The sequence below is a fragment of the Sebastes fasciatus genome, chromosome 13, assembly GCF_043250625.1.
Source record: "Sebastes fasciatus isolate fSebFas1 chromosome 13, fSebFas1.pri, whole genome shotgun sequence".
In the NCBI taxonomy this organism is placed as follows: domain Eukaryota; kingdom Metazoa; phylum Chordata; class Actinopteri; order Perciformes; family Sebastidae; genus Sebastes; species Sebastes fasciatus.
The window spans coordinates 11,418,483-11,525,587 of record NC_133807.1 but is presented as its reverse complement, the minus strand read 5'-3'; the positions used below and the strand labels follow the sequence as shown (position 1 = coordinate 11,525,587).

At 38.1% G+C, this 107,105-nt stretch overlaps 2 protein-coding genes and 2 pseudogenes across 7 annotated transcripts; all 4 read left to right on the top strand.

Moving 5' to 3' along the window:
• LOC141781532 (uncharacterized) overlaps positions 1-367 on the top strand; it is a 7,485-nt pseudogene extending 7,118 nt beyond the window's left edge.
• Positions 368-2,387: 2,020 nt separating this feature from the next.
• Positions 2,388-88,550, top strand: LOC141780289 (interferon-induced very large GTPase 1-like). 5 transcript variants are annotated; one of them, XM_074655446.1, is made up of 18 exons: positions 2,466-2,593; positions 4,755-4,878; positions 8,781-8,815; positions 15,635-15,740; positions 16,012-16,046; positions 16,459-16,567; positions 16,695-16,826; positions 17,074-17,108; positions 17,476-17,539; positions 44,008-44,039; positions 78,996-79,101; positions 79,373-79,407; positions 79,818-79,926; positions 80,054-80,185; positions 80,433-80,473; positions 80,827-80,938; positions 81,113-81,150; positions 82,174-88,550. In XM_074655446.1, the coding sequence occupies exons 2-18, from the start codon at positions 4,794-4,796 to the stop codon at positions 87,043-87,045; spliced, it is 6,078 nt and encodes a 2,025-aa protein (XP_074511547.1). In that variant the 5' UTR covers positions 2,466-2,593; positions 4,755-4,793; the 3' UTR covers positions 87,046-88,550. The 5 variants fall into 5 exon arrangements, with proteins under 5 accessions (XP_074511548.1, XP_074511547.1, XP_074511550.1 ...); XM_074655447.1 differs by lacking the exons at positions 16,459-16,567; positions 16,695-16,826; positions 17,074-17,108; ... (7 more) ...; positions 81,113-81,150; positions 82,174-88,550 and adding exons at positions 19,253-19,358; positions 19,628-19,662; positions 20,073-20,181; ... (3 more) ...; positions 21,369-21,406; positions 22,856-29,172 and having other exon boundaries at positions 2,388-2,593; positions 8,781-8,919; positions 16,012-16,052; positions 17,476-17,589; XM_074655450.1 differs by lacking the exons at positions 2,466-2,593; positions 4,755-4,878; positions 8,781-8,815; ... (8 more) ...; positions 80,054-80,185; positions 80,433-80,473 and adding exons at positions 43,736-43,842; positions 75,556-75,661; positions 75,756-75,790; positions 76,202-76,310; positions 76,438-76,569 and having other exon boundaries at positions 79,373-79,413.
• On the top strand, positions 44,166-51,107 carry LOC141781446 (interferon-induced very large GTPase 1-like; annotated as a pseudogene).
• A 5,004-nt stretch (positions 88,551-93,554) lies between the features above and the next one.
• LOC141780294 (interferon-induced very large GTPase 1-like) lies at positions 93,555-105,954 on the top strand. 2 transcript variants are annotated; one of them, XM_074655455.1, is made up of 6 exons: positions 93,555-93,687; positions 95,422-95,545; positions 98,785-98,819; positions 99,090-99,168; positions 99,320-99,357; positions 99,465-105,954. In XM_074655455.1, exons 2-6 carry the CDS (start codon positions 95,461-95,463, stop codon positions 104,256-104,258), a joined length of 5,031 nt encoding a protein of 1,676 aa, XP_074511556.1. In that variant the 5' UTR covers positions 93,555-93,687; positions 95,422-95,460; the 3' UTR covers positions 104,259-105,954. The 2 variants fall into 2 exon arrangements, with proteins under 2 accessions (XP_074511556.1, XP_074511557.1); XM_074655456.1 differs by lacking the exon at positions 93,555-93,687 and having other exon boundaries at positions 95,416-95,545.
• The last annotated feature ends 1,151 nt before the right edge of the window (positions 105,955-107,105 follow it).

Genomic DNA, 107,105 nt, shown 5'->3' with positions numbered 1-107,105 from the left:
AACAGAGACGACTTCACCCAACCCTTCCATGGGTAGTGGGTCATTCAGCAGGAACATGAACAACAGGGGGCGCTCTGGTAGCTCCAACTGGGCAGAGCAAGAGGAGGAGAGGAGGTCACTGAGGACGCCGGATGAGTGCACTGGGTCTCCTCTGAGAGCCGAGCCTGCGATTGAGGCAGAAAGGTTCCAGAGGGCAGCTGACGTGCTGTCTCGCCATTACGGTGGCGGGTCCTTTACACAGGGAAGGAGGATGAGCAGCGACACCACCTCGCCTGCTTTTTCCCAAAGCCGTAAAACACCGTGTGCCTTTTCTGAAGAGGAGGAAGAGATCAAAGTCTAGATGCTGAAAGTCTTTCTGGAAAAAAAAGCAGTGACTTCATTAATCCAATAAAACCGCAGAAACCGTCCAGTGACCTGAGTTCTGGGTTCAAGCCAGAGAGGCTGAACAGTGTGATATTCTGTTGTTCCTCCACAGAAACATCCCTCCTCTTCTAACATGCAGCCACATGAGGGCGTCATTGACTAACTACCAGATCCCGTTCTGTATTCAGTTTCTGCAGGATGGATGCTTGATGCTGATCTTGACCCTGGATAATTTGATAGATTATTTAAACTTTTCTAAAGATAGAAGTCATTGAGTGAGTTTAACACCACAAAATGGATTATTTTCAACACAAACTATTAATAATGACTTTTTAGTTTTAACAAAGATTTAAAAGTCAGTGAAATATATCCCACCTGCATTAATCATACTCACAACAGTTGACTGAATATACTGTATATACACTGTACATAATCACTCACTACATAATCATGATGTTCAACAGCAAAATACATTTTACATAAATACAGATGTTCAGGTTCAAATGTCCGAGGCGTCAAGCTGAACCTGAAATTTGATGAACAAAGATTTATAACCACCGTGATAATTGTGAATAAATGAACTGTAATCAGGAATAATGGTGTGATAAAAACTAAGATAGTTGTACAATTACAGCTGATATTCCTCTGAAGTCTATGTGATCACTGCACCTGTAACATGTATATAGTACTGTTTATCAAGCTTTTATCAGTTTTTTTTTATCAAAAATGATATGGCTGATGTAATAAAGGCCTGCTCCGAAATTTTTTAAAGTTAAATCTATATTAAAGTTCCTCAAACAACTGTTAAAGGGTAACTTTTGTGTTTTTCAACCTGGAACCTATTTTTCCATGTTTTTGTGTCAAAGTGACAAATGGGGACGAAAACTTTTTTTTTTTCAAACGCTGTAAAACTGTAGATGCTTTTGAAATCTAGACACGCTTGTTATGAGTATGGTGACAAACCCAGTATGCTCTGGTTCACCAAGTCCTCTGTATCTCCATTAATCTCAGACATTAATGTCAGTAATGGACTCACTCGTGACCCTCAAGAAATAAATCAGGCATTTTACGTTTCACTTTATTCCTCTGAAGAAAGTTTTAACCCTGAAGATCTCCATGGGTTTTTAAAAAATTGTTCCTGCACCTAAGGTCAGTGCTATTGATAAAGTGGAAATTTTGGACAGCCCAATACATAAGAATAGATCAACAAAGCAATCATAGGTATGCAGAGTGGATAAAGCCCCGGTAAGGACGGTTTTCCCATCGAATTCTATAAAAAGCTTTCTGTAAATGTAGAACGGCGTCTTTTAAGTTTGTACCATGAATCGCTTGAGACTGGAATCCTTCCACAAACATTGCGTGAAGCCCAGATCTCTTTATTACTTAAGAAAGAAAAAGATCTATATTGCTGTATTCTTATCGACCAATTTCACTCTTAAACGTGGATGTGAAGATTCTCGCCCTTCATTTAGAAACTATACTGCCTGATATTATATATATATAATATATTATATTATATTATATTATTGTCGAAGTGTCCTTGAGTGAGACACTAAACCCCAAGTTGCTCCCTGGGTGCTTTACAGCAGCTCACTGCCCCTAAATGCTTAGGATGGGTTAAATCCAGAGGTCAAATTTCATGTATGTAGCTGTATGTATATGACAAAATGTCATAAAGTTTAAGTTTCAAGTTTAAAGTATATATAAATATAAATATATCTTCTGACCAAACTGGTATTATCAAAAATATATTTTACAGTACAGTACTTGAGAAAATGACATGTACTTAGTTACATTCCACCACTGCTGATTTACATGTAATGTGCATGCAGAGTTTCTCAGCTCCATAGAGCTGTGAATAAACATACATTGTTAGAGAGGCTACTACATTTTGTTGTGTTCAGTGTTGACAGTTATTTGTGCTTTGACTGTTTCCACCATGAACCTATACACCACTTTCCCTGAAGTCACGTGGTTTCGGGTAAATCATGTGTTGAGGCAGTCTTACTTTCACTTTCACGTTTGTCATCACTGATTTACAAGTCATGTGCATGCGGAGCTCTCAGCTCCGTAACCCTATCACACCACACCAGATGTTTTTAAGAGCAGGAAGGAGGGGTTTGTGAGGGGCAGACCCAGAATCAGTTCTCTATTGGAGACAGGATAACTTTCTGTCAAAGCAGCCTCATCCACACAGACCAGGCAGAGCTAAAGAGACACGGAACAAAAGGTGAGTTTAAACTATGTACTGTTTTGTGTCCATACTTAAAATCTGAGCATGTAGAGTTTTTATAACAACTTCAGTTTGATGTAGTGATATTTCTTGATAAGTCTTTGCTGCGTGTGGAAGACGTTTTTTTAAGAGTGCTTGCACACAAACACACACACACACACACACACACATACACCCCTAAAACCTTAAAACCTTAAAGGCAGGGTTGACGATATTATCCAGTATACACTATTTGTTATATTAGTTGAAATGGTCTTTACACCCTGACAACGATCCATTACTTATGAGCTCTGAAAAATGGACCGGAAAAGAGCTGTTTACCAATCACTGTCCTCTTGGAAAGAACCAATCAGATGCCTCCCTGCCTCCCTGCTCGTGCTCTACCCTTGGCGTGCACCAGCCTGAACTCAAAGCGCGTCGCCGCCACAAGTTTACTGGAGAATGGAAGAGAAAACTCATCCAAAAGCAGCACTGCCGCGGTTACTTGTCATGAGGTAGCGTTGTTGAGTTGAGGTCCTCTCTCCACTCTATGTGTGTGTGAAGTAGTTCCGATGCGGCGCTGCTCGTGCATGTGTGTGTGTTGGGGCGTTGCCTTGGAAGGAGTCCCGAGGGGAAGGGGAGGGGGGGGGTTTAGACGGAGCTCCTGAGGCGATGCTACTTTCAAATGATGCAAGCTTTCCAACATCGTTGACCCTATCTTCAACTTTAAAACAAGTTTTAACCATCAAACTATTTCTTTGAAGTAGCTAGTGGGGACCGGGCAACATGTCCTCATAATATGAAAACCACTACACTTAGACTTGTGTGTGTGTGTGTATATATATATTATTCATACATTTTACTGTATATATATATATATATATATATATAATATATATAATATTATGACATAATTGTGTGTGTATATATATATACATACATACACACATATACATACATATATAATATATATAAATATATGTATATACTGTATATATATATTATATATAAAAATATATATATAATATACTGTATATATTATATACATACATATATATAATATAAGTATGTATGTACATGTGTATGTATGTATATATATATATACACACACAATTAAGTCATAATATTACGAGAAAAAAAAGTTGTGATATTTCAAGAATAATAGAAAAGGTTGCTATAAATCATACGTGCATGTTTTATCATTTCCATAGAGTATTACAGTTATATTGATTTGTACAAAGTTCACTGCAGTGTGACGTCTTTCCTCTGACCTGCAGCTCTGTGTCGCTGTCTCTGCTTCCCCCTCCCTTATACACACACCTTTGCTCTGTTAGATTCTGGCGGCCTTTCACGTCATCATGACTGAGCTTTAGTTAAATTAACTTTATTTCTAAAATGATGACTTTTTTTCTTTAAATTCATGACTTTATCCTCATTTTTACAACATTTTTCTCAAAATATTCTGACTTTATTCTCGAAATCTCAAAGAACACAGATATGTGGGATATAATTTGAATGTGCAGAACGTTTTTGAACATGAGCAGAAATATTGCTTAAACACATATATGAACTGTTAAAGTCCAGGGGTTTATAAATTAATTAAAATTAATTTATCATTGATGTGAATAGGTGCCACATGTAGGCTACATTTAAAGAGGTTACTTCCCCCCAAAGAAGACATAAAAGAGGATGGAAGTGTAAATCATACCTATGTGTGTGTTGACTCAAGTTGATCTTCTGTACAGGAGAATAAATATTTGAAAGTAATACAGAACGCCTGAGAGCCTGACTGCATTATATTACATTATATTTTGAATTGTCACCTGCCGCCTGAATTTTGTGTTTTTTGCCGGAGTAAAGATGGGGTGTTTCAATGTTACTTGGTAAAGATAATACTATGATTTCCCTCCATTAGTCATTTTCAAAAAAATACTTGTCATGTTCGCTCATCATGTAATTATATTTATGACAAAATATAAAGAAATTAATGCAGGAAAAAATGCAATATCTGCAACATTCCACCAGCAGCAAAATCATCAGGATGTTCCACAAAATGTTTTATGTGCAAGATTTAGTGCTTTTATTTATCCTCTCAAATAATTAGCTCAATCAGCGTGAATGGTAATGTGCCTTTGCAGTAATAGTGTATGTTGTATTTGTCTCAATGGTTTCGTCATAGGCCTACAGCACGACTCTGTAAAGATGAAGAGCAGATAAAATGGATGAAGACAACAATGACAACACAGCAGCAGGAGGAGGACTGTCTGTAACCAAGTCTGTACCATCAGCAGCCAACGAGACAGGTAATATTTGAAACAAGAATTGATGTACAGTAACATTCATTTTATAGATTATGTTTCAGTTGAGTTTCAAACACTGAGGAAGTATTAAAACATATCAAACTCATCATGTGAATGTGAGAATTAATTATATACTTTTATTTTGTCATTGAGTTTGTGTGAACTCCGTATAACTTTGACAATGCTGCTTCATTGATTACTGCAGTGTAACATACTAATGTCGTTCTCTGTTTATTTTGTTTCAGTGATACCTGAACTCACACTTGTGTTAATTGGTGACGCAAATTCTATTGAGATTGGATCAAAAAACATCTTAATAGACCATGACGAGCAAACAAATGTGGAACAGTTTTCAACCAAACTGTATGATTTGTGTGGTCGGCACATCTCTGTCATTAACATGCTTGGTCTACAAAATATCGACAAATTCCCATTGAATCAGGAAATCCATGCCTTTCTCTTACTGGTACCGCATGGTCTACATAGCAGCCATTACAGTTCAGGAGTGCAGTGGTTAGAAAAAGCTTTTGGGAAAGGATCACTTGCTTATGTAATGACAGTTGTGACTCATGAGTCAGATGAAACATGTGAAGGTGCATTGACAGACCTGAACGCCAACAGCAGTTTTGTTGAAAAAAGATATCACACATGTACAAAAAGTATGATGGATGAAAGAGAGATAATAGCTCTGCTGGAAAAAATAGACGTCATGGTTTCTGAAAATGGTCACCACGGCTACAGTGGAGTGATGTGTGGTAAAAATAGAGGGAAGAAAGAACACCTGGACCACAAATCCCACAAAGAAGAGAGGATCAATACCTCAGTGTTTCAGCAAAATCAAACAAGTGAGGTTTTAATCTTTAATGTGTATTCACAGATTACACCAATAGAGGGTGGAAATTGACAAAATCAAAATTAAGTAAATGACTGGATATGTAAATTGATAAATAAATATGTAATGAAATGTACCAAAAGTAACATCATTTAACTTAGTTTTAATCCCCCGATCTACTATTCTATTTAATTTTTCCCATTTATTTATTTATTTTTGATATATTTTTTTGTTTAACATCATTTCTTTATGTATTTACTAATTATTAAATTGTATTATTTATTTATTTATTTGTGCATGATTTTCCCTTTGCATTTCCCCCCATTTATACCCCCTGACTTATTTTTTGATGTATTCATTTCTTTATATATTTCTTTAAGCATTTCTGCTTCATTATGCAAATTAGGTGGTTTTCATTCAACGTGGGTCATGGGGTCAACTTTTCACCTATTGGTTGATCGAGAGCATAAATTGAGTATAGAGTGCTCCAGGGATGACGTATTTTTGTTGGCCAACCAGGAAGTTAGCATCGCCTCGGGTTCCCTTGACAAAAAGCCAATGGGATTTTCCCATTGGCTTTTGGATTATTGCAGAAAATAAACTCTGTGGCAAACACACATTTATAATACTTACACATTTTGTAACGTAAGATAATCTCCACAAATGAACACCACTTTTATGATTTTTGAAGAATGAATGCAATCGCCAGACGTAAAACGCTAACGTTAGGCTATAAATGAACTACAGCATGGTTGCATGAGCGCAAGTATACACAACAAGGCTATAAAGGTGGACGAGTTGGCGTGATGACATTTTGTAGTCTCATTTAGCCACTTTTTAGCAACCGCCTCAAATCCATGAGTGAGGTATTTATTGATGTATTTTATGTCGTAGAACAAAACGTTAAAATCTCTTTGAGTTTGTGTAAACCACAGACCTTATATCAGGCATCTTACTAAAAACCCATTAAAAGAAACCTTTTGACTTCCAGACGAGGGAACCAGAAGTGCTAAAATGCGAACTCATTTCCGGGTTTTAGGACTCATTCCTGTAGCACTCTATGTGCTAGCTAGCTAACTAACTAACTCTGTCTGCACCAACTCCAGTCTTCATTCCTGCTGCTGCTCCGACCGCTACAGGTGTGCAAATCAAACGATAGCTAGCATATAATTGATCCATGCACTCTGACCCCATGGCACACGTTGAATGACAGCCCCCTCATTTGCATAATGAAGTAGAAATGAAGAATATGCAAAATAAATAAATGTATAAAGAAAAGAATACAGAAATATATAAGTTTGGAGGAATAAATATGGGGCAAAATGCAAAGGGAAAATCATGCAGAACTAAATAATAAAATAAATACATAAATCAATACATACAATTTAATAATGAATAATTCAATTTAAAGTAAAAGGATAAATGGAAAAATAAATGAATAATAGGGAAAATTAAATACAATATTAGAAAGGAGAATTAATACACAGTTAAATCGATAAAGAAGCAAATTTAAACAAAAAAAAATTATTCTGTCACATTTGATCAATTCATGAATTTCTACATTTATCTATTTATTTATGTTTTAGTACATTTAAAGGGACTGTTTGTAACTTTTTACAGGTATAAATCTACCGGGTCGGGATCCCATGCGCGCTCGCGTGTGGCTACGCTGTTCAGACCGCTCCTCTGCCTGCCTGCACTGACACAACGCGTTCTCGCTCCACCTCACGTTCATGCGCGCACACTACACACTGCAGAAGAGTTAGTAGCTCTGAGAATATCTAGTGAATGTACAGTGGACGTTTGTGGAGAAATAAATGCTGCAGCTCCTCCGGACCAACAGAGGTTTTCCGTGTCTTGTGAAGTGACGGGGCTCCGCAGCGAGAAACGTTATCGTCTCCGACCGGGTACCGGTGTCTCCCTCCGGCCGCGGTTGGGAGGCTGAGCCAGGAAAAGCCAACACTAGGATCAGCACTGATTCATGGAGACACCTTCGTCTGGTCAGCTAACATTACTGCCAAGCAGGTGAAATATAGAGTGATATTGTGGTTTTAGCTGACGTGTGTCGCCTCACTGTTTTGATCGATGCTCGTTCATGTCTATTTAGAGCGAGCAAGCGCGAGCCCGACGCTGCCTTTGTTGACTTAACGGCCACATGTGTCGCTATTAACAAGCATTTCTGAAAGTTACAAATAGTCCCTTTAATGGCATATTTATTTATTTATCGAGTCATTTATTTACTTTTGATTTTGGCAGGTTCTGTCCTCCATATGCACCTATACTGCTTCATAAAAATAAAATGGTCAGAACTTAAATTAGAAATACATCAAAGCTTTGACTTTTAATCTTTTAAAGCAGGCAGATATTTGAGCATGAGAGTATAGTAGTAATAATTGTTCTGAAACATAAAATACAATAGCTTTAGGTTAATAGGTTTTAATGCACAAATCTTGATTCTCCAGTTGAATAAATTAAAATTAATCATTCATTTCTGGGGAAACAACGCTTTTTTTAATACCTATTTAGTGATCAATGTTGCTGAACAGGGTGGTTCCAAGGTTTGCTTACAGGTTGTGAAAGATTGAATGAGACATAATCTATTATGAAAACCAAGTGATCTTTTTTAACTTTACCTAAATGGTTTGGGGTGTCTTTATATTACCAACCGTGTCAGATAAATCCATTAGGTTATGAGGACCCTGTACAATTTATAGGCATCATCCTGCAACTGTCAAGTCTCTAATATCACAGTACAACCAAAATCACATCACATAAGTTACATAACTAACCGGAAATGTATAGCCCAACGTGCAAAAAGAAAAAAAAACTAAACAATAAAATTTCTAGATTATTTCAATATTTTCTTTTTACAGTAAAACTTCAATGTTTTTTTTGCTGGCCTGAAGAGGGTGCTATTATGTCATTGCAACCCTGATAAAATAATCTGCAGAAATAAATGAAACTCAACACAGACAAATTGCTAATATAATGAAAGTAAGATGTAAAAAAGTAATAGTGTTATTTCTAAACCTTGATCTTGTGCAATCTGCTTTTTTCTTTCATTATGCTGCAGTAGAAGATATGGAGGTGGATGCAGCTGAAATCAAGGTATGCTCAATAGGGGAAGTCTTGGCTTCGAAGAAGAAGCATGACAAATCTGATCTGTTAAATACAAAGCAAACTGAGCTCGATGAAATATAAACAAAACTACAGTCAGCAACTTTTGGCTTGCAGCACATCTTTAGAGAAATGGGACGCATCTATGAAGCCCATGCATCTCTGACAAGAGAGTTTTTGTTTTGTCAGTTTTGGGCGTACAGAGCAGTGGAAAATCAACAATGCTGAATGCCATGTTTGGGTTACAGTTTGCAGTGAGTGCTGGCAGGTGCACCAAGGGGGCCTTCATGCAGCTGGTCAAAGTGTCAGAAGAGATCAAGAAAGACTCAGTTTGACTACGTCCTAGCGGTGGACACGGAAGGACTGTCAGTAACAACAAAAGGAATGACAACTTACTTTGATGATGACAGAGATGAAGAAATGTTGGTTCAGTGGCGAGGACGATTTGAAAGCAAAATCAAGGAGTTTCATGATGAGCAAGTGAGAGCAGTTAAAAGAAGACTGGATGAAGTTATCCAGCAGAAGAATGCTTGTAAAAAGCTAGATTATAAGAAGACAGAGTTTGAGAACAAGCTGCTACAAAAGAGCAAAGAGCTCGCTCATCGATTAAAGGACAAGGCAAAAGATGAAGAGGAACTTAAAAAGCACTTTGACTCTGTTTGGAGTGGCGGGGTTAGTGAACTAACTGCAGATACAAAACCTATTGAGGACATCAACTATGAAGAAGATCAGTCAACTATCTTTCAGGAGATTGGGTTTGAATGGTCTCTCATAGCTGAATGCGAAAGCAGTGGCTAATTCGAAAAAAAAATGTCAGAGGTTGGAGATTACATTCATTATGTATCTCTCAGCAAGCACAGAGATCTGTGTAAGATAGGCCAACATAAGGTTATAAGGTTAGTGAAGAACAGGATTGTTAGAGGTGTTAAGTTGTTAAGGTGAGATGCAGAGAGTGTCACCTAAAACAATGCGGACAGGTGTATGACTGGTTCTGTACAGTCATAATGTGGTGTCCTAAGCTAGTGTTGTGCGCTAGTGATCTCTAAACAAGATACTACCAAGGAGTTGGTCCAAATGTACTTGTAAAGTTGGACAGTGGTGTCTGAGTTGAGTTTTTGCTGTTGCTAACAAACTCAAGTTTTTCTTAGTAACTTCAAAAGAGGAAATGAAAATTAAGGCACCGTTATCTAGCGTCAGTCTCACTGTTAGCTAGGTGTAGCTAGTACCGTGGGAAGGTAACTCTGGATCTCTCGTGCTTAACTCGTGGCTCGGCTGTAACGCTCCAGGTAGCCAGAGGCAGAGAGGCACTCAGAGTAGCTATCACTGTCTGCTAGATTATGTCCATGTTCTGAATCTTGTTCAGAGTCTGAAATGTGGTCAGAGATGCTGTGGTCGTCGTCAGACCGGTCACGCCAATTCTGGGACAGAATTTCAGCGTATGGCTTTCTAACACTTCTGTTGTGTGAATGCCTATCTCTATGCAAATGGGGAGCATGGCAGTTACGCTCAGTGTCCTTATGCAACCTCTTGTGATCCCCGTTCGACCTGTTGTGAAGGTGGTCTTTTGAGGTGGCAGATCTGCTTGACACGTTAGTGTTTGAGCTGGTGGGCTCAGTTAATTTGCCCCCCCTTTTGGAAATGACCAGAGTTTCCCAAGCTATCTGTGTCATCTTCCTTATCTCACACAGTGAGGGGTTACCCTCATGCGTCCTGAGTACGACGTATGTGCGTACGCAGGGATGCAGATTCTGCAGAAACAAGGACTTGAAGGAGTTTTCTTCTAAGCCTGGCGCATTCTTACCTTGGAAGTATGCATGCCTTAAACGTTTGTAGTAATCTCTAGGATTCTCACTACGTGAATGTTTAATTTGAAGGGCTGCAAACATCGCTGAGGTCTCGTCAGCTGTGGAAGAGAATTCTTCTATCAGTGCATGACGAAGCTCACTATAGTCATTTCTGACACTGGGAGGTTGTGACTGTATAAACTTGTGCACAGCTTTAGAGCTGTTTTTCCACACAAGTTTAACTTTCTCCCTTTGGGTGGCGTGTGTTAAGTCAATTAGATTGTGATCTAATTTCTTAAAATAGTCATCAATGTGTTGATCACAGTTGTCTGGATCAAAACATTCAATGTCTTTGGCTAAAAACTCCAGCACTTCATGGCGGAGACCATGGGGGGTCCTTTCTGCTGAAGGCAAGACTAAATTAGCATTACAATGCACTGGTGCATCACATGCTAAAGTTCTCTCTGGCTGAGAAGCAGAGGCTGAACAGCTGTCATCACCCTTGTGACAGAGTGGAAAGGAGGCTGAGCAGGCTGAACTTTTGGAGGGAGGAGCACAGAGGAAAGTGTCATGTCTCTTTGGCTGAGAAGAACATGTGGCAGGATATCTTCTTGAAGATAAACTACATGTGTCTTCACTGTCAGTTTCAGAACAATAGGAAGTCAGGTAGCTGTTTACTCTTTCTCTCAGTGGAGGTTGAGGAGCTGACTTCATTCCCAAGGACTTTGAGTCGGTTGGAAATCTTTCACTTCTGAGTGGAGAGGGAGTTAACCTCTCATCAAGTGAGGAGATTGAATCTGAGTAGCCAGAATCACAGTGACTGACAGACTGTGGTGGGGCGAGATGTTCTAATCTAAGCCCTAACAATTTTTCTTTGTGTTGACAAAGATCTAACTCTGCTGAATGCAGGTCTTCTAAGTAACGCATGGCTTTCTTATTAGCTGTCTGAACTTCATGGAGGAGATCAGCACTTTGTGTTCTTAGGCTATCTACCTCTTTTTCCAGGGCTGCTTTACTCTGAATGGCAAGACTGGTCTGCCTGTGAAAAATCAGAAGTAAGCATTTTAACAATGAATCTTTGGATGCGGTCTGCGCATCAAACCTGTCTGTGAGGAGCAATTCCATTTCTTTCCTGCACTCACTGAAACTCAACCTGCTGATGAGTTCAGGGCAGCCAGGGTTTAGGCTCTGTGCTAGGGAAGAAATAAAAAGCTCTACACAGGGGTTCTCCATTGTTAAACCTGGAATGGAGGGTGAAACTAAACAGGATGTCTAGCAGAAAACCAAACAATGTTGTTGGCTATGGTGTTGCGTTGGAAGACACCTTGTGGTGTAGCTTGGGAGGTACACGAGCCTAACAACAATGCACTGGCCTACACTATGGGGGGTAGCTCCCTGTGGAGGAGGGGACCAACTAGTGGCTCTAGTGGGCATCAACAAAAGGCGCCAGTAAAGTAAACAAAGGTTTACAAAATAAGTTTGCTTACACACAACATGCACTAACTGAGATGCAGGGCAGTTACAGTTGTGATCTTGTCTCTTAAAGGTGACTCAACCTGGAACATGTGGAAGTAACAGCTAGGTTGCAAACTTATATCACAGGGCTGGTAGCACACTGTGGCTCTTATCTTAACTCAGGCTGTGGAATGCTTGGCAGTTACACAGCCAGGTACAAGCCCTCTATGTTACACAGGGCCGGTGGCACGCTGTGTCATTAAAGGAACACTTAGATTAACAGCAAAATATGACGACTAGACCAGATTGCATTGAATACTTGGTATTCAAATGCTGAACCAAAATTCTTTCAAGGTCTACAGCGTAGGTCAACTTGAATTAGCGGCACAAGCAAATTATTAAAATTAACACTATAAAGGCTTAAACTTTAAAGTGTTAATACTCAAAATCTCTCAAATAAACAATTCCAACCACAATGTACTTGTTTAAAAGTACAGCTGGACTTCTACTCCTGTGGAAGACTAGTGGTGTAGAATGTAAACACTTTTGGTTTGTTTAGAAGTGGAATATGAAATTTTTGTTTTTGACCAAAAATGATGCTGAAAATTAATATTGCACAATTATGAACACTTGCCAACAAGAATAATATGCCTCACACGGGGCACCATTATGTAGGGATTCTACTGTAACAGGTTTTGGTTATTAGCAAGTTAATTAATAAATAATAATAGAATTATTAATATTAATAAAGATTATCAATAAACATCAATAATAAACGGGGCACCACCCTGGAATCAGGGACCAATGACCAAAACGTTAATATAGTCTCATTATATATGCTAAACTATCAATTTGGAACGTTGATTAATAATTAAATTAATAACTATAACCAAAATAGATAGTAAAGGTTGAAGGATATCGGAGTTCTTGACATAGCAGAGGTTGGCATTATTCACTCTTGTGCAACATTAAAGAGACCAGCATGTATATTCCACAAACATTTATTTACAAGATAATAAAGGTTTAAAACACAATATTAATCTAACTAAATAACTAAACTAAACAAACCAAACACAGTGTGTAAGCATGTGTATGTGTGTGTGTGTGTGTGTGTGTGTGTGTGTGTGTGTGTGTGAGAGAGAGAGAGAGAGAGAGAGAGAGAGGGGGGGGGGAGGCTTCTTGTCTCAGGTTGTCTGTATGGCCTACGGACAAAATGGCGAGCACTGTGAAACTACAAAGATGGCGGAATCAAAGATGGCCGCCAGCATATCACCACATGACCTCTTTGTTCTTCTGAGCACATGTGCTCAAGAAGGACAGAGAGGGGGGTGGGTGGGGTGATGTGGGGTTAAGATTATCTGAAGCTGTATGTTTGTGATTAACTAATTCACAGTTTCTGTATGTGATCTTAATGTGTGTTAGATATGCAGTGGGTTAGAAAAGATGGTTAGTTTGCATGCAAGACCTTGTCTATGTGAAGCATAAACTAAACACATCAGATGTGGCGACGCCACCTACCCAAATATCAAATACAGATGAATCACCACAGTCAAACTAAATGAATAACATTAAACCAAATCAATACAAGTACATTCTAGAAATCAACGTTGAACAGTCTTGCTCAGCCCTGTGCGATTGCTAACTAAGGTAAGCCCAGTACGTTACTGATCCATGGAAGAAAAGGGTTTGTGATTCCATGGGTTAAAGTTGTGGTTCCAAGTCAAAGAGGTCGTCTTTGGTTAGCTTGGTGCTAACTTCTTTGCGGTTGCTGCTTGAAGTTAGCTGGTGAAAAGGGCAGGCTCTCGCGTCTTCTGCCTTTTGGTTCCTTGTGTCTTATGACTGTTTCCTAACAGAACATAGAATCAGAGAGCAGAGCTGCTTCCGGTCTGGAGCGCAGCAGCTCACCTCTCGCAGGTCAAGAGAGATGAGGAGATGAGCAGAAAGAGGAGGAACGAAGACATTCCTCTGGTTTTGTTCTCGGTGATTTTCACACCTAGGTGTGAATGCTAGAGTAGCCAATGAGGACTGAGCTGAGTCCACAGTCAAGGATCATGTTACTGAGTTCATGAGGTCACTGTTTCTGCCACCCGAAATGGCAGGTCCCTACAAGATCCTTCATTGATGATGTTGAAAAACAGTCCCTTGATGCAATCAAGAGCAAACCTGTAGCTACAAGAGGCTACAAATCCACTTTCTTGCAGGAAGTGGCCAACCGTGAAAGAAAAGGTGACTCTGAATTTGAATCAAAGAGGGAATATGCTCTGAAGAAGGAGTTTACAGTTGATCTCATACTGTATGTGTTTCACAGAGCAGGGAGTTGGCTTTCAGAGTCCCACAAGAAATTCAAAGGGAACAACGATGCACTCACTTATGTAGAAAGCAAGAAAATGCAATATTATAACATTTTCAGAAGCTTCTGCAAAGGAAACTCGTCTGCTGTTGTGCTTGGAGAACTGATCTGTGAGAAACTGAAAAGTTCCACTGTTGAGGCCGTTTGTAACAAGACTGCCATTGATCTTGCTGGAGAGATGAAGTGCAGTTTCCCAGCATTCAGTGGGAACAGGCTGAACTTGGAGAAACACATGTTGGAGTCGCTCGCAGAGAAAGAGGACTTTGATGGTTTTATCACCTACATCCGACACCCAAGGAGACAAGTTGAGACGTTTATAAGAGAGGAAGTACAGAAATACATCTTCACAGACAACAAAGATGAAGCACGGAACATACTCAAGAAAAATAATGAAGACATCAAAAATCTTGTGAGTCAAGCTTTGTTTACTGCAACAGAGAAAGTCGAAACCCAGAGAGTAGACCTCGACATGTGGATGGAGGAATTTTCCAGTTTGCTAAAAGGTAAACTAAGACTCAACACCATCTGTTGTTAAAACTTCAGTGACGTAAACAGTTTCGACTTTCTTAAAGAAGAGATAGAGAAAGGTCTTGAATGCGTCATAATGGAAGTAAGCAGACTCTCATTGGATAAAATGGAGGAATTCATGATGATGCCTGATCAAATCCTCATTGATCAGCTCTGTAACTGCTGCTGGGTAACATGCCCATTCTGTGCAGCTGTTTGTACCAACACACTGGAAGATCACAGTCCTGACAAACACAACGTCCCATTTCATCGACCTGCTGGGATCGATGGATGGCACACTAGAGGCACAGTGGAACTGGTCACCAATTTCTGTACAACATCAGTTGCATGTGATAGATGTTTCTATCCGCATCATTATTCAGTATGCTTCATTGTTTCACCTTCATTAATGATCATCATTAGAACAACTTTTGTTTTCGACCTATATGTAAGTCATCACATTTGAAGTCTCACCTAAATAAAGACTTCCAATCTTCAAAGCTGAAGTTAGGAACTCTGTATACTGTTTTACCTTGCTTTTATTTTTGCAGTACTCTGCTGTACTTGTACTCAATTGGAGCATCACTGTGTGACATTGATCTTGAGTGTTGTACGTTTATCTTGTTGCTGTTTTCTTGGCTTATACTACTGAAAACATTCTTAATCTCAAATGCTCTAACAAGGTGAACTAAATGAAATCCCCTGTGTTCTTAGTGTGATCCAGTGAGAGGACCTGGTGATGATGAACACTCAAAGAATGATGACAACACAGGAGGAGAGTCTGAAATCACGTCTGTATCATCTGCGAACAATGAGAAAGGTAACATTTTAATGAAAAAGAACACAAGTCCAACATCTCAGACTAGATCACTTTTTTGTTTTACGGTCAGTTTCTGCAAAGTCTGGATAACTTTGAATAAAAAGTTAAAATATTTTTTGCAGACAAGATTCGTCTTTTGGAAAAGTGAACTTTGTGAATCTATACATCGTTTTTGCAGATAAATCCAGTTAATCTGAAATGCTAAACTGACCAAAACCAACTTATTTTATGTTTGATACTATTATCTGCTTGTTGTTACATTACCCTGCAGGAGACGAGCTGGAGGAGAGTGCAGCTGAAACAGAGGTAAAGGTGAGATATTTTGGTCCTCAGTAGTCATTGTCATACAGAAGCATTTCTTTTTTTTAATGCTACCTATTTTTTCTGAAGTTAAGTCAAGTTTTAGCACTAACACCTGAACCTTCAGCAGAAGATTGGAGCTGTTTGAATTGTTAGTTTAGACTTGAACAGAGTTTGACCCCATGAGCCATCTGGTTGGACACATGGATGAGTTGACAACAGTTGCAGCAGAGTTTAATTTCTTCTTACTAAACCACGAACCTGCTTGCATTTAGTTTGTACATATTGTTTTCTCTTCTATTTTTGGTTTTATTGTACTCTGAATTGGTGTACCACTGTGTATTTTTGATCATGTTCTTAATCACAATGGTTAGAACCTGGTTAACTAAATGTCATATAAAATCGCCCATTTTATTAGTGTGGTCCAGTGAATAGTGCCGAACACTCAGACAAGGATGACGAGAGAACAAGAGTGGGAGGAGAGTCTGAAATCAAATCTGTATTATCATCTGCAACCAATGAGAAAGGTAACATTTTAAAGATATTTTTCATTGTAACAGATATTTACAGTAAAATTATATTTCATATTCAATGGTGTCAATAAAATAGGGAACTAACTAACTGTGATATTTGTTGGCTTTGACCCTTCAACAGGAGAGGCTGATGGAGTTAAAGAGCTCAGCAATGAAAGCAGCAGTAACATGAGTGAGCGGTCCATGGAGGAGAGTGATGCAGAGAAGGACACAAGTTCATCATCTCAGACCGTTTCAACAGTTACCAAAGAACGTGAGAATTACATTTTCTTTTATTGTTGTATTACATTTCTGCAAAATCTGGATAATTATAATCAAAATAAAACACATATTATGTCTATTTGGTGTAGAGGACATACATCATGTTGAACAATGCACTTTTTAATATATACAAAGAAACTATGCAGATAAATCTTCTATACTTGGAATGGTTAACTGACCCGAAACCTTTTATTTAATTCTTGACTCTCCAATCTGCTTGTTGTTACATTACCCTGCAGGAGACGAGCTGGAGGACAGTGCAGCTGAAACGGAGGTAAAGTTGAGATATTGTAGACCTCAGTAGTCATTGTCATACAGCAGTGTCTTTTTTAATGATGCCTATTTTTCAGGTCAAGTTTTAGCTGAAGATTGGAGCTGTTTGCATTGTCAGTTTAGACTTGAATAGAGTTTGACTCCATGAACCATCTGGTTGGACACATGGATGAGTTGAAAATACTTGCATAAGAGTTTACTTTGTTCTCACTAAAATATTATACTGCTTGCATTTAGTGCATACTGTTTACCATTACTTTTATTCTGCTGTTGTTCTCTGAATTGGTCTACTTTCGTGTGTTGTTGAATCTTCTCTCATGATTCAAACCTGATTAACTGATGTCAAATGAAATGATTTGTTTTCTTAGTGTGATCAAGTGAATGAACCTGGAGATGAAATCAAGCCTGTACAATCTGCAACCACTGAAAAAGGTAATGTTTTAATGAATACTACAATAACAGGAAAACCTATCAAGAATAGAGCTAATTCAATTGATGACATTCAAAATTGCTTAAAGTTAACATTATTAATAGAAAGAAAAATGTATGGGTTTACAAGTACATTGATCTGACCCTCTTATAATACAGTTCATTATTCTACTGCCGGTACCTTAGATACGAGTGGAAACAAGGATAAGGTAAGAAACTCTAAATTTAATTCGGGCATGAGATTTTTATGACTAGTTACTTTATATCCCATTGTGTGACATTATCATGTTCTACATATAATACGTTTATTTTAGGGCTGTCAAAGTTAACGCGATAATAACGCATTAATGCAAAAAAAATTTAACACCAATAATTTCATTAACGCAACTTGTGATTTTTAGGTTGCAGCTAGAGTGAAAATACTGGCATCATATGAAACTAAAACATAAGGAATCCATTGGTACCAACCATGTCGTAGTGGCTTGTCGTGAAGGAGGCTGAATAATGCTCCAACTTAGGCTAAATTTTGATGAGGAAAAACTGGCATAGCCAGTATGTGAGAGATATGTGAATGAAAATGGGTTCTATGGGTACCCACAAGTCTCCCCTTTACAGACATGCCGACTTTATGATAATCACATGCAGTTTGGGGCAAATCATAGTCAAGTCAGCACACTGACACACTGACAGCTGTTGTTGCCTGTTGGGCTTGAATTTGCCAAGTTATGATTGGAGCACATTTTTTTATGCTAAATTCTGTACCTGTGAGGGTTTCTGGACAATATTTGTCATTGGTTTGTGCTGTTAATTAATTTCTAATAATATATATATTTATATTCATTTGCATAAAGCAAAAATCTTGTGAGTCAAGCTTTATTTACTGCAACAGAGAAGTCGAAACCCAGAGAGGAGACCCAGACATGTGGGTAGAGGAATTTTCCAGTTTGCTAAAAGATAAGCTAACATTCGACACCATCTGTTGTCAAAACTTCAGTGACGTAAACAGTTTTGACCCTCTTAAAGAAGAGATAGAGAAAGGTCTTGAATGCGTCATAATGGAAGTAAGCAGATTCTCATTGGATAAAATGGAGGAATTCAGGATGAAGCCTGATCAAATCCTCATTGATCAGCTGTGTAACTGCTGCTGGGTAAAGTGCCCATTCTGTGCAGCTGTTTGTACCAACACACTGGAAGATCACAGTCCTGACAAACACAATGTCCCATTTCATCGACCTGCTGGGATCAATGGATGGCACACTAGAGGCACAGTGGAACTGGTCACCTTTTTCTGTACAACATTAATTGCAAGTGATAGAAGTTTCTATCCGCATCATTATTCAGATAAGACCCTTCCTTATAAACTGTATCAAAGTGCTGGGGAAAAGTATGCTTCATTGTTTCACCTTCATTAGTGATCATCATTAGAACAGCTTTTGTTTTCGACCTATATGTAAGTCATCACATTTGAAGTCTCACCTAAATAAAGAGTTCCAATCTTCAAAGCTGAAGTTAGGAACTCTGTATACTGTTTTACCTTGCTTTTATTTTTGCAGTACTTTGCTGTACTTGTACTCAATTGGTGCATCACTGTGTGACATTGATCTTGAGTGTTGTACGTTTATCTTGTTGCTGTTTTCCTGGCTTATACTACTGAAAATGTTCTTAATCTCAAATGCTCTAACAAGGTGAACTAAATGAAATCCCCTGTTTCCTTAGTGTGATGCAGTGAATGGACCTGGTGATGATGAACACTCAAAGAATGATGACAACACAGGAGGAGAGTCTGAAATCACGTCTGTATCATCTGCAAACAATGAGAAAGGTAACATTTTAATGAAAAAGAACACAAGTCCAACAAATCAGACTAGATTACTTTTTTGTTTTACGGTCAGTTTCTGCAAAGTCTGGATAACTGAATAAAAAGTTAAAATATTTTTTGTGGACAAGATTCGTCTTGTGGAAAAGTGAACTTTGTGAATCTATACATCGTTTTTGCAGATAAATCGAGTTAATCTGAAATGCTAAACTGACCAAAACCAACTTATTTTATGTTTGATACTATTATCTGCTTGTTGTTACATTACCCTGCAGGAGACGAGCTGGAGGAGAGTGCAGCTGAAACAGAGGTAAAGGTGAGATATTTTGATCCTCAGTAGTCATTGTCATACAGAAGCATTTCTTTTTTTAATGCTACCTATTTTTTTCTGAAGTTATGTCAAAATTTAGCACTAACACCTGAACCTTCAGCTGAAGATTGGAGCTGTTTGAATTGTTAGTTCAAACTTGACAGAGTTTTACCCCATGAACCATCTGGTTGGACACATGGATGAGTTGAAAACAGTTTTAGCAGAGTTTAATTTCTTCTTACTAAATTACAAACTTGCTTGCTTTTAGTTTGTACATATTGTTTTCTCTTCTATTTTTGGTTTTGTTGTCTCTGTATTGGTGTACCACTGTGTATTTTTGATCATGTTCTTAATCACAATGGTTAGAACCTGGTTAACTAAATGTCATATAAAATTGCCTGTTTTATTAGTGTGGTCCAGTGAATAGTGCCGAACACTCAGACAAGGATGAAGACAACACAAGAGTGGGAGGAGAGTCTGAAATCAAATCTGTATTATTATCTGCAACCAATGAGAAAGGTACAATTTTAAAGATATTTTTCATTGTAACAGATATTTAAAGTAAAATTATATTTCATATTCAATGGTATCATTAAAATAGGGAACTAACTAACTGTGATATTTGTTGGCTTTGACCCTTTAACAGGAGAGGCTGATGGAGTTAAAGAGCTCAGCAATGAAAGCAGCAGTAGCATGAGTGAGCGGTCCATGGAGGAGAGTGATGCAGAGAAGGACACAAGTTCATCATCTCAGACCGTTTCAACAGTTACCAAAGAACGTGAGAATTACATTTTCTTTTATTGTTGTATTGCATTTCTGCAAAATCTTGATAATTATAATAAAAATAAAACACATATTATGTCTATTTGGTGTAGAGGACATACATCATGTTGAACAATGCACTTTTTAATATATACAAAGAAACTATGCAGATAAATCTTATAAACTGGGAATGGTTAACTGACCCGAAACCTTTTTATTTAATGCTTGATTCTACAATCTGCTTGTTGTTATTATACCCTGCAGGAGACGAGCTGGAAGAGAGTGCAGCTGAAACGGAGGTAAAGGTGAGATATTTTGGACCTCAGTAGTCATTGTAATACAGCAGTGTCTTTTTAAATGATGCCTATTTTTCAGGTCAAGTTTTAGCTGAAGATTGGAGCTGTTTGCATTGTCAGTTTAGACTTGAATAGAGTTTGACTCCATGAACCATCTGGTTGGACACATGGATGAGTTGAAAATACTTGCATAAGAGTTTACTTTGTTCTCACTAAAATATTACCCTGCTTGCATTTAGTGCATACTGTTTACCATTGCTTTTATTTTGCCTCTGAATTGGTCTACTATTGGGTGTTGTTGAACTTCTCTCATGGTTCGAACCTGATTAACTGATGTTAAATGAAATTATTTGTTTTCTTAGTGTGATCCAGTGAATGAACCTGGTGATGTTGAACACTCAAAGAATGATGACGACACAACAATAGGAGGAGAATCTGAAATCAAGCCTGTACAATCTGCAACCACTGAGAAAGGTAATGTTTTAATGAATACTACAATAACAGGAAAAAAAATCAAGAATAGAGCTAATTCAGGTTATGACATTCAAAATCACTTTCAGTGAACATTATTAATAGAAAGAAAAATATATTGGTTTACAAGTACATTGGTCTGACCCTCTTATAATACAGTTCATTATTCTACTGCAGGTACCTTAGATATGGATACGAGTGGAAACATGGATAAGGTGAGAAACTCTAAATTTTATTTTTGCATGAGATTTTTATGACTAGTTACTTTATATCCCATTGTGTGACATTATCATTTTCTATATACAATGCGTTTATTTTAGGCTGTCGAAGTTAAGTTTCAAGTTTCAAGTTTCAAGTCTATTTGACATATGCATTTAAAAGTACAGTGTACAGTGAAATGCAATGAAATGCATTTTACCCTGGCTCTCTCTCAGCCCTTAAAATCTATAAATAGTACAGTTGATAAATACTACAATAAATAAGACAATACCTAAGAATAAAACGCGATAATAACGAGTTAACGCTAATTAATTTTAACGCAACAAATTTCGTTAACACATTAACACAACTGAGGGGAACAACTGAGGGGAAAAACTGGCATGGCCAGTATGTGAGGGATATGTGAATGAAAATGTGTTCTATGGGTACCCACGAGTCTCCCCTTTACAGACATGCCCACTTTATGCTAGTCACATGCCGTTTTGGGCAAGTCATAGTCAAGTCAGCACACTGACAGCTGTTGTTGAATGTTGAGTTTGCCATATTATAATTTGAGCATTTTTTTATGCTAAATGCAGTACCTGTGAGGGTTTCTGGACAATATTTGTCATAGTTTTATGTTGTTAATTGATTTCTAATAATGAATATATACATATATTAGCATATTTGCCCACTCCCATGTTAATAAGAGTATTAAATAATTGACAAATCTTCCTTAAAGGGACACTATGTAAGAATCAGAAATTGCTTGTTAACAGTGACACATGTGTCCTTTAAGTCAACGAAGGTCAGCGGCCTGTCCGCGCTTGTGCTCGCTCTTCATAGACATGAACGAACATCGGTCAAAACATTGAGGCGACACATGTCAGCTAAAACCACAATATCACTCTATATTTCAGCTGCTTGGCAGTAATGTTAGCTGACCAGACGAAGGTCTCTCCATGAATCGATGCTGATACTGTGTTGTCCTGCTTCAGACTCCCGTCTTCTGCAGTGTTTAGTGTGCGCGCATGCACGTGAGAGGTGGAGCGAGTGAGAACGAGAGCGGTGTGAGTGAAGGCAAGCAGGCAGGCAGAGGAGCAGAGCAGCATCAACTGGAGCAGGGTTACGGTCTCCCCTGTTTCTCTGGCCATGGTCGGAGGGCTGGAACAGGAAGAGATGACACTGTTTTGCAAGACGGGCTTCCCTAGATATAACTTTGCAGTTTTGGTGCTTCCGTGTAGTTTGTGTTGGAACAGCGTAGCCACACGCGAGCGCGCATGAGGCACCGACCCAGTTTGTATGTAAAAGAAGTTACAAACAGTATCTTTAAGGTACATTTTGAACAGATAAATGTGCGATTAATTTGCAATTAATTGCGATTAACTATGGAAAATCATGTGATTAATCAGGATTACATATTTTAATCGATTGACGGTCCTAAATGTTTATTTACTTATTTACAGCAGTCAGTGGAGATTTCTGAAGAGATCAACAGGAAGAAACAATATCAAAGAGAAGCTGAAACACTGCTTGGCAGACTTCACCTTCAAGACAAAGAACAACAGAAGTTGTCACCAGCAGATTTTCTTAAAGTAGGTCCACCTGTGAAACAGGACCATGACACATCTGAGAAAGAGCTCGCTCTTACTTTTCTTCAGAGGTTGATGATGTTAGACTACAGAGCCAGATATATTCCTGTAAAACAAGACAGACCTGAGGTGATCCATTCAAATCCTGTTCCAGTGTTTGACACTGTTGACACAGATGACGATGACTTGGAAGCTCTTTTTAACGCCAGTGTAGACTTTGATCAATCAAAACTCAATACTCATGTGCATCCAATGGATGTTCAAATGGCAGTATTTCACTGCTCAGACAGCTTCTTTAAGCAGAACATGATTACAAAGCTATCACAATGTCAGTACGCCTTACCTTTGCTTGTTCCTGACCCAGTCACAATGGATATTGGCTGTCCTCTGTGGACATTCAGACAAATAAGAAAAACATGGAAGATAACTGAAATCAAAGACAATTCAAACATTGTCAAAATGAAGAGTATGCCAATCTGCAAAGCTGAGACACCCATGGTGTCATTTCTCCGCCTGGGTTCACTATCTCTGTCTAAATCTCAGCTGATGAACTCTTTGATCAACGACCGTCACAACACCTTCTTCCACAGAAACTGCGCAGGTAGCACCAAGTCTCGACATCTGATGGATGGTGTGGCAGAGATTGCCTGGTACTGCCCTGATGGACAACCCAATGATGCCTTCACTGACTGCATTGCCTTCTGTAATCTTCATGGTGATGCTCTGTCGATTGAAAAACAGCGTGACATACTGACTGACAGATCTTCAGTCAATGTTGTTCTTGTACCAACTCTGGAAAGAGGTAAACAAAGTACTACAGTTATCTCAGCCCTTCTCAAGGCTCCAAAGCCTCTCATTATTCTCATTGCTGATAATGATTGTGGTGCTGTTGAGACAAAAAGGGGAAAATACATAGTGGGTCTGAAGGACAGAAGCCATTCGGATGTTTCTGAAGAACTGAAAAAAATCATTGGAAACATTTTATCTGGACCACATGCATCCTTCCAGCTTGAAACCATGACTGAGGTCTCTGGAATCAGAGTAGATGAAGATGATGAAGCCTGTCAAAAAGGAAAATCTGCTGCTATGAAAGTAGTGAACTTGCTTCAGGGGATGGATGTTTCAAAGATCAAAGATACATTTCTCCCTTGTCAAGGCCAACTGTGGCATGAGTGGTGCAAAATAAACAAAGAACTGTATCACCTGAAAGGACACATTGAGAAGGAGAAATGTGAAAAGCAACAGAAATTAAACCAAATACGACAAAAACAACACACTGCTTCCTGTAGTGAACCGATGAAGTTGTTCATTGAAAGCCTCTCATCTTTGCCATCAACAGACAAAGTCTATTTCCTGAAATGGACTCAGATCTTAATAGATGCCCTCTCCACAGACGATCTCTCTTCAATTCTCCAAAACTATGATGAAAAGTGGACTGAAGTCTTGGCTTTGAAGAAGAAGCATGACAAATCTGATCTCTTAAAGACAAAGCAAACTGAGCTCGATGAAATATCAACCAAACTACAGTCAGCAACTTTTGGCTTGGAGCACATCTTTAGAGAAATGGGACAGATCTATGAAGCCCATGCATCTCTGCAGAAACAAACAAAGATGGTACAGACTGACTGGTCTAAATACCCAGAGCTTGCTGCAGAGCTGATGATATCAGGACACCCAATGGAGCTGATGGATGGTGATGCAGGTCACGTACCTTTAACATGGATCTCTAGTCTTTTAGATGAAGTCATCAAGAAACTGGGCGACAAGAGAGTTTTTGTTTTGTCAGTTTTGGGCGTACAGAGCAGTGGAAAATCAACAATGCTGAATGCCATGTTTGGGTTACAGTTTGCAGTGAGTGCTGGCAGGTGCACCAAGGGGGCCTTCATGCAGCTGGTCAAAGTGTCAGAGGAGATCAAGAAAGACTTTCAGTTTGACTATGTCCTAGTGGTGGACACGGAAGGACTGCGTGCTCTTGAGTTGGAAGGTAACGCCACTCTTCAACACGACAATGAACTGGCAACATTTGTTGTTGGTCTGGGAAACATGACACTGATCAACATCTTTGGAGAGAATCCAGCTGAGATGCAAGATGTTCTGCAGATTGTTGTTCAGGCTTTCATGAGGATGAAGAAAATCAAACTTTCTCCAAGTTGTGTGTTTGTTCACCAGAATGTTACAGATATTGCAGCTGCAGAGAAAAACATGGATGGAAAGAGACGGCTGCAAGAAAAATTGGACCAGATGGCCTCACTAGCAGCCAAAGAGGAGGTTTGTGATGCTGAGTGCTTCAGTGACGTCATTGCATTTGATGTGCAGAAAGATGTGAAATACTTTGCCCAGCTATGGGAGGGAAGTCCACCTATGGCTCCTCCAAATCCAGGTTATAGTGCGAGCGTCCAAGAGCTGAAGACCATCATCCTCTCTAAAGCTTCCCGATCTGCTGGGATTACTTTCTCACAGTTCAAAAGCAAAATCCAGGACCTGTGGAAAGCCCTGATGAACGAACAGTTTGTTTTCAGTTTCAAAAACACACTTGAAATTGCAGTGTACAGAAAACTTGAGATCCAGTATGGGAACTGGACCTGGGCCCTGAGGAGCAACATGTTGACCATTGAGATTGGGCTTCATACCCAAATTGAAAATGGAAAACTTGACAAAGTCGCGCTGAATTATCTCCATAAAGAAATGAACAAAACCTATGGAGAAATCACAAAAGCAATGACAACATACTTTGATGATGACAGAGACAAAGAAATGTTGGTTCAGTGGCGAGGACGATTCGAAAGCAAAATCAAGGAGTTTCATGATGAGCAAGTGAGAGCAGTTAAAAGAAGACTGGATGAAGTCATCCAGCAGAAGAATGCTTGTAAGAAGCTAGATGATAAGAAGACAGAGTTTGAGAACAAGCTGCTACAAAAGAGCAAAGAGCTCGCTCATCAGTTAAAGGACAAGGCAAAAGATGAAGAGGAACTTAAAAAGCACTTTGACTCTATTTGGAGTGGCTTGGTTCATGAACTAACTGCAGATACAAAACCTATTGAGGACATCAACTATGAAGAAGATCAGTCAATTATCCTTCAGGAGATTGGGTTTGAATGGCCTCTCATAGCTGAATGTGAAAGCAGTGGCAGCTACAAAAAAATATCAGAGGTTGGAGATTACAGTTATTATGTATCTCTCACCAAGCACCAAGATGTCTTGGATACAAGCCAACAATCCAAAAATGATGAGAGGGAAAACACAAACACAAAAGGGAAAGGAAGTTATTCATGGTCAAACGCATGGGTGTCTTTCACAACAAAACTTAGATTTGGGTCAACACAACAAATTGAAAAACATACATCAAGGAGTTTGTTATCACATGAAGAACATCAACTGATCAGATCCTTCATTGATGATGTTGAAAAACAGTCCCTTGATGCAATTGAGAGCAAACCTGTAGCTACAAGAGGCTACAAATCAACTTTCTTGCAGGAAGTGGCCAACTATGTGAAAGAAAAGGTGACTGAATTTGAACCAGAGAGGAAATATGCTCTGAAGAAGGAGTTTACAGTTGATCTCATACTGTATGTGTTTCACAGAGCAGGGAGATGGCTTTCAGAGTCCCACAAGAAATTCAAAGGGAACAACGATGCACACACTTATGTAGAAAGCGAGAAAATGCAATATTACAACATTTTCAGAAGCTTCTGCAAAGGAAACTCGTCTGCTGTTGTGCTTGGAGAACTGATCTGTGAGAAACTGAAGGGTTCCTCTGTTGAGGCCGTCTGTAACAAGACTGCCATTGATCTCGCTGGAGAGATGAGGTGCAGTTTCCCAGCATTCAGTGGGAACAGGCTGAACTTGGAGAAACACGTGTTGAAGTCACTCACAGAGAAAGAGGAGTTTGATGGTTTTATCACCTACATCCAACACCCAAGGAGACAAGTTGAGACTTTCATAAAGGAGGAAGTACAGAAATACATCTTCACAGACAACAAAAATAAAGCCCAGAACATACTCAAGAAAAATGTTGAAGACATCAAAAATCTTGTGAGTCAAGCTTTATTTGATGCAACAGAGAAAGTCAAAACCCAGAGAGGAGACCTGGACATGTGGATGGAGGAATTTTCCAGTTTGCTAAAAGATAAGCTAACATTCAAAACCATCTGTTATGAAAACTTCAGTGACATAAACAGTTTTGACTTTCTTAAAGAAGAGATAGAGAAAGGTCTTGAATCCATCATAAAGAAGACGAGCAGTCTCTCATTGGATAAGATGAAGGAATTCAGGATGAAGCCTGATCAAATCCTCATTGATCAGCTGTGTAACTGCTGCTGGGTAACGTGCCCATTCTGTGCAGCTGTTTGTATCAACACACTGAAAGATCACAGTCCTGACAAACACAATGTCCCATTTCATCGACCTGCTGGGATCAAGGGATGGCACACTAGAGGCACAGTGGAACTGGTCACCTTTTTCTGTACAACATCAGTTGCAAGTGATGGAAGTTTCTATCCGCGTCATGATTCAAATAAGAGCATTCCTTATAAACTGTATCAAACTGCTGGAGAGGAGTATGCTACATGGGAGATTACTCCTGATGCATCTAAGCTGACATACTGGAAATGGTTTGTATGTCGATTTCAAAAGCAACTGGAAGACCATTATAAATTAAAATTCCAGGGCAGAGGAGAAATTCCCAGTGAGTGGAGAGACCACAGTAAACAGGAAGCTATTGATAGTCTGGATGAAATGTACAACCTGTGAGTGAACCAGAAACAACCAAGCTCTACTCAAAGTAACAGAAGCCCAAAGTGTCTTTAACTGTTCAAAAGAAATAATTTTTGATTTGATTGAAGGAGTGCAACAATATCAATGATGAGGATGAATCCTTTCAAAAATGACTGAAACAGTACCTGTTTATAATTTAATCAATAGTATTTTAATTATTTTATGTTTAGAGATTGAGTTGCAGTAAAACATTAAGCAGTAGCAAAGGAGAACATGTGTAATTACAAATGACGTGTTTGTTAGCCATTAAAGGACAACTGTAAAAAGTATGAGACCGAGAAGAATTCATCAAAGGTTTTTGTTTAATTAGAAATATTTGTTTCGTTATTATTTTACAAGATGATTAAGATGCATGATTTTATTTTACTTGAATATTTAAAGGAACATTTTTTTAAAAGAAGGAATGAAGAAGTTTCTAGGTTTTCCGATATTATGGAGACATTTTCATTCCTCTAAAAACGGGAATGTAAGATATGATTTGACTTTTGTTTTTAACTTTTTGTTTTATGCGAAAATCTCATCAAACAGAAATGACATGAAACTAAGTTGTTTACTTTTCTAAAAAAAAGTTGATCAAGGTGCAAAATGAGTTCTGAGAAGTATATTCTTCATTCATCCAAAGATGTGTATTTTTAATACAAGATGCATGAAATGTTCTTCTCACAGTTTAAAGAGCAAATAAAGATGTAGGATGTTAAGCTGAGGCATGTTGACAGACGTGTACATAGTTTAATTCATTCAAAATAAGAAATGGCAGCCATAATTGGTTGTAATTTTAATTTTCACTTTTTTTTCTATAATACAGATCTCATTAAAATGCATCATAACAGGCAACACACGTTTTGTAGTTTTGATTAAAGTTATGTATAAATATCTCTGTAATTGTATTTTTTGTAAACTATCTTTTGAAGGGTTTTGAAAGAATTTTTCAATAGATTAAGAATTAGTTATAAGGTTGATGTCCTGTCATTGAATTAATGAAGTGTTGATTATGAAAATGTATGAAACTTGTATTTGAGACTTGTTGAGTTAAACGAAAAGGGAAAGAGTTGTGGGAAGTTGACATTATGTATAAAAGAAAGAATGGATTTTTTTTATTATTGTTAACCATTTAGATATTTGTTGTGCAACTCATCTGAAAATCATTTTTACACAAACATTTTAATCGTACTATTTTGTATGTTTGTTTTTTTCAAGAATTTGATGAACAATGCTTTATCTTTCTGAATTTCTTTTTAAATGATCTTATTACAGTTACTTTTTACTACTGCCAGTATTGGAATTGTTTTTGTTGTTTGATTTATTAGACTCTTGTCATTGCTACAGTATATTGATATTCATAATTACTAACAGACATATCTGTCTTCATGGAAAAAAATGGGATATTTTCTTTTTCTGTAATAAATCAGTCAATGGAGTTCATGCCTCGTCTGTCATTAATGAGCATTATGAGAAGACCAGATTTTCTCTTGACCCAATCTCAAAATATGTCTAAGATCTGCCACATACTTAATCAAGTGCATTTAATTTATGTAACCCAAAATCACAAATAATGTTAATTTTGTCAAGTATTTTTAGATTTAGTCTTAGTCCTGTGATCAAAAGTTCATGTTAGTTTTATCCATAGTCAATTCATCCTTTTTATTTTTAATATCCTTTCACATTCACGTTCCAAATGTTGACCAATAGGAGCACAGAGGCTCCTCCATGCACGACTGTAAATATGGCTAAGCAAAAGAAGAATGATGCAGTTGGTGCTGCAAGGAGGAACAATATTTGTTTTCCTCCAAGTCACAAGGTTTAGGGGAAATAGAGCTCCTTTGTAAAACAAAGGAAGAAGATGGTAAGCTATGATTGGTCTGGAACCACTGGGGGTCAGGCCTATGTTCCCTCAGCACCTAGGAATTTTTTCCCATCCAAATTAGGCTCTATGTTCCCTCATCTCCATGTTCCCTCAGCATCATCCCTGGCCCATGTTAAAATCTGTCTATACCTTTTTGAGATATCGCGCTAACAATATCCGATAACAGACAGACAATCTTGCTAGTACTCGATGCCTTCAGTGGTTGGGTTGGTTAGGCTTAGGCATGAGGCGTGAGATCGGTAAGGGTTATGGTAAGAATATCAGGGTAAGCCAATCAGAAGCAGAGTAGGGCGGGTCATGTCTTTTCCATAGTAGGAAAAAATATTGTGACCTGCAAGGTCCGATGACGTCATTCTGCATAATAATTAACCATGTGCTTTTGTTTGTTGTATTTTCTGAGCAATGGGCCTTCGGAAAAATGGGTGTTTGATTTTGGGATAACGTGCAGTCCCTGACTATGAATAAGTGCCTCATACAACCCCAATTCAAAAGACCCAAACTATCCCTAAGAGAAAAAAATGCTAAAAATAATAATAATAATAATAATAATAATAATAATAATAATAATAATAATAATGATTAACGCTCAAACACCCACTTAGACCTGTTTTTGTCTTTTTTTAGGGGACATAGGGGATCTTTAGGGGGAGATAGCAGGTCAGCAGTAGATGTCACATAGAAGTGGTGTTCATCATCTGAAAGCTGGGAACCTGAAGATTAATTTGAGATGCAGTTCAGCACTGTGTGTCAAGTTGTTCTAGTCATAAATCAGAAATAAGCATAAATTAACTGACTAAATTGTGAAAGGTTCTAAGGGCTTAGAACATTGTGATAGAAGTTAGTATATGATGGCCATTCCCATGCTCTGTTATGTCTCATAAGTTGTTGCAGCAATTTTGGGGTTGCAAAAAAGCTGAATGGGATTAGCATAATCATGGCATGTCTGTAAAGGGGAGACTCGTGGGTACCCATAGAATCCATTTTCCTTCAGATATCTTGAGGTCAGAGGTTAAGGGCCCCTTTTGAAAATGGCCATGCCAGTTTTCCCTAGCCAAACTTTTGCTAAATTATTATTATAAAGTTATTATATTATTATATATTACACTATGTCAGTGTCTGTCAATGGCTGTGACCAGTGCTCAAGCATCCCTAAAAAGAAAACATAAAAAACAAAGGAATCCACTGGTGCAACCATGTCATGCTAGCTTGTCGGGACTGAGGCTAAATAATAATATAACATATAATATAGACCAGACATAGGCCCTATTCAGACCTGTTATTAACATGCATCTTCAGTGATCTGATCACAAGTGGACAGCTCTAAGTACAGGTGTGAACACACTCAAGACGCATTGAGATCGGATCCTTCAGACCGCATTCAGAAGTGGTCTGGGCCACATATGACCACATTCTTTTAGCAGTGTGTATGCGAATGCGTCCCTGGCCACATTAAGGACCGCTTACTAATCTGATGTCCAGCTGGGATCCGCGGGATCACTGCACCCCTCAGGTGAATAAACAGGCTGACACGGGCGCTTGTCAGCATGGAAACGGCCTCTGTGCTCTATAACCTGTCTGTACAAAATATACCTTGTTTATCTGATAGTCTGATAGTCTGTAATATCTACAGACTATCATACTGTCGGAGATGTGTAGGTATTTTTGTTCTGCTGCTTTGCATGGAGCTGATACCCGCCCGCCCGCCTGTTCTCTCTCCTCCCGGCTCTCTAGAGCGCTGTACCCCACTGTTGTCTGGCAAAAGCAGCGGTGCCGGCAGTGCAGAGGTCCCCGGGGACCGCCGGTACAATAACTTTTTATTTTGATGTTAATACAATGTACTAGAATTCATAAATATGTATATTACTACTGATATTCATGTAATATTACGTCACAACGGCTGCTTTCTTAGCCATGTGTTTATTACGTGTTTATTTGCATATGGAACGGGAAGTGAGATCGGATCACAAGTGACCACTGAAGACGCATGTGGAGACGCATTCTAATGCCAGGTGTGAACAAACGTACTTAAAGCTGTCCACTTGTGACATGTTAATACCAGGTCTGAACAGGGCCATAGTGCTGTTCTTATATTTATCAAAACAGGTAGCCCTGCTGGAGCTGACCGTTTCCTCGGAGGAGCGGATGGAAGAAGCAACTGAGAGGAAAGGCAGCAGGCGGGTGTGGCGTGCACGGTGTGTGCCAATAGAGGTGAGCTGTAGAGGCTTTGCAGCTCGGTCTCTCTGCAAAGCATACAGCCTGCTGGGCATCACAGATGCACGCCAGAGACAGGCCATCAAAAACACCACAGAGGCAGCTGAAAAGGCCTCTAGCTGTGGATCAAGAGGGGCGATCCGTGGGTACATGCTACTTTGACACAAGTCGGGACCTTATCAATCCCGGCTGGGTCGCATGGGTGAGGGTGTATGATGTTGAAATACCCAAAACACCCAATGATCCCAGGTTCCATCACTGACCATGTGTCTAAGTGCATCAGTAAATATATATTTAACTAAAGGACAATTAATTTCCTATGCATCTATGAAAGAATAAAAGGGATTGTCAATTTTAACAATTATCACTAATTTTAGGTAGACTTATCCCTCTGCAAAACTATATCAAGAGAGAGACACTTCCTTCAAACTGAATTTGAAAATCTCTCAACAGTTATAGCGAAGAGATGCTTTCGAAATCTAGACATGCTTGTTATGAGTATGGTGACAAACCCAGTAGGCTCCTGGTTCAAGTCCTCTGTATCTCCATTAATCTCAGAAATGAATGTCAGTAATGGACTCACTCGTGACCCTCAAGAAATAAATCAGGCATTTTACATTTCACTTTATTCCTCTGAAGAAAGTTTTAACCCTGAAGATCTCCATGGGATTTTAAAAAAATGTTCCTGCACCTAAGGTCAATGCCATTGACAAAGTGGAAATCTTGGACAGCCCAATACATAAGAGGAGATCAACAAAGCAATCATAGGTATGCAGAGTGGATAAAGCCCTGATAAAGACGGTTTTCCCATCGAACTCCATAAAAAGCTTTCTGTAAATGTAGAACGGCGTCTTTTTAAGTTTGGACCATGAATTGCTTGAGACTGGAATCTTTCCACAAACATTGCGTGTGTCATGATATCACCTTGGCAGTCTAGTTTTCCTTGTGTTTCCTCTGTTTCCCTGCCCTTTTGTCTCCTGTGTGTTTTTCCCTGTTTGTCTAGTCTGTCAGTGTGTTGGGAGGTGTGGCCTTCCTCCTTCTCCTGGGCGGCACTGCTGGAGCAGCTGACAGCAATTAACCTACCATGACTCACACCTGCAGCATATCAACCCCGGTCTTCCTGCCAGTCATCGCCAGATCGTTCCGTCGCCCTCAGTGGTACAAGTCATATTCAGGCTCTCTTAGTATATTTGCTTCTTGACTTTGCTTATGCTCGTTTTTGGATTTTTGGACTCACCTTGCTTTGTTCTTTGTTCAGGTTTGTTCACCTGCCAGCTGTCTCTGCTTCCTGGTTCCAACCTGCCTGCTCACTCCTACACGCTGCTCCTCCTCGACCTGGATCCTTATCTTAGTTACTTACCTACCTGTTCACTCTCCGACACCATTCCTCCTCTCGGAGCTCAAGTGGATCATCTGTTTCTCTGGAAGGATTCCTGGACACCCCCTCGCCGTGCCTCCTGTTCCGTGAAATAAGTATTGACATTATTACTGCCACGCTTCGGACCTCCAGGAACCCCAGCCCTGTTCACAGTACCTTTTAATATTTGTGTAATAAATGATCTTTGTTACACCTTTAAAAGACTAGTGTTTGTGTCTGCATTTGAGTCCACGCTATTGTTGAACCAGAACAAAACAGCGTGAAGCCCAGATCTCTTTATTACTTAAGAAAGAAAAAGATCCATATTGCTGTAGTTCTTATCGTCCAATTTCACTCTTAAATGTGGATGTGAAGATTCTCTCCCTTCATTTAGAAACTATACTGCCTGATATTATATTATATTATATTATTGTCGAAGTGTCCTTGAGTGAGACACTAAACCCCAAGTTGCTCCCTGGGTGCTTTACAGTAGCTCACTGCTCCTAAATGCTTAGGATGGGTTAAATCCAGAGGTCAGATTTCATGTATGTAGCTGTATGTATATGACAAAATGTCATTAAGTTTAAGTTTAAAGTTTAAAGTATATCTTCTGACCAAACTGGTATTATCAAAAATATATTTTACAGTACAGTACTTGAGAAAATGACATGTACTTAGTTACATTCCACCACTGCTGATTTACATGTAATGTGCATGCAGAGTTCCTCAGCTCCATAGAGCTGTGAATAAACATACATTGTTAGAGAGGCTACTACATTTTGTTGTGTTCAGTGTTGACAGTTATTTGTGCTTTGACTGTTTCCACCATGAACCTATACACCACTTTCCCTGAAGTCACGTGGTTTCGGGTAAATCATGAGTTGAGGCAGTCTTACTTTCACTTGCACGTTTCTCATCACTGATTTACATGTCAGTTTCTCAGCTCCGTAGCCCTATCACACCACATCAGATGTGTTAAGAGCAGGTGGGAGGGGTTTGTGAAGGGCAGACCCAGAATCAGGTCTCTATACTGTATATATAGTGAGGACAGGAAGACTTTCTGTCAAAGCAGCCTCATCCACACAGACCAGGCAGAGCTAAAGAGACACGGAACAAAAGGTGAGTTTAAACTATGTACTGTTTTGTGTCCATACTTAAAATCTGAGCATGTAGAGTTTTTATAACAACTTCAGTTTGATATAGTGATATTTCTCGATAAGTCTTTGCTGCTCTGACTTGCTTCTTAAGAGTGCTTGCACACACACACGCATACACACACACGTGCACGCGCACAGGCACGCGCACACACACACACACACACACACACACACACACATACACGCACCCCTAAAACCTTAAAACCTTAAAGGCAGGGTTGACGATATTATCCAGTATACACTATTTGTTATATTGGTTGAAATTGTCTTTACACCCTGACAACGATCCATTACTTATGAGCTCTGAAAAATGGACCGGAAAAGAGCTGTTTACCAATCACTGTCCTCTTGGAAAGAACCAATCAGATGCCTCCCTGCCTCCCTGCTCGTACTCTACCCTTGGCGTGCACCAGCCTGAACTCAAAGCGCGTCGCCGCCAAAAGTTGACTGGAGAATGGAAGAGAAAACTCATCCAAAAGCAGCACTGCCGCGGTTACTTGTCATGAGGTGGCGTTGTTGAGTTGAGGTCCTCTCTCCGCTCTGTGTCTGTGAAGTAGTTCCGATGCGGCGCTGCTCGTGCATGTGTGTGTGTTGGGGCGTTGCCTTGGAAGGAGCCCCGAGGGGGAGGAGGGGGGTTTAGACGGAGCTCCTGAGGCCATGTTACTTTCAAATGATGCAAGCTTTCCAACATCGTTGACCCTATCTTCAACTTTAAAACAAGTTTTAACCATCAAACTACTTCTTTGAAGTAGCTAGTGGGGACCGGGCAACATGTCCTCACAATATGAAAACCACTACACTTAGACTTGTGTGTGTGTGTATATATATATTATTCATACATTTTACTGTATATATATATATATAATATATATAATATTATGACATATGTGTGTGTATATATATACATACATACACACATATACATACATATATAATATATATAAATATATGTGTATACTATATATATATATATTATATATAAAAATATATATATAATATACTGTATATATTATATACATACATATATATAATATAAATATGTATGTACATGTGTATGTATGTATATATATATATATACACACACAATTAAGTCATAATATTACGAGAAAAAAAAGTTTTGATATTTCAAGAATAATAGAAAAGGTTGCTATAAGTCATACGTGCATGTTTTATCATTTCCATAGAGTATTACAGTTATATTGACTTGTTCAAAGTTTGGACTGCAGCGTGACGTCTTTCCTCTGACCTGCAGCTCTGTGTCGCTGTCTCTGCTTCCCCCTCCCTTATACACACACCTTTGCTCTGTTAGATTCTGGCGGCCTTTCACGTCATCATGACTGAGCTTTAGTTAAATTAACTTTATTTCTAAAATGATGACTTTTTTTCTCGAAATGCATGACTTTATCCTCATTTTTACAACATTTTTCTCAAAATATTCTGACTTTATTCTCGAAATCTCAAAGAACACAGATATGTGGGATATAATTTGAATGTGCAGAACGTTTTTGAACATGAGCAGAAATATTGCTTAAACACATATAAGAACTGTTAAAGTCCAGGGGTTTATAAATTAATTAAAATTAATTAATTAAAATTAATTTGTCATTGATATGAATAGGTGCCACATGTAGGCTACATTTAAAGAGGTTACTTCCCCCCAAAGAAGACATAAAAGAGGATGGAAGTGTAAATCATACCTATGTGTGTGTTGACTGAAGTTGATCTACTGTACAGGAGAATAAATATTTGAAAGTAATACAGAATGCCTGAGAGCCTGACTGCATTATATTACATTATATTTTGAATTGTCACCTGGCGCCTGAATTTTGTGTTTTTTGCCGAAGTAAAGATAATTCCACAATTTATGGTGGAATGGGGTGTTTCAATGTTGCTTGGTAAAGATAATACTATGATTTCCCTCCATTAGTCATTTTCAAAAAAATACTTGTCATGTTCGCTCATCATGTAATTATATTTATGACAAAATATAAAGAAATTAATGCAGGAAAAGTTGCAATATCTGCAACATTCCACCAGCAGCAAAATCATCAGGATGTTCCACAAAATGTTTTATGTGCAAGATTTAGTGCTTTTATTTATCCTCTCAAATAATTAGCTCAATCAGCGTGAATGGTAATGTGCCTTTACAGTAATAGGTTATGTTGTATTTGTCTCAATAGTTTCGTCATAGGCCTACAGCACGACTCTGTAAAGATGAAGAGCAGATAAAATGGATGAAGACGATGACAACACAGCAGCAGGAGGAGGACTGTCTGTAACCAAGTCTGTACCATCTGCAGCCAATGAGACAGGTAATATTTGAAACAAGAATTGATGTACAGTAATATTAATTTGATAGATTATGTTTCAGTTGAGTTTCAAACACTGAGGAAGTATTAAAACATATCAAACTCATCATGTGAATGTGAGAATTAATTATATATTTTTATTTTGTCATTGAGTTTGTGTGACCTCCGTATAACTTTGACAATGCTGCTTCATTGATTACTGCAGTGTTACATACTAATGTCGTTCTCTGTTTATTTTGTTTCAGTGATACCTGAACTCACACTTGTGTTAATTGGTGACGCAAATTCTATTGAGATTGGATCAAAAAACATCTTAATTGACCATGACGAGCAAACAAATGTGGAACAGTTTTCAACCAAACTGTATGATTTGTGTGGTCGGCACATCTCTGTCATTAACATGCTTGGTCTACAAAATATCGACAAATTCCCATTGAATCAGGAAATCCATGCCTTTCTCTTACTGGTACCGCATGGTCTACATAGCAGCCATTACAGTTCAGGAGTGCAGTGGTTAGAAAAAGCTTTTGGGAAAGGATCACTTGCTTATGTAATGACAGTTGTGACTCATGAGTCAGATGAAACATGTGAAGGTGCATTGACCGACCTGAACGCCAACAGCAGTTTTGTTGAAAAAAGATATCACACATGTACAAAAAGTATGATGGATGAAAGAGAGATAATAGCTCTGCTGGAAAAAATAGACGTCATGGTCTCTGAAAATGGTCACCACGGCTACAGTGGAGTGATGTGTGCTGACAATAGAGGGAAGAAAGAACACCTGGATCACAGATCCCCCAAAGAAGAGAGGATCGATACCTCAGTGTTTCAGCAAAATCAAACAAGTGAGGTTTTAATCTTTAATGTGTATTCACAGATTACAGCGATGGGGGGCGGAAATTGACAAAATCTAAATTAAGTAAATGACTGGATATTTAAATTAATAAATAAATATGTCATGAAATGTACCAAAAGTAACATCATTTAACTTAGTTTTAATCCCCCCGATCTACTCTTCTATTAATTTCTTCATACATTTCTTTATATATTTCTTTAAGCATTTCTGCTTCATTATGCAAATTAGGGGGTTTTCATTCAACGTGGGTCATGGGGTCAACTTTTCACCTATTGGTTGATCGAGATCACAGATCATAAATTGACCATAGAGTGCTCCAGGGATGACGTATTTGTGTTGGCCAACCAGGAAGTTAGCATCACCTTGGGTTCCCTTGACAAAAAGCCAATGGGATTTTTCCATTGGCTTTTGGATTATTGCAGAAAATAAGCTCTGCAGCAAACACACGTTTATAATACTTATACGTTTTATAAACGTTTGTAGTCTCATTTAGCCACTTTTTAGCAACCGCCTCAAATCCATGGGTGAGGTATTTATTGATGTATTTTATGTTGTAGAACAAAACGTTAAAATCTCTTGAGTTTGTGTTAACCACAGACCTTATTTCAGGCATCTTACTAAAAACCCATTAAAAGAAACCTTTTGACTTCCAGACGAGGGAACCAGAAGTGCTAAAATGCTGACTCATTTCCGGGTTTTAGGACTCATTCCTGTAGCACTCTATGTGCTAGCTAACTAACTAACGCTGTCTGCTCCAACTCCAGTCTTCATTCCTGCTGCTGCTCCGACCGCTACAGGTGTGCAAATCAAACAATAGCTAGCATATAATTGATCTATGCACTCTGACCCCATGACACATGTTGAATGACAGCCTCCTCATTTGCATAATGAAGTAGAAATATGCAAAATAAAGAAATGTATAAAGAAAAGAATACAGAAATATATAAGTTTGGAGGAATAAATATGGGGCAAAATGCAAAGGTAAAATCATGCAGAACTAAATAAAAAAATCAATACATAAATCAATACATACAATTTAATAATGAATAATTCACAGTTAAATTGATAAAGAAGCAAATTTAAACAAAAAAAAATTATTATGTCACATTTGATCAATTAATGAATTTCTACATTTATTTATTTATTTTTTAGTACATTTAAAGGGACTGTTTGTAACTTTTTACAGGTATAAATCTACCGGGTCGGGTTCCCATGCGCGCTCTCGCATATGCGCGCTCGCGTGTGGCTACGCTTTTCAGAACGCTCCTCTGCCTGCACTGACACAACGAGCGCGTTCTCGTTCCACCTCACGTTCATGTGCGCACACGACACACTGCAGAAGAGTTAGTAGCTCTGAGAATATCTAGTGAATGTACAGTGGACGTTTGTGCAGAAATAAATGCTGCAGCTCCTCCAGACCAACAGAGGTTTTCCGTGTCTTGTGAAGTGACGGGGCTCTGCAGCGGGAAACATTATCGTCTCCGACCGGGTGCCGGTGTCTTCCCTGTTCCCTCCGGCCGCGGTCGGGAGGCTGAAGCAGGAAAAGCCAACACTAGGATCAGCACTGATTCATGGAAAGACCTTCGTCTGGTCAGCTAACATTACTGCCAAGCAGGTGAAATATAGAGTGATATTGTGGTTTTAGTGGACGTGTGTCGCCTCACTGTTTTGAGCGATGGTCGTTCATGTCTATTTAGAGCGAGCAAGCGCGAGCCCGACGCTGAATTTCGTTGACTTAACGGCCACAGGTGTCGCTGTTAACAAGCATTTCTGAAAGTTACAAATAGTCCCTTTAATGGCATATTTATTTATTTATCGACTCATTTATTTACTTTTGATTTTGGCAGGTTCTGTCCTCCATATGCACCCATACGGCTTCATAAAGATAATGTGGACAGAACTTAAATTAGAAATACATCAAAGCTTTGACTTTAATCTTTTAAAGCAGGCAGATATTTGAGCGTGAGAGTATAGTAGTAATAATTGTTCTGAAACATAAAATACAATAGCTTTAGGTTAATAGGTTTTAATGCACAAATCTTGATTCTCCAGTTGAATGAATTAAAATTAATCATTCATTTCTGGGGAAACAACTTTTTTTAATACCTATTTAGTGATCAATGTTGCTGAACAGGGTGGTTCCAAGGTTTGCTTACAGGTTGTGAAAGATTGAATGAGACATAATCTATTATGAAAACCAAGTGATCTTTTTTAACTTTACCTAAATGGTTTGGGGTGTCTTTATATTACCAATCATGTCAGATTAATTAATTAGGTTATGAGGACCCTGTACAATTTATAGGCATCATCCTGCAACTGTCAAATCTCTAATATCACAGTAGAACCAAAATCACATCACATAAGTTACACAACTAACCGTAAATGTATAGCCCAACGTGCAAAAAGAAAAAAAAACTAAACAAATAAAATTTCTAGATTATTTCAATATTTTCTTTTTACAGTAAAACTTCAATGTTTTTTTGCTGGCCTGAAGAGGGTGCTAGTGGGGTCAACTTTAGGGTGAAAGTAAGATGGTTAACTAATAGTGTTATTTCTAAACCTTGATCTTGTACAATCTGCTTTTTTCTTTCATTATGCTGCAGTAGAAGATATGGAGGTTGATACAGCTGAAATCAAGGTATGCTCAATAGGGATCATGGTTATAGAACAGCATGCGTTTTCTAAAACTACCCATATTTATTTGAAATTTGGAAATGAGCATGTTGTTTCACCTTGTTTTTATATTGTTGTATTCCTTTATTGAATTGGTGCACCACTGTGTGTTACTGAGTGATGGTACGTTTATCTTGTTGCTGTTTTCAATTATTACTGAAAACATTCTTAATCTCAAATGCTCTAACCAGGTGAACTGCTGTAACGGTTATATAAAATCTCATATTTTCTTAGCAGGACTCAAAGAAGACTGGTGACAGCACAGGGGGACAGTCTGAAATCAAGTCTGTATCATCTGCAACCAAGAAGAAAGGTAACATTTTAAGGAATATTTTAATGTAAGATAACCCCAAACTGTCAAAAATAGAGCTAATTATAGCTTTCAACATTCAAAAATGACTTGCAATGAACATTAGAAAAACATATTGGTTGATCTCTCCCTCTGGTTCTTTGCTGTCCTTCAGGTACCTTAGATATGGATACGAGTGTGAACATGGATAAGGTAAGAAACTCCAAATTCATAAGATCTTAAAGACTATTTACTTTATATCTCATTGTGTGACATTATCATTTTTTACATACAGTACATGTTTATTTACTTATTTACCGCAGTCAGTGGAGATTTCTGAAGAAATCAACAGGAATAAACAATATCAAAAAGAAGCTGAAACACTGCTTGGCAGACTTCACCTTCAAGACAAACAACAACAGAAGTTGTCACCAGCAGATTTTCTTATTCATTTAGGTCAAGTTTTGGCTGAAGATTGGAGCTGTTTGCATTGTCAGTTTAGACTTGAATAGAGTTTGACTCCATGAAACATCTGGTTGGACACATGGATGAGTTGAAATACTTGCAGATTGCTTTTATTTTGCCGTTGTTCTCTGAATTGGTCTACTATTGTGTGTTGTTGATCTTCTCTCATGGTTTGAACCTGATGTTAAATGAAATTATTTGTTTTCTTAGTGTGATCCAGCGAATGAACCTGATGATGTTGAACACTCAAAGAATGATGACAACAAAGGAGGAGAATCTGAAATCAAGCCTGTACAATCTGCAACCACTGAGAAAGGTAATGTTTTAATGAATACTACAATAACGGGAAAAAAATCAAAAATAGAGCTAATTCAGTTGATGACATTCAAAATTGCTTAAAGTTAACATTATTAATAGAAAAAAAATATTTTGGTTTACAAGTACATTGGTCTGACCCTCTTATAATAAAGTTCATTATTCTACTGCAGGTACCTTAGATATGGACACGAGTGGAAACAAGGATAAGGTAAGAAACTCCAAAGTTAATACGGGCATTACATTTTTATGACTAGTTACTTTATATCCCATTGTGTGACATTATCATGTTCTACATACAATATGTTTATTTGAGGGCTGTCAAAGTTAACATAATAATAACACATTAACGCAACTTGTGATTTTTGGGTTGCAGCTAGAGTGAAAATACTGGCATCATATGAAACTAAAACATAAGGAATCCATTGGTACCAACCAATGTCGTAGTGGCTTGTCGTGAAGGAGGCTGAATAATGCTCCACCTTATGCTAAATTTTGATGAGGAGAAACTGGCATAGCCAGTATGTGAGAGATATGTGAATGAAAATGGGTTCTATGGGTACCCACAAGCCTCCCCTTTACAGACATGCCCACTTTATGATAATCAAATGCAGTTTGGGGCAAATCATAGTCAAGTCAGCACACTGACACACTGACAGCTGTTGTTGCCTGTTGGGCTTGATTTTGCCATGTTATGATTTGAGCACATTTTTTTATGCTAAATGCAGTACCTGTGAGGGCTTATGGACAATATTTGTCATTGTTTTGTGTAATTAATTGATTTTAAATAATATATATATATACTTACATTTGCATGAAGCAAAAGTCTTGTGAGTCAAGCTTTATTTTGCTGCAACAGAGAAAGTCGAAACCCAGAGAGGAGACCCAGACATGTGGGTAGAGGAATTTTCCAGTTTGCTAAAGATAAGCTAACATTAGACACCATCTGTTGTCAAAACTTCAGTGACGTAAACAGTTTTGACCCTCTTAAAGAAGAGATAGAGAAAGGTCTTGAATGCGTCATAATGGAAGTAAGCAGACTCTCATTGGATAAAATGAAGGAATTCAGGATGAAGCCTGATCAAATCCTCATTGATCAGCTGTGCAACTGCTGCTGGGTAAAGTGTCCATTCTGTGCAGCTGTTTGTACCAACACACTGGAAGATCACAGTCCTGACAAACACAACGTCCCATTTCATCGACCTGCTGGGATCGATAGATGGCACACTAGAGACACATTGGAACTGGTCACCAATTTCTGTACAACATTAGTTGCAAGTGATAGAAGTTTCTATCCTCATCATTATTCAGATAAGACCCTTCCTTATAAACTGTATCAAAGTGCGAGGGAGAAGAATGCTTCATTGTTTCACCTTCATTAGTGATCACCATTAGAACAGCTTTTGTTTTCGACCTATGTCATCAAATTTGAAGTCTCACCTAAATAAAGAGTTCCAATCTTCAAAGCTGAAGTTGGGAACTCTGAATACTGTTTTACCTTGCTTATATTTTTGCAGTACTCTGCTGTACTTGTACTCAATTGGTGCATCACTGTGTGACATTGATCTTGAGTGTTGTATGTTTATCTTGTTGCTGTTTTCTTGGCTTATACTACTGAAACATTCTTAATCTCAAATGCTCTAACAAGGTGAACTAAATGAAATCCCCTGTTTTCTTAGTGTGATCCAGTGAGAGGACCTGGTGATGATGAACACTCAAAGAATGATGACAACACAGGAGGAGAGTCTGAAATCACGTCTGTATCATCTGCAAACAATGAGAAAGGTAACATTTTAATGAAAAAGAACACAAGTCCAACATCTCAGACTAGATCACTTTTTAGTTTTACGGTCAGTTTCTGCAAAGTCTGGATAACTTTGAATAAAAAGTTAAAATATTTTTGTAGACAAGATTCGTCTTGTGGAAAAGGGAACTTTGTGAATCTATACATCGTTTTTGCAGATAAATCCAGTTAATCTGAGATGCTAAACTGACCAAAACCAACATATTTTATGTTTAATCCTACAATCTGCTTGTTTTTACATTACCCTGCAGGAGACGAGCTGGAGGAGAGTGCAGCTGAAACAGAGGTAAAGGTGAGATATTTTGGTCCTCAGTAGTCATTGTCATACAGAAGCATTTCTTTTTTTAATGCTACCTATTTTTTCTGAATTTATGTCAAATTTTAGCACTAACACCTGAACCTTCAGCTGAAGATTGGAGCTGTTTGAATTGTTAGTTTAGACTTGAATAGAGTTTGACTCCATGAACCATCTGGTTGGACACATGGATGAGTTGAAAATACTTGCAGAAGAGTTTAATTTCTTCTCACAAAAATATTACACTGCTTGCATTTAGTACATACTGTTTACCATTGGTTTTATTTTGCTGTTGTTCTCTGAATTGGTTTACTATTGTGTGTTGTTGATCTTCTCTCATGGTTTGAACCTGATGTTAAATTAAATTATTTGCTTTCTTAGTGTGATCCAGTGAATGAACCTGGTGATGATGAACACTCAAAGAATGATGACAAAACAACAATAGGAGAAGAATCTGAAATCAAGCCTGTACAATCTGCAACCACTGAGAAAGGTAATCTTTTAATGAATACTACAATAACAGGAACAAAAATCAAGAATAGAGCTAATTCAATTGATGACATTCAAAATTGAACATTATTAATAGTAAGAAAAATATATTGGTTTACAAGTACATTGATCTGACCCTCTTATAATACAGTTCATTATTCTACTGCAGGTGCCTTAGATACGAGTGGAAACAAGGATAAGGTAAGAAACTCCAAATTTAATTCGGGCATTACATTTTTATGACTAGTTACTTTATATCCCATTTTGTGACATAATCATTTCTACATACAATACGTTTATTTTAGGGCTGTCAAAGTTAACGCGATAATGATGCGTCAGCGCAAATTCGTTTTAACGCCACTAATTTCATTAACGCAACTTGTTATTTTTAGGTTGCAGCTAGAGTGAAAATACTGACATCATATGAAACTAGAACCTAAGGAATCCATTGGTACCAACCATGTCGTAGTGGCTTGTCTTGAGGAGGCCAAATAACGCTCCAAACTTAGGCTGGTGAGGAAAAACTGGCATAGCCAGTATGTGAGAGATATGTGAATGAAAATGGGTTCTATGGGTACCCACAAGTCTCCCGTTTACAGACATGCCGACTTTATGATAATCACATGCAGTTTGCGGCAAGTCATAGTCAAGTCAGCGCACTGACACACTGACAGCTGTTGTTGCCTGTTGGGCTTGAATTTGCCATGTTATGATTTGAGCACATTTTTTTATGCTAAATGCAGTACCTGTGAGGGTTTTTGGACAATATTTGTCATTGTTTTATGTTGTCAATTGATTTCTAATAATATATTTACACATACATTTGCATAAAGCAGCATATTTGCCCACTCCCATGTTAATAAGAGTGTTAAATAATTGACAAATCTCCTTTTAAGGTATATATTAAACAGATAAATGTGTGATTAATTTGCAATTAATTGCGATTAACTATGGAAAATCATGTGATTAATAGCGATTAAATATTTTAATCGATTGACAGTCCTAAATGTTTATTTACTTATTTACAGCAGTCAGTGGAGATTTCTGAAGAGATCAACAGGAAGAAACAATATCAAAGAGCACTGTTTGGCAGACTTCACCTTCAAGACAAACATCAACAGAAGTTGTCACCAGCAGATTTTCTTAAAGTAGGTCCACCTGTGAAACAGGACCATGACACATCTGAGAAAGAGCTCGCTCTTACTTTTCTTCAGAGGTTGATGATATTAGACTACAGAGCCAGATATATTCCTGTAAAACAAGACAGACCTGAGGTGAGCCATTCAAAGCCTGTAGCAGAATTTGACACTGTTGACACAGATGACGATGACTTCAATGATTTTTACACCACCAGTGTAGACTTTGACAAATCAAAGCTCAAGACTCATGTGCATCCAATGGATGTTCAAATGGCAGTATTTCACTGCTCAGACAGCTTCTTTAAGCAGAATATGATTACAAAGCTATCACAATGTCAGTACGCCTTACCTTTGCTTGTTCCTGACCCAGTCACAATGGATATTGGCTGTCCTCTGTGGACATTCAGACCAATAAGAAAAACATGGAAGATAACTGAAATCAAAGACAATTCAAACATTGTCACCATGAAGAGTATGCCCATCTGCAAAGCTGAGACAGCCATGGTGTCATTTCTCCGCCTAGGTTCACTATCTCTGTCTAAATCTCAGCTGATGAACTCTTTGATCAACGACCGTCACAACACCTTCTTCCACAGAAACTGCCCAAGTAGCACCAAGTCTCGACATCTGATGGATGGTGTGGCAGAGATTGCCTGGTACTGCCCTGCTGGAAAACCCAATGATGCCTTCACTGACTGCATTGCCTTCTGTAATCTTCATGGTGATGCTCTGTCGATTGAAAAACAGCGTGACATATTGACTGACAAATCTTCAGTCAATGTTGTTCTTGTACCAACTCTGGAAAGAGGTAAACAAAGTACTAGAGTTATCTCAGCCCTTCTCAAGTCCCCAAAGCCTCTCATTATTCTCATTGCTGATAATGATTGTGGTGCCGTTGAGAAAAAAAAGGGAAAATACAAAGTGGGTCTAAAGGACAGAAGCCAGTCAGATGTTTCTGAAGAACTGAAAAAAATCATTGGAAACATTTTGTCTGGACCACCTGCATCCTTCCAGCTTGAAACCATGGCTAAGGTCTCTGGAATCAGAGTGGATGAAGATGATGAAGCCTGTCAAAAAGGAAAATCTGCTGCTATGAAAGTAGTGAACTTCTTTCAGGGGATGGATGTTTCAAAGATCAAAGATAAATTTCTCCCTTGTCAAGGCCAGCTGTGGCATGAGTGGTGCAAAACAAACAAAGAACTGTATCACCTGAAAGGAAACATTGAGAAGGAGAAATGTGAAAAGCAACAAAAATTAAACCAAATACGACAAAAACAACGCACTGCTTCCGGCAGTGAACCGATGAAGTTGTTCATTGAAAGCCTCTCATCTTTGCCATCAACAGACAAAGTCTATTTCCTGAAATGGACTCAGATCTTAATAGATGCCCTCTCCACAGACGATCTCTCTTCAATTCTCCAAAACTATGATGAAAAGTGGACTGAAGTCTTGGCTTTGAAGAAGAAGCATGACAAATCTGATCTGTTAAAAGGAAAGCAAACTGAGCTTGATGACATATCAACAAAACTACAGTCAGCAACTTTTGGCTTGGAGCACATCTTTAGAGAAATGGGACATATCTATGAAGCCCATGCATCTCTGCAGAAACAAACAAAGATGGTACAGACTGACTGGTCTAAATACCCGGAGCTGGCTGCAGAGCTGATGATATCAGGACACCCAATGGAGCTGATGGATGGTGATGCAGGTCATGTACCTTTAACATGGATCTCTAGTCTTTTAGATGAAGTCATCAAGAAACTGGGCGACAAGAGAGTTTTTGTTTTGTCAGTTTTGGGCGTACAGAGCAGTGGAAAATCAACAATGCTGAATGCCATGTTTGGGTTACAGTTTGCAGTGAGTACTGGCAGGTGCACCAAGGGGGCCTTCATGCAGCTGGTCAAAGTGTCAGAGGAGATCAAGAAAGACTATCAGTTTGACTACATCCTAGTGGTGGACACGGAAGGACTGCGTGCTCTGGAGTTGGAAGGTAACGCCACTCTTCACCACGACAATGAACTGGCAACATTTGTTGTTGGTCTGGGAAACATGACACTGATCAACATCTTTGGAGAGAATCCAGCTGAGATGCAAGATGTTCTGCAGATTGTTGTTCAGGCTTTCATGAGGATGAAGAAAATTAAACTTTCTCCAAGTTGTGTGTTTGTTCATCAGAATGTTACAGATATTGCAGCTGCAGAGAAAAACATGGATGGAAAGAGACGGCTGCAAGAAAAACTGGACAAGATGGCCTCACTAGCAGCCAAAGAGGAGGTTTGTGATGCTGAGTGCTTCAGTGACGTCATTGCATTTGATGTGCAGAAAGATGTGAAATACTTTGCCCAGCTATGGGAGGGAAGTCCACCTATGGCTCCTCCAAATCCAGGTTATAGTGAGAGCGTCCAAGAGCTGAAGACCATCATCCTCTCTAAAGCTTCCCAGTCTGCTGGGATTACTCTCTCACAGTTCAAAAGCAAAATCCAGGACCTGTGGAAAGCCCTGATGAACGAACACTTTGTTTTCAGTTTCAAAAACACACTTGAAATTGCAGTGTACAGAAAACTTGAGGTCCAGTATGGGAACTGGACCTGGGCCCTGAGGAGCAACATGTTGACCATTGAGAATGGGCTTCATACCCAAATTGAAAATGGAAAACTTGACAAAGTCGAGCTCAATTATCTTCATAAAGAAATGAACAAAACCTATGGAGAAATCACAAAATCAATGACAACATACTTTGATGATGACAGAGACAAAGAAATGTTTGTTCAGTGGCGAAGACGATTCGAAAGCAAAATCAAGGAGTTTCAGCATGAGCAAATGAGAGCAGTTAAAAGAAGACTGGATGAAGTCATCCAGCAGAAGAACGCTTGTAAAAAGCTAGATGATAAGAAGACAGAGTTTGAGAACAAGCTGCTACAAAAGAGCAAAGAGCTCGCTCATCGGTTAAAGGACAAGGCAAAAGATGAAGAGGAACTTAAAAAGCACTTTGACTCTGTTTGGAGTGGCTTGGTTCGTGAACTAACTGCAGGTATAAAACCTATTGAGGACATCAACTATGAACAAGATCAGTCATTTATCCTTCAGGAGATTGGGTTTGAATGGCCTCTCATAGCTGAATGCGAAAGCAGTGGCAGATTCAAAAAAATATCAGAGGTTGGAGATTACGTTCATTATGTATCTCTCAGCAAGCACCTAGATCTGAGTAACACAGAAAAAGGTTTCCTTAACCGTTATTCAGAAACCTGGACAAAAGCAGCATATACCTTGAAGGGGTATTATCAGTCTGAAGAACAGCAACTGATCAGATCCTTCATTGATGATGTTGAAAAACAGTGCCTTGATGCAATCAAGAGCAAACCTGTTGCTACAAGAGGCTACAAATCAACTTTCTTGCAGGAAGTGGCCAACCAGGTGAAAGAAAAGGTGACTGAATTTGAATCAAAGAGGAAATATGCTCTGAAGAAGGAGTTTACAGTTGATCTCATACTGTATGTGTTTCACAGAGCAGAGGGATGGCTTTCAGAGTCCCACAAGAAATTCAAAGAGAACAACGATGCACTCGCTTATGTAGAAAGCAAGAAAATGCAGTATTACAACATTTTCAGAAGCTTCTGCAGAGGAAACTGAGTTTCTCTGTTGAGGCCGCCTGTAACAAGACTGCCATTGATCTCGCTGGAGAGATGAGGTGCAGTTTCCCAGCATTCAGTGGGAACAGGCTGAACTTGGAGAAACACGTGTTGAAGTCGCTCGCAGAGAAAGAGGACTTTGATGGTTTTATCGCCTACATCCAACACCCAAGGAGACAAGTTGAGACTTTTATAAAGGAGGAAGTACAGAAATATATCTTCACAGACAACAAAAATAAAGTCCAGAACATACTCAAGAAAAAAGTGGAAGACATCAAAAATCTTGTGAGTCAAGCTTTATTTGATGCAACAGAGAAAGTCAAAACTCAGAGAGGAGACCTGGACATGTGGATGGAGGAATTTTCCAGTTTGCTAAAAGATAAGCTAACATTCAAAACCATCTGTTATGAAAACTTCAGTGACATAAACAGTTTTGACTTTCTTAAAAAAGAGATAGAGAAAGGTCTTGAATCCGTCATAAAGAAGATGAGCAGCCTCTCATTGGATAAGATGAAGGAATTCAGGATGAAGTCTGATGAAATCCTCATTGATCAGCTGTGTAACTGCTGCTGGGTAACATGTCCATTCTGTGCAGCTGTTTGTATCAACACACTGAAAGATCACAGTCCTGACAAACACAATGTCCCATTTCATCGACCTGCTGGGATCAAGGGATGGCACACTAGAGGCACAGTGAACCTGGTCACCTCTTTCTGTACAACATCAGTTGCAAGTGATAGATGTTTCCACCATCGTGATTCTGATAAGAGCATTCCTTATAAACTGTATCAAACTGCTGGAGAGAAGTATGCTACATGGCAGATTACTCCTGATGCATCTAAACTGACCTACTGGAAATGGTTTGTATGTCGATTTCAAAAGCAACTGGAAGACCATTATAAATTAAAATTCCAGGGCAGAGGAGAAATTCCCAGTGAGTGGAGAGACCACAGTAAACAGGAAGCTATTGATAGTCTGGATGAAATGTACAACCTGTGAGTGAACCAGAAACAACCAAGCTCTACTCAAAGTAACAGAAGCCCAAAGTGTCTTTAACTGTTCAAAAGAAATCATTTTTGATTTGATTGAAGGATTGCAACAATATCAATGATGAGGATGAATCCTTTCAAAAATGACTGAAACAGTACCTGTTTATAATTTAATCAATAGTATTTTAGTTATTTTATGTATAGAGATTGAGTTGCAGTAAAACATTAAGTAGTAATCATTCCTGAAAATGTCCTAAAGCAAAGGAGAACATGTGTAATTACAAATTACGTGTTTGTTAGCCATTAAAGGATGACTGTAAAAAGTACGAGAACGATCAGAATTCATCAAAGGTTTTTCTTTAATTAGAAATATTTGTATTGTTATTATTTTACAAGATGATTAAGATGCATGATTCTTTTTTTCTTAAATATTGAAAGGAACTTTTTTAAAAGAAGGAATGAAGCAGTTTCTAGGTTTCAGATATTATGGAGACATTTTCATTCCTCTAAAAACGGGAATGTAAGATATGATTTGACTTTTGTTTTTATGTTTTTACTTTTATGTGAAAATCTCATCAAACAGAAATGACATGAAACTGTAAGTTGTTTGCTTTTCTAAAAAAAAGTTGATCAAGGTGCAAAATGAGTTCTGAGAAGTATATTCTTCATTCATCCAAAGATGTGTATTTTTAATACGAGATGCATGAAATGTTCTTCTCACAGTTTGAAGAGCAAATAAAGATGTAGGATGTTAAGCTGAGGCATGTTGACAGACGTGTACATAGTTTAATTCTTTCAAAATAAGAAATGGCAGCCATAATTGGTTGTAATTTTAATTTTCACTTTTTTTTCTATAATACAGATCTTATTAAAATGCATCATAACAGGCAACACAAGTTTTATAGTTTTGATTAAAGTTGTATATAATTATCTCTGTAATTGTATGTTTTGTAAACTATCTTTTGAGGGGTTTTGAAAGAATTTTTCAATAGATTAAGAATTAGTTATAAGGTGGATGTCCTGACATTGAATTAATGAAATGTTGATTATGAAGATGCATGAAACTTGTATTTGAGACGTGTTGAGTTACACGAAAAGGGAAAGAGTTGTGAAAAATTGACATTATGTAAAAAAGAAAGAATGGATTTTTTTATTGTTAACCATTTAGATATTTGTTGTGCAACTCATCTGAAAATCATTTTTACACAAACATTTTAATCATACTACTTTGTATGTTTTTTATCTTCAATAATTTGATGAACAATGCTTTATCTTTCTGAATTTCTTGGAGTATTCAACAATTTTTATACTTCTTACTTATATTATCTCTTTTTAAATGATCTTATTACAGTTATTTTTACTACTGCCAATATTGGAATTGTTTTGTTGTTTGATTTATTAGACTCTTGTCATTGCTACAGTATATTGATATTCATAATTACTAACAGAAATATCTGTCTTTATGGAAAAAATGGGATATTTTCTTTTTCTGTAATAAATCAGTCAATGGAGTTTATGCCTCGTCTGTCATTAATGAGCATTATGAGAAGACCAGATTTTCTCTTGACCCAATCTCAAAATATGTCTAAGATCTGCCACATACTAAATCAAGTGCATTTCATTAACGTAACCCAAAATCACAAATAATGTTAATTTTGTCAAGTATTTTTAGATTTAGTCTTAGTCCTGTGATCAAAAGTTCATGTTAGTTTTATTCATAGTAAATTCATCCTTTTTTATTTTTAATTTCCTTTCACATTCACGTTCCAAATGTTGACCAATAGGAGCACAGAGGCTCCTCCATGCATGACTGTAAATATGGCTAAAGAAAAGAAGAATGATGCAGTTGGTGCTGCAAGGGGGAACAATTGTTATTTTCCTCCAAGTCACAAGGTTTAGGGGAAATAGAGCTCCTTTGTAAAACAAAGGAAGAAGATGGTAAGCTATGATTGGTCTGGAACCACTGGGGGTCAGACCTATGTTCCCTCGTCACCTAGGAATTTTTTCCCATCCAAATTAGGCTCTATGTTCCCTCATCTCCCTGTTCCCTCAGCATCATCCTTGGCCCATGTTAAAATCTGTCTATACCTTTTTGAGATATCGCGCTAACAATATCCGATAACAGACAGAAAATCTCACTAGTACTCGATGCCTTCAGTGGTTGGGTTGGTTAGGCTTAGGCATGAGGAGTGAGATCGGTAAGGGTTAGGGTAAGAATATCAGGTTAAGGGCAGGGGGTCTTTAGGGGGAGATAGCAGGTCAGCAGTAGATGTCACATAAAAGTGGTGTACATCATCTGAAAGCTAACTGAAGATTAATTTGAGATGCAGCCCAGCACTGTGTCAAGTTTTGCTAGTCATAAATCAGAAATAAACATGAATTAATTAATTGATTCAAATACATTTTGAAAGTTTCTAAGGGCTTAGAACATTATGATAAAAACTGAATGGGATTAGCATAATCATGGCATGTCTGTAAAGGGGAGACTCGTGGGTACCCATAGAATCAATTTTCCTTCAGATATCTTGAGGTCAGAGGTCAAGGTACCCTTTGAAAATGGCCATGCCAGTTTTCCCTTGCCAAAATTCAGCCTAAATTTGCAGCGTTATTTAGCCTCCGTCCCAACAAGCTATATAAATTAAATTTGCAGAAAAGTGAATTATTTCCGATCAATGAGGCAGCGTGTAAATATCCCTCTGCCTCACTTCCTCTAAAAATGACTCACCTATTTACTTACTAGGCATTAATGTAACTAATACATGTTCTAATCTCTTTGCAGCTAACTCTCTTACTCTTATGGACCAGGTGAGGTGCAGTCTAAACTGCTGGATGTCATTAGGCCTACCACTGTCAGTTGCAGGTCGTATTAATTCCATACAGATGAATATCCTCCTGAAATGTACTTATCTATTCAGATTCAGATTCAGACATTTTTATTGATCCCAAGAAGGGCAATTCATTTACAGCTTACCCATCATAAACACACGGACAACATCCAAAAGGTTATGTCAAGCACACATCAATAAAACTGACAAAGAGAGGTCAGTGAAGGACAGCAGATAAGTTAATACAATATAATAATAAGATGGATAAAAAGAGAAAACAAATAGATAATAGACATTGTTACATGATTTATCATGTAAGGGAACTGCCATTAAAAATCTCACTGGAAATGACCACCGTCTGAGTTTAATAACCTGATAGCAGAAGGAATGAAAGAGTTGGAGTAACGGTTAGTTCTCCTCAGAGGTGCCTGATAACGGCGGCCTGAAGGCATCAATGAGAAGTCATGAGACAGAACATGAAGAGGTTGGCTGATAATATTCTTTGCCTTCTTTACCACCTGATTCTCCCAGAGGGAACACAGGTCTCTTTGTTTGACTCTTGACAGTAATCTTGGAGCAAACCTTAACAATGCTTTACAGGCTGTTCGTGTCCTTAATGGTTAAGCCACTGAACCAACAAATAAAAAAAAAGGTTAAAAGACTTTCGATAAAAGAACAATAAAAGTTACTTAAGATTCTCTCACTGACATTAAAAGAGTTCAGCTTCCTCAACAAATAGAGTTTCTGTTGACCTCGTTTGACGATAGACTCCGTATTAATATGAAGCCTGAGTTTACAATCAAACACAGTTCCAAGGTATTTATACGACTCCTCAATCTGAACATCTTCACCGTGTATGACACTAACTTTGTGTTCAGTATTGTGTCTGAAGTCAATGATCATTTCCTTTGTTTTGTAAACATTGAGGTGAAGATAATTATCATCGCACCATTTAACAATCTCAGGTAATGCAGGACCATGATCGGACTCTGAGCCTTGAAGTAAAGATAAGAGGACAGTGTCATCAGAAAACTTAACAAGAAGCCTGTTCTCCTGAGAAGACCTGCAGCCGTCGGTGTACATGATAAATAGGAGGGGTGACAACACACCACCCTGAGGTGAACCTGTGTTTTATACGGATATTTTGGACATTTGTCCATTCACGAAAACCTGCTGGACCTTCACAGTAAGAACATTTTGAATCAGCATGAGAAGCCGGTCTGGGAGATTAAAATAAGAGGCAAGTCTCTCAATCAAGATGTGAGGCTGCATTTTGTTAAAAGCAGAGGAAAAGTCTGCGAATAAAAGTCTTACATGAGCTCCAGGTTTTTCTAGATGCTTATACAGTGTCCAGTGTAAAAAGCTTAGCGTCCTCCACGCCTTTGTCTGGCTGATAAGCAAATAGCAGGGGAACGAGTTTTCCATTAATAGAAGACACAATAATATCCTTTCAGTGTAAAATAAATTAAGCAGTATTATTTCATCCTTTAACTGGAACCGTAAGCCGCTTTGACTTTCAATGAAAACACTCCAATATTAAAAAAAAAGGCAGAAGTAATGTCAGCTCCAAACCTTTTGGTGTATTACTGGCTGCTAACAGAAGACCAATTCTGCACCGGCTCTACGAGGACCCAGGAGCAGATACACTATCTTTGTACACACTTGAGTCCCTTTCATGTATCAAAATCTGGTTAGAGGTTAGACATCACTTTGGCTGGACTCTTTTCTCCTTAAAATCTCCAATTCATTCAAATCACTGATTTAAACCCTCTCTGCTGGACAACACCTTTGTTGACTGGCACAACATGGCCTTTAAGTCAATTGCTGATCTCCATTCCGATGGAATTTTTTTTATTTTGCGATATCTTTGAAAAATTTAAATGATCTAAAATCTATTTCTTTCACTACTTACAAATTTGAGGATCTGTGCACAAAATGCTCCTTCAGGTCCCTGCTGTATCCTCTGTGATTGTATTTTAGAGCACACTTCATCTTTTAAAGGCATAATTTCTATCATATGTAACAAGCCTATACAGAAGCTACATTTCAGTCGTATGCCTTTTAAAGCTGACTGGGAAACATTTCAGATAGTCTTTAGCATTCTCCTTTATTTAGATTAGATCCTGATGGGCAGGTTGGCACCTTGCATGGCAGCCTCTGCCATCAGTGTATGAATGTGTGTGTGTGTGAATGGGTGAATGCTGACATGTAGTGTAAAGCGCTTTGATTGGTCGGAAGACTAGAAAGGATCTATATGAATGCAAGTCTGAATACCATATTTTAGAAAGAGTGCAGACTTATTCTATTTGCATCCAACGTTATTGTATGCAATATAAAACACTACACTGTAGTCACTGGACAAATCAAAAACTGTCAAAACTGTTTCCTGAGGTGAGCTCTGCATGCAACCACTGAAAATCAACCCCAGCCAGCCAGCCATGCTCACATGTTCTGGTCATGCAGCAAAATCTCCTGTCTCGGTAGAACACTTCATTCATGCCCCCTGCTGGCTATTTTTGGTGTCTCGTCTCCTACACGTTCCCTCTCAAAAGCAGAGGCAGATTGTTTTACCTCCAGCTGTCCAGTGCTCCTCAAACTGATTAAACCACCCTTCTTTACTCCCCTTGTCTTACATCTCCTGTGGGATATAAGAATCATTATTCAGACTACAGGAGAAGCTTGAAACTCCTGTAGTCTGAGCCCAGCTTAACCTTGTTATTATGAGTCTTTATTGAATACAACTTTAACCACCATTTCTTTGTGTACACAAAGTTATTTTACAACCATTTCTGTTTTTTTTTTGTTTATTTATATTTTTTTATATTTATTTTCTTATTTATTAGAGTCATTATTTGTTGTTGTCTTTTTGTTTTTTGAAAAAACTATCATCAGGAGCAGGTTAAATTAAAACCGAAAACTTGAGACTGAATCAATGTCTCTGTCCTTTTTTGGACTAACTTTGGTAAATACTTTATGCCTTTCTAAAAACAAAACATGAACTGTTGTTGTAGCTCTTGCTCTGCAAATAACAAGTGTTCAGTGTTGACAGTAGTATGTGCTTGGCAGTGTTTGAGTAGAGTGACCTCTAATGGTCATTGTTGTTTTCCTCCAAGTCACAAGGTTTAGGGGAAATAGAGCTCTCTTGCTTTCACTTTCACACAAAGTAAGGCAGCTAAATCAGTAATCACAAAACTAATTATTACTGATGTAGTTGTCTTACTTTCACTTTTACTCTTGTCATCACTGATTGACAGTGGTGGAAGAAGTACTGCGATCTTTACCACAGCATAAAAATACTCAGTTACAAGTAAAAGTCCTGCATTCTAAATGTTACTTAAGTAAAAGTACAAAAGTATTACCATCAAAATATACTTAAAGTACCGAAAGTAAAAGTCCTCATCATGCAGAATAATATATATTATATTATTGGATTGTATTTATTGATACTTTAATGTTGCAGCTGGTAAATGTGGAGCTACTTTATATACTTAATAATTACTCAATAATACATCAAAATGTATTAGTTGGTTTATTATTTGTATTGAGAATCTGAATCTTCATAGTATTTAGTAAAATGTAATTAATACTGTCAAATAAGTGTAGTAGAGTGAAAAGTAAAATATTTGCTTCTGAGATGTAGTGGAGTAGAAGTATAAAGTTACATAGGTCCTTTACACAGGGAAGGAGGATGAGCAACGACACCACCTCGCCTGCTTTTTCCCAAAGCCGCAAAACACCGTGTGCCTTTTCTGAAGAGGAGGAAGAGATCAAAGTCTAGATGCTGAAAGTCTTTCTGGAAAAAAAGCAGTGACTTCATTGATCCAATAAAATCACAGAAACCGTCCAGTGACCTGAGTTCTGGGTTCAAGCCAGAGAGGCTGAACAGTGTGATATTCTGTTGTTCCTCCACAGAAACATCCCTCCTCTTCTAACATGCAGCCACATGAGGGCGCCATTGACTAACTACCAGATCCCGTTCTGTATTCAGTTTCTGCAGGATGGATGCTTGATGCTGATCTTGACCCTGGATGATTTTATAGATTATTTAAACTACTCGGGGGGCGCTGTCGAGCGATGAGCGGATAGGACGCAGCCACCTGTAGCTCCAGCAGATTTACGTTTAAAATTCCATTTTTTTACCAAAACCACTCGAAAATAATTCAGGAAGGTCATCAAGAATATAATCGAAGCCTCTGGGGAAGGTAAGAGAGGAAGAAATCCGTGTGAAAATGCCGAAAAAGGCCAACACAAAGCTGGACCCGAGCGAGGGAACAGGCCCGAATGAAGCCTCGGGCTCAACTAGAGACGATAACGCCGGAGGGGTCGCCCGGACGGCGGGTAACAGCGACGTGCTGGGGGCCATAGCAGCGCTACACGCAGAACTGTTCCTTATCAAGTCGGAGATTTGTAAGAAGATTGAAACCGAGATCTCAGAGGTTACGACTACATTGAGAGGGGAAATTGCACAACTGAAGGCCGAAAATGACGCGGCGATAACAGCGCTGAAGGCCAGGATGGACGCGCAAAACCAAACTCTGAAAGAGTTAGCAGACTCGGCTAGCGGCTCCTCGGACACGATGCAGGACTTGGAGGACAAGGTCAAGAAACTTTCTGGGCAAGTTGAAACTCTCTCAGAAAAATGCCTAGACTTAGAGGGGCGCTCGAAAAGACAGAAGAAGACCAGGGAGTTTGTGGCTCAGATGCTAACAGAGGCGCTAAACCTAGCAGAAACACCGGAGATAGACCGAGCCCACAGGGCCCTGAGGAGACGTCCTGGAGACAACGAGCCACCACGGCAGTTGATCGCGAGGGTACATTACTGTCATGTTTATGAAGACATAATGCAGAAAGTGATGTCCATCAAGGATTTAACATTTCAAGGACAACGGATCCGAATCTTCAGAGACTTCCCTCCTGAAGTAGTTAAACGCCGAGCTGCGTTCACTCCAGCCAGGAGGATGCTACGCGACAAACCTGGAGTCAGATTTGGACTTTTGTACCCAGCCAAGCTACGAGTGTCCCATAACGGATCAGAGAGGTTTTTCACCGACCCGGAGGAGGCTCGTCGTTATGCGGAGCGCCATTTCAGACCTCCAGGGGACGGGGTATGAGGACCAGATAATGAGGGCCCTCCACTTTGAACTTCAGAGACTTACTGAGAGGACTTTCCGTTTAGGATCTCCAAAGAGAGACTGAGATTGAGGACTCCAACAGGAGCCTCTTACAGGTGAACGTCAGGGTGGCTTTTGCAGAATGTTATTCTTGTTATATTGAAGGTTAAAGTGCACATTCTGCCACTGTTTACATTCATTCTAAAGTGCCACAGCCCATTTTGTTCAAAGTGTTTAAGTCTAAGTTTACTGATGTAGTTCCGCTACTGATCCGTTGTATACAGTTGGGCTTATATTAAGCAGACAATTGATTAACAACTGCTGCTATTTTTCTTCCAGTATTTTTGTAGTGGGTGCTATTGGATAGAGCACGTTTTCTATGTTTACATTCTGAGCCTGAGGGGAACTGGCCAAGACAAATGTTACCTAATTATGACGGAAATACTTAAAGAGGAGGTCAAGTTAAACATACTCTCTCTAAAATCCTTACTCACCCTTTTTTTTGCAGTTGAGCCAGACCTATCCCCTTGAATAATAAATAATATACCTTATGTTAATTCTAGAATTTTTGGTTTTGGGTTCACTATATAACTGTGGGGCTACACCGGAAGGTCAGTATGGTAGTGATTAAGAATTGGTTGTTAGGTAGTTGGTGCGGAGTTTGGACTTCTGGGAGAGAGGGCTGGTCCCGCTCCCAGAGGTCTAAATGTGGGTGCACCAAGGGGAAGGTGAGTGTTTTTGTGTTTTTGTTGTTTTGTTTAAGGGTAGGAAGGGGGGCGGGGTGGGGAGCAGTGCTACATAGGCTGTATCATTTAACGACAAATGGCAATGCGTCAGAATCATTACAGGAGAATGATATTTCCTTATGGTTGCACCGATAGATAAGGACGGAGATATAGGAACGGGACGAAATTTAACTTTTTGCACATGGAATGTGAATGGAATAAATGAACCAGTAAAAAGGGGCAAGGTACTGTCGCACCTGAGAGAGTTACGGGCCGATGTGATTTTCTTACAAGAGACGCATTTGAAAAATGAAGATCATGGTAGAATTAAGGCTGGATGGATAAGTCAAGTATACCATTCCAAGTTTTCAGCCAAGGCTAGGGGGGTGGCTATCCTAATTCGCAAAAATGTTCCATTCTTACATCAGTCTACAATTGCAGATAAAGAGGGAAGATATATTTTGGTTACGGGTGAGATTCAGTCCACACCAATTACATTGCTGAACATATATGGGCCAAATTGGGACGATCCTGAATTTTTTAGGAAAGTCTTTAGTTTGATACCGGACATTTCTACCACAAATTTGCTGATTGGGGGGGATTTTAATCTAGTCCTGGACACTTATTTGGACAGATCATCTACGCGAAGAATGGCATCATCTAACGCTTCTAATTTTCTGAATTCATATATTAAAAATACAAACTTATTGGATGTGTGGAGAATTTTAAATGCAACAGGTAGAGAATACTCATTTCATTCTCAAGTTCACAATGTATACACCAGAATAGACTACTTCTTGTTGGATGCCAAACTCCTGCCTGGAGTTCAGAATGCGAAATACCACGACATTGTCATTTCTGACCACTGTCCCGTCTCTCTCTCATTGAGGCTGCTCGAGGCTGAAAAGACCTATAGATCCTGGAGGTTTGATCCCCAACTGCTTACGAAAAAACGTTTTTGTGAGTACTTAGAGACTCAGATGAAGTTGTTTTTTGAGACGAATGATAAAGATGATATTTCACCGACTTTGTTGTGGGAAACTTTTAAAGCATATACAAGAGGATGTGTCATTTCCTTTCAATCCTCACAAAAAAAGCGCGACCGTTTTGAAAGATCACAGTTGGAGGACCAAATACGAAAATTAGACGCAGAAAACGCTGCCCAACCGTCCACTGAGGCGCATAATAAAATTTCAGCCCTCAAATACAAGCTCAATCAATTACTCTCTGAAAAAATCTCAAGAGCTTTCATATTTACTAAACAGACATTTTTTGAATTTGGCGATAAACCGCACAAGTTGCTGGCAAGGCAGCTACGGAAAAGGGAAAGCGATAGGACCATTCATAAGATAAAATCGGACTCTGGAACTCATATTACCTCACATAGTGACATAAACAGTACCTTTCGGCAATTCTATGAAAAGTTGTACACCTCCCAAGCCCAGGCACCACCCGAGGTTAGGGACCATTTTTTACAGGCATGTGATTTGCCCACATTATCACCGAGGGATCAAAATTCCTTGGAGACAGAAATTACATGTGAGGAAATAAAGAAGACGATCAAGTCTTTAAAAAGTGGTAAAAGCCCAGGACCAGATGGGTTTTGCAATGAGTTTTATAAAAAGTTTGATAATATGCTAGCCCCATACCTGTTGAGGATGTACAGAAAGGCGTTTGAGGTTGGCACACTACCACCAACACTAAATGAAGCTACTATAACAGTTATTCCAAAGAAAGGGAAAGATTTAGAGCAGGTAGGTTCATATAGGCCAGTGTCACTATTAAACACAGACCAAAAAATCTTGGCCAAATCCTTAGCTAACAGACTCGGTCCTTATATGGCTAAATTGATACACCCGGATCAGACAGGGTTCATTCCGAAAAGACATTCGTTTAATAACTTCAGACGCCTTTTTAATATTATGTACTCTCCCAGACATCCTAAGGAAGATTTGTTCATCTTGAGCTTAGATGCGGAAAAGGCCTTTGACTGTGTGGAATGGCCCTACCTATATGCAGTACTAGAAAAATACGAATTTGGCACAAAATTTATTGCATGGGTTAAGATATTGTATAACAATCCCAGTGCTAGAATCCTTACTAACCGGACAGTTTCAGATGCATTCAACCTTTGTAGGGGCACTAGGCAGGGTTGTGCTCTGAGTCCCTTGCTGTTTGCTCTAGCATTGGAGCCTCTTGCAGAAACAATCAGGGCTCACACTGAGATTTTTGGTTATAACACAGAATATACTTCAAATAAAATTTCGCTGTATGCGGACGATATTTTGATGTACATAACGAGGCCACTGACTTCTATTCCTATCATATTGGAGACGATTGACTTATTTAGCTCCTTTTCGGGATATAAGATAAATTGGAGCAAGAGCGAACTGATGCCGGTGCGGTGTAAAGACCCAAGTATGCTCGAACAGATTTCATTTAAACTGGCTTTGGAAAAATTTACATATTTGGGGGTAGAGATCACGAAGAAATATAACTCCCTATTTGAAGCTAATTTTATGGCTATGTTAGACAAGTTTAAAACCAAATTAGAGTTTTGGAAAACCCTTCCAATTTCTCTGATAGGTAGAGTGAATGCAATTAAAATGATCTGTCTCCCTCAACTGTTATACCTCTTTCAAAACATACCTATATATCTTACTAAGAGCTTCTTTAAAAAACTCGACTCCATAATTCTACCATTTATCTGGAATTATAAATCCCATAGAATTAGGAAAGACCACCTGTGCAAGCCTAAGGGGGATGGGGGACTGGCTCTACCAGATTTCAGGCTATATTATTGGGCAACAAACATTCGATGTGTTTCCTATTGGCTGGATGAAACGATTGTTCTCGACAGCTGGCTGGATATGGAGCGGGAGGACTGTCTACCCAGCTCACTTGGTGCTATTGTAATGTCTCCCATTCGTCTCAAAAAAGCATGTTATAATTACAATCCGATTATTCATAGCACTACTCAAATTTGGAAACAAATAACCAAACACTTTAAACTTAGAGCTCTATCCTTTACACTTCCGATATCGGCAAACCCGTCTTTTACCCCATCAACCCTAGATGGAGCCTTTGATCAATGGAAAGAGTCAGGACTGAGTAGTGTTGGGGACTTGTACATTCGGGGTACGTTTGCTTCCTTTCAGCAGCTTCAGGAGAGGTATGGGCTGTCAAAAACAGATTTTTTCAGATATCTCCAGATTAGACACTTTGTGAAAACTCATCTTCACAATTTTGAGGTTGCAACACCTGATAAACTAGACCAGTGTCTGAGAGACTGTATAGTAGATAACCATCCAGTTTCATTTGTATACAATACATTGCAAGACCTTCAACAAGTAGATGTGAGCTCTATAAAAAAGGGCTGGGAAAAAGACCTCGGGATAGAAATAACGGAGAACATTTGGGACAAGATCTTGAAGTATGTTCACATCTGTTCTTTGAATGCCAGACACTGTTTGATACAGTTTAAGATTCTGCACAGGCTACATTACTCTAAAGTAAAGCTACATAAAATCTTTCCAGAAACGTCACCAAGATGTGAGAAGTGTGCCCAAGCAGATGCAGATTTACTTCATAGCTATGCACTATGCCCTAAAATACAGGACTTTTGGGTTGCAATATTTTCATTCTTTTCTAAGATTTTTAAAGTCCAATTAAAACCTGATCCACTTTTGGTTATACTAGGAGCTTCCGAAAGCTCTAAAATCCTACAGAACACACAATATCATCTCCTGTCCTATGGTCTCCTTTGTGCAAAGAAACTGATTCTCTTGTTCTGGAAAGGGACAGATGTGCCAACATTTAAATCCTGGATAACAACACTGACTGATACCCTCCACCTAGAAAGGATCCGATACACCCTTAAAGACAGACTGGAGGTATTTGAAAGGATTTGGAGACCGATGATCTCCTTTATAGGAGGAACAGACAATTAAGACGCAATAGACACATAGTCTTTAGTACCCGAGGTAGCACTGCTCAGGGATGGGAGGGTTCGGGAGGGGGGGTGGGTTACACCGGTTTATGTATATACTGTATGTCGCCAATGTCTCCCTGATTTGTTTGCCTTAGGGTGCTGTCTGTGTTTTTTTTGTTTTTCTGTTTTGTTTTGTTTTCCTATCATTACGTATGTTTTTTGTATTTGCTTGTCTCCATTTTGTTTGCCCTTAGTTCCTAGTTTTGTCTGTTTTTGTTATGTATAAAAAGTGAGGCATGATAAACACCCCACAAAGTTTGTATCACTGACATGCACATGCTTCTTAATAAAAATATTTGAAACGATTATTTAAACTACTCTAAAGATAGAAGTCATTGAGTGAGTTTAACACCACAAAATGGATTATTTTCAACACAAACTATTAATAATTACTTTTTAGTTTTAACAAAGATTTAAAAGTCAGTGAAATATATCCCACCTGCATTAATCATAATCACAACAGTTGACTGAATATACTGTATATACACTGTACATAATCACTCACTACATAATCATGATGTTCAACAGCAAAATATATTTTACATAAATACAGATGTTCAGGTTCAAAGGTCCGAGGCGTCAAGCTGAACCTGAAATTTGATGAACAAAGATTTATAACCACCGTGATAATTGTGAATAAATTAACTGTAATCAGGAATAATGGTGTGATAAAACCTAAGATAGTTGTACAATTACAGCTGATATTCCTCTGAAGTCTATGTGATCACTGCACCTGTAACATGTATATAGTACTGTTTATCAAGCTTTTATCAAGTTTTTTTTTATCAAAAATGATATGGCTGATGTAATAAAGGCCTGCTCCGAAATGTCTGCTATTCTTTTTTTAAGAACAAATAAAGTTAAATCTACATTAAAGTCCCTCAAACAGCTGTTAAAGGGTAACTTTGGTATTTTTCAACCTGGAACCTATTTTTCCATGTTTTTGTGTCAAAGTGACAAATGGGGAAAAGAACTTTTTTTTCAAACGCTGTAACTGGCAGCCGCAAAACAAGTTATTAATGTAACGTTACGTCCACTAAAACTAATAAATTAAACTAACTAATTAATAACCTAAAGTGTCTGACAACATTATGGAAAGGACCCTACAGAGAAATAAACGTTCTTCTTACCTTTCACTTGATCCGGTTTGTTTGTTATTGTGTCAAAGTCCCGCTCAAGGAGAAGTCTCGTTGGGAAGTCTGAATATCCGTATACTCTGGCTCAAATAAATACGGGTGGCCATCGAATTCAAAGACCTCATCCACATTGTTGAAATCATTTAAATATTCAGCCATGTCACTGAAAATCTTGTAGATAACACTAAGCTACGCTTTCTGCATTCCAACACAACAAACTCTGCCTGGCTGGCACTCGCGTTTCCACCATGGATGTATTCCACTATTTGTCACCTCGCCAGATTTCAGAACGAGACTTCTCCTTGAGCGAGATTCTTTCCATAATGTCAAACACTTATGATAACAATCAGAGCCTGTCATGGCAAAAACAAGCACTTTTAGTGGACGTAAATGACGATGCCAGCTTGCTCCGTCACTTCACAAGAAACGGGAAACCTCTGTTGGTCTGGAGGAGCTGCAGCATTTATTTCTGCACAAACGTCCACTGTACATTTACTAGATATTCTCAGAGCTACGAAGTCTTCTGCAGTGTTTAGTGTCCGCGCATGCACATGAGGTGGAGCGCGCTGAGTGAAGGCAGGCAGGCAGAGGAGCAGAGTACAGCAGAGACTCCGGCCCTGGAGACCAAAGCTACAGTCTCCCCCGCGTCCTCCGACCGCGGCCAACACTGTTTTGCAAGACTGGCTTCACTAGATATAACTTTGAGGTTTTGGTGCTTCTGTGTAGTTTATGTTGGAGTCTTGTCTGAACAGCGTAGCCACACACGAGCGTGCATATGCGTGCGCGCATGGACATCGACCCGGGTGATTTATACGTGTAAGAAGTTACAAACAGTCCCTTTAAGGAGAGCCTTTATATCAGGATTAATCCAGGGGATATTGTTGGAAAAACACCTTACAGTCCTGGTGGGTACGGTGTTTTCCACAAAAAAGTTGATATAGTCTGTGATGCAGTCAGTGAGCCTGTCTATGTCCTCCTCCTCTTATCCTAGATGATAAGAAGACAGAGTTTGAGAGGAAGCTGCTACAAAAGAAGAGCTAGCTCATCAGTTAAAGGACAAGGCAAAAGATGAAGAAGAACTTAAAAAGCACTTCAACTCTGTTTGGAGTGGCTGAGTTCGTGAACTAACTGCAGATACAAACCTATTGAGGACATCAAGTATGAAGAAGATCAGTCAATTATCCTTCAGGAGCTTGGGTTTGAATGGTCTCTTGTAGATGAATCCAAAAGCAGTGGCAGATTTATGAGGGGCCGTACAAGACATAATTCATTCTTACACTCACACACACATACATTCTCCTTTCACATACATATATTTTCACTCATACAAGAATATATGTATGTGTGAGAAGAATATATGTATGTGTGAGAGAGAGTATAGTTGAAACGGAAGGAGTATAGTGGAAACGGATGGCAGGTCATTTATCGCGCAGGGATTGGCTGAGAAGCTCGAGGAGGGAGGGTGATGTGCAGGCCAGCATGGAAGGGGGAAGAGAGACGCCAGTAGGCCTACTGCAGCCACAGTTGCAAAGTCCGCTTATCATAAGTGACTTTGAGCTTGTTTTCCTGAAAAGTCGCTTCCAAATATTGGTAGTTGCGGGTTTTTGTTTCTAAAGTGTAGTTGCTTATTTGGGCTCCCGTCTCTCTCCTGATGCCTCCTCTGTTGCAGGATCCGTACCCAACCCCGATTCCTCCGCCCCCCTTTCCACACCACACACACAGACGACACGCTGCTTTATTTCCTCATTCATTCAGTCCGTATCAAAGCGCATTAATTTGTGGAGGTTCGCATCAGAATTTAAAGATATTAGTCACTATCTAAAGTTACCGCTTTTATGCACTGTCAGTCTTTTCTGAACAGCTGTTTTTGACCTGACATTCAAATATCACACAGAATCAAGTCATCACCGTCATCTCAGAATAAAACCTCTGCTTGTTCTTCTGTTTGCAAAGTTCACTTTTTATAACACTGTGACGGAAACAGCGGTCAGTTTGTTGGAGCAGTTCCTCTAACTAGTTCATTGCACATAATGTGTATCTCAGTTTAAATATGCTAGTAAAAATCGGTATGAATCTCAGACACAGGATCAACGAATAATGATCTCTGTCACTCACAGTGTGATTGGTCGCACTGATGGAACATAATAATATTGTAGATTATATAATAATAAATTTTATTTATAGGCGCCTTTCAAGACACCCAAGGACACCTTACAAACAAGATAAGACAATCTATACAAGATAAGATTATGTATTAATATTATATTAATATTGGTGAGTGAGTAGGATGGTGGTGCAGCTGCAGAATGCAGTTAGAAAGTGAGTTTTTTTAACGTGTTTTAACAGCATTTCACTGACTGTGTTTAAATTGACTACACTTGACTTGAAGTAGCTGAAGTAAAGTTACTGAATGCTGTTGAGCCAAGATCCAAATAGCCTAGGTGTCTATTATCATCTACTCTATTTAACCTTTAAATCACCAAACACATTATTACTGGATCAGACTGTGAGTTTACCATCATGTCTCTATGTTTAAATATATTTTTATATCTTCAACTTTATTTTTCATCTTCAGTTTCTGCTCCTGTGTTTTGTCCCCTTCAGAGCTGAACAAATATATTGTAGATGTAATGTAGGCTACAGTCTATACACAGTCAGATTCAACCACTTTATCATTAAGGAAATGTAAGTCTGGTAAAAGATGAATTAATGGACCACACTGAATAAAACTTTATTATATTATTGACACTTTTCCCCGCTCTGACTTTTTTGATAAATGTGCACAGTCAGCATATACTGTACGTACATGTACCACAATCTCTACGTCGACTGGATTAAAATGGAGGCTCTGCCTCTTATTTACTTGTCGCCATGTGAGTCGTAGTCAGAGCTCTATTGATGACGGCTTTTTATGTTCAGGATTAACCTACTCAGAGTTGATTGAACTGACCCTGATCAGATGTTCTGGAACCGAAAACTCTGAGGTGTAGTTTCCCAGCATTCAGTGGGAACAGGCTGAACTTGGAGAAACACATGTTGAAGTCACTCACAGAGAAAGAGGACTTTGATGATTTTATCACCTACATCTGACACCCAAAGAGGCAAGTTGAGACTTTTATAAAGGAGGAAGTACAGAAATACATCTTCACAGACAACAAAAATAAAGCCCAGAACATACTCAAGAAAAATGTTGAAGACATCAAAAATCTTGTGAGTTAAGCTTTACTTATTGCAACATAGAAAGTCAAAACCCAGAGAGGAGACCCAGACATTTGCATTTGCATTTTCCTATGAATGTCCAGCAACACGTAACACATGTTTGAATTTCCGCTTGTTACATGCATGCGGTCTTTTCAAAATATACTTCTTCACAGGACTTGGTTAGGTTTAGGCAACAAAATTACATGGTTAAGTTTAGGAAATATCGTGGTTTGGTTTAAAATAACTCCGGAAGAGGTATAACTTAAGTATTGAAGTTACGTGACAAATAAATCAACGTTGACTTCTGGTTCCACACGGGGTACAAACACCGGTCTCCTGGGCAAAAGTCTGCCATATTTTGACCCACCAATCCTGCCCGACCTCCTCCCTGTGCGGCGTTGGTCCCACTTTATACTTCCTGATTTACGAATAGATTTTGTGGGATTTTACAAATTACAGTGCATTACTTTCGTAGGTATAGCTATGAACGTTGTATGAGAACATAGTTACTAGAGAACTGACTGGGAGATCCTATATTAATCAATCATTAGGTAATGATTAGTTCATGAAGTCAATACACTTTCTTCATGAGTCGTTCCTGATTAACTCTGAACCAACATTAGTTACTGTATTTGTGTCCCCCCAAGTAAAGTGATACATAAAAGTGAATATTTACTTGATAGTCCATCGTTACTTCATCATTATCTTATGATTACTTACCGTTTTTGTGTCTTACCAAGTCAAGTGAGACATAATACTGAATAGTTAGCCTACTAAGTAGTCCCTCATTACTTCATCATTATCTTTACAATTAGTTTGTTAACAAAGTGAGAGACAGCAGGATTCTTAACAAGTGTTTTATTCATCATATTCAGACCACATATACATCAATATTCATTCCAGCACAACAGCACATAGGTCGCTTTAGTCCCAAGACTGTTGACTTCATCACGTTGGCAGATCTATGCCCAGCGGCAACCTCTGGTGCTTGTGGCTGGCTCCACGGGTGTCATTGATCAACTACCAGATCCTGTATTCTGTTTTTGCAGGATGGATGTTTGATGCTGATCTTGACCCTGAACATTCCCCTCTCTCTTTACTACATTGCTGCCATGATTTTATAGTTTTAAGGTCACTGAATGAGTCTGACACCCCAAAATGGATTCTTGTCATGCCAAATTATTAACAAAGAACGTATATTGCTAAGAAGTGAAAGTTAATTGTTCGTTCCATTGCAACATCAGCGACCAGAGCTACTCCTCTGCCATTTTGGACTGAGAGCGACTACCGGACGCAGGTAAAACTTCTGACTACAAAGTGCCGTACTAAACTATTCTATTGTCATAATTTGAATGTCTCTACCGAAATGGCCATTGTTGAACAATAAAAATATTAGAAATATGCAAATTTACTTACTTATGTATTTATTAAAAAATGTTCCCGGCTGCTTACCAGAGGAGCATAAAGTGAGCGATGGACATAAATGGAAGTTAGAAAAATCCAGCACACAGATTTTGAGAACAATCTCAATCTTTTTCATGTCCAAAACTGATGTACGATAGACCACAGAGAGGTTGTGTCCTGTGCTTTTGCCCTGCATGTTAATAAATAGCCTACAACTACATTAAATTCTGTTTATGTCGTACTAGCACTACTAGCTACTGGCCGATAGCCAATTGTTTGGGAACAGTGACGTTAACACATCTACCATGGTACAGGCTTACAGCATACAGCCCATGGGTGTTAAAAGTGATGAATTACAGCCCATATATCCATTATTACAGCTGCATACAGCCAGCAGGAAACGGTGAAGTCCTGCGGGTCTGATGCACGTTCATTATGCCGAGGAAAATATCTCTGTATTTGGCTATTAGGGAATTTTACAACTTTTAGGCCATAATGATTTAAAGGAAGGCTATTAAAGTGTTCATACTGGAAAGTTGATTTACCTTGAAAAAATAATATCCTATGATTTACAGACGTCTCTTTATACATTCATGGTTATGGACTCATTGGCTTTTTCAGTCCAAAATGGCAGCAGCGCTACTGCATGTAGTACCCTGCTAATTCTGTTAACATATTATTTCTTTGAAATGTTGTTCCATGAACAAATACACAGTATATTTTGCAATATTGTATGGTTCATTTATCGCTAGTGTATAACAACTTAATCAATTGTTTAACAGATCTGATTGTTTTTTCTTTTTTGCTTTCATTCTTTTCCTTTTCTTACATTTTATTTGTTGTATAATTTATTTTATTTTTTATATTATTTTTATACTGTGAAATATATTTACTGAATTTTTTGTAATGACAAAGCTGAACATGTTTATGTAACTACTGTATTGAGCTTTCTAAATAAAGAAAACTTTTGCATTACTATGGAGAAATGTATAATTTGGCAAGATGTTGAAATGTCCTTTGTTTTGAGTAGCCCTTGAACCTCTCAGGTCCTTTCTCTGCGTGTATTGGGTGACCTCAGTTTGTCATTAGCGCCAATCAGTTGTTAGAAGAGGTGGGACTAAAAGGAGTGAAAGATAAAAGCAAGAGAAGTGTGTGAAACACAGATACATTAACTGCTGTTTGTAAGTTCTGTACAATCTGTCAACTTTGATGAACAACAGTTAATTAAGAAAGAGAAGTTTTATATGAGTGTCCTTGAGGATTTCAAATGAGCTCCAACAAGAGCGCCAACGTTGTGGTACCAGAAACTGAATTATAAGCCCGGGTATTCTTTTCTTTTCTTTGGATCATCAAGATATTTCCGAGGTGTCCATCACCTGGTTCTGTAATAAACATTCTTTGTTTGCTGCTGTTTTATAGTAATGTGATATTCATGTAGTAAATTAATAGTGGCCAAGTATGAACGCATGGGTGTTTTAAGCTCACAATAACAGTATAGCTATACAACAAGCATACTTGGCCTCTCCCCAGCCTCTCTGAGCGCTGGGGTTTGAAGCAACATTTTTCGTAGAGGCCAAACTGTGAAATTACAACTTCTGGGTCTTTCATGTGATGCTGTTGGGCCCAAAAACACCTTCCACATAGACTTACATTGGGAAAGAGACATCTATAAATCAGCAGATCATTTTTTTTTTTTTAGGTAAATCACAGTACGAACACTTTAATACAGAAAAGAGACGAACTGAACGTGCCACACACGTTTTACCGGTAGTAACGTTACTACCAGGCAGCGCCTGCAATGGTTAATACAGGGGAAATATATATTTTTTAAGATGGGATGAATAGTTGCATAAACTATTCGATTTATTATAATTTAACGACTATTCGAAAAATCGTGACCCATCCCTAGCTAGCATATGATCTATGCACTCTGACCCCATGATAGACATTGAGTGACTACCCCCTCATTTGCATAATAAGGCAGAAATGCATGAAAAAATTTAAAAAGAAATGTGTAAAGAAATGTATAAGGAAAGGAATACAGAAATAAATAAGAATGGCGAAATAAATAAGGGGAGAAATGCAAAGATAAAATTGTGCATAAATAAATAAATGCATAAATATATAAATAAATACATATAAACTGGAAAAACAAAGTTTGGAAACTTGTGTTTGGTCGATTATTTTTCTGTTGTTACAATGCTAATTGGCATTGTATTTTACATCGTTGAAAAGCCTGTTTATTTACCTTCGCAATGATGTCCAACTTGTAAGGATCATACATTTGTGGGATGAGCAGCACAGCTGATTATGTGGGTAGCGCCCAAGAAAAATTTGCCAAAATGCTCTGCCAATGGTAAACAGTGTATTCTCCTGTTGGTATTGACTCTTGTTTTGAGTTGTTTGGTGGATTGGATGATTGAACTCTCTATCAGTAACAAGGAACAAACAAGACATATTGGCAATTTTACACTTTATTCATTTAATACACCATCAGGAGCCTCAGTAGTGGTGGAAGATCCATACGCAGCCACAACAGCCTGGCACCTCCTCCTCATGCTGGTCACCAACCTGGTCACACGTTGCTGTGGGATGGCGCTCCATTCCTCAACCAGGATTCGTTGCAGGTCAACCAACGAGGTTGTGTTGGTCACTCTAACACGTACAGCACGCCCAAGCTGATCCTACAAGTGTTGAATTGGGTTGAGGTCTGGACTCTTGGCAGGCCGTTCCATTCTCTCTACTCCCACATTGTGGAGGTAGGCTGTGATAACCCTGGCTCTGTGGGGGCGAGTGTTGTCATCTTGGAGGATGAAGTTAGGTGCCAAAGTGTGGAGATATGGGATCGCCACTGGCTGCAGAATCTCATCCCGATATCTCGCTGCATTGAGATGGCCTTCAATGATGACAAGCCTTGTTTTGCCAGTGAGGTAGATGCCGCCCCTCACCATGACACTGCCCCCACCAAAAGCTGTTACTCCATCGGTTCAACAATCAGCATAGCGTTCTCCGCGTCGTCTCCATACTTTGACCCTGCCATCCAATTTTCGCAGACAGAACCTAGACTCATCACTGAACATGACATTCCCCCACATGTTCAGGTTCCATTGTCTGTGTTGTCGACACCAGCGCAAATGGGCCTGACGGTGAAGGGCAGTCATTGCAGGCTTCCTGGTAGCCTTATGAGAATACACTGTTTACCATTGGCAGAGCATTTTGGCAAATTTTTCTTGGGCGCTACCCACATTATCAGCTGTGCTGCTCATCCCACAAATGCATGATCCTTACAAGTTGGACATCATTGCGAAGGTAAATAAACAGGCTTTCCAACGATGTAAAATACAATGACCATTAGCATTGTAACAACAGAGAAATAATCCACCAAACACAAGTTTCCGAACTTTGTTTTTCCAGTATATTTAAAAATAAATAGAAAATAAATTAAAAAATTAAATAAAAAATATTCAAAAAACTGCAACCGCTTATCCCGTTAGGGGTCGCGGAGGGGCTGGAGCCGATCCCAGCTAACATTGGGCGAAGGCGGACAACCATTCACACTCACATTCACACCTACGGACAATTTAGAGTAAACAATTAACCTAACCTGCATGTCTTTGGACTGTGGGAGGAAGCCGGAGAACCCAGAGAAAACCCACGCTAACACAGGGAGAACATGCAAACTCCACACAGAAGGATTCGAACCTGCGACCCTCTTGCTGTGAGGTGCCAGTGCTAACCACCAAATCAAAAAAATTTATAAAAAATAAATGCAGAAATAAATAAAAAGGAAAATTAAACAGAAGAGTAAATAAATAAGGGAATTAATACAGAGGTAAATAAATAAATAAGCTAATTAAAACAGAAATATCAATATATGTCACATTTTATCAATTCATTTATGGCTACATTTATTTTTAACATTTTTGCTACATTTATGATTTTGTCAGGTTATATCCTCCCTAAACAACAGCCTGCTGCTGCTAGATACAAGATTGATGAGAGTAGTTCTACTGTAAAACCGAAGTGACCCCTTTCACATTACACATGATAACTTGTAAAGTTGAGAGTGTTGTGCTACTTTGTTTGGTTGATGATTAACTTAATGTTATCAGTACTGTGTTATCAGGTTTCGGGGAAATCACGAGTCAGAGCTTTCCTACTTTCACTTTACTTTAATTCATCAACAGTTTAAAGAAATGCTGAACTCCTCAGCTCACCACATCCTGTCTAATTTGTGAAGAGCAGACAGGAGGAGCAGACCTACAACTCCCATTGTGATCTCTGTAGTTATTGAAAGCATTTGGCAAGGCAGCACATCTACATCAGACCAGGCAGAGCTATTTCAGCACAAAGGTGAGTTTATTCAACATTGTCGTAGTTGTGTCTGTTTGTACAGTTTTATATCGGAGTTCAGATTTGAACTTGCATACTTCGAAAATTGGGTTATGTGTAGGATGAAGTAATTTTCCAAAAAGATTGATTTGACTTATTTATTTTATTTTTTTAATAAATACTTGCCCTTTCAACTTGAATGGTGATTCAAAGTATAGTATATTACAGTATTTGTCCAACTGACTTTGTCCTACAACACTTTAAAGCATGAAGAACAGATAAGATGGAGGTGGAGAACCATGACAACACAGCAGATGGAAGAGAGTCTGAAGTCAAATCTGTAATACCGTCTTGGACAAATGAAAAGGGTAATTTAAAAATTTAAAGATAAACTTTGATAAACCCTGGGGTAATGAGCTAACCAATTATTAAGTTTTTAATGCTGACCATGTGAATTCTGATATTCCAACATGACCCTGCAGTGGAGGAGTTAGAGGACAATGCAGCTGAAACCAAGGTAAAAGTAAGTTTCTTCACCTTTATTAGTTACCGTTATTACAAAACTGTATTTGTTCTCAAACAGTAATCCTGCTTTTAGCTGCGACAAACAGCTCTAGCTCACTCGGTCGGTCGGTCAACAAAAATGGTTAAGTCAAGTGTGTGGGTGTGTTCATGTCAACTGGCAAAATCTGGATGTGGCAATGAGAGGGGTCTATAACAAAAAGGTGCATAACTTCTAAATTAAGTCACGTACCACAGCCAAACTCATAAACCGTGTTTCGTAGACTCTTGTGGGAGGCATCATTGGTCTCAACAGAGAGTTCATCTTTCATTGGTGTGGGTTAGTCCTGCCCCCTATAATCAAACCACGTCCTCTTTCATAACTCATGAACCTTGAACCATGCATGCACACGCGGATGCATGCGTGTACGTGGTCACAGCTATTGCCAATTTGAGCTTGTATGAATACTTTTATTACTACTGACTTGCATTTTATTGTTGGCGTTAAAAACACCTCCCTTATCTCAAGATCTCAAAACCCATTGTAAACTCAGTGGGTCTAACCTGGAGAATTGCTGAATAAAATCACATATTTTCTCAGTGTGATCTGGTTAATGAATCTGGTGAAGCTCGACACTCAGAGAAGAATGATGAAAGCACAGGAGGAGAGTCTGAAATCACATTTGTAGAACCATCTGCGTCAAATAAGAAAGGTAATATCTTCATTATGAATTTATGATACAATAACAGATTTTAGAGATTTTCAAACACTGAAGAATAATGAAAACTTTAATCTCTGATGTCTACGATGAAAGGCTATGAATCTACAACAGGAGAAGATAATGACATTGAAAAGGTCATCACTGAAAACACACTGAAGGACACAAGTCCAACATCTCAGAGGGTTTCAACACATATTAAAGAAGGTGAGATTCACTATGTCAGATTCATTATATTTTTGTATTACCTTTCAGCAAAATGTAAAACAGAACTTTCAGTCATTCAGAATTGTCTTTTAATAATTTCTGCAGTATAACATGGTAATGTCTGGCTTTTATTTGGTTTCAGTGATACCTGAACTCACACTGGTGTTAATTGGTGACACAAATTCCATTGAGATTGGATCAAAAAACATCTTAATTGACCATGACGAGCAAACAAATGTGCAACAGTTTTCAACCAAACTGTATGATTTGTGTGGTCGGCACATTTCTGTCATTAACATGCTTGGTCTACAAAACACTGACAAATTCCCATTGAATCAGGAAATCCATGCCTTTCTCTTACTGGTACCAAATGGCCTGCATAACAGCCATTACAGTTCAGGAGTGCAGTGGTTAGAAAAAGCTTTTGGGAAAAAATCACTTGCTTGTAATGTAATGACAGTTGTGACTCATGAGTCAGATGAAACATGTGAAGGTGCATTGACAGACCTGAAAGCCAACAGCAGTTTTCTTGAAAAAAGATACCACACATGTACAAAAAGTATGATGGATGAAAGAGAGATAATAGCCCTGCTGGAGAAAATAGACGTCATGGTCTCTGAAGATGATCCATACTGCTACAGTGGAGTGATGTGTAATGAAAATAAAGGGCAGAAAGAATACCTGGATCACAAAGAAAAAAGGATGGATTCCTCAGTGTTTCAGCAAAATCAAATAGGTGAGATTGTGAATTGGTGAAGAATCTACAAAGAATTATCACCTGAATCTGCAGCTTCCTTTGGCTTTACAGTGACTTTCATCTCACAGCTGCCCGTCAGCAATTTTACTGTTTTCATTCACTCTCATAGCATTATTTTCAGCCGGTACAGGCAGCTGTTTTCTGGGGCATTCTGTGAGAAATCAATCACTTTCTGACCTCACCACTTTAGATTTGGACGTTTTTTCCCCACGTGTTAACCTATATGAGAGAGTGTTAGAACATGCTTTGATTAACCAGAATGACCAACCATTCAGGAGACGAGGGCCCCCAAATTGGTTGACCACGGCTCCTAAAGACACAGATATCAAAAATAAACATAACGGCATGGTTTTCTGATCATCTGAGAGCTAGCAAACAAGGTTATCCAAATCAATACTTTTGGTCCAAACTAAAGAAATATGCGAATTAGGTGATTTTTTCTTTTTTTGTCTTGCAAAAAAAATCCAACAAAGACTTCTTTACTTGCACGGCAGCTGGATTCTCGTAATAAGAAGATAATATTGTGTCCCTTCAACCCTGGTTTAATTGCCTCCAGAAAATAGAATTCAACACAGAAATTTAGTAAATATATAATATAATGGTTAGCTCATCCAGTGTTATTTTTAAAAAGAAATCCTGATCTTGTGCAATTTTCTTTTTCTTACATTATCCTGTAGTAGAAGATATGGAGGAGAATGCATCTGAAATCAAGGTAAAGGTAAGATTGTTTCACCTTCATTAGTGATCATCATTAAAACAGCTTTTGTTTTCGACCTATATGTACTGTAAGTCATCACATTTGAAGTCTCACCTAAATAAAGAGTTCCAAGCTTCAAAGCTGAAGTTGGGAACTCTGTATACTGTTTTACCTTGCTTTTATTTTTGCAGTACTCTGCTGTACTTGTACTCAATTGGTGCATCACTGTGTGACATTGATCTTGAGTGTTATACGTATATCTTGTTGCTGTTTTCTTGGCGTATACTACTGAAAACATTCTTAATCTCAAATGCTCTAACAAGGTGAACTAAATTAAATCCCCTGTTTTCTTAGTGTGATCCAGTGAATGGACCTGGTGATGTTGAACACTCAAAGAATGATGACAACACAGGAGGAGAGTCTGAAATCCCGTCTGTATCATCTGCAAACAATGAGAACGGTAACATTTTAATGAAAAAGAACACAAGTCCAACAACTCAGACTAGATCACTTTTTTGTTTTATGGTCATGCTTGTTGTTACATTACCCTGCAGGAGACGAGCTGGAGGAGAGTGCAGCTCAAACAGAGGTAAAGGTGAGATATTTTGGTCCTCATTAGTCATTGTCATACAGAAGCATTTCTTTTTTTTAATGCTGCCTATTTTTTCTGAAGTTATGTCAAATTGTAGCACTAACACCTGAACCTTCAGCTGAAGATTGGAGCTGTTTGAATTGTTAGTTAAGACTTGAACAGAGTTTGACTCCATGAACCATCTGGTAGGACACATGGATGAGTTGAAAACAGTTGCAGCAGAGTTTAATGTCTTCTTACTAAACTACAAACCTGCTTGCATTTAGTTTATACATATTGTTTTCTCTTCTATTTTTGGTTTTGTTGTCTCTGAATTGGTGTACCACTGTGTATTTTTGATCATGTTCTTAATCACAATGGTTAGAACCTGGTTAACTAAATGTCATATAAAATTGCCTGTTTTATTAGTGTGGTCCAGTGAATAGTGCCGAACACTCAGACAAGGATGACGAGAGCACAAGAGTGGGAGGAGAGTCTGAAATCAAATCTGTATTATCATCTGCAACCAATGAGAAAGGTACCATTTTAAAGATATTTTTCATTGTAACAGATATTTACAGTAAAATTATATTTCATATTCAATGGTGTCAATAAAATAGGGAACTAACCAACTGTGATATTTGTTGTCTTTGACCCTTCAACAGGAGAGGCTGATGGAGTTAAAGAGCTCAGCAATGAAAGCAGCAGTAACATGAGTGAGCGGTCCATGGAGGAGAGTGATGCAGAGAAGGACACAAGTTCATCATCTCAGACCGTTTCAACAGTTACCAAAGAACGTGAGAATTTCATTTTCTTTTATTGTTGTATTGCATTTCTGCAAAATCTGGATAATTATAATCAACATAAAACACATATTATGTCTATTTGGTGTAGAGGACATACATCATGTTGAACAATGCACTTTTTAATATATACAAAGAAACTATGCAGATAAATCTTCTATACTTGGAATGGTTAACTGACCCGAAACCTTTTATTTAATGCTTGATTCTACAATCTGCTTGTTGTTACATTACCCTGCAGGAGACGAGCTGGAGGACAGTGCAGCTGAAACGGAGGTAAAGGTGAGATATTGTAGACCTCAGTAGTCATTGTCATACAGCAGTGTCTTTTTTAATGATGCCTATTTTTCAGGTCAAGTTTTAGCTGAAGATTGGAGCTGTTTGCATTGTCAGTTTAGACTTGAATAGAGTTTGACTCCATGAACCATCTGGTTGGACACATGGATGAGTTGAAAATACTTGCATAAGAGTTTACTTTGTTCTCACTAAAATATTATACTGCTTGCATTTAGTGCATACTGTTTACCATTACTTTTATTTTGCTGTTGTTCTCTGAATTGGTCTACTATCGTGTGTTGTTGAATCTTCTCTCATGATTCAAACCTGATTAACTGATGTCAAATGAAATGATTTGTTTTCTTAGTGTGATCAAGTGAATGAACCTGGAGATGAAATCAAGCCTGTACAATCTGCAACCACTGAAAAAGGTAATGTTTTAATGAATACTACAATAACAGGAAAACCTATCAAGAATAGAGCTAATTCAATTGATGACATTCAAAATTGCTTAAAGTTAACATTATTAATAGAAAGAAAAATGTATGGGTTTACAAGTACATTGATCTGACCCTCTTATAATACAGTTCATTATTCTACTGCCGGTACCTTAGATACGAGTGGAAACAAGGATAAGGTAAGAAACTCTAAATTTAATTCGGGCATGAGATTTTTATGACTAGTTACTTTATATCCCATTGTGTGACATTATCATGTTCTGCATACAATACGTTTATTTTAGGGCTGTCAAAGTTAACGCGATAATAACGCATTAATGCAAAACATTTTTAACGCCACTAATTTCATTAACGCAACTTGTGATTTTTAGGTTGCAGCTAGAGTGAAAATACTGGCATCACATGAAACTAAAACATAAGGAATCCATTGGTACCAACCATGTCGTAGTGGCTTGTCGTGAAGGAGGCTGAATAATGCTCCAACTTAGGCTAAATTTTGATGAGGAGAAACTGGCATAGCCAGTATGTGAGAGATATGTGAATGAAAATGGGTTCTATGGGTACCCACAAGTCTCCCCTTTACAGACATGCCCACTTTATGATAATCACATGCAGTTTGGGGCAAATCATATTCAAGTCAGCACACTGACACACTGACAGCTGTTGTTGCCTGTTGGGCTTGAATTTGCCAAGTTATGATTGGAGCACATTTTTTTATGCTAAATTCTGTACCTGTGAGGGTTTCTGGACAATATTTGTCATTGGTTTGTGCTGTTAATTGATTTCTAATAATATATATATTTATATTCATTTGCATAAAGCAAAAATCTTGTGAGTCAAGTTTTATTTACTGCAACAGAGAAGTCGAAACCCAGAGAGGAGACCCAGACATGTGGGTGGAGGAATTTTCCAGTTTGCTAAAAGATAAGCTAACATTCGACACCATCTGTTGTCAAAACTTCAGTGACGTAAACAGTTTTGACTTTCTTAAAGAAGAGATAGAGAAAGGTCTTGAATGCGTCATAATGGAAGTAAGCAGATTCTCATTGGATAAAATGGAGGAATTCAGGATGAAGCCTGATCAAATCCTCATTGATCAGCTGTGTAACTGCTGCTGGGTAACATGCCCATTCTGTGCAGCTGTTTGTACCAACACACTGGAAGATCACAGTCCTGACAAACACAATGTCCCATTTCATCGACCTGCTGGGATCAATGGATGGCACACTAGAGACACATTGGAACTGGTCACCAATTTCTGTACAACATTAATTGCAAGTGATAGAAGTTTCTATCCGCATCATTATTCAGATAAGAGCATTCCTTATAAACTGTATCAAAGTGCTGGGGAAAAGTATGCTTCATTGTTTCACCTTCATTAGTCATCATCATTAGAACAGCTTTTGTTTTCGACCTATATGTAAGTCATCACATTTGAAGTCTCATCTGAATAAAGAGTTCCAATCTTCAAAGCTGAAGTTAGGAACTCTGTATACTGTTTTACCTTGCTTTTATTTTTGCAGTACTTTGCTGTACTTGTACTCAATTGGTGCATCACTGTGTGACATTGATCTTGAGTGTTGTACGTTTATCTTGTTGCTGTTTTCCTGGCTTACACTACTGAAAATGTTCTTAATCTCAAATGCTCTAACAAGGTGAACTAAATGAAATCCCCTGTTTCCTTAGTGTGATGCAGTGAATGGACCTGATGGTGATGAACACTCAAAGAATGATGACAACACAGGAGGAGAGTCTGAAATCACGTCTGTATCATCTGCAAACAATGAGAAAGGTAACATTTTAATGAAAAAGAACACATGTCCAACAAATCAGACTAGATTACTTTTTTGTTTTACGGTCAGTTTCTGCAAAGTCTGGATAACTTTGAATAAAAAGTTAAAATATTTTTTGTGGACAAGATTCGTCTTGTGGAAAAGGGAACTTTGTGAATCTATACATCGTTTTTGCAGATAAATCGAGTTAATCTGAAATGCTAAACTGACCAAAACCAACTTATTTTATGTTTGATACTATTATCTGCTTGTTGTTACATTACCCTGCAGGAGACGAGCTGGAGGAGAGTGCAGCTGAAACAGAGGTAAAGGTGAGATATTTTGGTCCTCAGTAGTCATTGTCATACAGAAGCATTTCTTTTTTTAATGCTACCTATTTTTTCTGAAGTTATGTCAAAATTTAGCACTAACACCTGAACCTTCAGCTGAAGATTGGAGCTGTTTGAATTGTTAGTTTAGACTTGAATAGAGTTTGACTCAACGAACCATCTGGTTGGACACATGGATGAGTTGAAAACAGTTTTAGCAGAGTTTAATTTCTTCTTACTAAATTACAAACTTGCTTGCTTTTAGTTTGTACATATTGTTTTCTCTTCTATTTTTGGTTTTGTTGTCTCTGTATTGGTATACCACTGTGTATTTTTGATCATGTTCTTAATCACAATGGTTAGAACCTGGTTAACTAAATGTCATATAAAATTGCCTGTTTTATTAGTGTGGTCCAGTGAATAGTGCCGAACACTCAGACAAGGATGAAGACAACACAAGAGTGGGAGGAGAGTCTGAAATCAAATCTGTATTATTATCTGCAACCAATGAGAAAGGTACAATTTTAAAGATATTTTTCATTGTAACAGATATTTACAGTCAAATTATATTTCATATTCAATGGTATCATTAAAATAGGGAACTAACTAACTGTGATATTTGTTGGCTTTGACCCTTCAACAGAAGAGGCTGATGGAGTTAAAGAACTCAGCAATGAAAGCAGCAGTAACATGAGTGAGCGGTCCATGGAGGAGAGTGATGCAGAGAAGGACACAAGTTCATCATCTCAGACCGTTTCAACAGTTACCAAAGAACGTGAGAATTACATTTTCTTGTATTGTTGTATTGCATTTCTGCAAAATCTTGATAATTATAATCAAAATAAAAAACATATTATGTCTATTTGGTGTAGAGGACATACATCATGTTGAACAATGCACTTTTTAATATATACAAAGAAACTATGCAGATAAATCTTCTAAACTGGGAATGGTTAACTGACCCGAAACCTTTTATTTAATGCTTGATTCTACAATCTGCTTGTTGTTACATTACCCTGCAGGAGACAAGCTGGAAGAGAGTGCAGCTGAAACAGAGGTGAAGGTGAGATATTGTAGACCTCAGTAGTCATTGTCCTACAGCAGTGTCTTTTTTAATGATGCCTATTTTTCAGGTCAAGTTTTAGCTGAAGATTGGAGCTGTTTGCATTGTCAGTTTAGACTTGAATAGAGTTTGACTCTATGAACCATCTGGTTGGACACATGGATGAGTTGAAAATACTTGCAGAAGAGTTTACTTTGTTCTCACTAAAATATTACCCTGCTTGCATTTAGTGCATACTGTTTACCATTGCTTTTATTTTGCCTCTGAATTGGTCTACTATTGGGTGTTGTTGAACTTCTCTCATGGTTCGAACCTGATAAACTGATGTTAAATGAAATTATTTGTTTTCTTAGTGTGATCCAGTGAATGAACCTGGTGATGTTGAACACTCAAAGAATGATGACGACACAACAATAGGAGGAGAATCTGAAATCAAGCCTGTACAATCTGCAACCACTGAGAAAGGTAATGTTTTAATGAATACTACAATAACAGGAAAAAAAATCAAGAATAGAGCTAATTCAGGTTATGACATTCAAAATCACTTTCAGTGAACATTATTAATAGAAAGAAAAATATATTGGTTTACAAGTACATTGGTCTGACCCTCTTAAAATACAGTTCATTATTCTACTGCAGGTACCTTAGATATGGATACGAGTGGAAACATGGATAAGGTGAGAAACTCTACATTTTATTTTTGCATGAGATTTTTATGACTAGTTACTTTATATCCCATTGTGTGACATTATCATTTTCTATATACAATGCGTTTATTTTAGGGCTGTCGAAGTTAAGTTTCATAATTTGAGCATATTTTTTATGCTAAATGCAGTACCTGTGAGGGTTTCTGGACAATATTTGTCATAGTTTTATGTTGTTAATTGATTTCTAATAATGAATATATACATATATTAGCATATTTGCCCACTCCCATGTTAATAAGAGTATTAAATAATTGACAAATCTTCCTTAAAGGGACACTATGTAAGAATCAGAAATTGCTTGTTAACAGCGACACATGTGTCCTTTAAGTCAACGAAGGTCAGCGTCCTGTCCGCGCTTGTGCTCGCTCTTCATAGACATGAACGAACATCGGTCAAAACATTGAGGCGACACATGTCAGCTAAAACCACAATATCACTCTATATTTCAGCTGCTTGGCAGTAATGTTAGCTGACCAGACGAAGGTCTCTCCATGAATCGATGCTGATACTGTGTTGTCCTGCTTCAGACTCCCGTCTTCTGCAGTGTGTAGTGTGCGCGCATGCACGTGAGAGGTGGAGCGAGTGAGAACGAGCGCGGTGTGAGTGAAGGCAAGCAGGCAGGCAGAGGAGCAGAGCAGCATCAACTGGAGCAGGGTTACGGTCTCCCCTGTTTCTCTGGCCACGGTCAGGGGGCTGGAGCAGGAAGAGATGACACTGTTTTGCAAGACGGGCTTCCCTATATAACTTTGCGGTTTTGGTGCTTCCGTGTAGTTTGTGTTGGAACAGCGTAGCCACACGCGAGCGCGCATGAGGCACCGACCCAGTTTGTACGTAAAATAAGTTACAAACAGTATCTTTAAGGTACATTTTGAACAGATAAATGTGCGATTAATTTGCAATTAATTGCGATTAACTATGGAAAATCATGTTATTAATCAGGATTAAATATTTTAATCGATTGACAGTCCTAAATGTTTATTTACTTATTTACAGCAATCAGTGGAGATTTCTGAAGAGATCAACAGGAAGAAACAATATCAAAGAGAAGCTGAAACACTGCTTGGCAGACTTCACCTTCAAGACAAAGAACAACAGAAGTTGTCACCAGCAGATTTTCTTAAAGTAGGTCCACCTGTGAAACAGGACCATGACACATCTGAGAAAGAGCTCGCTCTTACTTTTCTTCAGAGGTTGATGATGTTAGACTACAGAGCCAGATATATTCCTGTAAAACAAGACAGTCCTGAGGTGATCCATTCAAATCCTGTTCCAGTGTTTGACACTGTTGACACAGATGACGATGACTTGGAAGCTCTTTTTAACGCCAGTGTAGACTTTGATCAATCAAAACAGTCTCACGTGCATCCAATGGATGTTCAAATGGCAGTATTTCACTGCTCAGACAGCTTCTTTAAGCAGAACATGATAACAAAGCTATCACAATGTCAGTACGCCTTACCTTTGCTTGTTCCTGACCCAGTCACAATGGATATTGGCTGTCCTCTGTGGACATTCAGACAAATAAGAAAAACATGGAAGATAACTGAAATCAAAGACAATTCAAACATTGTCAAAATGAAGAGTATGCCCATCTGCAAAGCTGAGACACCCATGGTGTCATTTCTCCGCCTGGGTTCACTATCTCTGTCTAAATCTCAGCTGATGAACTCTTTGATCAACGACCGTCACAACACCTTCTTCCACAGAAACTGCGCAGGTAGCACCAAGTCTCGACATCTGATGGATGGTGTGGCAGAGATTGCCTGGTACTGCCCTGATGGACAACCCAATGATGCCTTCACTGACTGCATTGCCTTCTGTAATCTTCATGGTGATGCTCTGTCGATTGAAAAACAGCGTGACATACTGACTGACAGATCTTCAGTCAATGTTGTTCTTGTACCAACTCTGGAAAGAGGTAAACAAAGTACTACAGTTATCTCAGCCCTTCTCAAGTCTCCGAAGCCTCTCATTATTCTCATTGCTGATAATGATTGTGGTGCTGTTGAGACAAAAAGGGGAAAATACATAGTGGGTCTAAAGGACAGAAGCCATTCGGATGTTTCTGAAGAACTGAAAAAAATCATTGGAAACATTTTGTCTGGAACACATGCATCCTTCCAGCTTGAAACAATGACTGAGGTCTCTGGAATCAGAGTGGATGAAGATGATGAAGCCTGTCAAAAAGGAAAATCTGCTGCTATGAAAGTAGTGAACTTGCTTCAGGGGATGGATGTTTCAAAGATCAAAGATACATTTCTCCCTTGTCAAGGCAAGCTGTGGCATGAGTGGTGCAAAATAAACAAAGAACTGTATCACCTCAAAGGAAACATTGAGAAGGAGAAATGTGAAAAGCAACAGAAATTAAACCAAATACGACAAAAACAACACACTGCTTCCTGCAGTGAACCGATGAAGTTGTTCATTGAAAGCCTCTCATCTTTGCCATCAACAGACAAAGTCTATTTCCTGAAATGGACTCAGATCTTAATAGATGCCCTCTCCACAGACGATCTCTCTTCAATTCTCCAAAACTATGATGAAAAGTGGACTGAAGTCTTGGCTTTGAAGAAGAAGCATGACAAATCTGATCTCTTAAAGACAAAGCAAACTGAGCTCGATGAAATATCAACCAAACTACAGTCAGCAACTTTTGGCTTGGAGCACATCTTTAGAGAAATGGGACAGATCTATGAAGCCCATGCATCTCTGCAGAAACAAACAAAGATGGTACAGACTGACTGGTCTAAATACCCGGAGCTGGCTGCAGAGCTGATGATATCAGGACACCCAATGGAGCTGATGGATGGTGATGCAGGTCACGTACCTTTAACATGGATCTCTAGTCTTTTAGATGAAGTCATCAAGAAACTGGGCGACAAGAGAGTTTTTGTTTTGTCAGTTTTGGGCGTACAGAGCAGTGGAAAATCAACAATGCTGAATGCCATGTTTGGGTTACAGTTTGCAGTGAGTGCTGGCAGGTGCACCAAGGGGGCCTTCATGCAGCTGGTCAAAGTGTCAGAGGAGATCAAGGAAGACTTTCAGTTTGACTACGTCCTAGTGGTGGACACGGAAGGACTGCGTGCTCTTGAGTTGGAAGGTAACGCCACTCTTCAGCACGACAATGAACTGGCAACATTTGTTGTTGGTCTGGGAAACATGACACTGATCAACATCTTTGGAGAGAATCCAGCTGAGATGCAAGATGTTCTGCAGATTGTTGTTCAGGCTTTCATGAGGATGAAGAAAATTAAACTTTCTCCAAGTTGTGTGTTTGTTCATCAGAATGTTACAGATATTGCAGCTGCAGAGAAAAACATGGATGGAAAGAGACGGCTGCAAGAAAAATTGGACCAGATGGCCTCACTAGCAGCCAAAGAGGAGGTTTGTGATGCTGAGTGCTTCAGTGACGTCATTGCATTTGATGTGCAGAAAGATGTGAAATACTTTGCCCAGCTATGGGAGGGAAGTCCACCTATGGCTCCTCCAAATCCAGGTTATAGTGCGAGCGTCCAAGAGCTGAAGACCATCATCCTCTCTAAAGCTTCCCGGTCTGCTGGGATTACTCTCTCACAGTTCAAAAGCAAAATCCAGGACCTGTGGAAAGCCCTGATGAACGAACAGTTTGTTTTCAGTTTCAAAAACACACTTGAAATTGCAGTGTACAGAAAACTTGAGGTCCAGTATGGGAACTGGACCTGGGCCCTGAGGAGCAACATGTTGACCATTGAGATTGGGCTTCATACCCAAATTGAAAATGGAAAACTTGACAAAGTCGCGCTGAATTATCTCCATAAAGAAATGAACAAAACCTATGGAGAAATCACAAAAGCAATGACAACATACTTTGATGATGACAGAGACAAAGAAATGTTGGTTCAGTGGCGAGGACGATTCGAAAGCAAAATCAAGGAGTTTCATGATGAGCAAGTGAGAGCAGTTAAAGGAAGACTGGATGAAGTCATCCAGCAGAAGAATGCTTGTAAAAAGCTAGATGATAAGAAGACAGAGTTTGAGAACAAGCTGCTACAAAAGAGCAAAGAGCTCGCTCATCAGTTAAAGGACAAGGCAAAAGATGAAGAGGAACTTAAACAGCACTTTGACTCTGTTTGGAGTGGCTTGGTTCATGAACTAACTGCAGATACAAAACCTATTGAGGACATCAACTATGAAGAAGATCAGTCAACAATCCTTCAGGAGATTGGGTTTGAATGGCCTCTCATAGCTGAATGTGAAAGCAGTGGCAGCTACAAAAAAATATCAGAGGTTGGAGATTACAGTTATTATGTATCTCTCAGCAAGCACCAAGATGTCTTAGATACAAGCCAACAATCCAAAAATGATGAGAGGGAAAACACAAACACAAAAGGGAAAGGAAGTTATTCATGGTCAAAAGCATGGGTGTCTTTCACAACAAAACTTGGATTTGGGTCAACACAACAAATTGAAAAACATACATCAAGGAGTTTGTTATCACATGAAGAACATCAACTGATCAGATCCTTCATTGATGATGTTGAAAAGCAGTCCCTTGATGAAATCAAGAGCAAACCTGTAGCTACAAGAGGCTACAAACCAACTTACTTGCAAGAAGTGGCCAACCATGTGAAAGAAAAGGTGACTGAATTTGAACCAGAGAGGAAATATGCTCTGAAGAAGGAGTTTACAGTTGATCTCATACTGTATGTGTTTCACAGAGCAGGGGGATGGCTTTCAGAGTCCCACAAGAAATTCAAAGGGAACAACGATGCACACACTTATGTAGAAAGCGAGAAAATGCAATATTACAACATTTTCAGAAGCTTCTGCAAAGGAAACTCGTCTGCTGTTGTGCTTGGAGAACTGATCTGTGAGAAACTGAAGAGTTCCTCTGTTGAGGCCGTCTGTAACAAGACTGCCATTGATCTCGCTGGAGAGATGAGGTGTAGTTTCCCAGCATTCAGTGGGAACAGGCTGAACTTGGAGAAACACATGTTGAAGTCACTCACAGAGAAAGAGGAGTTTGATGGTTTTATCACCTACATCCAACACCCAAGGAGACAAGTTGAGACTTTCATAAAGGAGGAAGTACAGAAATACATCTTCACAGACAACAAAAATAAAGCCCAGAACATACTCAAGAAAAATGTTGAAGACATCAAAAATCTTGTGAGTCAAGCTTTATTTACTGCAACAGAGAAAGTCAAAACTCAGAGAGGAGACCTGAACATGTGGGTCGAGGAATTTTCCAGTTTGCTAAAAGATAAGCTAACATTCAAAACCATCTGTTATGAAAACTTCAGTGACATAAACAGTTTTGACTTTCTTAAAGAAGAGATAGAGAAAGGTCTTGAATCCATCATAAAGAAGATGAGCAGCCTCTCATTGGATAAGATGAAGGAATTCAGGATGAAGCCTGATCAAATCCTCATTGATCAGCTGTGTAACTGCTGCTGGGTAACGTGCCCATTCTGTGCAGCTGTTTGTATCAACACACTGAAAGATCACAGTCCTGACAAACACAATGTCCCATTTCATCGACCTGCTGGGATCAAGGGATGGCACATTGAAGGCACAGTGGAACTGGACATTGATTTCTGTACAACATCAGTTGCAAGTGATGGAAGTTTCTATCCGCGTCATGATTCAGATAAGAGCATTCCTTTTAAACTGTATCAAACTGCTGGAAAGAAGTATGCTACATGGGAGATTACTCCTGATGCATCAAAGCTGACATACTGGAAATGGTTTGTATGTCGATTTCAAAAGCAACTGGAAGACCATTATAAATTAAAATTCCAGGGCAGAGGAGAAATTCCCAGTGAGTGGAGATACCACAGTAAACAAGAAGCTATTGATAGTCTGGATGAAATGTACAACCTGTGAGTGAACCAGAAACAACCAAGCTCTACTCAAAGTAACAGAAGCCCAAAGTGTCTTTAACTGTTCAAAAGAAATCATTTTTGATTTGATTGAAGGAGTGCAACAATATCAATGATGAGGGTGAATCCTTTCAAAAATGACTGAAACAGTACCTGTTTATAATTTAATCAATAGTATTTTAGTTATTTTATGTTTAGAGATTGAGTTGCAGTAAAACATTAAGTAGTAATCATTCCTGAAAATGTCCTAAAGCAAAGGAGAACATGTGTAATTACAAATGACGTGTTTGTTAGCCATTAAAGGACGACTGTAAAAAGTATGAGACCGATAAGAATTCATCATAGGTTTTTGTTTAATTAGAAATATTTGTTTCGTTATTATTTTACAAGATGATTAAGATGCATGATTTTATTTTACTTGAATATTTAAAGGAACATTTTTTTAAAAGAAGGAATGAAGAAGTTTCTAGGTTTTCCGATATTATGGAGACATTTTCATTCCTCTAAAAACGGGAATGTAAGATATGATTTGACTTTTGTTTTTAACTTTTTGTTTTATGCGAAAATCTCATCAAACAGAAATGACATGAAACTGTAAGTTGTTTACTTTTCTAAAAAAAAGTTGATCAAGGTGCAAAATGAGTTCTGAGAAGTATATTCTTCATTAATCCAAAGATTTGTATTTTTAATACAAGATTCATGAAATGTTCTTCTCACAGTTTAAAGAGCAAATAAAGATGTAGGATGTTAAGCTGAGGCATGTTGACAGACGTGTACATAGTTTAATTCATTCAGAATAAGAAATGGCAGCCATAATTGGTTGTAATTTTAATTTTCACTTTTTTTCTATAATACAGATCTCATTAAAATGCATCATAACAGGCAACACACGTTTTGTAGTTTTGATTAAAGTTGTATATAAATATCTCTGTAATTGTATTTTTTGTAAACAATCTTTTGAGGGGTTTTGAAAGAATGTTTCAATAGATTAAGAATTAATTATAAGGTGGATGTCCTGACATTGAATTAATGAAGTGTTGATTATGAAAATGCATGAAACTTGTATTTGAGACGTGTTGAGTTACACAAAAAGGGAAAGAGTTGTGAGAAGTTGACATTATGTAAAAATGAAAGAATGGATTTTTTTTTATTGTTAACCATTTAGATATTTGTTGTCCAACTCATCTGAAAATCATTTTTACACAAACATTTTCATCGTACTATTTTTTTTTTTTTTTTCTTCAATAATTTCATGAACAATGCTTTATCTTTCTGAATTTCTTGGAGTATTCAACAATTTCTATACTTATTACTTATATTATCTCTTTTTAAATGATCTTATTACAGTTACTTTTTACTACTGCCAATATCGGAATTGTTTTTGTTGTTTGATTTATTAGACTCTTGTCATTGCTACAGTATATTGATATTCATAATTACTAACAGAAATATCTGTCTTTATGGAAAAAAATGGGATATTTTCTTTTTCTGTAATAAATCAGTCAATGGAGTTTATGCCTCGTCTGTCATTAATGAGTATTATGAGAAGACCAGATTTTCTCTTGACCCAGTCTCAAAATATGTCTAAGATCTGCCACATACTAAATCAAGTGCATTTAATTTATGTACCCCAAAATCACAAATAATGTAAATTTTGTAAGGTATTTTAAGATTTAGTCTTAGTCCTGTGATCAAAAGTTCATGTTAGTTTTATTCATAGTCAATTCATCCTTTTTTATTTTTAATTTCCTTTCACATTCATGTTCCAAATGTTGACCAATAGGAGCACAGAGGCTCCTCCATGCACGACTGTAAATATGGCTAAGCAAAGGAAGAATGATGCTGTTGGTGCTGCACGTGGGAACAATTGTTGTTTTCCTCAAAATCACAAGGTTTAGGGGAAATAGAGCTCCTTTGTAAAACAAAGGAAGAAGATGGTAAGTTATGATTGGTCTGGAACCACTGGGGGTCAGGCCTATGTTCCCTCAGCACCTATGAATTTTTTCCCATCCAAATTAGGCTCTATGTTCCCTCATCTCCATGTTCCCTCAGCATCATCCCTGGCCCATGTTAAAACCTGTCTATACCTTTTTGAGATATCGCGCTAACAATATCCGATAACAGACAGACAATCTTGCTAGTACTCGATGCCTTCAGTGGTTGGGTTGGTTAGGCTTAGGCATGAGGAGTGAGATCGGTAAGGGTTAGGGTAAGAATATCAGGGTACGGGCAGGGGGTCTTTAGGGGGAGATAGCAGGTCAGCAGTAGATGTCACATAGAAGTGGTTGTCATCATCTGAAAGCTAAATGAAGATTAATTTGAGTGTGTCAAGTTGTGCTAGTCATAAATCAGAAATAAACATGAATTAATTCATTGATTCAAATAAATTGTGAAAGTTTCTAAGGGCTTAGAACATTATGATAAAACCTGAATGGGATTAGCATAATCATGGCATGTCTTCAAAGGGGAGACTCGTGGGTACCTATAGAATCCATTTTCCTTCAGATATCTTGAGGTCAGAGGTCAAGGGACCCCTTTGAAAATGGCCATGCCAGTTGTCCCTTTCCAAAATTCTGCCTAAATTTGCAGAGTTATCCGTCCCGACAAGCTATATAACAAGCTATATAAACTAAATTTGCAGAAAAGTGAATTATTTCCGATCAATGAGGCAGCGCGTAAATATCCCTCTGCCTCACTTCCTCTAAAAATGACTCACCTATTTACTTACTAGGCATTAATGTAACTAATAAATGTTCTAATCTCTTTGCAGCTAACTCTCTTACTCTTATGGACCAGGTGAAGTGCAGTCTAAACCGCTGGATGTCATTAGGCCTACCATTGTCAGTTGCAGGTCGTATTAATTCCATACAGATGAATTTCCTTCCTAAATGTACTTATCTATTCAGATTCAGATTCAGATTCAGACATTTTTATTGATCCCAAGAAGGGCAATTCATTTACTGCTTACCCATCATAAACACACGGACAACATCCAAAAGGTTATGTCAAGCACACATCAAAAAAAATGAAAAAAGAGAGGTCGGTGAAGGACAGCAGATAAGTTAATAAAATAGAATAAATAGGATTAAATGGATAAAAAGAGAAAACAAATGGATAATAGACATTGTTGCATGATTTATCATTAAAAATCTCACATGAAATGACTACCGTCTGAGTTTAATAACCTGATAGCAGAAGGAAGAAAAGATTTGAAGTAACGGTTAGTTCTCCTCAGAGGTGCTTGATAACAGCGACCTGAAGGCATCAATGAGAAGTCGTGAGACAGAACATGAAGAGGTTGGCTGATAATATTCTTTGCCTTCTTTACCAGCTGATTCTCCCAGAGGGAACATAGGTCTCTTTGTTTGACTCCAGTAATCTTGGAGCAAACCTTAACAATGCTTTACAGGCTGTTCTTGTCCTTAATGGTTAAGCCACTGAACCAACAAATAAAAGAAAAGGTTAAAAGACTTTCGATAAAAGAACAATAAAAGTTACTTAAGATTCTCTCACTGACATTAAAAGAGTTCAGCTTCCTCAACAAAGACTTTCTGTTGACCTCGTTTGACGATAGACTCCGTATTAATATGAAGCCTAAGTTTACAATCAAACACAGTTCCAAGGTATTTATACGACTCCACAATCTGAACATCTTCACCGTGTATGAGACTAACTTTGTGTTCAGTATTGTGTCTGAAGTCAATGATCATTTCCTTTGTTGTGGAAACATTGAGGTGAAGATAATTATCATCGCACCATTTAACAATCTCAGGTAATGCAGGACCATGATCAGACTCTGAGCCTTGAAGTAAAGACAGGAGGACAGTGTCATCAGAAAACAAGAAGCCTGTTCTCCTGAGAAGACCTGCAGCCGTCGGTGTACATGATAAATAGGAGGGGTGACAACACACAACTCTGAGGTGAACCTGTGTTTTATACGGATATTTTGGACATTTGTTCATTCACGAAAACCTGCTGGACCCTCACAGTAAGAACATTTTGAATCAGCATGAGAAGCCGGTCTGGGAGATTAAAATAAGAGGCAAGTCTCTCATTCAAGATGTGAGGCTGCATTTTGTTAAAAGCAGAGGAAAAGTCCTCGAATAAAAGTCTTACATGAGCTCCAGGTTTTTCTAGATGCTTATACAGTGTCCAGTTTAAGACGTTTAGCGTCCTCCACGGCTTTGTCTGGCTGATAAGCAAATAGCAGGGGATCAAGTTTTCCATTAACAGAAGACACAATGATATAATTTCAGTGTATCCTGATTTTCATCCTCAAATCATTTTAAAATAAATGAAGCAGTATTATTTCATCCCATCTCCATTTCGATGGATTTTTTTTTATTTTGCGATCTCTGTGAAAAATTTAAATGATCTTAAAACTATTTCTTTCGCTACTTACAAATTTGAGAATTTGTGCACAAAATGCTCCTTCAGGTCCCTGCTGTATCCTCTGTGATTGTATTTTAGAGCACACTTCATCTTTTAAAGGCATAATTTCTATCATATGTAATAAGCCTAAACAGAAGCTACATTTCAGTCTTATGTCTTTTAAAGCTGACTGGGAAACATTTCAGATAGTCTTTAGCATTCTACTTTATTCAGATTAGATCCTGATGGGCAGGTTGGCACTTTGCATGTCAGCCTCTGCCATCAGTGTATGAATGTGTGTGTGAATGGGTGAATGCTGACATGTAGTGTAAAACGCTTTGAGTGGTCGGAAAACTAGAAAGGAGCTAAATGAATGCAAGTCTGTATACCATATTTTTGAAAGAGTCCACACTTATTCTATTTGCATCCAACAATGTTTTATGCAATATAAAATACTACACTGTAGTCACTGGACAAATCAAAAACTGTCAAAACTGTTTCCTGAGGTGAGCTCTGCATGCAACCGCTGAAAATCAACCCCAGCCAGCCAGTCATGCTCACATGTTCTGGTGATGCAGCAAAATCACCTGTCTCGGTAGAACAGTTCATTCATGCCCCCTGCTGGCTATTTTTGGTGTCTCGTCTCCTACACTTTCCCTCTCAAAAGCAGAGGCAGATTGTATTGCCTCCAGCTGTCCAGTGCTCCTCAAACTGACTAAACCACCCTTCTTTACTCCCCTTGTCTTACATCTCCTGTGGGATGTAAGAATCATTATTCAGACTACAGGAGAAGCTTGAAACTCCTGTAGTCTGAGCCCAGCTTAACCTTGTTATTATGAGTCTTTATTGAATACAACTTTAACCACCATTTCTTTGTGTACACAAAGTTATTATACAACCATTTCTGTTTTTTTTTTGTTTATTTATATATTTTTTATATTTATTTGTTTATTTATTACAGTCATTATTTGTTGTTGTTTTGTTTTTGAAAAAACTATCATCAGGAGCAGTTTAAATTAAAACTGAAAACTTGAGACTGAATCAATGTCTCTGTCCTTTTTTGGATTAATTTGGTAAATACTTTATGCCTTTCTAAAAAACAAACGTGAACTGTTGTTGTAGCTCTTGCTCTGCAAATAGCAAGTGTTCAGCGTTGACAGCAGTATGTGCTTGGCAGTGTTTGAGTAGAGTGACCTCTAAGGGTCATTGTTGTTTTCCTCCAAGTCACAAGGTTTAGGGGAAATAGAGCTCTCTTGCTTTCACTTTCACACAAAGTAAAGCAGCTAAATCAATAATCACAAAACTAATTATCACTGATTTAGCTGTCTTACTTTCACTTTTACTCTTGTCATCACTGATTGACAGTGGTGGAAGAAGTACTCCGATCTTTACCACAGCATAAAAATACTCAGTTACAAGTAAAAGTCCTGCATTCTAAATGTTACTTAAGTAAAAGTACAAAAGTATTAGCATCAAAATATACTTAAAGTACCGAAAGTAAAAGTCCTCATCATGCAGAATAATATATGTTATATTATTGGATTGTATTTATTGATAGTTTAATGTTGCAGCTGGTAAATGTGGAGCTACTTTATATACTTAATAATTACTCAATAATACATCAAAATGTATTAGCTGGTTTATTATTTGTATTGAGAATCTGAATCTTCATAGTATTTAATAAAATGTAATTAATACTGTCAAATAAGTGTAGTAGAGTAAAAAGTAAAATATTTGCTTCTGAGATGTAGTGGAGTAAAAGTATAAAGTAACATAAAATGGAAATACTCAAGTAAAGTACAAGTACTTCAAACTTGTACTTAAGTAAACTACTTGAGTAAATGGCATTGACACCACTGCTGATTTACATGTAATGTGCATGCAGAGTTTCTCAGCTCCATAGAGCTGTGAATAAACATACATTGTTAGAGAGGCTACTACATTTAGTTGTGTTCAGTGTTGACAGTTGTTTGAGCTTTAACTGTTTCCACCATGAACCTATACACCGCTTTCCCTGAAGTCACGTGGTTTCGGGTAAATCATGAGTTGAGGCAGTCTTACTTTCACTTTCACGTTTCTCATCACTGATTTACAAGTCATGTGCATACAGAGTTTCTCAGCTCCGTAACCCTATCACACCACATCAGATCTGTTAAGAGCAGGAGGGAGGGGTTTGTGAGAGGCAGACCCAGAATCAGGTCTCTATATATAGAGTGAGGACAAAGCAGCCTCATCCACACAGACCAGGCAGAGCTCAAGAGACACGGAACAAAAGGTGAGTTTAAACTATGTTCTGTTTTGTGTCCATACTTAAAATCTGAGCATGTAGAGTTTTTATAACAACTTCAGTTTGATATAGTGATATTTCTCGATAGGTGTTTGCTGCTCTGACTTGTGTGGAAGACTTTTATTTAAGAGTTCTTGCACACACACACACACACACACACACGCACACACACACAGAGACACCTAAAACCCTAAAACAAACCTTGTCCGTTTTTTGCACCTGTTACTGTTGTGAAAGCGTGTTAGACATTTAAGGTGAAGCATAAAACGCTGTCTGAAACCCACTTTCAAATTCGTGAAAACTTGATTCTATTTGTGGAAATAAAAAAAAGGAGATTTCAATGCTTTTTTTTGGTTTGTTTTTTTACATCTAGACCACATTGGACCAGGTCCAGCTCAAAAACCACTACACTTAGACTTGTCAAATCTGGACGAGATTATCCCAGAGAGGCTAAATATTCTTTAATACACAGTTTCAGATTTGTGAAACCTTAATAAATTTTTTACCTGAGATATAAGATCACTTAATTGTGCGTGTTTGTGTACATTATATACATTGTATATATATAATATTATGACATAATTGTGTGTGTATGTCTGTATATATATATATAATATAAATATACATTATATATATATAATTTATATATTATATATATAATATATGTATGTCTACGTGTGTATGTATGTATACACACACACACAGACACACACACAATTAAGCCATAATATTACAAGGTTGCTATATAAGTCATACGTGCACGTTTTATCATTTCCATAGGGTGTTACAGTTACATTGACTTGTACAAAGTTCACTGCAGTGTGACGTCTTTCCTCTGACCTGCAGCTCAGTGTCAATGTCTCTGCTTCCCCCTCCCTTATACACACACCTTTGCTCTATTAGATTCTGCCTTTCAGTCATCATGACTGAGCTTTAGTTAAATTAACTTTATTTCCAAAATTAAGACTTTTTTTCTCGAATTGCATGACTTTATCCTCATTTTTACAACATTTTTCTTAAAATATTCTGACTTTATTGAAATCGCAAAGAACACAGATATGTGGGATATAATTTGAATGTGCAGAACGTTTTTGAACATGAGCAGAAATATTGCTTAAACACATATATGAACTGTTAAAGTCCAGGGGTTTATAAATTAATTAAAATTAATTAATTAAAATTAATTTATCATTGATGTGAATAGGTGCCACATGTAGGCTACATTTAAAGAGGTTACTTCCCCCAAAGAAGACATAAAAGAGGATGGAAGTGTAAATCATACCTATGTGTGTGTTGACTCAAGTTGATCTTCTGTACAGGAGAATAAATATTTTAAAGTAATACAGAATGCCTGAGAGCCTGACTGCATTATATTACATTATATTTTGAATTGTCACCTGGCGTCTGAATTTTGTGTTTTTACCGAAGTAAAGATAATTCAATTTATGGTGGAATGGGGTGTTTCAATGTTACTTGGTAAAGATACTACTAAAATTGAAATTATATTTATGACTAAATATAAAGAAATTAATGCAGGAAAAATTGCAATATCTGCAACATTCCACCAGCAGCAAAATCATCAGGATGTTCCACAAAATGTTTTATGTGCAAGATTTAGTGCTTTTATTTATCCTCTCAAATAATTAGCTCAATGAGCGTGAATGGTAATGTGCCTTTGCAGTAATAGTGTATGTTGTATTTGTCTCATTTGTTTCGTCATAGGCCTACAGCACGACTCTGTAAAGATGAAGAGCAGATAAAATGGATGAAGACAACGATGACAACACAGCAGCAGGAGGAGGACTGTCTGTAACCAAGTCTGTACCATCTGCAGCCAATGAGACAGGTAATATTTGAAACAAGAATTGATGTACAGTAACATTGATTTTATAGATTATGTTTCAGTTGAGTTTCAAACACTGAGGAAGTATTAAAACATATCAAACTAATCATGTGAATGTGAGAATTAATTATATACTTTTATTTTGTCATTGAGTTTGTGTGAACTCCGTATAACTTTAACAATGCTGCTTCATTGATTACTGCAGTGTTACATAGTGATGTTGTTCTCTGTTTATTTTATTTCAGTGATACCTGAACTCACACTTGTGTTAATTGGTGACGCAAATTCTATTGAGATTGGATCAAAAAACATCTTAATTGACCATGACGAGCAAACAAATGTGGAGCAGTTTTCAACCAAACTGTATGATTTGTGTGGTCGGCACATCTCTGTCATTAACATGCTTGGTCTACAAAATATTGACAAATTCCCATTGAATCAGGAAATCCATGCCTTTCTCTTACTGGTACCGCATGGTCTACATAGCAGCCATTACAGTTCAGGAGTGCAGTGGTTAGATAAAGCTTTTGGGAAAGGATCACTTGCTTATGTAATGACAGTTGTGACTCATGAGTCAGATGAAAAATGTGAAGGTGCATTGACCGACCTGAACGCCAACAGCAGTTTTGTTGAAAAAAGATATCACACATGTACGAAAAGTATGATGGATGAAAGAGAGATAATAGCTCTGCTGGAAAAAATAGACGTCATGGTCTCTGAAAATGGTCACCACGGCTACAGTGGAGTGATGTGTGGTGAAAATAGAGGGAAGAAAGAGCACCTGGACCACAGATCCCACAAAGAAGAGAGGATCAATACCTCAGTGTTTCAGCAAAATCAAACAAGTGAGGTTTTAATCCTGAATGTGCATTCACAGATTACACCTATGGAAGAACCTGACAAAATCTAGATTTAATAAATGACCGGATATTTAAATAATAATAAAAAATAAATCTACTCTACTACTCTACTCTAAATTTTTCCCTTTTATTTATTTATTTATTTTTAACTTTTAAATGTATTCATTTTTTATTTATTTTTATCTTAACTTTACTTTTCAATGTATTTACTAATTATTAAATTGTATTTATTTATTTATTTGTGGATTATTTTCCCTTTGCATTTCCATCCCATTTATTTCCCCTGACTTATTTATTTATGTATTCTTTTCTTTCTACATTTCTTCATGCATTTCTTTTTTATTATGCAAATTAGAAGACTGTCATTCAACGTGGGACATGGGGTCAACTTTTCACCTATTGGTTGATCGAGATGTCAGAGCATAAATTGACTATAGAGTGCTGCAGTGATGACGTATTTTTGTTGGCCAACCAGGATAATAGCATCGCCTTGGGTTCCCTTGACAAAAAGCCAATGGGATTTTTCCATTGGGTTTTGGATTATTGCTGAAAATAAGCTCTGCAGCAAACACACATTTAAAATACTTACACGTTTTGTTCCGTAAAATAATCTTCACAAATGAACACCACTTTTATGATTTTTGAAGTGTGAATGCAATCGCCAGGAGTAAAAAGCTAACGTTAGGCTATAAAGGAACTACAGCATGTTCGCATGAGCGCGAGTTTACACAACGAGGCTGTAAATCTGGACGAGTTGGCGTGATGATGTTTTGTAGTCTCATTTAGCCACTGCTGTTAGCGTCCGCCTTTTCTAAGACACACAAAAAAAAATGTAAAAAAAATGTAAAAAAAACGTATTTCAGGCATCTTACTAAAAACCCATTAAAAAAAACCATTGACTTCCAGACGAGGGAACCATTTCCGGGTTTTAGTACTCATTCCTGTAGAACTCTATATGCTAGCTAACTAACTAACGCTGTCTGCTCCAACTCCAGTCTTCATTCCTGCTGCTGCTCCGACTGCTATCCGTGTGCAAACGATAACTATCATATAATTGATCTATGCACTCTGACCCCATGACACATGTTGAATGACAGCCACCTCATTTGCATAATGAAGCAGAAATGCATATGAAATGTATAAAGAAAAGAATACAGAAATATATAAGTTTGGATGAATAAATATGGGGGAAAATGCAAAGGGAAAATCATGCAGAACTAAATAAATAAGTAAATACAAATATACATAAATGAATACATACAATTTAATAATTAATAAATACATCTAAAATAAAAGAATAAATACAAAAATAAATAGATTTAAAAGTTGATAAAATAAATAAATAATCAGGAAAATTAAATACAAGAGTATATAGGGGAATTAGTACAAAGTTAAATTAAAAAAGAAATATCAATTCATGTCACATTTTATCAATTAATGAATGTCTACATTTATTTTTTATATTTTTGCTACATTTACTGGCATATTTATTTATTTATCGACTCATTTATTTACTTTTGATTTTGGCAGGTTCTGTCCTCCATATGCACCTATACTGCTTCATAAAGATAATGCAGACAGAACTTAAATTAGAAATACATCAAAGCTTTGATTTTGAATCTTTTAAAGCAAGCAGATATTTGAGCGTGAGAGTATAGTAGTAATAATTGTTCTGAAACATAAAAAACAATAGCTTTAGGTTAATAGGTTTTAATGCACAAATCTTGATTCTCCAGTTGAATAAATAAAAATCAATCATTCATTTCTGGGGAAACAACACTTTTTTAAATACCTATTTAGTGATCAATGTTGCTGAACAGGGTGGTTCCAAGGTTTGCTTACAGGATGTGAAAGATTGAATGAGACATAATCTATTATGAAAACCAAGTAACCTTTTTTAACTTTACCTAAATGGTTTGGGGTGTCTTTATATTACCAATCATGTCAGATTAATTCATTAGGTTATGAGGACCCTGTACAATTTATAGGCGTCATCCTGCAACTGTCAAGTCTCTAATATCACAGTACAACCAAAAACACATAAAAATCAATCTCATCGCATAACTTACCAAAAATGTCTTTGTAAAGTCATACAACCCAACGTGCAAAAAGACAAGAAAAACTAAACAAACAAAATTTCTAGATTATTTTAATATTTTCTTTTTGCAGTAAAACTTCAATGTCTTTCTCTGAACTGAAGAGGGTGATATTATGTAAAATATTATGTTATTATGACAGATATTATGTAAAATCATTTGCAGAAATAAATGGAATTTAACACAGACACATTGCAAATACAATGAAAGTAAGATGGTTAACTAATAGTGTTATTTCTAAACCTTGATCTTGTGCAATCTGCTTTTTTCTTTCATTATGCTGCAGTAGAAGATATGGAGGTGGATGCAGCTGAAATCAAGGTAAGCTCAATAGGGCTCATGGTTATAGAACAGCATGCGTTTTCTAAAACTACCCATATTTATTTGAAATTTGGAAATGAGCATATTGTTTTACCTTGCTTTTATATTTTTTGTATTCCTTTATTGAATTGGTGCACCACTGTGTGTTACTGAGTGATGGTATATTTATCTTGTTGCTGTTTTCAATTATTACTGAAAACATTCTTTATCTCAAATGCTCTAACCAGGTGAACTACTTTAAAGGTTATATAAAATCCCATGTTTTCTTAGTGCGACTCACAGAAGACTGGTGACAGCACAGGGGGAAAGTCTGAAATCAAGTCTGTATCATCTGCAACCAAGAAGAAAGGTAACATTTTAAGGAATATTTTAATGTAAGATAACCCCAAACTGTCAAAAATAGAGCTAATTATAGCTTTCAACATTCAGAAATGACTTGCAATGAACATTAGAAAAACATATTGGTTGATCAGTCCCTCTGGTTCATTGCTGTCCTTCAGGTACCTTAGATATGGATACGAGTGGGAACATGGATAAGGTAAGAAACTCCAAATTCACAAGATCTTAAAGACTATTTACTTTATATCTCATTGTGTGACATTATAATTTTCTACATACAGTACATGTTTATTTACTTATTTACAGCAGTCAGTGGAGATTTCTGAAGAGATCAACAAGAAGAAACAATATCAAAGAGAAGCTGAAACACTGCTTGGCAGACTTCACCTTCAAGACAAACGTCAAAAGAAGTTGTCACCAGCAGATTTTCTTAAAGTAGGTCCACCTGTGAAACAGGATCATGACACATCTGAGAAAGATCTCGCTCTTACTTTTCTTCAGAGGTTGATGATGTTAGACTACAGAGCCAGATATATTCCTGTAAAACAAGACAGTCCTGAGGTGAGCCATTCAAATCCTGTTCCAGTGTTTGACACCTTTGACACAGATGACGATGACTTGGATGCTCTTTTTAACGCCAGTGTAGAGTTTGACCAATCAAAACTCAATACTCATGTGCATCCAATGGATGTTCAAATGGCAGTATTTCACTGCTCAGACAGCTTCTTTAAGCAGAACATGATTACAAAGCTATCACAATGTCAGTACGCCTTACCTTTTCTTGTTCCTGACCCAGTCACAATGGATATTGGCTGTCCTCTGTGGACATTCAGACAAATAAGAAAAACATGGAAGATAACTGAAATCAAAGACAATTCAAACATTGTCACCATGAAGAGTATGCCCATCTGCAAAGCTGAGACACCCATGGTGTCATTTCTCCGCCTGGGTTCACTATCTCTGTCTAAATCTCAGCTGATGAACTCTTTGATCAACGACCGTCACAACACCTTCTTCCACAGAAACTGCCCAGGTAGCACCAAGTCTCGACATCTGATGGATGGTGTGGCAGAGATTGCCTGGTACTGCCCTGCTGGAAAACCCAATGATGCCTTCAATGACTGCATTGCCTTCTGTAATCTTCATGGTGATGCTCTGTCGATTGAGAAACAGCGTGACATACTGACTGACAGATCTTCAGTCAATGTTGTTCTTGTACCAACTCTGGAAAGAGGTAAACAAAGTACTGCAGTTATCTCAGCCCTTCTCAAGTCCCCAAAGCCTCTCATTATTCTCATTGCTGATAACGATTGTGGTGCTGTTCCGATCAAAGAGGGAAAATACAAAGTGGGTCTGAAGGACAGAAGCCATTCGGATGTTTCTGAAGAACTGAGAAAAATCATTGGAAAAGGTTTGTCTGGACCACATGCATCCTTCCAGCTTGAAACCATGACTGAGGTCTCTGGAATCAGAGTAGATGAAGATGATGAAGCCTGTCAAAAAGGAAAATCTGCTGCTATGAAAGTAGTGAACTTGCTTCAGGGGATGGATGTTTCAAAGATCAAAGATACATTTCTGCCTTGTCAAGGCCAACTGTGGCATGAGTGGTGCAAAATAAACAAAGAACTGTATCACCTGAAAGGACACATTGAGAAGGAGAAATGTGAAAAGCATCAGAAATTAAACCAAATACGACAAAAACAACACACTGCTTCCTGCAGTAAACCGATGAAGTTGTTCATTGAAAGCCTCTCATCTTTGCCATCAACAGACAAAGTCTATTTCCTGAAATGGACTCAGGTCTTAATAGATGCCCTCTCCACAGACGATCTCTCTTCAATTCTCCAAAACTATGATGAAAAGTGGACTGAAGTCTTGGCTTTGAAGAAGAAGCATGACAAATCTGATCTGTTAAAAAGAAAGCAAATTGAGCTTGATGAAATATCAACAAAACTACAGTCAGCAACTTTTGGCTTGGAGCACATCTTTAGAGAAATGGGACAGATCTATGAAGCCCATGCATCTCTGCAGAAACAAACAAAGATGGTACAGACTGACTGGTCTAAATACCCAGAGCTGGCTGCAGAGTTGATGATATCAGGACACCCAATGGAGCTGATGGATGGTGATGCAGGTCACGTACCTTTAACATGGATCTCTAGTCTTTTAGATGAAGTCATCAAGAAACTGGGCGACAAGAGAGTTTTTGTTTTGTCAGTTTTGGGCGTACAGAGCAGTGGAAAATCAACAATGCTGAATGCCATGTTTGGGTTACAGTTTGCAGTGAGTGCTGGCAGGTGCACCAAGGGGGCCTTCATGCAGCTGGTCAAAGTGTCAGAGGAGATCAAGAAAGACTTTCAGTTTGACTACATCCTAGTGGTGGACACGGAAGGACTGCGTGCTCTTGAGTTGGAAGGTAACGCTACTCTTCAGCACGACAATGAACTGGCAACATTTGTTGTTGGTCTGGGAAACATGACACTGATCAACATCTTTGGAGAGAATCCAGCTGAGATGCAAGATGTTCTGCAGATTGTTGTTCAGGCTTTCATGAGGATGAAGAAAATCAAACTTTCTCCAAGTTGTGTGTTCGTTCATCAGAATGTTACAGATATTGCAGCTGCAGAGAAAAACATGGACGGAAAGAGACGGCTGCAAGAAAAACTGGACAAGATGGCCTCACTAGCAGCCAAAGAGGAGGTTTGTGATGCTGAGTGCTTCAGTGACGTCATTGCATTTGATGTGCAGAAAGATGTGAAATACTTTGCCCAGCTATGGGAGGGAAGTCCACCTATGGCTCCTCCAAATCCAGGTTATAGTGAGAGCGTCCAAGAGCTGAAGACCATCATCCTCTCTAAAGCTTCACAGTCTGCTGGGATTACTCTCTCACAGTTCAAAAGCAAAATCCAGGACCTGTGGAAAGCCCTGATGAACGAACAGTTTGTTTTCAGTTTCAAAAACACACTTGAAATTGCAGTATACAGAAAACTTGAGATCCAATACGCGAACTGGACCTGGGATCTGAGGAGCAACATGTTGACCATTGAGAATGGGCTTCATACCCAAATTGAAAATGGAAAACTTGACAAGGTCGAGTTCAATTATCTTCATAAAGAAATCAGGAAAACCTATGGAGAAATCACAAAAGCAATGACAACATACTTTGATGATGACAGAGACAAAGAAATGTTGGTTCAGTGGCGAGGACGATTCGAAAGCAAAATCAAGGAGTTTCAGGATGAGCAAGTGAGAGCAGTTAAAAGAAGACTGGATGAAGTCATCCAGCAGAAGAACGCTTGTAAAAAGCTAGATGATAAGAAGGCAGAGTTTGAGAACAAGCTGCTACAAAAGAGCAAAGAGCTCGCTCATCAGTTAAAGGACAAGGCAAAAGATGAAGAGCAACTTAAAAAGCACTTCAACTCTGTTTGGAGTAGCTTGGTTTGTGAACTAACTGCAGGTATAAAACCTATTGAGGACATCAACTATGAACAAGATCAGTCAATTATCCTTCAGGAGATTGGGTTTGAATGGTCTCTCATAGCTGAATGTGAAAGCAGTGGCAGATTCAAAAAAATATCAGAGGTTGGAGATTACGTTCATTATGTATCTCTCACCAAGCACCAAGATCTGAGTAACACAGAAAAAGGTATTCTTGACCGTTGTTCAGAAACCTGGACAAAAGCAAAATATACCTTTAAGGGGTATTTTCAGTATGAAGAACAGCAACTGATCAGATCCTTCATTGAAGGTGTTGAAAAACAGTCCCTTGATGCAATCAAGAGCAAACCTGTAGCTACAAGAGGCTACAAATCAACTTTCTTGCAGGAAGTGGCCAACCATGTGAAAGAAAAGGTGACTGAATTTGAATCAAAGGGGAAATATGCTCTGAAGAAGGAGTTTACAGTTGATGTCATACTGTATGTGTTTCACAGAGCAGGAAGATGGCTTTCAGAGTCCCACAAGAAATTCAAAGAGAACAACGATGCACTTGCTTATGTAGAAAGCAAGAAAATGCAATATTACAACATTTTCAGAAGCTTCTGCAAAGGAAACTCGTCTGCTGTTGTGCTTGGAGAACTGATCTGTGAGAACCTGAAGAGTTCCACTGTTGAGGCCGTCTGTAACAAGACTGCCATTGATCTCGCTGGAGAGATGAGGTGCAGTTTCCCAGCATTCAGTGGGAACAGGCTGAACTTGGAGAAACACGTGTTGAAGTCGCTCGCAGAAAAAGAGGACTTTGATGGTTTTATCACGTACATCCGACACCCAAGGAGCCAAGCGGAGGAATTTATAAGAGAGGAAGTACAGAAATACATCTTCACAGACAGCACAGATAAAGCACGGAACATACTCCAGAAAAATGTTGACGACATCAAAAATCTTGTGAGTCAAGCTTTGTTTGATGCAACAGAGAAAGTCGGAATCCAGGGAGGAGACCCAGACATGTGGATGGAGGAATTTTCCAGTTTGCTAAACGATACGCTAACATTCGACACCATCTGTTGTCAAAACTTCAGTGACATAAACAGATTTGACTTTCTTAAAGAAGAGATAGAGAAAGGTCTTGAATCCGTCATGATGGAAGTGAGCAAACTCTCATGGAATAAAATGGAGGAATTCAGGATGAAGCCTGATCAAATCCTCATTGATCAGCTGTGTAACAGCTGCTGGGTAACTTGTCCATTCTGTGCAGCTGTTTGTACCAACACACTAGAAAATCACAGTCCTGATGACCACAGCGTACCTTTTCATCGATCTTCTGCAGCCAATGGTATGTACTGGAAAAACACAAAAGATCTGTGTGTTGATTTCTGCACAACAAATGTTGCAAGTGATCGAGTTTTTTACCTTGGTCATGAGTCCGAAGAGTTCTTTCCCTTCAAACAGTACCGAACTGCTGGCCCACTTTATGCTAACTGGAGAATTACCCCTGATGAGTCTAAGCTGAAATATTGGACATGGTTTGTGTGTCGATTTGAGAAGCAACTGGAAGACCACTATAAGTTAAAATTCCAGGGCGAAGGAGAAATTCCCAGCGAGTGGAAAAAACACACTAAGGAAGAAGCTATTCAAAGTCTGGATGAAATGTACAATCTGTGAGTGAGCCAACACAACCACAACCCAGCTAATGGCTGATAGTTGTTTTCACGTGGTTATTCATTCATCAGATTCCTGTAAAGCAACATTCACAGACTTTTGTTAATTTTATCATGGACAGGTGAATTTGTCTGAGTGATCCATGTGGACAGTCAATGAATCATTACAAACTACACGCGATTAGACAGGCACACAAAAATTCAACACTTCAAACAAGAGTGCACAAGAAAAATATCGACCTGGAGAATTTAGTCAGTCATAAAATCTTTAATGCATTAATAATCATTTCAAGTGCATTGTTTAATGAGGATTTCTGTAAATGAAAATTATTTCCATGAAGGTAAAGCAGAGAGAAAAAGAGGACTGATTAAATTGTTGCATTTCTTATTAAATCACAATGTCGAATTAGAAGTTCTGAATTTCAATGAACATGGAAAGAGTTGTGAGAGGGTGAGAGACAAATGTTGTCAGAAATGATCAAGTTTTGAACTAATAACTAATGGAAGACATATTTCTTTGTTAACCTGTATTATTTCTAAAAATCTAATCTGAAAATCGTGTCGAACAAGAATTGTATTTTTGCATGGTGCATGTCTTGTTTATGAATTGTGTTAAGATGTTCATGTGCTTGCAGCTGCTGAAACATAATGAAGCACAGTGTAAACAGCTTATAGTGATCATGGTTACAGCGATCAACCGCTTATATAGACTTTACTCCCATGATGCTTTGCCTCGCGGTAACCCGTCAGCTTTAGGCTGTCTACTTGAGGCTGGTGCTTTGTGCACATTAAAGACATGACAGGAAAAAGAAAGCAATTTTCTCTCAATGAAAAACATAGTCTCCACGAAGCTTAAATGACAAACCGCTAAAAACGAGCCAACGAAACTTAATGTTCCTCAGGCTACCTTGTGTAGTCTACTCAAACAACGGGAACACAGTCATGGCTGCCATAGATGGAGACAGAAAACAAATGTGCACGTAAGCATCTGTGGTTGGAGCCGCGTTTGAAACAGCTGAACTGTATTTTGAAACAGTCAATAAAATTCAGTAAATAGCGAAGCTCTCCATTTCATAATGTAATAAAGATACAAATGTCAATTAGATGGTAATCTGAATGAGAAATAAAGAAAAAAAACAGTTTGAATAATCATATTCTTATATTGATCAGTTTGACAGATGTGGCCACTTTAAGAGGTTTCCACTGTATATGCATAATGAAGTAAAACCTAAAAGTGATTGTTGTGATACTGTAATGATATCATGCAAGGATTAAAGTCTGGAGATTTAGGCTAGATATTAGGCTTCTATTAATAAGCATGTACCTGTTTGTAACAAAGAATGATATTCAAGTATAAGTTGCAATGTAACCAATGTAAATGTTTTTTGTTTGCCACGACGGTCTCTACATGTGAAATTGAATCGTGTTAAAGAACATGTCAAACATAGCTAATGAATGATGCTTTATGTTTCTGTATTATTTGAAGTGTTAAACTGTGTTATGTTAATCTCATTTCAATCAATCTGTTATTATAGCCACACAAGTGTGAGTTTTATTGTTTTTATTTAGAATCTCACTGATTCCTTACTATTACAATATCCATATGTGATGTAAACAACGTACTGTAAGTCGTTGAGAAGAAATCTGTTGAGGTTAATGTGTCATGTTATAATAAAAATAACATAATATCTAGTGAAAAACCAGGTTTCTTCATGTTTCTGAAATGAGTCTCAATTTACACCTTTAAACCTGCCATAGACCATAGGGCATTATGCCTTACACTGTAGTGTATTTTCTCATAATTAAGATTTTTTCATAGTATCATTAGATCCTATAAATCCAAAAACAGCAAAAAAAAATCTGCTAACATGGGGAATCACCTTTGACTGTATGAATACAATATTATTCAATGATTATTGTAAAATATGGGATATTTGACAAAAGTACTTTTAAAACCTTTAAAGGATCAGTGTGTAAGATTTAGGGGGATCTATTGGCAGAAATGGAATATAATCATTATGTTTTTTTAAGTGTATAGTCACATGAAACTAAGAATCGTGTTTTCGTTAGCTTAGAGTGAGCTCTTCATATCTACATAGGGAGCGGGTCCTCTTCACGGAGTCCGCCATGTTGCTCCGCTATGTTTCTACAGTAGCACAGAAAGGACAAACCAAACATTTGCTCTAGAGAGAGCCTTTCGTGATTTTACATTTAAGTAACATGCTGTATTTGGTGGCATGAATGCACCTGACGGCTACTTTAGGTTCTTTTACATGCTTGGAAAGGGAAGAGTGAGCGGAGGGGTACTCAGTTGGTTGCAATCTGCAACCACACTGCTAGATGCCACTAACTCCTGCACACTGGCCTTTAAGACCTTTGCAGAACTATGACAGGTACCTGTGAGCAAGTTGGCTAAAGGAGAGGTTCTTCTCCTTCTCCTTCCTCTGTTTGACTGGTCAGACTAATCAGCAGCAGTGATCAATACAATATTGAACAATGATCATATTGCAAACATAATTATATTCTGCTTCAGTCACATTAACACAAACACACACAGCTACACCTTTAATATCTGGGGTAACTATTTCTATAGTTAATAGATTAAAAAGTTGGGCAACCCTTGAATTTAAAGGTTGTTAATTACACTGTTAAGAATTTCCCAGTAAAATAACAGTAAAGAGCTGGAAGCAGGGTTGCCATTATTCTACTGTAAAATTAACATTATTATACTGTCGCTGAAATTTACAGCTTTGTACTGTTAATGAAAAATACAGTATATACAGGTTTTTTGATTAATTTCACAGTATTTTATAGTTAATTTACTGTTTAAAGATACATTATATAGCTGTTT

Excerpts from the sequence above, each read along its gene's own strand:
- LOC141780289 (XM_074655446.1), top strand. The coding sequence starts at position 4,794 with ATGGATGAAGACAACAATGACAACACAGCAGCAGGAGGAGGACTGTCT. Across the intron at positions 15,741-16,011 it reads ATCTGCGAACAATGAGAAAG|GAGACGAGCTGGAGGAGAGT; the intron begins GTAACATTTTAA and ends ATTACCCTGCAG. Across the intron at positions 44,040-78,995 it reads CGAGTGGAAACAAGGATAAG|TGTGATGCAGTGAATGGACC; the intron begins GTAAGAAACTCC and ends CTGTTTCCTTAG.
- LOC141780294 (XM_074655455.1), top strand. The coding sequence starts at position 95,461 with ATGGATGAAGACAACGATGACAACACAGCAGCAGGAGGAGGACTGTCT. Across the intron at positions 95,546-98,784 it reads ATCTGCAGCCAATGAGACAG|TAGAAGATATGGAGGTGGAT; the intron begins GTAATATTTGAA and ends ATTATGCTGCAG. Across the intron at positions 99,358-99,464 it reads CGAGTGGGAACATGGATAAG|CAGTCAGTGGAGATTTCTGA; the intron begins GTAAGAAACTCC and ends ACTTATTTACAG.